This window comes from Hypomesus transpacificus, unplaced genomic scaffold (assembly GCF_021917145.1).
Source record: "Hypomesus transpacificus isolate Combined female unplaced genomic scaffold, fHypTra1 scaffold_107, whole genome shotgun sequence".
NCBI lineage: Eukaryota > Metazoa > Chordata > Actinopteri > Osmeriformes > Osmeridae > Hypomesus > Hypomesus transpacificus.
The window spans coordinates 313,641-454,706 of NW_025813698.1; the positions used below are offsets into that span (position 1 = coordinate 313,641).

Sequence of the window (141,066 nt, forward strand, 5' to 3'; positions counted from 1 at the left end):
GTCTTACCATGCAACTATTGTCACCTTCATATGCGAACACACGCACACTTACACACAGGGATTCCCCCCTTATCTGTGAGTGTGGAACCATACCTACACTGCTGAAACTACGTCACCCCAGGAACAGAGGTGGTTGAAACTGCAGGCCTCCTCCAGTCCCTCTCCCTGATAGAGGAAATCAGGCCTACGGGGCGCACAGAAAACACACTCGTACCCACGTGGGACTGCAAGTGGCAGCTCCTTAAGACAAAGCAGACTAAGAGAAAGAGACATTGTCCTAATTCCGGTCAGGAAACCTCGTCCTTGTCCTTGCTACTACCGTTTCAGTCGGAAACAATACACAGCTAGAGAGATCACCTGCCTGTTAACCTGTTTTACATTTAGTCATTTAGCAGACCCTGAGTGACTTACAGTTAGTACAGCGACATTCCCCCCGAAGCAAGTAGGGTGAAGTGCCTTCCCCAAGGACACAATGTCATTTTGCAAGGCCGGGAATCAAACCAGCGACCTTCTGTTTACTAACCCGATTCTCTAACCGCTCAGTCGCCTGACTCCTGTATTACCTTAAGCAACCTCCAAACCTTTCCCAGTGCAGGTCATAAATCACTTGACATGGTGCGAGTATGCTGTCTCTCGCTGGCATGTTGCTCAACACCAACACTCATCTGTTACCCGGGCCCTGACATGGCTGGGATCCCAGGGTGCATTAGGGATACCAAGCATTTCTGATTTGTCATTACTCTGTGCCTTGACTTGCAGCACTGGAATGTGGACCTTTATTCTGTGGCTTGTTATTAATGTGTTGCTTAAACAGCCCAACTGTGTTTTGTTAAGTTAAGACTCATTTCAATGAACCTACTCCATCACTCCTATTAAAGGCAAATACATTGTCTTTTAAGCCATATTCTAAATTGGCAATAATCTTTTTCACTATTACATTTGTGACAAAATTGTATTCAGTTAGAACATGTCTTCTTGGAATGAGGCCCACATTATATGCATCATCCACCTTCGTAATACTTGGCTACTAATGGAATTACTGTACACTGAAAAGGGATTATAAAATATGTGAGCATTCAAATATTCATAAATGTGTGCATGATTTGACAATTTTAAGAAACCCTTGATATATATCATTATTTACTCAAAATTGTGGACAAAAATGTTGCAATACCTTTTAAGCATAGTTTTGAAACATGTGTGGCACTGCACTGACATGGAGCTGTTATATCAAATCTTTTTTTCCTCCTACAGCTTTCATTTTGTCACTGGACCACCCCCACACTCTCTTGTTGGAAATTCAGCATTTCTTACAGAAATATCAACCCCCTCCCTTTTATGTCCCTAACTTCCGCCACTGTGAAATCTGTCGCTGCTCTGACATCACAGGCAGACGTGGTCCCCCACGATGCTTTGCAGACCCAGTGTGGTGCCAATCTGTGATGCACACGCCCCCTCTGTGTAACCCTTAATCTGCCAGAGCAAGGTTGACATCAGGAGAACTGGATTTGGGCTCAGATTCAGCAATGTATATTGAGCTATAGGCTGAATTTCAACAGTGAGGTTTCTTCCACATGGTCATTTTTGAGAAAAAAGATTTCTACACATTTAGTAGTAAAAATGTATTTGCAGAATGGTGAATATCGTGGAATAAGGTGAGATAAAGATTATGAGTAACTTGCCTTTTGAGCAATAGACAGCACCACTGCAGACTGATTTTAATGTGGACTGACATTATATTATTTCCTGGGGTAAATTAGGATTATTTGAGGGTCCCTTGATTAATTAAAAAAATTAATAATAGTAATTAAAGGCCTATTGATAAATGGTTGCCATACGTTTGGAATATTTGGTTAAAAAGTAAGTCTGGTCCAGAATGATCTGTAAACATAACAGGGGAACTAGCAGGAGCATTGGAAATTGGGTGTTTGTGTGTCAGAAGGCATGACCTGCTAAGGAGATAGTTGATATCTTGTCAACTTCAATTTCATAAATTGCTACTGCACCTTTATGAACCAAAGTACAACACAAGCAATGAGTGTGAAGAGAGGTTCAGTAAGGGTTAGCACAAACAGTGGAGTCTGAATGTTCTTGTACAGTAACAGATAGTTACAGTTACAATAACTTACTGTTCTTTGGCCTTTTGAGGTATCTATACTGCATTGCTTTCTGTAGTTTTTATGGTCCAAGGATAAAATACTCATACTTAATCTCTATTGTTTGTGCATAACATTTCATCAGAAATATCTTTAAAGCAAGACTTTCAAGTCCTGTGACTTTAGCGGAATGCCTTGCATATAGAGACAGGTATAACAAAGAGCAAACATTGTACTAGGCAGGGTAAGTTACTTGCTTTACTTTACATAAGAAAAACTAATAGAACAGGGAAGAAAACAACTTCACCCACCCCCACCCGCTTCTATCCAAGGATTTCTATGACATCAAACCACAATGCACCGCACTGTTTGCAGTTTATACGCCCTCTCCATGGCAATACGGTTAGTACGTCCCTTTATTCAAATAAAAAATGGGAAAACGTCATTTCCATCCAATCTACACGCTCTGAAGTGACATAATGGAATGTAGGAGGATAGAAAAGGTAGGGGCAGCATGCATACGCGCGCATAGAAACTTCGACTGTTGGTCTGAAACGAGACTATCGATTGTTGACGATAAACAATCGCTATATTTTAAGATAGTAAATGAGAAGGGGCGTTCCAAACGTTTGCAACAGCTATTTGAAGAGTGCGGATTGAAACCGAAAAACATTTTGCCTCCAGTTATGACATTTACGCATCGTTTCCTCTTTTGAGAGGTTATGGACACTTCGATACCAACACTGAAGACGGTGTTTTGAACAATTTCCTCCAATTAAATAGGCTACCTTTGAGCAATGATGAAGAAGGATATTAATTTAAACTTGGCAGATGCCACGAACTTGAAGCCTCATCTACGCGACGCCGAGAGCATTCTTAACTCTCCGGACCTTGGACTACTGAAACTAGCTTCCCCTGAGCTCGAGAGACTTATCATCCAGTCCAACGGAATGGTCACGACAACACCGACTTCTCAGTTCTTATATCCTAAGTCGGTAAGCGACGAGCAGGAGTTTGCAGAGGGATTTGTAAAAGCACTCGAAGACTTACATAAACAGAATCAGCTGAACGGAGTGACATGCCCTCAAACTAACAGTCTGGATATGAGCACAAATGTTGCCCCTGTCTCCATCCATCCGGACCTTCCTGTATATACGAACCTCAACAGTTATGGCAGTGGTCCTTTGGGCACCACTGTCAACTACTCCACGGATACGGTTCCATTCCCACCCCCTCCGACGCATCATCTCGGTGGGACTCAGCAACAAGAGCAATCCCGTCTGCAGCCCCTAAAGGATGAGCCGCAAACTGTACCCGACGTCCAAAGCTTCGGCGACAGTCCACCACTGTCACCAATAGATATGGACACACAGGAGCGCATCAAGGCCGAGAGGAAAAAGCTGCGGAATAGAATAGCTGCTTCCAAGTGCAGAAAAAGGAAGCTGGAGAGAATTTCAAGGCTCGAGGACAAAGTTAAGACATTAAAAACTCAAAATACTGACCTGGCTTCCACGGCAAGTGTCTTAAGAGAACAGGTGGCCCAGCTAAAACAGAAGGTTTTAACCCATGTAAACAGCGGGTGCCAGTTGTTGCCACAAGTCCAAGTGTACTAATTGGAACATAAGACAATAGTTGACCAGCATATAAGCTTAATGAACATTTCTTATATTAGCTCTTGATATGCAGTCAAACCTACTGCAAATCACTTTGCCGATGTAAATTATTTTATGTTTACAGACTGTCTAGTGTACATTGACAGTACCCAGACTGGACCCAACCAGTTAAAATTGTAATAATGTATCATAGCCTAATACTGAACATTCATGTATTTGCATGCTGACAAACTCGAATGTTACCTAAAAGGGTGTCATTGGGCGCACATCATAAATGTTTTAAGCTGTTTACAAGTACTTATAAATACTGTATATTTTATATTCAATGCTACACAGTGTCTTATGTCATGTGTTTTTATATAGGTATGTTGATTATAAGCTATGTCACATTTTGTTGCACCACATGTCTTTTCACCATTCGACATTTTGACTTGATCTGTCGTTATTGTCGAATAAACTTATTTGCTCAGTAATATAAAGCACTACTTCTGTCTCATGGTTTGGTCAGTTTAAAGTAAAATATATATTTGGGATTTATATGCTCTATTTACAGTTTTGCCTGGACTGGCTATATTTATGGGCGTGGAAATAATTAAGGTTGCTTTACGGACATTTGTGAGGTCCAGCAAAAAAAAAGAGAAAAACAGATAGGCTAGTTCATCTATAAAGTATATTTAATCTATCAAACATCACAATGGCGATTCTTCTTGAATTATATGAGATTCCAGCCCAGGCAGAATGTATGGAGACAACGTGAATCTGTTTGGTAACAGCATTATGCAATGCGAAGACATTCGTACTGTGCAATGCAGAATGGATCCATCCCGGATGTTTGGAGAACGTCTTTCTTTATTATAACAGTTTAGAGGATTGTGCCACCTGCTGGCCTAATTTCAAATTGTGGAATTCACAGGTAGTCATTTGGTGAAGTGGTTCTCATTTTCTAAAGATGTTCTTTCTCTCACTGATCCTGGTTGCAATATACTTTTGAATAGAGTTGGTGTTCCATGGTCATTAAGTCAATAATCATCAAGTGTTGGTACCTGCTGTATCTTATTACGACTTGACCGACAGCAGGCAGCAGTAATGGGGCAAACTGCTATCTTGTAACAGCACAAACTTTTATTTTTGTCATTTTATTTATTTCCACAACAATGTACAGCAGATTTTGGTAATGTTCACGATTTGACAATTTGACACCATTTTATTCCCATATTGTTCTTACATAAATTACTGCATAATAGCTGCTTTAATCCCACAATAGAAAACCAAAATAAAAATAAACTAAGTCAACATTACTTTGTAGAACAGTATTTGGTGGATACAAAGTAAATAAAAAATAATAAATGAAAAAAAACAACACTTTGGACCTCAATCAATTTCTTCATAACAGCACAACCTTTAAAGAACCTTTGCTGGTCAATGCACGTTAAAATAAATAAGTTATTTAAATACACCAGCTCAATAAATCCCACACTCAAAACGAACACTGTACTTTGTATCTGTACCAAATTCCATCAATATTTGCACCACAAATGCAGCCTGCTAACTAATCCAAGTTTATAAATTTGAGATTAGAAAAGACCTCAGATAAAATGTCAGTAATTTGAGTCCACGAATTGACATCTATAACAGTTCTGTTTCATATAAGATTAGTGATGAAAGCTAAAATAACCACTTCTGTATGGGCTCTTTCTCTCTACTCTTAGAGCTTTGGGGACGTTGTTAAACACTACATAGAAATAGCAGCAATTACAAACCAATCCAACCCATTTATTCCATAACCTGAGGTACAAAAATCTTCAAAAAGTCAATCGATCGTCACCAACATCGTTTTCTGCAAAACTCATACAAGAAAAAAAAAATCCACCCAATGTCCTGTTCCTTTAACATTTAAAACAAGCATACAAATTGATTAGATACAAATTGTGTGTGTTAGTAGCTGTTTCACTGTCAGACACCTCTAAGCTTAAAATGTGTTTTGCTTGTACTGTGTATTGCTTCGTAGTAAAGTGACACCATTCATATCATTCACAAGCAAGTTTAGAACAAATGCAGATAAAATGCGGCTTTGAGTTCAGATCTTTTTTTTTTTTCCTTCTTTTTTTTTTGCAAGCCTGGAGTCAATACAACACAATCCACACATGAAACATATGACATATTTACAGTTTACTTTGTAGAAAGGAAGACAGCATAGGAAAGGTGGAGAACAGTTCACGGTGGGAGCAATCTCTGGGTTCTACTGGGAGACTTAAATATTAAAATAAAAGTCACAAATGTTTCTAATGTATGCAGTGTTCAACTAATTATATTATCTATAGATAATCATTGTTACACTAGTGTGTACTGTAATTACCATATTAAGTTACCAACTTAAGTGAAATCCTTTTGTTCCTGGCCCACCTAAAAAAGCTGTCAACTGTATTATGAGTTGTAAACTAACTGTTAACTAAATGGTTTTTATCTTTCCAGAAGGGTTTCAATTTCATCACACTAAACTGCAAATTGTCTCAAACACACTCTCACAACAGAATCACAAACACATACTTGGATAAGCTTTGTCTTTGCTGCTAGAACAAAACGACCAAACAAAAAAAATGTTACTAAAGGTGCATAATTTATGTGCCTTTTTAATAGTTGTATCTGATTTGGAATAGGTATTATATATAACTTTACAGTATGTGAAAGTTAAAATAATATGATTCTTCTAAAGCACTATGTTTGACAACCTTAAGCTATTTCAAGTGGAGTATTGCCTCTCTATTGAACATGAACTGCATGTATTCATTTTCTCAAAACAGAACAATTAAAATGTATGTAAAGAGTGTTTTGCTCGATGCTTAGGTGCTGCAGTTCGGCTCTTGTCGGGTCAGCCTCCTTCACGCAAAATATTTTTTATTGGAACAGCTGCTTCAATGGACCCACGATGAGGTCACATTGACCACAGGAAACAGTCCAGTGTTAGAGCATGACATAAATGATTGAAAACCTTATCCACAGAAAATCTACGACATTGACCTTTTATATTTGATACTGTGTATCTTTTTATCTTTATATACTTTTAAATCCATTTCAAGAAATGTATACCTGTTATATGTCATATATTGCACATTATTTACATACACATTTAAAACAAAAAAATAATTAAGTGGCTCTCATGTTCTTTTTAAATCTGTCTATATATTGTTCATATTTCTTTTCAGTATTTTTTTTTTTACATAAGTAAAAAAAAAACTAAAAAACTAGTAAAGTAAATAAAGTAGAATATCAGTGTAGAAAACATGGAGAAAAGAAATCAAAGGCAGAATGGACAAAGAATAAAAGACTGGATACAAGATTGAAGCATGGTGTCAGCCAATATATTGACTGAAATAATTTAAATACATTTTCGGTGACATTTCACACTGAAGGAATGCCAGTACAGACACCAAATGAGACATGATAGATCAAAATGTTGTATATTCTAACAGTATCAGTCCTATGTATGACTACACATACTTTGATAGGGCATTCCCAGTCCCTAACAAAGGCGGATACTGTAAAATTGCAGTTAGGCTGACAGAAAGCAAGGTTAACATCTATCATAACGGAATCTGGAAATTGGAGACCCTCATATCCATCTTTTAGGACCACATTGAGGAATAGAGAGAAGGACTGGAGGATACAAGATGACTATGGGACAGAACTCAAGAGTGACCATCACCTACTCACCCATACTGGATGACGTGTTGGTGGAGTTGGGGAGGTGCTGGGGGGTGGAGGGTGCGTGTGGGGACCTGAGGGTCGGGGTTCAGAGGTCAGTCAGGTTTAGCATGCACAGTCCTGTTGGGGAGCAGCAGGCTGCTCGGTCAGCTGGGGTCCCTGTTTGGCTCCTGTCACAGCGGGGTCCCCAGCATCCAGGCTCTCTGACATCTTTTCGCAGATGGTGTCCACCAGGCGCTCGAACGTCTGCTTTACGTTGATGTTGTCCTTGGCACTGGCCTCAAAGAACTCGAAACCTACGGACGACCGAGGGGTTCTCATAAAGTTTAGGATTTGACCTCTTTTGGGGGCACATCACAATTTTCTGCTGTGTGCCACAGTTGCGGAGATGAATGGTGCACTTTCTAGTCGAAACATAACTATTTAATGCAACCCTTGAGATTTGCCGACTCACCCAGGTGTTCAGAGAGCTGCCTGCCTCTCTCTCCGGCTACCACCCTCTCGTCCTCCATGTCACATTTGTTCCCCACCAGCAGGACCTGGGCGTTGTCCCAGGAGTAAGTCTTGATCTGGGTCGACCTGTGGCACACACACACAGATTGACACTCCACATACAGGCACACACGGCCACCTACAGTCCTCTTGAATCAACAAAACAAAAGTAAAATATTGCATTTTGCAACTGAAGAAGGTTAGTGTAGATGTATTCCTGTCTTGGAGCAATAATGTAGCATAAATGTCTGCCCTATCATAATGGTGTGTATTTGGTACTTCCTCTCACAGTTTTATGTGCGACATGTTGAGGTAGACCGTTTCATCATTGGTTTGCCTTTGTTTTTGTAGTTTCCCATTATCACATGCAGTCCTGACCAATGACATACCAGTCCTGCACAGCGTTGAAGGACTCCTCGTTGGTGATGTCATACATGAGGATGAAGCCCATGGCTCCACGGTAGTAAGCAGTGGTGATAGTCCTGTACCTCTCCTGCCCTGCAGTATCCTAGAGACAAGAAACACACACACATTAAGCACCACTTGCCAAATTGACACATAATCCAACACACACCAATCAGGGCAACAGAACCCTCCCCTTTAACACTCCAAAATCAGATACTTTAAACTGCCAACCAAAGACGGCAAATATGTAGCTTTCAGGGCCCCTGTGTCTTTTTTGCAATTATTGTGCCAAAATTTCACCACTCCCCTTATCTCGCTTTCCCTCTCTCTGCTACTCTCTCTCCCCCGTTCTCTCTCTCTCCTTCTCTTGCTCTCTCTCCCTCCTTTCCTCACTGCTCCACTTCTTCGGCAACACAGAATGGTAGCTTGTGCACAGACAGGTTGAGTTACGGCCTTAGTTCTAATGAATGCTCAAGGAATTAAGCCCTGGATCCCTGATACCCAATACTGCATCTTGATCAGCTACTGAGCTACCGATCTACCGAGCAACATCAACCTCAGTTCCATTGACAGGGTTGGGTTAAAACAAAGACAACCAGACACAATGCTGTACAATAACTAAGAATAGAGATTCAGCACATTATTCTGTGGAATTGTGATTGTGTGTCGAACCAAAAACAATGCAATCTGTCTTTAGCCAGGTTTCAGACCCGTACATTTATTTAACATCAAAGTAGCCCTGTACTAACCTATTGTGGCATCACAGAACAGCAGCATGACATTGCATTTATGTAAATGTCTGGGAATATGTATGAATCGTTATGCAGTTTTCAACTGCATAGTACAGTTGGTCATGTTTGAATATAGTCAGTACTCCTGGCATTTCCCATTTGATCCACTACACTTGAGTAGCACCTACAGTTGGCTTGAGTCTATGCTGCACTGTGGGTTGGGGGATGGGTAGCAGAGAGACTCTGTGTATCTGCGAGAGAGTGGGAGAGAGTGTGTGAAAAACAGAAAGCGAGAGCAAGATAGAGAATGTGTGTGTGAGAGAGAGTATGTATGTGTGAATATGTGAGTGTGTATATGTGTTGGTGTGTGTGTGTACACAGGGGGTGGGGGGTTATCCACTCAGTAAAATGTGTAGTAATGGGGGAGGGTGCGCACACAGTCATCTGCTGCTGCCTCCTGATTGGACAGCAGCTTTCTCACCAGGGGGAAGGCCTGGGAAAGGCTGACAACAGAAAAAGCCTTTTCTTGGCGTGAACGCACACTCATACACCCCCCCCCCGCCCCCAATCACACACTCATGGCTCTGCTTACACTAACCCACTTGTCACTACAGCACTGTCTCCCGCACAATACGTTGGTTGTGTTACAGTTATAAACATACACATATTTCATATTACCATCTTCAGGAAAAAAGATTGTATGAGAAACATATATTCATAGAGTGCTCCATACTTCAGATCACTGCTGAGCCATCACCCTAAACTACGTCCAGGTTATGCAATCACAGAGCAACTTCAAATAACCCAACCGACAAGAAGGTTTACGATCTCGTAATTTTTTGAGGTATGAACATTTAGTTTTTTTTACCCATATCTGCAGCTTGATCCTCTTGTCGTTCCTGTAGATGGTCTTCACTTTAAAGTCGATTCCCACTGTGCTGACGAAGGCCGGCGTGAAGGAGTCGTCGGCATAGCGGAACAGGAAGCTGGTCTTACCGACACTGCTGTTGCCAATGATGAGGATCTTGAACATGTAGTCAAAGTTCTGGTCTGAGGACTCCTTCTGACCATAGGTAGCGGTTGCTGAAGCCATCTACATAACCATGTACGAGTAAGAGAGAGAGAGACAGGACAAGACAGACAGAGGTTAGGGCTTGGTAGTTGCCAGCAGCATATGGACAAAATGCAAACTGATGATTTGTATACAGGTCCACTGTTTTTAGCCAATTGTGCCAAAATCCACCAACAATATAATAAAGACAATCAAGGATTTGGAGAAGTTGAACATTGAAATGTGTTGTTGTTTTTGCCATTCATATTAACTCTAGACTAGAGAGACTTAGTCATTAATGCACTGTAGTCATGGGAGAAAGCACCAAAATAATGTAAATCTTATTGCACTTTCTAAGCATTTTGTCTTCCAATATCAAGTTAAAGACCTTTACAGCCATAGCCAACAACACAAACTATGAACCTTGTTTGAGCAAATTAGTACATGAATTGTGTCCTCAACATAAATGAGTCCTCCCTTAAAAGTCATGAAATACTTTTTCCTTGAATATCTGGGTTTGAATCAAAGAATCAGCCCGATCATCCACCCCAGTAATATGAAACCATAAATGTCTGCTCAAGCCAAGGCAAAAGTCAACTCTGGGGGATTTAGAAAAGAGAACATTTATCACCAAAAGCGATTCATCAGTAGTCACCAAGGCCGAACTGTATTAATCGATGAGACACATCAATAAACCAGGGGTAGAAGACGTGGGTATTGCTACAGACACCATTTTATCATTCCCCTTCCATTGCCACCAACTATTCCTGTAACAAGAAAACGTATTAAGCACTGATGCCTCTCAGGGAACAAACTGACTACATTTGTTTAGCATACTATTGTTGTCTGGCTCAATGTAGGGGGTAATATATAGCAATAGCCTTGTAACGGTAGAAAAATCCCATTGTTGATGTTGTTAAGGTACAGATTCTTGTCTGTTCCTCAAAACCTAGAACTGCTTCAAAAAGCTAAAAGCCACGGGTTTTCTGTATATATTGTTACTGCTTATAGAAATGTAAAGTATGGTTAGAGAATAAAAACATAGAATACAATGGAGCACCATTGCGTCACACCCTATAGGTTTCAGTTGTAAGTGATTGTGACAGGGCCAACTGGAAATGTTTCTTCAATATCGACACTCTTCCTAACTTGACATTGTCCTAAGTAGTAGAATCATACAGTGGAACATCAATGACATTGATTGAGGATGTAATACTCAGACAGGCTAAAGCCTGTGGTACTGTAGGACTCACACTGTTGGGCCTCAGCAACAGTGGTTTAGGTCTATCGGGATTCAAAGACCCCAAGGCTTTGTCTATATTTAGAGTGCTATCTTGCCTTGGCTGCCCTGGAACACTGGAGCTCCCAAAGATAAGAACAAACAAGAGAGGAGCACCATAATAGGTGCTCTGACCTATCATCTTACATGAAACACAGAGATGCTCTTGAATTATACAGCAACATCTACAATTGGTTTTTGTGAGCCATGATGATCCACCACAACAGCGTTCCAGGAGTTGTAAAGAGCCTTTCAGGACAGGGTGACATGTTTGTTAGTTGAGGTCATAAATCAAAACTGTCCTTATAACTGTGAAAAAAAGAGAATTGCTTTGAAAAAGCAGAGAAGAGACTTGAAATAATCTTCTGTGATTGATTGCTTTGGGTCCTTGGTTGAAATACAACGTCATATGAAAACTGAATACAACGTCATATGAAAACTGAAGTATCAGTGTGACATATACAAAGAAGTCCCGTTTCTTACTATCAACCTTTCACAACACTATATACTTATTCAGGACTAGCTATGACATCAGCCTTCCCTGCCTATGTATTCAAGCTAGTCTGACACACCTACGACAGAGGTGTGATGTCAGTCAGACTAAAAGCAGTGGGTCAGACACTTTTGATTAGTCTTTTGGAAAGCTCTCTGTTGGCTGTTGACTGATAATCCAGGATTTAGGCCTGGATCATCCGATAAAGCTGAGGAGCCAGACCAAATCCTAATCTAACACCCTGATTTAAGATAGGCCTATGCCATACAGCAGCCTTTCTCAATCCTAGTCCTTGGGACCCCCTGTCCTGCATGTTTTAGATGTTTTCCTTCTCTAACACACCTGATTCACAAGGAATGGGTTGTTATCAGGCTTTAGCTGAGTTTGATAAGGACCAATTCATTTGAATCAGGTATGTCGGACACTTGGGATCCTGACACACAGTATACCAGGACAATTTGGACTAGATTAGAACTTTGTAAAGACATTTCCCTATCACAACTTTCTTTGCTTAACCCTGAACTTTGATGGTTAACATATTTGATACTGAGCTCTTTCTACAAACAAATCACCAAAATGAATATCAATCCTCAGACGACCTACTTTCTAAAGAGATGTAAAGGCTTGCTAGGTTGATATAATTATCAACACATGACAGTTGTCCTATATGTCAAACCGCATGGCCTACAGCAAATGAATCCCCTTTAACGTAAATTAATGTCATAATATATTGTCAGCAAGATAGCTGTACAATCTAACTTCCACTTGGCGGAAAAGTAGATAAAGGGGAAAAATGAAACAACAAAGTATTCATGAAGTTGAACACATGCTCTCACAATACCAAATAATATCCCAAATTCATGGTCTGCAGTATGGCAAGGTGGTAAAAGATTACCTTAAAGGTCTTTCTTCTATAGGAGAAGAGGCAGATGAGATGGAGTTAAGTATAGCACACCCTCTTTGTAAATTAAAAAGCATACGCTAATGGCGGCTTTCCAGTCTCTAAATGCAAGTTGGAAATGAACTGACAGAGGTTGTTTCTGTCTGTTTTGTTTATTGGATAGAAATAGTATTCTGCTGCAGTGTGGCTTGATGGATAGGGTGTACAAGCAGAACTGGCCATAGCAGCTGTCATTAAACATTTAAGATGCTTTGTCACTTTTCTGGTGGTACTTACCCTTGAAGTTGAACATGAGAGTATTGGAAGTAAATACTGTATTGGCAAACAGCATTTACATTTATGCATGTACAGCCTATTTAAAAATCAACTATATTAGGAAATGCAGCAATGCAGTCCTTCTTCTGCGCTGAATATGCACTACACCACCGCAAAAGATATGGTTTAGAATCTAGATCAAGATAGCTCAACACAGTCTGACAGCCATGGTGTTTGAGAAATGTTTGAGTCACAGGACAAACATAACTTACTCTAGTCAGAAGTGTGGACCAAAGGCTGTGCCTAATGATATTAAGGAATGAATGAGTTATGAGGAATGTGTTTACAATGCAGCCTCATACGCCCAGATAGGTGATACCACTAGGTGACGAGGTGAGCTGACTCCAAACGGGGTGTGTGGACTGTTCTGATTGGTATGCCTTAAGACTATTGACCAAGTACCGGGTGCCATATTACACATGAGTCTCCTTCCTCTCCTCTTTCTCACGCACGCACGCGCACGCACGCACGTTCTCTTTTACACTCGCGCAAACATTGCAATGCTGTTTTGATGTAGTCCCTCATTGATTAATAAACATAGGACCTGGATTGTAACGTACTGTGAGGGACATTCTACATGATCAGCAAGCGACCAATACGCATTTAGTGTCTCAGCACATGCACAATGTTGTATATCCATCACGTAGGCCTAATAGTTCGATTATAAATTGCGATTGTAAAACTACAGCTTAATGTTAATTATCTTAATACAATCCGCACATATGTTGGTTACATTGGGCTTTTAGAACGATCCAGATGTCACGGTTTCAGTGTAACCAAACGTCTTGCTGTTTCGACAAGGCATTGGCCTTATGCCTATGATGCTATAAATACCACACCGAAAGCAGTTTCTCGCCCAATCCACAGGGTATGATACATAGACTGATACATTTTGCCCAATAATTGGTCGAATCTTTTATCTCCAAATAAAGCATCTGTGTCAAATGAAGGTTATTGTTATCTCAATGTTGTTTTTCATTCGCGTAGCCTAGGCCTATCTACCAAAATTCTACTATCAAGCAGCAGTATCGCATAACCTATATGACGTGATGAAAATGATAAAATAAGATCTAGGCAACATCTTACCTTTAAACGCTTTCTGTTCAGCTATTATTGCACCAGTATAGAACCGCGTTCAGCACCTGCAGAAAGACTAACGTCACTTGACTGACAGTTGACGACTGAAAATGGGCGGGCTCTATTGTTGGCTTCGTTGATTGATATTTTAACGAACTAATCCGGGGCTACGCTTTAACATTCGTCATGAAATATTGAAGATGGGTTTACCACCGTGGCATTCAATATTTATCATCCCGGCTTGAGCTTTTCTATAATGTATTAGAATGGAGTATCAGGAAATGCTCAATCAAATGGTCGTGCTCTTCAATTTGCAATAGTTTCTTAATTAACGGTGTCTTAATTTTCCTACAGTTCTAAGCTAGGCCTAATAAAAATAGTTTAGCTAGTAATAGCTAACTTGAGGCTTAGGCTATAGCGTAAAATTCTTAGTAGGCCTACTGTAGCGAATACTCAACCCTACGACATTATATAGCTATATTATTAGTCTGGGATGAAATAGCCAACTACAGTAACCAACGAATTTATAAACGTTATTTTCAGTCATAGACTAATTTATAGCAAAAAACTACGCTTTAATGGGTTTAATGTTTTACACGAAAAAATATGCCAAAATATCGTCAAATGCGCGAATGCACCATGCGATAATCTCCCACACAGTAGATGGCAGTACATATTTTTATTGTGGCAATTAATTGTTTTCCTGTCCAGTCTTATGTATTTTTGTCGATTGCACGCATGCTGGTAGCCGGTGGAAACATTGAATTGACAGTAGCCTACAGTAACCTACACCTTGGAGAAAGATATACCGGACAAGTCGTTTTGTTATTTGTAATTGTAGCCTGATGTTCACCAGACACATGCTACGTGACGATTTGTGTCATCGGTAGATGAACCCTGTAATTCGGCTAGCCAAGACTAGGTATTTTATTAGTCAGCTTCTATAGCTGCACTATCATCGGCTGCTGCTATCAAGTGCTAGCTAGCGGCGCTACCTAGCACTAAATTAGTGACTAATACTAATAGCGCTAGTAGTGCTCTAACATCAACGAGACTTTGAACTGTTAGCTAGTCTAACTGACTTGATCCTACTGATTAGCTAACTTAACTACTGTAGCTGGACTTCAGTTTGCTTCATTATCATGAAACAGTATATATCGACGTATTATAATGCTAACATAAGCTAACTAGCTGTCAAAGAGACTTTGACCCAGACCTGTCGAAATTTGTACCTAGCTAGCTACACCATGCAAACTACAAGTCAATAGCTGGATAGCTCTTAACTGTGCTGAAATTACCAAGCCAAGGCTAGTCAGAGTCGTGACTGTTGCGTGCAGGCTGCAGCAAAACAAGGAGAATCATGATTCCTCGGCCGAGTAAAGAGTTTTTTGTTCGGATGTCCTTCTACTGGAAACCACTGTTCCGTGGAAGGTTTCTTATCCTAACGAACACTTTCAGCGGGGGTGGTATGCTGGCCCTTGGAGACATTTTACAGCAAACCAGGGAGAAACAAAGAGACCCTGAGAGAATTCGGGACTGGAGTAGAACAGGTAAAAAAAGCTTCACTTAAAACGTAGGTGTTTTACAGGAAGACAATTGTTAAAAAATAAAATGTTTAATCTTACAGGTCGCATGTTTGCCGTTGGGTGCTCCATGGGACCTGTACTGCACTACTGGTATTCCTGGTTGGACAAGATCTACGTTGGCAAAGCTATACGAACAGTTGGGAAGAAAGTGTTGGTGGACCAACTGATTGCATCTCCAACCCTTGGTGCTTGGTACTTTGTAGGTGAGTCCCTGAAATTCCTTCCTCTATGCCCAACCAGGGTTTTTTTTCCCGGTTAGCTGTTGAAGGCTAACATGAAAGCACTGTGTGCGTATGGAGCCAAAGGTTAATTGCCTCAAGACGCAAGTGAAGTTAAGAGATGGATTTTTTGTGCGTCAATGCCAGAGATTTGAGAAGGTCAAAGGTTGTTCTATGTTGCATGAAATAAAACATAGGTTATGAGCAATGTGTGCCAAACCCTGACACTACTTTTAGACTGGGTGATACACAGAAAATGTTGCTACAATTATGACATGGAAGCATGTGGCAGGTGTAACTTGTAACCATAATGAGTAGTTGAAACTTGTCTGTTCCAGGGATGTCAGTAATAGAAGGACACACAGCAACTAAAGGCTGGGAGGAATTCAAAGACAAATTCTGGGAGTTCATTAAGGTAAACCCACATGCTGAAGAAGAATGTTATGTAGGATACAGAAAGAAGTTCAAGACTGGTATTTTATTAGGATGGCGGTCAGGTCATTTCAAGATTTTTATTGTCATGTATACGGTTTGACAGAGTTAGTCCGTACGATTAAATTATTATAGTGCAATGTCCTCCTTCCACATAATTACAACAAAAACACAAAAAAGAGAGAAAAATATATAAATATACAGTCAGAATAAAATACATTAAAATAAGGTACATAAACAAAATGACAGTTTCCTGAGTGTTAAAGTGCACAATCTGATGGTACCTGATGGTAATCTATGTTTGTTATTTCTCCCTATAGGCTGACTGGTGTGTCTGGCCTGCTGCACAGATGATAAACTTCTATTTTCTCTCACCCAAATTCCGGGTCCTCTATGTGAACACAATCACCTTAGGTTGGGACACCTACCTCTCCTACCTCAAACACAGAGTAAGTTGCAATCGCCAATATTTGACTTTTTCCCTTAGTTCTCCAGATGCAGGTGAGGCCTCCTTGCAGACTACTTCATCCATTTTTAAAATTTTATTTAGAAAATGTTTTTCATTTTACTGCGTTAATGGATAGGGACAGATAGAGACACAGGAAAGGCAGGGAGAGAGAGAGATAACATGAAGGAAATGGCCCAGGCTGGAATTGGAACCCGGGCTCATGTACTAAAGCTTCAATCTATGTGGTATGCATTTTGTACATGCAAGTTGCTTTGGATAAAAGTATCTGCTAAATGGAAACAAAAGTTAAGAATAAAATGGTACTTTTATTAGGCAGTTGATTCTAATGTGTGTTTCTGTATGTTGAAACTCTGTTGGTCCGTTGACAGGATGATGGACAACCAGGAAAGGTCTCAGACATGGGTCTCATGGAGGTGACGCAGGAGGTTGTTGGGTCACCACCTCCCCCCAAACCTCTAGAGGAGAGTGTGTGAAAGTCCTACAACAAAAACTCCAAAGTTCTATTTGGGATTTTCTTTTCCTGGAACAGTTTTCCCTTGCATGGGTATACTTTCAATTGGTTAATATGATATTTATTTTTACATGTACATTTAATCCCAAACTGTTGTCCAACACCTTTTAAAATCAGGGATCAAATGCTTGTCATGCTGCCTCTTAGACTGACCACAACATGGAGAATGATCATACATATCAATGACATTGGTTCTTTATTTAATCATTACTTCTGTCAAACTATAATCAGCTGATTTTTACAGTATGATATTCAATCTTGCCTTACAATGTGGTCCTTACCTGTTACATTCTGTCACTGTGCCAAATATTCACTCCCTTTTTTTATAGGGTCTCTTTTTGAATATGTTTGACTAAAATATTTATAATTTATTTAACATCGGCTTGAAAGTGACACTCTTGAAACATAAGTTTTGGGTGTTTTTAGAATTGATAAGACTTGACTTAATGCATCTGTTTTCTTTATAGGTTACATTTGTAAACTTGAGCAATTAAAGTAACGCACATAATGTATATAACAATGTTGATTAATCAAAATATGTATTATTTTGGACATAAAGAATACCTTTTAGAAAAACATGAATTATGAAATGCTTTTCCATGTACTGCTCTTCTTTTTTTGAAAAAAGTCAGAAACATTTGTGAGAATTCAATTCTTAACATAATCTTCTAAATATGTTTTAATTAAACATGCCTAAAAATCTAATCTGTTTGGTATACACTTAGCAAGTGATAAGATCCAATAATGTATTTTTCTTCCAACCTGAATTTAGTTGAGCAATACTGTGTATAAACATATAGATGATTAAGATGTACACTGATAAAAACAAATTAAATTATGATTAAATGGAAATGTACATGGTGGTACCACAAACAAGCCTCACAGGTTTTCCTTTCTTTTCTATGAGAATGTGTTAACTTCTGTTATTTCTACTGTTAGTTATAGCCAAGTTATAAGCAGGCCTTTTAATGGTTGAACAAATATTCCTGTTCAAACAGTGACTAACCAGATCCATTTGATAGGGACCATTGAAAGGTGCACACCTACTTGGTCATTTAGCAATATCCTGCTCTCAAGGATGTAGTGTGTGTGTGTTGAGGAAATGACCACAAGTTCTTTACCTGTAATTCAACATGGCGGCAACAAGACACCTAACTATACTCATATCCATATTAACATTAGCAGGCGCTGCTGGTAAGTAAACATTTAATATATACAATGTATTATTTTGAGACTGACAGTTTTATACAAAGTTTTGTTAATTCTGCACAAAATATTAGAAGCAAATCTGTAGGCAGTTGGGCTCAAGTCAAAACAGTTGGAAGAATGTTACTATCTGCCTGTCTCAAAGAGAAAGAACTATTTAACATCAAAGCATGTGTTTTGCAACAAATAAAGCAAAAATGAGTGAGATTCCGATATGTTATCAGTAATGACCTAGTTAGACATTATAAATACGAGTTGTGTTATATATTTTAAGTGTCATTAAAGCACTAAAAGAAGCAGACAGTACATTGGATGAAAGTGTTACTAATTAAATACATGTGAATGTAACTCCATTGATGTTTGCTAACAATTTGCATTGTGAGTGAACAGAATGCTAATGATGGGTTTCTTATTTCCAAATAGATAAAGAAATCACTTCACCTCCAACCACCACTTCAAGTCTCACTACAACACCTGACAGTGCAACCCCCCAGAATACTCCCATGAAATCAACCACTTTAGATAACACCAAATCATCTGTTATTACTGCAACGGCCACCACCATTATAAGCACCATGACAAAAGATGTAACCTCAGCAATGCACAATGAATCTACTACAGGGCCGGCCCCTATGACAAATGCATTCAGCACATTACAAGCAGATGACAGTACCAACATCACTACTACACAGACAGTGACAGATTTGAAAACCACTGCGAGTGAGACTTTAAATACGACTACCTACAATTTAACTACTCTAAATTCTGCAAAGACAGATATTACCATTACCACCCAAGGAAAGATAAGCACAACCACAGGTGGGTATGCAAACCAAGGATATGTCATGGATTATTACATCTATTAAAGATCTATACAATTATTTGTATGTTGTAAACTGTATGTTCAATTCCATTTCATAATGCAATTCTTATAAAGTCTATGAAATGTGTTCAGTTATAGATGCTGATGTTTAAACACATGGCCATCAACATTCCCCACTGCTTTTTTTTCACATAGCTCTTCAAGCAAATGGAAAGAATGATTTATCAAGGAATCCAGGCCTTGTGGCGGTCCTCTGCATTTTCTGCATAGTTCTGGGGCTTCTGGTGGTGGTTGCCCTGACAAAGGTTATCAGTTCCAAAAGAAATAAGTTTGAGAGGCTAGAGGATGTGCCAATGGTGAGGTTTTTTATTTATTTACCAAGCAAATGTTAAAGTGTGTTTACAGCTATATTGTTTTTTAATGTTTATTTTCAACTATGTTTATTTATGGTTGTGATTGAGCGGATGTAATCATAAATAGGGAACCAATCTCATAGCTGGACAAGCCTACATGACTGAAACATACATTCTTAAAGCAGTGATTATACACACTACTAACAATTGGTTCTTGAAACAATTTTCACATTCCCTTAATCCATTCATTTAGTCTTGATATACTCAAACGCAGTGTCACTGGAAATTATGCTTTATATAAATTACTTCTCACCAATACCTTCCAACAGAGGATTCTAACACATTTTGTATTTGTTTCCTCTTCAGGGCAAAATGAATGAAGAGTCTCCATTTGCTCAATATTCAAAATAATTCCGGAGGATTCTACTGTACCCTCTTTAAACTGGGGTTTGATTATAAACCATTTTTAATAAGCCACAATTAAGTGTGTAGCCACTAAACACCCACACTGTATTAATTATGCAGGTTGGTTATCAGAACAGAGCTAAAAGTTAAAAGTGCCTTTCTTTCTCCTTAAACATTCCTATACTTGCTAAAACTATTAAAATATGAGATTTTTATCAACAGAAAATCAATACTGAAATGCAACAACCATTTCCACGCTTATGCAAAAAAAATCTCAAAGCCTGAATAAAAGAACCACACCTGGTCCAGTAGGCCAGTAGGCCAGTAAAAAGTGTCCTTGTTTCTTGTCCCCGGTCTAAAACGCAAAGCTGCTACACAAAACGTAGCGTATGCTATCTTCAACTGACAATCAATGGAATTTGAAGACAACCCACAAGCCTACAGAAATGCATTTTAGCAGCACCACGGTGTCTTTCAATACTTTTCACATGAGGAACAAGTTTTAGCCTACAATTGGCCTCCAGCTGCACTCCTCGCCACGCACAGTGAGTCTGTGTTGCATCTCCATTCGACAGAAAGCCGGTGTGTCCCGCTTTGTTGCACGCGTCCATTGTTTACATCTACTGACGTTTCCTGGCATGTGACTCGTGAACGTCATTTACAACTTACAGCGGCAACATACAGTTTGAAGTCTAAAAGTTAAAGCAATAAAATGTTGCTTGATAAATACAACGTCCTCCGTGGTAAAACAGTCATACGTATTGCTTTTTCATAATTGAACCAAGGAACGTTTCCAGCACTGAAAAATCAAGAACTGGACGAACTGAATTAAGGCAAGTAACTTTTTAAATACGCAGCGCAATACTCGTGTAGTTTATCTGATTGCTCAAACGTGGTTTTAAGTCCTGAGTTTGTGAGTGTAGGCTATTGGCCTATCTTCAAAGACAATTGATTTACACACTTTTTTTATTGATATTAAACGTATCAAAGTTAGGCTAACTGTTATCAGTTACGATAATTGTTAGCCCAGTTGTGTTTATGGCAAGCCTATAGGCTTATCCAAACTATACAGTACATAGCTAACAAATAGCGAATTAAAACGTGTTTTAAATGTTTATCTCAGTGTTTCCTGTGGCACAATTCTATGCCGAAGTATTCCATTTGCCAAAAATAGTGTAGGCATGTTGGAGTGTGTACTGACGTTTACTTGTTTCAGTCACTATTAAAATTCAGTGCTTAGAGTAGAGTTCAAGTCGGACCCGTTGGACCAAATTGCAGCTTTGAAGTCCAGCATGACCATTTAAATTAGGAATGCGTTTCCTGAACATATTTATACATTCCCTTAGCCGTCCCCTCCTCCCTTTTTATCTTCACTTCTTCCTTCCCTTTTAACTCTTTCTCAATGTTGCACATACACACAATATTTAAACACAAAATGAATAATCTTTCGGCATTGTATCTAATTTAGAAACCAACTATGGCATTTATTCATGGACTATAGATTCGGTTTCTGGTATGCCATGTGGTGTTCTGAGGTCAATGTGATGGTGGCTCCCAAGGAGTAGATTAGATTTTAGGTGATTTAAACCTTTTGTGATAAATTGGCACACCTGGGTTATAAAGACAATACATGTCTGCAATGCATTCATGGATGGGTAACCAGCAGAGTTTAATTATAGAAATCGATATAATGAATATAGTACTAAATTGGTCTCTTCCAACTCATGCAGTCCTCCATGATTTGATTTCCAAATGAGTCCTCTAGATGGAGTTCTTTTGCTTCACATTTGTATGTACAAATACAAGTTTCAACTTGTCAAATATTTGACAAACATTTTGCTCTTACTTTGGCAGTTCAATGCATTTTGACTTGGTGAATCAGATCAATTACATGGCAGAAAAAAAGTCTGCCCTATAATCAGGGGACTTCCTTTTTATTATTACAATTTGTTTTTGTCTTTTACAACAAGCTGGATGACTCATTTTGAAGGTGCTGCTGTTTTATCAATATAATTCACATATCTTTCTGGCAATCTTTCTGTATTGCTGTAGGCCTATGTGTAGAGATAACCTATTGATATGGGTCAGAAACTGTAACTATGGCAACATATGTTTGTTCACATGAGTATCCCCTTACAAAGTTACCTTTACGGAGATTAGGAAAATTAGTTAGCCAGATTTATTTGTAAATGGGAGAATCAAAGTGTAGTCCAAGGTTGTTGCTGTTGCATGTCCCCATAATTATCCAACAGTTAATTACTTTAAAAGTACTACCAGTCTTGTTCAGGTGTAAACAGCATCAGGCTAGGCTACAGTTCTTAATATGTGATCGTTCTGTCTGGAAGAAGACCTCTTATCATCTTCCAAAGGTTGTACAGGGCTGTGCTGTAGGATTTTACATGCATGTCTTGTAGGCTTTGACGTACTAGTTTACGTCAATACATAGAAAACTTCAAAAGAGGCTCAAGTGTTACATTACTTTATGGCAACTGATTGGGCCATGCAGTATTGTTAAAGAGTTTGGTTAATGTTTAAGAGACCATTACTGCCTACATTTGTCTTTGTTATCGATAGATACTGTCCTTTAAGATATTAGATCTTTTGATGCATTGATTTTATGCTTTAATTCAGCAATTGGCTTTTTGGCAGACAACAATGAGGAGCCATTGCTATGGTAACAAAAGCAAAAAGACAACCCACATTGACAATATGATACGTATTGATTTGTGCATTGAATAAATATAGGCCCATAAAATTGTATCTTGCTGTAAAAGGCATTCCTAGTCCATATTTGACCACATCCCATCTTTTAATATTAACTTGACTCACCACACATTTTTATCAGGAATATTCTGTGATGCTTCTGGAATCATTGTTAACTTAATGTTCAGACCAATACACGTGATTCTTGTTGAGAGGAAGGAGGAAAGTGATGTTGCAGATCTAGGATCATGTAAGAGAAATGTGATAACATGACTTTTTACTCTTCTGTTTGCTTTCTCTGTAGAGCTGCGACGTTTTGAAGGAACCCACATGTTTTTGCATCAATGTCTCGCCAGTTGACAGAGGTAAATACCACCCAGCTCTGCGCTTTATCACTGACCTCCTTTCAGCCACACCCCCACCACCACACCCCAACCCTCAACTCACACACACCAGCACCCCTGGAGGCTTCACCTCCTCAAGTGACACCTTGGTGATCTGATAATCTAGTGAAGGAGTTTTTAGTGTATGTGCATTTGCGTCACTGTCTGAAATAAAAAACCTCATGGGTTAATGCTTGACTAACTCCGTCAAAAGTATTTCTCAAGTGTGTGACAGGGATTGTTGTCGTTACACTTGAATGTATTTTGGTCGTAAAGTCATATCAGCAGTGCCCTGCATTCTCTGCTCCTGACGCACTAGTTGAAGATACACCTCCAGCATCCATTAATGAATTTTATGCGACAGAAAATTGTTCACCTTCTCTCTATATTGTATGTAGGTCGTCTTAAATTCAATTTGATCATGAATAATACATGAATGGGTTTGGGGTCTGTGGGTGTCATTCCCTAACACGATTGCTTTACCTATTTGTGTCATATTGAGGAGTAGATGAGAGAATATTTTTAATGGATTACCATATTCAATAATGGTGGATCCAAATGCATCCTTGATGATCCTACTATTGATGGCAGCTCTTTCTGTCTGTCATGTTTCCTGTGTCCTGTTATAGAATTAATTACTATGATAATAGTATTCAGTCAGTCAGGCCCCCTGATGATATTGCTAGGGGCTGAGGTTGAGCTATGATTGGGCAACACACACTTTTTTCACTACCCAAAACCCACACGTGAGTCATTTTAAGTGATCGTTTTGTAGTAGAGGATTACATCAATATGTATCCTCCTATTTGAAAGCCATTTTCAACCTCGATTTATCTGATGGAAAACTTCAACAAAAGAAATGCAGTCAATATAAATTTCATTATTAAATATTTGATTAGCCCTTGATTGCAGCTGTGTGTTTGTACGTGTGTGCATCTGAGTGTATGTGTAGATGTTAATATTTGTCTGTTTGTGTGTATGTGTCTGCACGTATGTAGATATTTAAACGTGTGTGTCAACATATAAACAGTTCAGGGCAGATGGGAGCACAGTCAGTCCTGTGAGCCACACTGTGGTAAGCCCCTTCCTACAGTCCTGCTTTAAGTCTCACTGCTGTCACAAAGCCACCCTGTACCCTGAGAACCATCACGGTCTGCGTTTCCATTAGAGCCAAACCGTTGCTCTGTACAAACAACAGACTGCACTCTCGGAGCATCTGCCTTCTGTAACCTCGTCTGGTCTTCCAGAACAACTGAGTTGCTTACGGTTACCGTTCAAATTGAAATGAGCAATTAAACGGTGTCGTCGTGGTTAAAAGTGTAATGTGAAATCAAAATCACACTATTAATATTCGTAGTACTTTATACAGAGCTTTGAAATACTATAAATTATTTTAATCATGTTGACATGTTGATTGGGAATAAGTACACTGTTGTTGTTCTTGAGTAGGGTACCCAATCAAAGCTTTAATTATTGAGAGCTGAAATCTCAATTACTTAATTACACACGTCTGATTCCCTATTCTGGAGGCACACTCAAGCCAGGCATCTTGTGTGTAGCCTCATTATTTACCAGATCTTTTCTTGCTCTTCTCCTCCTCCATTTTGTCCCCTTCTTTCATTTAGTCTGTTTGTCTTTCTTCTGTCTCTTTCTTCTCTCTTCCTCTTTCTTTTATTCTGTCTCAAAGTTCATTGGCCAAGCAACAGTGACACTGCAATCTGCCATCGTATTGATGTTCTTCCCCATTCTCCAGATTCATCTATACTGTCCAATACTCTAGATGGTAGACAACTCTCCTGGCAGTGCTGAATAGATGAACCATCGACGAGCAAATAGTTGAGTCTAGTCAGTTGTCATGTATTTAGGCTATGAGGGTTTACAAGCCCAGTCTGAACACACAGTCTGCTTGGTGTTTCTTAAGCAGCCTAATGTGAATCCCATCTGACATGATGGAATGGTGGATGGATGAGTGGCCAATGGACTTGTATGACTAGAACAGGTTTTGCTTCTCACTATCAGACACCTACTCTCTCCTACAGCGACTGTGCTGAGCAGCTGATAATGGAATACTATACTATACATATATTAATAAATAAATATATGGGTGGGTATCAACCATATATTTCAGGTTCTATTCCCAGTACGTCACTTTGGATAAAAGTGTCTGATGATAAATGAATACATTATTATAATTGTGTATATTGTATGGTATTTTTGTATAGTGTAGTATCTATGACTACAGGAGGTTCTTAGAACAAACAGAATTCTAGATTGCAAGAGAATATGTTCTGTAGAACCTAGAATTGACAAGACCGAAATCAATTTGTGATGAATCAGATTATGCGATTGCAGTTCCCAGTTTGTGCTGTAGAAATTGGGGGAAATGTTTTCTCACTCTTATAATTGTGTTTCTGGAGTGTCACATGTATAGGCCCCTAGGTGTTAAAGTTTAGAGTTGCACTTCTCTCACTTTCCAAATGGTCTAACACATTTGGGCCCTTGGAGACCTTGTTATCTGGACACATTATCTGATTTATTGCTTTATGCTGGCTGAAGAGAGACATTGCCTTGCTTTTAAACTGCTATACACTTGTGTCGTAAGTCAATTTGTTCTGGGAGAGATTTGTTCCCTTAGAACTGGGATTTGTCGAAAGCCTTAGATTTCTTGGTAAATGTTATAGTTTTTTTTTGCTGAGGCTGAACTAGAGCAGAGATGTACACAAAAATCCAGGCTTAATATGTAACATCTTCATTTATCAGTCTGCCTCCTCCTCCACAGAGACGACGGGAATCCCTCCCTACGGCCAACCTCAATTATGCAGTGCGTCGTCGCTTCTCGGGGCCCATGCTGCTACCGCCGCTGTCCAGGCGCCACTCAGCCCAGGAGCACCACCGTCGACCCCTGGTGGACCTGGAGGCCATCTACAGAAAGGCCCTGGCCGGTGCCAGCGACAGCCTGGACACCATCAGTGACAACGAGTGAGTGATCAGAGAGAAGGCCCTTCTCCTACTGAACTTGTTCAAGTGATTCGAGCCCTGTCATTGTTTCCCCTAGTTTTAGAGCTTGCGATTATAGGAAAGATAACTTTAAATGACTTATTTTGTGATCTGGTGCTATATATTAAAAAATTAAGTTAACAATAAATAAGAACAACAAAAAAGGGGGGGGGGGGGGGGGGGGCGGGGGTGTCGTTGGGGGGGGGGGGTGCCCCCCCTAATATAATGGAAGGGGAATTACTGCCCGTCCCATTTCCCTTGCTTCTACCCTACGCTCACGTACAGTACACTCGCAACGCCTCGCTAATGATCTCGTTGTATTTGATTCGTCTCGTCATGTCTGCATTTGTGCAGATAGGTATTGTTTTTCCACTTGTACCTCCCCCAGTTTCCCTACATGCTGTGTGCGGTACCTCCATAGCTTTTGAACTAGCTAAATCCTTGCATCCTCCTCTAAACCTAGTCAGAATAAGAAAAGCCTGTCAAGATTGTTTCTCTCCCTCTCCATAAATCCATCTCCCTCTATCACATTCTCTTTTTTTGTCTCTCTTTCTCTCTTTCTCTCATTTCATATCAGATACAGGCCGTAGTACAAAGATAGATCATTGTGTATTGTTTATGTGCACATGATCACGTTTCCTTATCCCTTGGATCAGGATTCAACCCTCCCTTGACACAAAATGAGTCCAGGTCTAAAGCCATGCTGAAAACCATTACTCACTGGTTGGCTGTTGGTTACATCCGGATGAAAAGATCTGCTGTTAATTACTTTTTTCCAGCAGGAGATGATTTAATTTTTTGGGCATGACTCAATCTTGACTCAAAGGTTTTGACCAACACAGATTCTGACTCTGTGTTGCAGAATATTTAGGCAGACCTGCTAATTCGGTTGTCCTTCTCATACAACATTTACATTTAGTCATTTAGCAGACGCTCTCATCCAGAGCGTCCTACAGTAAGTACAGGGACATTCCCCCGAGGCAAGTTGGGTGAAGTGCCTTGCCCAAGGACACAACGTCCTTTTGGCCACCTGACTCCTGTACAAAGGCGAGGATAATGAAAGCAGCCACAGGGATTTAATAATGCAAGTGTGTATTTTTCTGCAGGTGTTATGGGTGTCTTGCTCTTATCAAATGAATGGTAATTGCTGCTCTGCTTAAGCAACAAGAAGAGACAAGTGGCAGAAAGGTCAGGAGAGGAGGAGGAGGAGGAGGGGAAGTTCTTTTGTCTCTTTCTCTCCATTTTTGACTTTTTTCTTTCTTGCTTCTCTGTCTCTGTCTCTCTCTCTTCACCTTGCTCTTTCTCTCTTTCTGCCCATACTCTTCTTCTCTCTCTTTAGCTCTTTCTCTCTTCCTGCCCATACTCTTCTTCTCTCTCTTTAGCTCTTTCTCTCTTTCTGCCCATACTCTTCTTCTCTCTCTTTAGCTCTTTCTCTCTTTCTGCCCATACTCTTCTTCTCTCTCTTTTGCTCTTTCTCTCTTTCTGCCCATACTCTTCTACTCTCTCTTTTGCTCTTTCTCTCTTTCTGCCCATACTCTTCTTCTCTCTCTTTTGCTCTTTCTCTCTCTGCCCATACTCTTCTTCTCTCTCTTTTGCTCTTTCTCTCTTTCTGCCCATACTCTTCTTCTCTCTCTTTTGCTCTTTCTCTCGATCCCTTGTAACCACTAATGTGCCTCACCTTTTCATTCTCCTCTGTCCTTTGCTTCTCCCCACGCTCTCCTTCATTCTCGATTTCTTCCCCTCATCTCTGATAACAGACCATTATGTTTGCCAAGCCAGGAAAAGGGCACAGTGAAATGAATTGTATGGAAGAGATAAATGACATGGAATGTGCTATCATTTTGAAGAATGAAATTAGTGCAATTAACTCATGAAATCTAATGAATAGTTCAATTTGATGCATCTCTTTTAAGGTAAAGGATAGTTATGTAGAATACCATATTGAAAATGGTTAGAATTGGGTCTAGAACAACACAGACTGTTGAAAACTGTAATTGAAAAAAATACCTTTTCAGAGTAATGGAAGGACTTTTACTGTTATGTATTCACGTAGCAAAAAGGATAAATGGGTTCGTGTTCCTGAAGGTCATAATATAAAACCGATGGGATGTGTTTAAATTAATTATTACTCAAATGATTTACTCATTTGAGTAAATCATTTGAGTTACTGTTCGATGACTACGAATGTTGTGTTTGTGGGACAGCCATAACCAACAGCAATGCTTGTTTTGTTTCGTGGAATAAATTATTGCAGAGTTCCCGGGCAGCATTGCTCACCCCTTGATGTAATGCAACTTCACGTCAGTGGTCGTGCTCACTCACTCACTCACTCACTCACTCATACCTCGTGTCTGGAGTGGGTTTATAACGCGCTGAGATGAGCTCACACTAACTATCTTTCTCTCTGTCTCTCTCTCCGACGTCTGGAGCCTAGGAGTTTATCTGAAAGCATATTGTTTTATCTATTGCTGACTGTGAAAACTCATAACCTTGTATTATTTCGTGAGAATTTATTAGAAAAATGCTACAAATGAAAAAATTGCATTATCAAAAAAGCTTCACCGTGGCGAAGTGTTTAGGACGGACTTGTGCAAGGATATCTTATTTTTTTGCTTTTTTTCTAAGCAATTTTCTTTATCTCTAGATGAAGATTGAACATAATTTATTTTTATTTGTATGGTGCTTCTTCACTGATTTGACCTGAGTCGGAGTGAGCGCGCTCTCATTTCAGCACCACGGCGCGAGGACAGCGCAAAATGCCAGCGTGTACATTTTAGGAACGAGGTCACAGGAATTGAGAAGGCTCCCACTTGGTCAAGTCACAAGACGGGATGGAGTGCACAGCTTTGAGTCGAGATGGTGCGGGTTTAGCCAAACCACCGAAACATCTGTGGCGGCAACCAAGAACTCATATCCGAATCAAGCAGCGTTTTCACTCGGACACAGAACGGTACTTATGTCGCAACAGAACTCTGGAGAAGCTGCGTCCTGGCCTCAAAAAGACGCGAATGTCATGGCCAACCTCGTTGAAACGGTAATCCCCATTAACCTTCTTGTTTATGTAAATGTTTAATCACATCCTTTAGTATTCCCTTATACCAAGCCTGAATCCCAAGGCTAATGTTGAAGCAGTAGTCCACTGGAGAAATCTAAAGCGACTAGTCTCGATTAAAAAGTCAACCCATCCCTATAACTTGTTAAATGGAGAATCAACAGGCTGTGATTACTTTGTATTATGTAGAGGGGGGCTCTCTGTGTTGATTTCTGCCATCCTCTACGTCTTTTAGACAATGTGAATGGGGCTAGTGTTCAATGACGGCAATTCAGACGCACAATACCCAGCACAGCACACGGTCTGCCTACTTTGCAGTAGTAAAGTAGTTAATTATGCTTTTGTGATAATATTAGATCTTGATGGAACATCTTGATCCTCCAAATCTGCTCTTATTTGCTCATATTTGCTGTAGTTTTCGAAATAGAATCTGACAATGGGATTTAACTTTTCACCCATTTCTCCTGATATTGATATAATGGAGTACATTACAGGTTCTAATTCTGATGGAGCAGACTAGGAACATTATGTACTTCACATTTAAATCAAAAGCTCAAGGCCTTATAGTCCTGCAATGATGTTCAGCCATGGCTCCTTCAGCCATCATTATTTTCCACCGTTTTTTGCAAAAAAAATTCACAGCATCAGTCATGATTTGATATTTTCCACCTATTCACTGTCAAAGAACACTGTCTGGTGGCTACAAAAGAGCCATCTAATGTATGATCATTTTTGCAACCCTATATGACTATATGTAACCTCATCTGACCCAAGCAGCACCTAACCCTTGTTAGTAATGTCACCTGGCCTGGGCCTCAGTTTAGCATAAAACATAATAATCCTGTGACAGTTGGTGCTGAAAGCCCGCCATGAAAGCCGTCCGTGTTGATTGTTTGGCACGGTAGATAGAAAGGCATTGGACATGCAGTGGAGCTGCTTGAGGTAGGAGTGAAGATGTGAGTCACCCACCACCACCACAGCCTTTTGAACACATACGCCTTTCACTTGCATGTGATGAATACACCATTATCTATTGTCCTGTGACACTTTTCCACTTCGGGTGACACGGTTCGCTTTCTCAAGGTGTACAGGTGAAATTTAAAGGCATGACAACTCTGTTTGCTGAATGCTAAATGCGGAGCCTTAGGGCTGATTGTAGTCATCGGCCCTGACTTTTCTGGTAAAAAGAAAGAGAGCCAGCAAAATAGGGCCTGTGATGCCCCTGCCTAGCCAGAAATACTCTATTCATGTACAGGACATACAATGAAAATACTGTTAAGAACACATCATGAGTCATTGTCACAGTCTGTGCTAAATATTTCCAGGACACATTCTCTCTGCTAGTTTTGTTTCAATAAGAGGAGCTTAGCAGGCGCTTATCCAGTTCACCAGTTGACAACGCACATCTGTGGGAGCCAGGGGAGATAGAGTACAGTCCAAACCAAACAGTGGGAGTCAGATGGCTGAGCGGTGAGGGAATCGGGCTAGTAATCAGAAGGTTTCCGGATCGATTCCCTGGCGTGCCAAATGACATTGTGTCCTTGGGCAAGGCACTTCACCCTATTTGCCTCGGGGGTAATGTCCCTGTACTTACTGTAGATCGCTCTGAATAAGAGCGTCTGCTAAATGACTAAATGTAAATATCCCCGCTTCACTCCCAATGTCTGTCTACCCCTCCGTGGACACGATGGACAGATGTATCAATCACAGTTTTAATTGGGTAAACCTGAACACAGACGGTGGGTTATTTCAGACTCAGACACAGACTTCTAGTGAATCTTCAGCCGCTGCCAACTGTGTGTGTGTGTGAGACGGATAGAGGTGATCAATTGGATGTCTGAGAGGACATCCACACGTCTTCCGTGGTTGCTGGTGCACTTCCAAACGCTGTCCTCTCTTTTGAAACACTTTTAACACTGGCATGGCGAAGGATTAGGTGAGGCTGACGTTGCTATGGAACCCATCTGTTTTCAAGGGATAATGGTCTAGGTCTGTGTATGCTGGGTTATCTGGGAAACTGAAACCTTGTGCCAGGCTTTAAATCTGAGCGTTTATCAAGCCAGCCTATGTTAACATTAAGGAGCTTACAATGTCAGGATTTGTAGTGATCACTTGAAAGCTTGGTAAAAGATGTCAAATGTGTGATATGATTGGGACATTAACAGATGTTTCCATTGTGGGCTGGTGCTTACTGATATGCTCCATGGACATCCCAGCTTGTGTGTTTCTCTGACATTTTCTTTCATGTAAGGTTTATGCATTCTTAGGCAGATGGCTTTCTCAACCATACTGTCAAACACAAAAGCTGACTAATGGGTACCTAAAGGCTAAAAAAATGTTCCCTTGTCTGCAAGGCATGTCCTGCCAGGTACACAGGGACACAGGGTGTTCTAGTGCCATAATGGGAGTCAGCAGGGGCATATGGAAAATACTTCTTCTGGCACGAGTAAATGAGCAGGGCAGCCGTGACATTCTCATTGGGTACATGGGATCACTGGAAGCTGGGGCCTTTGGGGGTAATTTAGATGATTGTCAAATGACGAGGAAGATAAGTACTCTATCAAAGAGCAAAGTTGCAAAGGGATACCTGTTACATTTAGCTCGAACCTTTTGATAATTGTTGAATGTTCTCACCTCACACTGTTCTCACATGACCAGTTTTTCTTTTTCAGTTACTTGGAAGCATGGTTTTGCATTCTTTGTGTGGAGCAATAAACTCACATCGTGTTTGGGCATACATGATATGTTGTGGACATGGAATTGTATTAATCAATTCTGATTGCCTCCTGTTCTGCTTTGTGGCTTGTGATTTAACACCACAGCCACACTGGAAATGTGTTCTGCTTCGTGGTTTATATAGAAAAATGACCTGTAATGACCACAGCCGTCTCATGACAACAAAAAAAGGTCTGTTGAGATATTTGTTTCCCTGGAGTACCTGTCGAGGAAAACGGTATGTTTCACACTGTTCTCTTTGCAGTCTTTTGAATAATGGGAAAATGGTGTGTGGCTTTATGGCAATTTGCAAGCAAAATTGCATCCAGTGTCAAATTAATTCTGGCGTTGGTAGCGAGTGTGAATCATGTCACACATGTTTATATATTCTTGTTTGTTCTTGTTGCTTGTGATTTTACTGTATACTAGAACCTAGGTATGCAAAACTACCTTTAAGAAAAACAGCAGAACTTTCCAAAACTGTGGTCCAAAACACTTTCACATAAACACAGAACAGGAATTTGACAGTTGAAAATTATAAAAATGATACATAAAAAAATGATAACCATCAATATAACTTTGATTAATTTTGTAGTTGTAAGCAATACTTTTTTTCTCTACATTCTAGTGAAAGAGGATTCTTTTGTAAAACTGTTTATTTACTGCTCTGTGTGTCACAGCTTCACACTTGCATCCCAAACCACTTTTATATCCATAAACAACAATATAATGATACTTAATGACTCGCTGAATGCCTCCAATCATCCCAACCATGAATATGAGATGCATGAGAAGTGGGTATGGGGGCTGTTATCAGCCAGCACTATGTCTGCCACACGACCACCCTGCCTGTTAGCTCTAAGGTAAACTATAGATGCCATTAGTCTATGGGGACCATTTGGAATTCTGGATAGCACAATGGTGGATTTTTGATTCTGCAAAAAAGATACAGAAGTGTATTTTTTTTTACAATGGTAGATAGTGCACTACTGTAGACCATACTTACCTTTTTTTATCAAACCCAAACATGTCCTGAATTTTGATTCGCATCATTTTTGTAATCATACATTACTTTAGAAAGACTGGAGGGCAACATATTGTATATTCTTCAAGCGTGATTACGCCAATTCACTTTCAACAGTGAGATCGAGAGAACTCTTGAGATTCAAAGCAATTATTTTGTGAAAGACACACAGACCAATCCTCTCAAGACCCAGACTCAAGACCAAAATGTTTGAACTAAAAAAAAAAAACAGGACACTGAAGGAGACACAAAAAACAAGAGCATCCAGTGTTTACCCAATATAAGCTGGATCAAAATTTAAGATTTCAAAAGAATTGAACAGCTCGGTAGCCTTCAGTGTTATAGAATAATACATAGGTAAGCTATGACCCTTTGAAGGCAAAATTCATTGATATCCTTTTCAGCAAAGACCTTGACATCCAGACCAAGATCAAAACTTTGATATCAAGATATGTAGACTGACTTTTTTGGCTGAAGAATTGAACCTGCAAATCTCAAGGCTCAACACACACAAGCACATGCATATGCCAGTATACACTTTTTAGCCTATCTAAATGCAAACCCCTTTGACATCAGCTTGAGTTGTGTTTAATTCTCCTCTTTAAACAGTGTTGGAAACCAAGGCCGGTGAGAGACCTTGGATGACTAATATGTCGGTTCCATTTATTCATCACTCATTTTGAGCACAGCATGTGATGGTTGATTTTTCAGTCACTTTACAATCACCCGTATCCTCAGTCAAATTTCTCTGGGTCGGATTGAGACACACACATACACACACGCATACATTCTGTATATATTCTGTATATACACACACTCACACTGTTTTTCCCAGCCATAAAACAAGCTAGACAGATGGAAAGGAAGAGCTAGTCGTGTGCATTAAAAACATTTATAATCTCTCCGTCATGCCATTAGCTTGTGTGCCCAAGTCACCATTCCTCACTTACTTTCTTCTTTAATCTTGCATATCACTGCGTTGAAATGTTCCCTGGTGTTGATTACTTTAGCACTTACTGACAGCTAGACTTTACCCAGGTGGGTGCAACACGCTGGGAGTGGGTGAGATATGCTTTGGGTAGTTGGAAATGAGTTCTAGAAAAACATGTTGGTGTTATCATTACACAGTGCTGTAAATAAAATGTTATGCAAATAAATAAAAAGCTACGATAGTTATAAACTTGTAAACCCTTATTCACATCCCTAATGAGGGACAATGGGGTCCAAGCCTATAGCTGGTGAGCTCAAAATTAAAATACAGATTCTTTCATTGTATTGGAGCTTGCATTTGTTATTTATTGATGACAGTACTGCAGTCTTTCAGTCTGGCCCTATGTCTTCATTCAGAAACCAGGCTCACGACTTTGACCTTAAAGGTGAAACCACAGCAAGTAACTTCCTTGGGAGAGAGGGGTGTTAAAGCAGAACACACACAGCTACAACTGTCACAATCAATTTTACATTTACATTTAGTAATTTAGCAGATGCTCTTATCCAGAGCGACTTACAGTAGGTACAGGGACATTCCCTGAGGCAAGTAGGGTGAAGTGCCTTGCCCAAGGACACAACGTAAGTTGGCACAGTGGGGAATCGGCTCGGCATTGATACTGATTACTAGCCCGATTCCTTAACCGCTTAGCCACTTGACTCCCTTTTGGTCCTAAGTTTCAAAATACTAAATGGTTTGTACGTTCGACTGCTTTCCAATCAGAAACCTGAAAACAGCGGCAGACCTCATGCAGCTGGGGGAGACAGCTTGGCAACTGAATGACGAAATCAACCACACTTATAGTGACTCTAATTGTATAAATACGCATTTCTCACTCCCTTTCAATGTCTCTGTTCACCAGCACTGTAATAGAATGAATGTCTGCCCTTCTTGATCTTTTATACTTTAAAAACCCAACTTTTATTTTAATTATTGAATTTTGCCAGGTTAGATCACTTACAAGGTTGCCTCAGTCACTGCAGGGACACCATCTCCTAGTTTAAATAGAAGTAGGAGCAGATGTCATTTCCATGGCTCTAGCATGTGTAAATTAACGCTAACTCCAGTCATCTTTGGGAATTAAACCCCCTCCCTACTATGTTTTCACACCCCATTCCTGACATACTGCTAAGGCGCGGTGGTGCTACTTCTTCCATGAAATTCCATTTCTCATAAAAAAAAATGTTTACATCCGGTTTGGCAGAGCCAGTGTTTGACCTTGATAGCATTCCGTCACAATTATGCACAAAATATGTCCAGCCTAACAAGTAATGCCGAACACTTGGAAACTGTTTAGTTTGTGTGTGTGTTCCTTTGCGTAGGGTTCAGTGCTCGAGTGGCTAATGTTTGGTTGATGGATAATGAACATTTTTGTGTTAATGATAATATTTCAGGACCTATTTAACTGTTCTGAAAAGTTTTTTCTCCTCTTGCTGGTATGCTTGTAAATATTACTGTTTGTTACACCAAATGGATGCATGCTTACTGTCAGATATCTTCAACTCCCATAGCACTGAAGATGATGACCAGGAGATGTATGAATCCAACCTTAAATCGATGCCAAAGTCTCTCTTTGTTACATTTCAATCTTGCAGAGAAACACAAACATTGTTTTTCAACACCATGAAGATGCATGTTTGGTAGACTTCCCCACCCACCCACCCACCCAAAGTGTCTACAAACGATTTTTTTCTCTCAGGGGATGCTCACACAAGAATCCCCTCTGCAGAATGAGAAGTCACTTTAATATCTTCCTGAGCTAAGCCTCAGACAATCACTCTGCATCAGGGGACGGTTAAGTAATCAAGGCTATGGCCTGGAAATATTGATCATCAGTCTTCTTGCCTTTGGCTTTGTTGGTATCAAGTTAATCCCAGCCACGCATTGTGGTTTGTTCATCAAAAACAAAGGTAGAACCATGTCTTCGTGATCCACAGAAAGAAGTTTTCCCTTCACGCACTTTGACGGACACCACCAAGCCTAGCAATCTGTGTTGCGGTAAGGTACACAGAACGCCACCAAGAGAATTCTCATTGATTGTTTGTATATGCCCTAAAATGGAGGCCATTATTCACACAATGCCATTATAGCATACGAGGCAGACTTTATAGTGTTCTTGTTGCAGATCCAGGTGAAGGGAAGGTCACTATCATCTCCGATAGCCACCGTGTTGCCATCCGTTCCCTTGGTGATTTACAGAAAGATGATTTGATTCTGCGTTGGGAAACGCTCTAAAGTTGCTCTCTGTGACCATCAGTGAAAATCCAATCAGTGAGTGACAATTTTAACAACAATGAAGGTTCAAAGAAAAACCCTGTATACTCTAAACAAAAGTCCTTGCGTTCCTTACAGGGTTAACCCTAATCCTTAAACAATATGCATCCTTAGTTCTGCTTGGGTCAGTTCTGGGTACTTGAATGACTTGATAATGAATTACGGATCACAAATGTCCTCTTAGTAAATGATTACATCTTGTAAAGTCTTTATTTAAGATACTATACTAAGGGGTCAGATGGCAGAGTGGTTAGGGAATCGGGCTATTAATCAGAAGGTTGCCGGTTTGATTCCTGGCCATGCAAAAATGACGTTGTGTCCTTGGGCAAGGCACTTAAACCTTATTGTCTCGGGGGAATGTCCCTGTACTTACTGTATGTCGCTCTGGATAAGAGCTTCTGCTAAATGACTAAATGTAAATGTACTATGCGTCTAATTTCCCCGGAGTACTGTTGGCTCCACTGACTCCTGATTATACAACCATTCCTAGGGTAGCTTTTACGAAGTCACTGGTTCTCTCGTACTCATATCCGACAGGAGATGGCAAGCAGACCGTACGTGAAGAAACAACACCTCGGTGCCTTTGAAGGAGGGTCCTGCCCTCGTCCTGTAGGCTTGGCTGTCCTGTAAGGGTGCTTTAGTATTTGGCTGTTCTGCCTGAGGTTCTGCTTCTGTCTAGCTGAACAAACTGCTTTGTCTCATGTCTCCAGATTAGTTTCACCCAGGGTGCAGCATTAATAATTAATTTAGTGTTTTGGTACTTAAACAGTGAAAGCTGTCATATTTTGCACACTGTGTTGAATCATGTATTGGGCTTTTTGTTTTATTTTAACAATTGAAGTACTTGAATCTATTTGAAAGCTACAATAGGTTCAGACACACGCACAATGTTCAGACAAGTATTCATGGTATACAGTAGGGCTACAGTAGGGACTAAATGATGTCAGTCAGACGTATAAATAGTTTAAACTGACAAAGACCTCTTAATAAATAATGACTTTCTTATTTCCTATTTAGAAATTGCTTTTTTCTACCTCAGTTCAATGTCAATGCTGGACGAGCAGTTTCTTATTCCCTTGAAAAATAGACTTATTACAATGGTAACATCATACAGCTTTGAAGAGAAGTGTTTTTTTACACACAAATGTATCATTGCAATAGACCTAGGAGAGAAGGAACATACTGCCTTTCACTGCTAGCTCGCTGCTGGGTACAACTATCATTATAGCAAAGTGTTACTTCCTCTTGAAAAATTGCATCAAAACAGGTTTGTGTGTTTGTGTGCGTGCGTGTGTGTGTGTGTGTAGCTTGTGTGAAAATAGAGTGGAGGTTACTAAATGAGTTGTTCCCTGGATATGATGTATGAGGTGCAACAAAGCAGTCTTGCAGGAATGTACACTCAGGTGATAATAATATAAGAACTGTTTGAATAAGTCCCAACAGATGGTCACTTAATTAAGAATAATAACAGCCAGTTACCTATGTATAGACTTTATTACTCAACACTAAAGAGAGCTTCTTTTCTATTTATCACAGAAAGACAACCACAGAAGTAAACCACCTTGTTAAGCTAACCATGTGATTATAATGTATAGGAGTAAATGTCCAGTCTAGTTGATCTAAATATTAAGGCCTTAGAAGTTGGCTTCTTGTTGAAATCTGGTTTCTGTCCCTATGATTCCTTCATACATACTGTGGTCCTGGACTACCAAGCTCTGTGTGTGTGTGTGTGTGTGTGTGTGTGTGTGTGTGTGTGTGTGTGTGTGTGTGTGTGTGTGTGTGTGTGTGTGTGTGTGTGTGTGTGTGTGTGTGTGTGTGTGTGTGTGTGTGTGTGTGTGTGTGTGTGTGTTTGTGTGTGTGTGTGTGTGTCGGTACATGTGGCGAGGATAAAGCCCTCTGCATGGCTGGGGAGTGCACCATCTGCTGGTTGGATTTGGCCAGTGTTCACTCAGCAGCTGTGTTTTCATAAGTGAGCTCATTCCAGTCAAACTGGTCCCCTGATCCTCATTTCATTGGATTAGATCGCGGGGGGCGGGTGGGGCCGGGGAGGGTAGGGGGGGTGGGGGGTTTGGCGGTTACTCATCGTTGTTATCAAGCTCTGCAGAAGCCAGATAACTACCATTCATTAGAATCAGGTGTGTTGGAGTAGGGAAACATCTCAAACGCACAGGACAGTGGGCCCTGAGGACTCTAACCCTAACCACTGATCTAAAGGCATTTCACAGAGATGGGCTGGGGTGAGACATGTTCATTCAGTGTTGTTTATGTCAGTTTCTGCTCCAGCAGGATGCTAGCCTGACAGAGGGGAATGGATGTCCCAACATAATGATCCCAATTGATTTGTACGAGAATGAGTGGTCGTTCCTCAGCCATCAGTCCAACATCCAAGCTTTGTCAAGTGTTTCAGTCGAATGGCCTTATTTATATGTTTCCGCTGCTTTAGAGATGTACTGTAAGCATCGGAATAGAAGTCAATCAGTGCTGGCACAAATGTCGTAAATGAATGACCTTTTTGTATTGACCTAACGTTAGAGCTGTACTTGTCCAGAGAAAGCAAAAGTTGAGCAACCAGTCCTTTCTGTGATGCAGACAATGCTTTTAAACTTCACCTTCCTGCCTAATTTGTGGGGGGCCCTTCCCGTAGGATTTAGCCAAATAGACCGTGCACAATGAGGGCCCCTATTCGGCCTCCCCAGCAATGTCCTGTTCCATAACACAGCATCACAGGCATGTGCTTGCACAGGGAGAGCAACAACAAAACAAAAAAACGAATTTTAAACGCTGGTTAATGTTTATACACTCATGACCTGAGAAAGGAAATTATTGTAAAAATCACTTCCCCTTCCGAGCCTAACCCCCCTCCCCCCCTCTCCTCTCCCCCTTCTTGAGACCTTCATGGTCTGTTCCAATTTGCCAAGGAGTCTGAGTGGGCTACGTCTCCTGTGGCTTTAGTGAACCCCTCAATAACTCAGGCTGGCCATATTTAGGCAGGAGGGGGTGGACACGGCTCAGTGCAATGTAAACAGAGCTTACCCCAGAGGGGAGGGTGTGTGCTATGCTTGTGTCTGTGTCTGTCAAGAGAACCAGGAGATCTCTCTCTCTTGAGCAAAGTGAACGAGATTCCGACGGGGCAAAAGGGGAAAGTTTTTTTTTTTTTTTTTTAAACGTGTTGTGTTCCTTGACTGATTGACTTTGTCTCCGAGTGTCTCTCCCTGAACGCGACCCGCATCAATCCCACCCTAAAACGTAGCAACTCTTTGAGTCGGCCACTTATTGGGCTCTGTTGGCAGTTTGTTGAACTGGAATCCAGCGGGCGAAAGAGAAGGGCCCTGTATAGAAGAGCATCTGGGTTGCATTGGAGGCGAGCCACACTGGGGGTAGCATGTCAGAATCTGGGGCCTCCATCGCCATGGGTACCAGGACTCAGCCCATCAAACTGAAGTCGCGATCCACTGGAGGCTCACCCTGTGGCTCCCCCAAGATGTCCCCCAGGGACTCTCCTCGTAACTCGCCCCGAAACAACTCGCTGGTTCTCTTCCGCAAGATGCTGGTGAACCGCAGCATCACCCTGCAGAGGCGATTCACTTTGGCTCACACACCCAGGTAACACCGGACCTACGGGGCATGTGCTACAGTGCGTTCTCTCAAAGAGAAATACTCACTTTTTAAAATGTACTCGTGCTGAAATGTTTGATAGAACAAGGGTTGCCAGTGCTTTGACAGAGACCCTGCAGTGTGCAAAGCCTGTCTATTATTGGTGTCATTGCTCCTTTATTGCAATCGCAAGATGACTGCTAGTTACCCTGCATATCTGTGTTTGTATATTACTGTTAGTCTGTTCAGCTGGCAGAATCTTTGACCTGTCGCATTGCTAGATACTATTCTTGCATGTCATGTAGTTCTGTGTCACAAGACACTGTGAACAAAGCCTGCCGGTTAGTTTGGAAGGTAACTCCTGAGTCAAAATCATACGGTTAATGATTCTGTTGACGTCTCTTGTGTCCTAGTCTCAATGGGGTCTTTTGTTCCCGACGAGAGAGAGGGAGAGAGTGTGTCTCGTCTTGTGCCTAAGGTGTTCAGTTCTGTTAAGCAGGCCCGTCACAGGTCAACACTGTGTGCTGTTGTGTTGGTCATGGAGCCTTGTCGGGCTGTGCAAGTTCAACGCACTGCCTTTTGGGATAAACAACTCTCCTGGCTTACCTTCCTCTCCTCAACCTGGTTCGACAAAAGCAAAATCCATGGCGGTGTCCTGAGGGTGTTCTTAACAGGAACACATTTGGGGTTATTTTCACAAGGATTGCATGTGGCCAGCTTGTGTTTGTGGCATGGGCAGTCCGCCAAATGGTTCTGTACAGAGGCCTTGTTGTAGCAGGTTAGGTTGTTTTTTTCCACAATACCTTATGGTCATCAAACCACTGGCGAGATAAGGAATAAGATAAAAGTAAAAAAAAAAACCTGCTTTATTCTATTTTCATACATATTTCCTTACCTGCTATGTAGCTAACAATTTTGTTGACAAGGTGACGTATCATAGAGTACAACATTTCTTGAACTTATTAAAGGTACAGTGTGACAAGCACAACGATTACAAAACGATGCATGGAGGACACAGTTAATGATACAAATGAAAACACTAACCCCAAACAATTTTTTTCCAAAACACTCAGCAGTTGGTCTGTGCTGGTGGGGGGGGTGACGTCAGAGATGGATTTTCCATATACAGGGTCATGACCTTAAGGTCATTATGGAGTTCTGGAGACCGCTTATGCACAAAAAAGGCTTATTTCTTTACCCAAAGTTTAAAATGCAGGCCAGTGTTTTTAACCAATAATAAATGAGTTTTTCTTTTTTTCTATTCTCTTTTTCACGCCAGTATTCTTCTCTATGTGGGATAAATATCCTAATCAATCATGTTACTATTTTTTGGGTATAAGCACACCTTTTTTCCTGATAAAAATGTTTTCTCAAACAACTTAACTTTCTTTTCTCTGTGTTACTGTATGACAGTGACTAATAGCAACATTTATCTTCAGATTGGGAAAGAACACTCTCCAGAATATTCTAGTAAATAAGTCCTGGACTTGGATTGACTTGGTTGTGGTGTATCATTAACTTGTTGACTAGATGAGCAGGCAGGGTTCCTTCTAGTTGAGATACGGAAGGATATTTTTAGATACGGTGTGTGTTTTCCATACCAGCAAGATGTACCCCCGCCCCCCAACAACAGGCCTAAAACTTTTTTTAATCCATCTCAAGGTTAAGAGTAGTTTAGGTTAGAAGTTTGCTGAATCAGATTTGAAAACCTGTCTGTGTATGTAGCTGTGTTTTGAAACATGAGTTTCAATACTCCTGTTGTGGTTGGTTCCCTAAGAATAGAGAACACAGAATGTGGGTTACTGCCTGAAACCGTACCACTATACAGATTTAGTGTCGCTGATGAGGCATCTTTCAGTTTTGTCAACGACTCTTTATTTGGACAGTTAATCCAGCAAAATATGGGGAGCCCTGCCCAGTCAATTCACCTTCATCAACTGTATGGAGTGTTCTTGGTTTACTTGTGTTTTCTTGTGCATAGTTACTTGGCCAAACCTAAATGCCCTGTTCCCCTGTTCTCCCTGTTCATGGGTGTGGGAAGGAGCATATGGAAGAGTTAAACTTAATGAAACTTTCAAGGATGATCGTTTTTGAACGATGCTGTCGTTTTACATAGTGCAATATTTTTTTTTACTACCGACAATAGAAGCTGACTAGCACTTTGTCTGGTTGTGCAATTGAGTTCAACATGACATATTTTTCATGAAGCAAAGCAGATGTATACAAGTCAGCACAGGTCTGCAATCGCTGCCCTGCCTTTAACGTCATAGAAGATAAATCGAGCATGTTGCAGTGCAGGGGAGTGTAAACTGCAGCAGATAAACACAAGAGGGTTCGTCCGAGAGGTATGTGTCAGCAGCGGGGGTTTTAGTCTCTCAGACAGGGCACCGGAGATAAGGAGTGCCCCGGCCCCAGAAGTGCACGTCTGCAGACGTACAGATGAAACCCTCCTGCTCCATCTGCAGTCCTTCTTCAATGAAAAAACACACTGGGTCCTATGAGTCGTATGTTACCCAACTCACACACACCTTAAACCGAGGATTAACTCATCACCCGCACCAAGAGACTTGATGAAAGATTGTACCATTGTGGCAGAGATCACTTCCCATGGTTTGTGGATCTGTGTGTGCGTGTGTGTGTGTGTTTTGGTGGGTACGGTGTGGCTGCGTGTGTGTGTGTGTTTCTCCTAGGCCAGTGTGTGCGTTTGAACACAAGGAGGCGTGGCTCTGGATGTCCTATGCGTGTTTGTCTCGGTCAAGGCCAGAGTCTTGGCCTACAGTAGGCAACATAAAAAAAAAAAAAACTCATGTTGTCATTGGTAGGAGCTCCAACCATGTCGTCCCCCCCCTCCCCCCTTCCTCCACCCTCACTGCCCTTCCCCCAGTTTCCACTCCACAGTCAGATTGACAGATCGAAGAGCACATGTTTGGGTGTGTTTCATGCTCTGATGAGCCTGTGAGATCAGGGTTGAGGACAGTGTGTGACCCTGCACTGGCTAGCATTCGTTTGTACATACTTTTAACTAGGACTTCTTAGGTCCCATTCCACAAAAGGACTGACATTCATTACCCAGTCTCAACAGAATGTGAACTACTAATGTCGAATGTTCCTTTAGGTTTCAGCACCTCAAATCAAAGAACGCCCACAGCAGAAAAGTTGTCTTGCCACTGCTCATCCAAGAGGAGCATAATCACACTTGACATCCTCAATCAACCGTCTCCAGAAGGTAAAATATGTTAAAAAAAAAGATTCTGTATCCTCTGTAGATTCTGTATTATGTATCACATCAGTTAGTATACCAGCTTGTGGTCACAGCCCAAGAACTAAGCACTCCACCTGACAGCGTTCCAGAACCCTCTCTCCTTCCCCTTCTTTTACCCCTTTACCAATGGGTGCCAACAATGCATCCTGTGATTATTTAGCTGTAGGGGGGTGGAGAGGGTGCCTGATTAGGAAGCATGTCGATCCCACGTGGTAGCCTGGCCTGAGTGGAACGAGTGCTGGGAGGCATCGCAGCGAGACACCCAGCTGCATCACAGGGGAGCCAGACAACCCACAAACAAGTCTGGACACACATGACAAACTCGGTGTGTCGAAAGACGTTAACTGGTTAAACCCACTGTGAGATCGCTCTTGTAATTGAGACTCATCTCCAGGCATCTTAGCGGTGTCTGTCGTTGTACTCTTAGACAACCAACCAACCAACCAACCAACCAACCAACCGTCTTTGTTTTGTTTGTTTTTTTTACTTTTAACTTTATTTTTGGCTTGACCCAGATTTGGCAACTCCTGCGACGAAGCCCAAATTGTTCTCATCCTAATTGTAGAGATCCCGAAAAAAAAGGGGGAAAACGACAAGCGCAGAGTTTGGAGGACCTTTCGGACCTCGTCTCAGGGGATTGACAAAGCTCCCACACTACCGAGGGGAGGTCAGCCTTCGCTCATGCCCTCCTCCTCCTCCTCTCTCTCTCTCTCTCTCTCTCTCTGAGGCTTCACTTGCAAAGTTTCTTCGTTATTCAGGAAGAGGAAAAAAAACAAGTGTGTTGTGAAGAAGAAGCCAGTCGTTGAGAAGTTTTGACAGCGAGGAAGAAGAAAGAGGAAGTACTGTTTTCGAGGCTTAAATGAGTTTGCGGCTTTTTAGTTCTGCCACTCTCAGGATGTTCTAAAGTTTGCCTCATCAGAGCCAGGAAACTCTTCTATCAACCGAGCCTGCAGTTGCATCGTCTCTACCTTTCTCTGTTTCTTTTTTCATTTTGTTCTGTAGCAGGTCAGAGCGCCGACTACTTTTCATCTTTGTTGAGACCTGTTTCGATCGGGAATTCCTCCTTTTCATTCCAGCTCTCCTCACCGTCGTTTACTGTACTGGGGCAGCAGCAGGTAGTTGGCTTGGCAGTTTCTGTTCTCATATACCTTGAACACCTGTCTCTTCTTTCACCTGTGTGGGGAAGGGCCAGTGACATAACCCCCTTCCCCCAATTCCCCCCCCCCCCCCCGCCCCCCCAGTCAAGCCTCTCCAAAACACCTGCAGCATGTGGCGTGTCCAGGACATTTCCAAAAGTTCTGAGAAGAGGACCCAGTGGAACGCCAGGTCATCTGCCAGGTCCCGTGTGACTGGATGGATGCTTTGACTCCTCTGCTGCGTCGTCGATAATGACCCAGTAAGGCTCTGGAAAACCATAGGAGTTGAAAACACTGAGTGGCACAATGAACAAGGACTCCCGGTTAGCACGGAAAGGCATGCCGTTAGGACACGGGCATGGACGCAGGCACTCGTGTTTGGGGTACGTGAACTGGATTTTTTTTGTGGTCGGAATACGGGGGGGGTGGGGGGGGGGAGGGGGGCAGTTGACTGTTGGCATCCTCTCTGTTTCTTGCGGTCTCGAAACGAACAATGTTTTGGTAGTCAGAAGCAAATGTTCAAGCATGTCGGTTAGGTCTTTCAGTGCTTGCACCTTTGGTTAAAACCCATAGAGCATAGATCCAGATCAACTTTTTTGGGGAAGGTATAAGGCTTACTTTGATTATTTATATAGTCTTTTATTGATTCTAAATACAATGTCTGAATTGCTGCTGATGACACACGGCTGTGTAGCATAAGAGGAAGCTGGAGAGCTGTGTGACACGAACACTTCTAACTGGGCTTCCTGTTTTTGTGGCAGTGTGGAGTTCAAATGTTTTAAATGTCTTCAGGAAAACATGCAACGTGCGTGTCCACTACATGATATTGCAAATTTGAATGGAAAATGTTTGCAGTCAGTCAAACCAGTATTCCCTGCCATAGCTACGTGTGGAAACCGGGTGTGTGTATATTGTGTTTGGATCTGTATACAATAGATGATTAATTCTGTGTTCCTGAGAATGTGCGTATTCATTTTGCATCTGCATGTTTATATTTGCTCGGTGTGTGGCTACATGTATATGTCTACTTCTGTGTTTATTTAGGCTGGTCTGTGCATAGCAATGGAGAACCTTGAGGCTAGGATCGATAGAACCAAGCCTGTTTGCTGATGTCACAATGGAAGGGAGGGTTAGAGAGGGACAGAGTCACGCTGGTGACACATGCATATCGTGTGTGTGTGTGTGTCTACATGCCTGGATGCCTGGTTACCACTGGGATGATTGCCACCATTTCATATTAACCTCAAGCTCTCTGTGGAAGACTGGTGTCCCCGGTGACTCAACAGAACCAGACATAAACCGCAGACATTTGTAAAGTTCCCTATAGTCCAGCCTAGACAATGTCTAACAATTGCATTAGTGATTTGCTTCATTATCCCCCCCACAGCCACATTCTATATGAATTCCTCTGGGCTGCTATTGACTTTCAATGGCTTGGTTGTGTACCATGTTCTCATTGTACCCGAGTGGACACATCACATTGTTTCTGTATACTTGTGTATGCATACCTTTTTTATTTATACGTTTTGTTTATCAAAGTTGAGGGGGTCTGAGACACTTAAGGGTTCTTCTTTCATTGCCTCTGTTGCATAATGTGAAGAACAGTTACAGAAGCCTGTTTGGTTCTCATAAAGTTGAGGGCCTAAACAACGCACAGACTTTGATTTTTTTAAGCGCGTACTTTTGTTCAAAGGGAAACTTAAGGTCTTATGACCATGAATATAGTCATGGGAGAAAATACAGCACTTTGAAGTAGATGTGGAGCTGTCCTTTTTCTTTTGCGTAAACAAGGTTGTTCCCAGTAGCAAGCAGGTCTGCTCATCAGTGACCTCGTTTGAGCACTTACTGTCTTTAGGTGTGGCCAAGTGGTCTTCAGACCAAGTCCACTCTGGTACCTTCACTCTCACTGATAACAACAGCTGTGGTCACTCTGCTGAGCACTAGGACAGAGAGGGTTCTGCAGTAATCTCTTGCCCAAGGCCTGTACAGTGCTTCCACAACTCCCTATTTATCATAATATGGATGAGAGAGAGAGAGAAAGTGAGACAGGCAGGCATGTTTTTAATAATCTGCGGAACTAGCCCAGCATGTACTTCAGTTCCTGCCTCAACCAACCACGATACGACCAGTCCATACGCAATAATAACATTATTGAAAGCAAAGGCCAAGTTGCCCCCTTATCCCAACCCCACTTCAAAGAGAACAGGAATGATAATAAAGGCAACAATAGCATAGCAACCCTGCCTGAGTCCAAACATGCCCCCCTCCCCCTCCTCCCACACACACATCCCAAATAAATTAAGCACCCGAGCCTTGAATAGTTCCCCCTACCCTGGCAGAGACTACAGGCGGGGAACGGGTGGGGGTTAGGGGAGGGGAGGGGGGGTCACATGCGTCAAAACTCAGCTACATATTCTCAGTCCATCTGCATGACCATGCTCTCCAACCCCTCCAAAATCCTATTGATTGCTCCATTTAAGGCCTTCTGTAACTCGGGGCCACATTTTTGAGAGCATTGATCTGACAGTGGTTGTAATTATGGATTACAGGCTTGTGGTCAGCTAATGTTATGGTCATGGATATTATTGGAGTGTTAGGAATTTTTGTTTTGTTTGTTTCATCAGTCCAATTCTGTAATCAACCGCTATGTTCTATGCGAATCATCGCTGGCCCATGCTTGCCAAGCTAGGAGTTCTGAAGCCGTTTGCCAGGAAAAATGAATGTTGTTAGTTTCAATGGTTTTAATGTTTCAGTTGGCAGACATACAGTACGAACCATGTAAGTAGATCAGTTGAATCCAAGATTTGTTTGGGTGATCATTTATCCATCCATGAATGATTTAAAGTTTACATTTTAAACTGTGTATACAATGAGGGTAGTATGCATCAGCGGTTCTGAGACACAGCAGGGTAAGTCAACAAATATGTAAATAGATTTTTCCTGGTTTGTTACTCGTGAATTGGAGCCTCTTATGGCGAAAGCCTTTTGGTCCCCTCTCCGTGTGAATGAGGATTTATTGATACACTTCTCGTTCTCCAGTTCACCAAGCTCTTGAGAAGCAAGACATGTGTCTGCGCATGTAATATCCCTCGCAGAAACCAGCATTCTTTGCCTGATATTAATCAAATCAAACATTGTTATTGTGAGAGTTCCAGGTTTATTCTCTTGTATGGACTATCTTTTTATAGTTTTCAGTTGAAGTCATCAGCATTCACATTCACATTTACATACTTTCCAACAAATCCAAAATAGTCCACAAGAGGGTGCAAGAGGATGGGTTTTGCTGCACGGTCTTTTCGTACAGTCATTGCATAGTAGGAATCGGTTCAATGCCAAGTCCCAAGTGATCTTTAATGATGAATAACTATCAAGTTTTGCCAATGTTAAATTCAGCTTAGCCACTGTTCTAAAATATGTAGTGACCCGAAAGATAACTGCAAAAGTTACATCTTGACGAAACCGTACAGTCCAAAAGGCCCAAAGGTTTTTTCAGAACTCCAGTTAGATCTGGCAGTTCCAGACCAGACTATTGATTGTAATGTTAACATTTTTTTTGGTGTGGTTTAACCCCCTACCCACATGTACAGACATGCATTGACATTTTGATGAGGGCATTTTAAGGGCACAGTATAGCTTACACATACAATCCATAATGTTAGGACTCCCAGCCATACGAACACCCAAAAATATCAGGGCCAGGGCAGCCTGGCTTCGGCCATGGCAGTGAAGCAGTGAGCAGGTGACACGGCATAGCAGAGCCCTCCACCTCTGGGTATGGTTACCCCCCCCCCCCCGGCAACGGAACGCTGGATGGCATGAGGCGCATTCTTGGCAAGCCACCACCGGCGTCTTTTTCAAGACCCAACACGTTTCTCAGACACGTTGCGCAAGGAGCCGAGGCCATGGATATGTGCGTGTGTCAGTCAGCGAGAGACTAGAAACCCTACATATATGTATACACTTCCCGCTCTCTTCCTCAAAGTGGAGCCTGACCTCGCAGTGTACCTTTGGTACCCCCAAGCACCTGTTACAATGACTTGTCTTCATGACTGGTCATATAGAGTGAGTTTTTAAGGAATATCTCTTATTTTGCTTCAGGAGTACAAGGTCTGGTCTGTGCTTTTGTTGATTTTTTTTAAATGTTATATTATTATTATTATGATGAGGGAACAATCTTGTCTCACATATTCACACGTATTTCCTACGTGACAATGTTTCTAGAAGGTTCTGTCTTGCGTGGTGCACCAGCACCTTCGCTGACAATGCAATTCTATTTTTAATCATTCTAAACGGTGCCATGTGTCGTTGGAGGATGATAGATGTGGTGTCACTCCCCCCCCCCCAGGCTTCTTCTTCTCCTTGCCTCAGTTCAACCGAATGCTCGACCACATCTACAGTGTGGTTAGAGTACCTGTTGCTCCTCACCAGACAAGCTCACTCAGTAGAGTGATGCTGATTGGCTAAATTAATTCTCTGCTTGTCAAGCATGTCTCCCATCAGCCGGGGTTTGACCCCCAGACACCAGCTGGGTTCTCTCCGTTCCTGTTGTGTGTACCCCACCCTCGCTCTCAATATCCCTCCTTGTCTGCAAACTCAAACCTTACAAAAACGGACTGTAGAATGACAGATGCAGACACAGCCTGCTGTACTGTTTGCCAGACAGTCCTTCACTGTAGGATAAGTGAGAAAGCACTTTTTTGGTTGTTGTTCCGTGAGATGCAGTGGATAATTACAGCAAAATTAGATCCATTTTTACTAAGTAACATTGCCTAAATTAAGACACTAATCTGATCTTTTTGTTTATTAACAAGAAAGTGGGTCTCTTTGTCACTTGACATGTCATGGGACTGTTAACCACTGGACAGTGACTGTTGCGTAAGAACTGATACCATAAGGGATGAACAGTGGCACTAAAGGATTCAAGTGTTCACCCTAAGAGCAAACATTTGAAAAGACTCTTTCTCATCCCTCCTTTTTTTTCTTCCCATATACCTGATGACGTGGACCTCGTTCTCCTCAACAGACAAATATTTACCCCTAATTTCATCAGCGCCAGTCCAAGTTCATTAGAACAGCTCAAGCATAGCCCTCACTGACCGTACTGGCTGAGTTTATTCAAAGTTCTTCATTTACATACAGTTTCCTTGGACAGGAATCACGTCTGAGTTTATGCTAGTCGAAATGGCCATGGCAGATTAGGGGGGGGGGGGTGTTTCTTTTACAATTCTAATGTTCTTTTTTGAAGAATATTTATAAACATTGTGAATGCAGGATTGCTGGTACTATGGGTTAACACTGAGACCAATTTATTTTGTCTCGGAGCCCCTTGATTTCACAGCTCTGACCTCACAGTTCGTGTGACTCACACACACACACAGACTCAGGAAGGGAAAGAGTGCACACACACACACAGTTAGGCACACAGCTGTTTTAGAAACTTGGGCTCGACATGTGTTCTGCTGTCAGAGGGAGTCGGGACTGGAAGGTAGAGGACGTGCTTCACAAGTGCACTGCAGGAGAAGACCAGAAAGAGAGAGAGTGGGAGGTTTAACGTCAGTGGGGGGGGATAGTATTGAAGGAGACCTTGATAGCTGGACACAGGACATTGGAAAACACTCCGTCAAGTCCCTCATTTGATCCTTTTTTTTTGATGAGTTTGAATGTTTTCACCGCGGTGTATTGGCTCTGTTCGACAGGAGAAGATGCACATCGACTTCTCCGTTGAGAGACGCGTTTCTCAGGTTGAACGTTAAAAGATGTCTCAGTGGTCCAGAGGATTTATCTCATGCCTTTTCGACGGAAGGAATGTTGACGGAAAACGCTGGAAAGGACTTTCGTCAGGGGTCCACACTTGAACTCCACCAGGGATTCTATCAGTCTTATTGTTGTTTTGGCCTTTTCGCTTCCTCGCTTTCGGACCCGTCCTTTGCTTGAGCGACAATGGAAACCAGGTGCGGCGTGAGAAAGCTGAGGCCTCGCAAACGGAGAGGAACGAGACAGCGCTAGCCCGTCTTGCGAGACGAACGAAAGCAGAGCAAGAGCGTCAGAAAGAGAGAGGGGGGGTGGGGTGGGGTGGGGGGGAGGGGGGGTACAAGGAAGGATAAAGGAAGAAGGGGAGAAATATGAGTTTGCCAACAAACTGTGTAATGCTTGCTCCCCCGGACCGATCCTTTAAAGTCCGTAATGGGAATATATGTGGATCCCCCTGTGCGGTCAACCGACCCATTGACATTGTGCAGAAACGCAGACGGTAACCCATCAAAATTATTACCTCGCACCACACGTGCGGTTGTCAATTTAACATTAACATGTTCACGAAAACGTGTGTTCCTTATATATGTGGTAGGTCTCTTCCGCCATGTGTGTATGCATGTTACCTTTTCTGTTCTCTAATTTACATTTAGTGTTCCTGGAAAATGTTTAGCCTGCGGGCAAATTCAAAACCGCCGGTGGTTAAATGAGGAGCATGGGCCGTGTTGTGGTGATTTGGTAGCTGAGAAAACACAGCTTGGTCGTTTTTTTACAAGGAGTCCTGTGACTTGTGGTCACTGACTGAGAGATTTGGCCTGGAGGTGTGCTTGTCTTAATGTGGAACACATGGTTGACCTGCACAGGTGAAGTCAAAGGTTGTCTGTTCCATGACAGAGTTGCTACCACTATTTGCCTTTTATACGTCAGCATGCACACACACACACACACACACACAGACCCCCACACACCACTGCTACAGAACAGATGGCACTACGTGAAGGGGACCATTATGTTGTGTGGGACGCACCCAGCAGACTATTCCCACTTGTCCCACTGCTCAGTTTTGAGAAGTTAAAGGAAACATGACTAATTCTGTATCTGGCCTTTCAGAAAGCATGACGACAGACCTCTGTCCTGGCGGAACAAATGTATGTTTATAATGTCAGCCCTCAAATGTAAAAAAAAAAAAAACCTTCAAAGGAAACGTCTAATGACTGTGAGTCAGGCGTGTTTATGGGCACGTTGCAGCCTGATGAATTGAGCATATGCGACTAATAACACAGTGAAGTCGAGAAGAAAAGTGCCTTTTTGACCCTCCTCCCCAGTCCAGTTTCCACTCATGTTTAGGAGCAGCCGAGCCGCAACTCTCTGATTTCAACATGAGGGAGCTGAACTCATACAAATATAGGCCTACAAGATTCAGACAGATACACTCATTTAGGCGTACATGTACACGCAAACAACTTTTATGGTCATCTTTCTGTTAACTTTTTGTGTCTTAATGATACAGTTCAAGTCGTCCACGAAATCAGGATACAATCCAATAAACTATGTGTCAGTGTTCCCGCTACTAACAAACCACATTGATGTATGGGTTTATGATTCAGTACAAAGAAGTCCGAGGATGTCCTGGCTCCTTGTCTCTAATGGGATTCTGAGTTGATTTAGATTTGACCAGCTCTTAACGTGTACACAAATTGCAAGTGGTCACAGATTTAAGAGTCAGCTAATGCATGGTGAATTGTGACATTAGTTATCAAACATACAGGTTCAGCCAAGCCTCAGACACAATGCTTGCACATCTTCCGTTCATCTGAAATCCACATTGACTCAGTTAAACCTATTTGAAGCAGGCAGGTTTATTAGTGGTGTAACATACTCCTATCGAGCTGTGACCCCTAAACCATATTACGTAGCGAACTGTGAGTTCAGTGTACCGTTAAATATATACAGGACCGTGTAAAAGTCTTAAGCACAATTATATAGTTTCAAAAAGTAAAGCAAAAATGCTTTAACAAACAAAAAAACAAAAAACAAATATTTTCGCAAAACATTAAATATTCGTATACCATTTTTGGGGTGCCTAAGTCTTTTTCACAGTACTGTGTATTAAAGCAATTCAGTTGTAGGAACCAGAACGTGAACCTGTACAGAAGAGCACTGTTGTGGCATTTAAAAAACTACGAGCTTCCAGATTTCTCTGGTTCCCAGGCTACTGAGCATTTAATTTCACTGCTGAGGTTGAACTGTAATTTAGAAGCCTCTCTCTGTAAACTGAAAGAAAACGATCGGCGGTCCTTGGCTGTCTTCCAGCTGGTTGACCCCTTGAATGTAGAACACTGTTCAAAGGTCGAATGTTTTGTGGTCCCGTTATGAGTTTCTAACCAGGCTGATTTGGAATGCCGTGTGTCCAGTTTGTGTGGCTCACTAGCCTCTGGTCTGGCCTGGTCACAGGCCCATTGTTATGGGTGCTAGGGGAGAATGGACGTGCGACACGGTGCATTTCAGTACTCAAATGATTATTTAATCAGAATTAGGAGGGGTCGGGTGAGGCAGTAGGATGGTAGATGGCAGGGCAGGCGTGCTCAGTAGGTGGGTAGACCGGTGGACAGACAGGTAGACGGAGGATGAGGTGAATCTGGGCCAGGAGAAACAGGAGACAGTTAGCAAGTACGACAAAAAACTAAAGAGGTGCCGCTTCCCACACACACAAACAGATTTACACAGCAACACACACAGCTCACAAACCGACATAGACAGATAGAGACTGCCACTAGGAGGCTGATGTGGACTGATGTGTCACCCATACACCACAGAGGTCAGGCTTAATTTAGTAATTGCTTCAATTCCTAATTGATTCAAGAGGTCACAATTGAATCTAACCTCAATTGAATTAACTCTTCTCCAAGTGGATGAATGAAACCGCATAAGACCACACAGACTCCCAGAACCTTGTTATAATAGGAAAATGCTCATTTAAATGCTAATGAAAATCCAAATATAAATGCAATCTGTCTCACTCTTTTCCCCCCCAAACAGTATCTGATCAATGCATTGATGGTTATGTGAACTCACATGCTGTGACCTGTCCTGTAATGTTAAAGGAGGGACTTCTCCACTCAGGGAGGATGTGAAGATGCTCTGAAGTGAAGTGAACCACTGTTTTCGGAAACGTATGCGAAGCATAATGATTGTAACTGGACTTGTCGAATGATGCACAGACCGAAGGGATAGGATCTAACAGCTGGGGTCTTTTATAAAGAATAGGCAGGGACAGGCAACGTGACAGCCCAAAAAAAGGCACTATAGATCAACCAAAAGACGAAGTTAGGAGCAGGAAAAATCTCAATAACTAATTGAACACTATATATAAACAACAATCGGACAAGCGCTCTCGCTGACTGTAAAAGATCAAGACTTTGCGAAGCACGTTACATAGACGGGTATAAATACACGCAACCCTAAAGCAGACACAGGTGAAAGTAATCACATAAAAATTCCGGGGAAACCGAGTCCTGCCGCTTGTTCGGCTGCTGATCCGGTTTGTGGCACTCGGGTTTGACATCTACCTGTTACTAGGTTATGGTGAGTATCTCTGCGTCCCAAATTGCATACTTTTTGTTTTTACTTTATGTACTGATACCCTTACAATGAAGTATGTGCCAATGTAGACAGCATGGGAACAATCGAGACATACCGCTTCCTCATGACATTGGGCCTTGAACGTTGAGCCATACATGCGTCACAGTTTGTTGCGCAAAAAGAGATGCACGATGAAAAGCAACCAGTAAAGCATTATTGGCTTGCTGCAAAATGCAACCAGATGCAGTAGAACATCCTGGTATGTTTGGAAGACCGTATCTGACCGTGTATTGGGACAAATATTTTTCTGGCATACCAAGTATGGTTGTATGGGTATTGAGACCCTACATTTCCTTCATAGATGGCCTTTCAGAAAGAGTTGGATGGACTGAAATTGAATTGCAACCACTGGCCAACAGTGAGCAGACAGATGAGCTTGGAAGCTGTATTCCCTACGGCCAGGAAACCACCAATGATGTCACTGACATCATGTCAGCACAGACCACGATCTGTCACCTACGCATCTATGGTCGATGACTCGGGGGGGCCCCCTGGCACAGATAGGAATAGCAATGTGCAACTGGGAGAAAGTATGTGTGTGTTATAAAGTGTTTGTGTGTGTGTGTGTGTGACAGTAAGCAATAGAGGGGAGTTTGAACCCGGGTCTACAGTTACAGTATGTACCCATGTTTGCTTAGGAGTTTTCAAGATCCAAGCATCTGTCTCCCAGAAAGGACACTACTGTCTCAAGCTTACGGGCTGCAAGGAAACAATACAAAATAATTGTGCTTAGAGGATGGATACAAGAAGTGGCCCACGTTAGCAGTGGCCAACGTCTTTGATTGGCTGGCGAACACCGGACACAGCCGGGGCCCATGTGATCACTCTCCCTGCAGGCTCGCCAGCTCCTTAATTTTAGGAGGAAGTGGCAGAGCCTGCCTCGCTGCAGGACTCAGTACCAGTTTATTGAGCAGCACCTATTACAGCCAAATGAAACCTATTAGAGGAGAGCTGCTTCCCTTCCTCCCCAGTGCTTGTTGTTTTACCGAAAGAGAGAGGGGGAGGGGAAGGGGGGGGGGACAAGAGAGAGATGAAGTAAAAGGAAGGGGAGAGGGAGGAAAAAGAGGGGGAGTGGGAAAGAGAGAGAGAAAAGAGACAGAAAGAGAGTGTGCTTGCAAGTGTGTGTGTCTGTGCCTACCTGTTGTGCCTGGCTAGCGTTTGCTGTTTGCCTGATGGAAGATGGAAGGTTCTCAATATGCGGTCGATGACAGGACCAAATAGAGACCTGCACCACTGGGACCCTAATCATGCCCAGCTGGCTGGCTGTAAGGTGTGTGTGTGCGTGCGTGTGTGCTTGCCCATGTGTGTAAAAACGATTGTGTGAGTTAGTGTAGGATGCTGGTTTGTTTCAAGAGGTCTATTACTGTAACCCTTCATAAATTCTTCAGATGGGTTAACAATACTCATCACGTGCTTCGCCACTGTGTGATTCGATTCTGTCTGTGACTTATATAATAAGTTCTTGTATCCTTCATGATTGATAATCAGCTAAGACAGGTAGAACCTGAGAATAACCTCTCAGCTGGATTAGTTTAACCGTAAGAGCTATTAAATAGAATCAAAATTGAATCTCGCATGGACATTAGGTTGAGTGTTGCCATTCCTAGGAATAGAACATGAGCTTTATGACTTCATAGAACACTCTATTATGTGTGTGGAATCTATTTATGTGTGTCTGAAGTTTAATACCTTGCTACAGTACCGGGCTGCTGTGGGCTAGATGACAACTCTTCCATATGGGATTGACATCCATGTCACGACATGCACGCCACCTTCAAAAAGGAGCTCCTGTGTGCACACCAAGCAGATTTACACACACGCACTCACGCTGTCACATACCAGACCCGGCAACTGAGAGGAGTCACCAGCAGCTTGACTTCAACTTTCTCACTCACACACACACACACATTCACACACACTTTGATGTAGGTCCAGAGATCCCAGCCCCCCTACCTTGCTCCCCTAATCTCTCCTCCACCCCAAGATCAGTTTGTACTCTTTATCCTCTTCTTCTCCCTCTGCCGCCTCTCTTCCTGTTAGTTCAGCACCCTGGCCACTCACTATTCAGCCAACACAACTTGTTCTTACAACGGGATAAATTGCCTACACCATTTTCATACTGTAGACCTGGTCAGCCAAGCCATGTGTGACTGATAATGAATTCAACTATCTTCGTTTAGACCGCTAGCTTAGTGGTAGCTTAGCTTAGCGACTAGCTTAGTTTAGACCGCTAGCTTAGTGGTAGCTTATCTTAGACACTAGCTTAGCTTAAACCACTACATAGACTTAGCGTTGTGTGACACAGTCATACAATACGTCCAAGCAAGTCGAAATTGTAGCTTATTCTAAGCCACAAAGCCCCAAAAAATATTCCCAGAGCTGCATTCTGAAGGGAACATTGCCTTCCTGGCACTCAGCTGTGAGGCCGTCGTGTCCTTCTAATAACTTTGACAAACACGACCGATTTGGTGCCCCTCGTCGCGTTATCTGTCTTTGCCAGTCTTTGCCATCGGCACTCTGACATCACTCTCCCTGCCAGGGTTGATGGGTGAAGGGTCCAAGAATGTGCTTTTCATCCCCCCCCCCCCGCCCCCCCTGCGTGGATAGCCTTCTAGAACTATTGACATGATTCTTATGGCTTTTCCTGAAGAAAGTTTTTGTGAGGCAGTTTTGCCTGTGTGTGTGTCTGTCTTTGTCCGTGTGGGTGCTGTCTGTTGCCATGCAGATGATACTGGTGGTGTTTGTGGGGGTGGGGGGGTTCACGTAAAAAATAATGGTCTGTTTGTTCCCTTCTACATGTGGGAAATGAGCATTGTGTATACGTCCTGTAAACTTCTGCCTCTCTCACATCGTTGACCACAAGTCAAGTTCTCGTGTGTTGGAGAGTCGGTCCTCCGCCAATAAGTCAAAGGTCAGGGAGTAAAATAATAAACATGCTCGCTTTGTTGACTCCTCGGCCCTCGTGCAAGGACTTCTCCTCACGCTAAATTTAGACAAACATATGCTCAAATGGTTAGATCAGACACGCACAATGTAGTATTTTTGGGCAACCTCCAAATTGATGTAATGGAAACAACTTATTATCCAGTTTCTTCTGGTTGTTACAACATTTATGAGGTGTATTGAAGACCTATAAAAGCCTATGGATATCCTGGGGTTAAATACAAATTCACACCTCATTTCCTCATAGGGATGATTATTCTGGCCTCTATCTAGATGGGTGGTGGGAGTCGTGTGCACAAAATACCTTTTTAAGGAACCTTCAAAATGTTTCTTACATTCGAACCATAGCCATGGTATGTTTCTGAGCTAGCTAGCTAGTTATGTTTCAATGCTGGATACTAACTCACTGAAACAAAATTCCATGCAAATGAATCATACAGTAAACAACATACCTTGTGTATACAGGATGACGTTCAAGCAAGAAAGAAAAATCTTGTTTGGAGACGTCACACACACACACACAGACAATGTTTACTTTCAAAGCCGTCTTTTTGTCTATCTTTTTTTGGGTGGCACAACTTGTTTTTCTGGTGCTTGTAGATCACACACAATGGAGTGGAGGGGTTGAGTAAACATCCCCCTACCCAGACCAGGTGCCCCTGGTCCCCTTCACCCGTGGTTACGCAATACCAGGAACTCACAAAGAGACCAACAGACAAACACACCCCACACCAACGCCCTTAAACGTCCACACACACACACACACACAAACCTTCATGTTTTTCCAAACCCACGTTCTCTCCTCTGCTCCCTTCTTTCCTGGAGCGTCCAGGCCCCCAAAAACCACGCAAACACACTTTCTCCTTTGATTGTCGTCAGTCGGCCAGGCCCCCCTAGAGCTGGTTCTCACGCCACAAGGAAAGAAGACGGAAGGGGGTTGGAGGGAAGGGGTGATGGTGGGGGGTGGGGGGTGGGGGGTGGGGGGGGTAGGTGGAGGGTTGACTTTTGACTCCAGATTCCGTGTCATCCTCTGGAAGCTTCTGGTTGGCGATAACATCTGGGGTCTCGGAATGAAACTCAAAAGTCCCTCAGATCTTTCTTTCGTTCCCATGAGTGCTGCTGGTCTGTCCAGCTGGTGTCAATCACAGGAGACAGGCACGACCTGATTACGCAAGGCCTGGCTCTGGGCCATAAAGACGGAAAGGAGAGCAGCTTGGTCCATGCTGTGGATCTTCAGTCTTTTCATCGGCTGATAAATGACTGTAATTGAGGAATATCTGGTCGGTGTATTTGTCCACGGTGACAAAGACCAGGAGGCTTCTTAAGGCTGTCTTCTGAATCCCATGGGAGTTTTATGTTGTTCATTTGTTTATATGGAATTTTCCCATGTCATTGTAGGTTGACCACTCACAGCAAATTTCATTTCTTTCACAGTTTGAACGAGATAGCCCCTTTAATAGTAAACACGCTGCTCAAGCAAGTAGTGCCCTTTTGTCACTGCATAACCATGACCAGGAGTCAGATGGCTGAGCGGTGAGGGAGTCGGGCTAGAAATCAGAAGGTTGCCGGATTGATTCCCCGCCGTGCCAAATGACGTTTCTCATGACGGCTCTTCACCCTACTTGCTTCGGGGGGAATGTCCCTGTACTTATTGTAAGTCGCTCTGGATAAGAGCGTCTGCTAAATGACTAAATATAAATGTAAAGCCCTATCTCACTCTCACATAGACCACTCACAGACACAGACACACACACAGAACACAGCCGTGTCAGAGTTTAAGAACAAGACTAGAAGCTCGGAGCGACAGCCAAGGTCATCATGACCAGATTTTAATTTAGCCATGTGTGTGGTTTATTAGGTTTGGTGGAGATGTCTCAAAATGGAAATGCGTCAGAGACCCGGAGGACATTAACAATGCCAGGATCCTGTGAGAACTTCTCAAGGTTACCGCTCCACAACCCTGTGTTTCCACCAAAAACTTGTGACATTCCGTTAAACTGACTTTGAAACGGTGACTTCTCATGGCAGAAATAAACACTGTCATTTGTTTTTACATTTTGTCATTTAGCAGACGCTCTTATCCAGAGCTCAGCCACCTGACTCCCTTTGTATAGCCTTTGTATTGCCTTTGTTTTACCTTTGTATTGTTGTCAATGATACTTTTGGCCATTGAGTGTTTAAGGACACTTGGCCATCACACCTATATGAGTTTGTTGGACATCCCATTCCAAAACCACGGGCAGTGATATGGAGTTGACGGCGGCCCATCTTCTGGGAAGGCTGTCCAAACGATTTGGGAGTGTGTCTATGGGATTTTTAGTCCTTTCAGCCAAGAGAGGGTTAGTGTGGTCAGGCACTGATGTTGGATGGGGAGACCTGGCTCTCAATCATCTGTGTTCTATGCGGTTGAGATCAGGGCTCTGTGCAGGCCTGTCTGGTCCTCCAAGCCAGGAAAGTCTCAAGGTTAACAGCAGCACAAAGCCTCCAGGCACCCTCTCAGCTCATCCTCTGCCCAGCAGGACTGCTCCTCTCTGGGACAGAGGGAGGCCGTGCTCGGGGGGGGGGGGGGGGGGGGGGGGGGAACCATGTTTTTACCTACCCTTCTTTGTGCATAGTGGCAGTCATGCTGGAACAAGAAAGGGTCTCCCTAAAGCATTTACACAAAGTTGAAAGCACCAAATGTTCTCCATTTTACAGTATGCACGTTAGGTAGCATTATCCTGATGTGAGGTGAGTGATGCAACAGGTTTGGTTTGTACGTGTTATGTTCAGCACTTTGCAACCCTGCTCTGTGACTTGACGTGGTCTACCACTCTCAGTGCTCCCAGACTCTTCCACAATTACAGCACTGACAATCGACCCGGGCAGATCTAGTATGGCAGAAACCTCAATTTATTTGATGGGGTTTGTAGTTACCCATGATGCCCGGTAGGGGGTGCAAACATACAAAAATAACTCAATTAAATTTCCATTGTGGAATGTGAAATGAATACCAAAGTTCATTAATACCCTGACTCCGCACTCAGTAAGAAAAGGTCCGATATTTCTTGCTGTTTCTGAAGTAAAAACCTTGTTTTTTTTTTGTTAGTTTTTTTCATCCTTCTTCACTGTATTGTTTAGTGAAGGGGAAAATAAGCAGAAAGAAGGCTAAAAGGAAACGACAGTGAACTTTAACCCCTCGGTACTCTGTTTTTGGTGACATATTATGTAATTTTTCATGGTGAACAAATGAAAATAGGGTTGGAGATTAATCTTACCCTTCAAAGAAAGCTTATGACTTCTTATATCAGTTTCATTTTTTTCCCTCAGATGGGAAAAGAATGACCTGTGTTACCAAAAGCCAGTTTGCATTGATATTAATGAATGGGACGAAATTCCAGGCTGGCCGTGAGGGTGTTGGAGCTCTGCTCCACCTTGAATCTATATATAGACTGGCAGCATCCACCCCTCCTGAAGAGAGCTATTTATAGCTGCTGACACCACAAGCGCTGCTATCGATGCAGTCCTTGTCGTCAGAGCTGGCAAAAAATGCTGAGGGGGGAGATACCATTGAATATGAAAGGGAGGGAGAAAAAGAGGGCAGTCCCTGTGTGTGTGTGAAGAAACCACGCAAACACACTTTCTCCTTTGATTGTCGTCAGTCGGCCAGGCCCCCCTAGAGCTGGTTCTCACGCCACAAGGAAAGAAGACGGAAGGGGGTTGGAGGGAAGGGGTGATGGTGGGGGGTGGGGGGTGGGGGGTGGGGGGGGTAGGTGGAGGGTTGACTTTTGACTCCAGATTCCGTGTCATCCTCTGGAAGCTTCTGGTTGGCGATAACATCTGGGGTCTCGGAATGAAACTCAAAAGTCCCTCAGATCTTTCTTTCGTTCCCATGAGTGCTGCTGGTCTGTCCAGCTGGTGTCAATCACAGGAGACAGGCACGACCTGATTACGCAAGGCCTGGCTCTGGGCCATAAAGACGGAAAGGAGAGCAGCTTGGTCCATGCTGTGGATCTTCAGTCTTTTCATCGGCTGATAAATGACTGTAATTGAGGAATATCTGGTCGGTGTATTTGTCCACGGTGACAAAGACCAGGAGGCTTCTTAAGGCTGTCTTCTGAATCCCATGGGAGTTTTATGTTGTTCATTTGTTTATATGGAATTTTCCCATGTCATTGTAGGTTGACCACTCACAGCAAATTTCATTTCTTTCACAGTTTGAACGAGATAGCCCCTTTAATAGTAAACACGCTGCTCAAGCAAGTAGTGCCCTTTTGTCACTGCATAACCATGACCAGGAGTCAGATGGCTGAGCGGTGAGGGAGTCGGGCTAGAAATCAGAAGGTTGCCGGATTGATTCCCCGCCGTGCCAAATGACGTTTCTCATGACGGCTCTTCACCCTACTTGCTTCGGGGGGAATGTCCCTGTACTTATTGTAAGTCGCTCTGGATAAGAGCGTCTGCTAAATGACTAAATATAAATGTAAAGCCCTATCTCACTCTCACATAGACCACTCACAGACACAGACACACACACAGAACACAGCCGTGTCAGAGTTTAAGAACAAGACTAGAAGCTCGGAGCGACAGCCAAGGTCATCATGACCAGATTTTAATTTAGCCATGTGTGTGGTTTATTAGGTTTGGTGGAGATGTCTCAAAATGGAAATGCGTCAGAGACCCGGAGGACATTAACAATGCCAGGATCCTGTGAGAACTTCTCAAGGTTACCGCTCCACAACCCTGTGTTTCCACCAAAAACTTGTGACATTCCGTTAAACTGACTTTGAAACGGTGACTTCTCATGGCAGAAATAAACACTGTCATTTGTTTTTACATTTTGTCATTTAGCAGACGCTCTTATCCAGAGCTCAGCCACCTGACTCCCTTTGTATAGCCTTTGTATTGCCTTTGTTTTACCTTTGTATTGTTGTCAATGATACTTTTGGCCATTGAGTGTTTAAGGACACTTGGCCATCACACCTATATGAGTTTGTTGGACATCCCATTCCAAAACCACGGGCAGTGATATGGAGTTGACGGCGGCCCATCTTCTGGGAAGGCTGTCCAAACGATTTGGGAGTGTGTCTATGGGATTTTTAGTCCTTTCAGCCAAGAGAGGGTTAGTGTGGTCAGGCACTGATGTTGGATGGGGAGACCTGGCTCTCAATCATCTGTGTTCTATGCGGTTGAGATCAGGGCTCTGTGCAGGCCTGTCTGGTCCTCCAAGCCAGGAAAGTCTCAAGGTTAACAGCAGCACAAAGCCTCCAGGCACCCTCTCAGCTCATCCTCTGCCCAGCAGGACTGCTCCTCTCTGGGACAGAGGGAGGCCGTGCTCGGGGGGGGGGGGGGGGGGGGGGAACCATGTTTTTACCTACCCTTCTTTGTGCATAGTGGCAGTCATGCTGGAACAAGAAAGGGTCTCCCTAAAGCATTTACACAAAGTTGAAAGCACCAAATGTTCTCCATTTTACAGTATGCACGTTAGGTAGCATTATCCTGATGTGAGGTGAGTGATGCAACAGGTTTGGTTTGTACGTGTTATGTTCAGCACTTTGCAACCCTGCTCTGTGACTTGACGTGGTCTACCACTCTCAGTGCTCCCAGACTCTTCCACAATTACAGCACTGACAATCGACCCGGGCAGATCTAGTATGGCAGAAACCTCAATTTATTTGATGGGGTTTGTAGTTACCCATGATGCCCGGTAGGGGGTGCAAACATACAAAAATAACTCAATTAAATTTCCATTGTGGAATGTGAAATGAATACCAAAGTTCATTAATACCCTGACTCCGCACTCAGTAAGAAAAGGTCCGATATTTCTTGCTGTTTCTGAAGTAAAAACCTTGTTTTTTTTTTGTTAGTTTTTTTCATCCTTCTTCACTGTATTGTTTAGTGAAGGGGAAAATAAGCAGAAAGAAGGCTAAAAGGAAACGACAGTGAACTTTAACCCCTCGGTACTCTGTTTTTGGTGACATATTATGTAATTTTTCATGGTGAACAAATGAAAATAGGGTTGGAGATTAATCTTACCCTTCAAAGAAAGCTTATGACTTCTTATATCAGTTTCATTTTTTTCCCTCAGATGGGAAAAGAATGACCTGTGTTACCAAAAGCCAGTTTGCATTGATATTAATGAATGGGACGAAATTCCAGGCTGGCCGTGAGGGTGTTGGAGCTCTGCTCCACCTTGAATCTATATATAGACTGGCAGCATCCACCCCTCCTGAAGAGAGCTATTTATAGCTGCTGACACCACAAGCGCTGCTATCGATGCAGTCCTTGTCGTCAGAGCTGGCAAAAAATGCTGAGGGGGGAGATACCATTGAATATGAAAGGGAGGGAGAAAAAGAGGGCAGTCCCTGTGTGTGTGTGTGTGTGTGTGTGTGTGCGTGTGTGTGTGTGTGTGCGCTGCTATCGATGCAGTCCTTGTCGTCAGAGCTGGCAAAAAATGCTGAGGGGGGAGATACCATTGAATATGAAAGGGAGGGAGAGAAAGAGGGTAGTCCCTGTATGTGTGTGTGTGTGCGTGCGTGCGTGTGTGTATATATTATATATCTGAATATATGCAAAAGCAGATCTTCAGACTGTACATACGTTTATTTTCTACCAAACTAAGTTGATGTTTGAGATTGTGTGTAGGTCTTAAACAGTTGGATGAATTCAGCGGTCCAACATATCATCTTGGAGTTGTAGACTATTGCATAACTTGATTCACCATTGCCCAGTGGGGGTATGCAGGATAACAAGGGGTACATTTGCTGCAAGTCCTTATTACATAATGACTGGATATTACTAGAACTCACATCCTGTCCTTTATTCTCTCTTTCCTTTTTCTTCTGCATGGTTCCTTCTCCCCCTCTTCCTCTCTCACTCTCTCCCTTACCCTCTCTTCTTCCTTTCCTCTCCCTCACTGTCTGCCTCTTTTTCTCTCTCTCCCTTTTATCCTCTCTCTCCTCCTCTTTCTCCCTCTTTTTGTCTCTCCCTTTCATCCTCTCTCCCTTCCCCCCCACCCCCTCTCTCTCTCTCTCTCTCTCTCTCTCTCTCTCTCTCTCTCTCTCTCTCTCTATGTCTGTCTCTCTCTCTCTCTCTATGTCTGTCTGTCTCTCTGTCTGTCTGTCTCTCTCTCTATCTCTGTCTCTCTCTCTCTCTCTCTCTCTCTGTCTCTCTGTCTCATTCTGAACATCCTGGCCGTGCTACTCAAACAGTACTGATTGTTCCATTCTCTTGCTTTCTCTCAAAGAAGAGGGCAACAGCAGTTCAGTCGAGACTTACATTCCACATATTGATTTTAGCATTTATTTTAGTAAGCGTAAAGATGGAAAGAGGTTTGACTTTGGAGTCCATGTACATTATGAACTTTGACTCCTTACCCTCCTGTCTCCTGCCTTGTAAAACCGCTTACCCCTTCCCTCTCCCTCTTCTCTCCCCCAGTTTCGATGTGGAGAATGGGCTGTCGGTGGGGCGCAGCCCCCTCGACCCCCAGGCCAGCCCTGGCTCGGGCATGGTCATGCAGGCCAACTACCCCCACAGCCAGCGGCGGGAGTCTTTCCTGTACCGCTCCGACTCGGACTTCGACCTCTCTCCCAAGAACATGTCACGGAACTCCTCCACTGCCAGTGAGCTGTAAGTATCCCAGTACTACCCCTCCCTCGCTGGGAACTCGAGCCAACACTGGCATCCTTCTATCAAGTCGCTTCACGTTGTTAACAGTATCGTATGAAACAAGGGATGTCCCAATGTAATCCTCGATTCTGCCCCGACTCCGTGGCCATTCCTGAGATCTAACAGACACTTTATTCTTTGTGTTTGTTCACGGAAACAAAACGACGTACGCCGTAGTTTTTTTTTCTCTGTGGTCCTAGCTAGTCAGTCATCTGCAGCCTCTGCCTCTGTGTTTTCAAAGGGAAGAGGGGTTGAAGCACTGGGAAATCAGTTGGCTACCTCGGTGAGAGATCACAAGGATGTTTTCCTTTTGTTTGTCCTCCCCTTCGCATTTAAAACGTTTCAGAATCCTTCCCTCCCTCGCTCACCAGCCCATTACCACCTTCCCAACACCTCCAAGCTACACACATACAATCCCTGTCACTTCCTCAATATTCCCGCTCAAAAAGCACTGTATTGCATCCCAGTTGACCCTGTTACAGTGTGTATGCATGTGTCACTTAAGGTTTGCTGTCTTTGCCAAAAGGCCAGCAGACAGTGTTATGTGCATGATCTCACACAGTCTTCCCACAGATGTGCATGTGATTTTAGTTTTGATGTTATGTCCAACATGTTATCTGACGACATAACTGTAACAGATATATACAGTATGTGTTTTTTTACATGGTGTTTTAAATATCTTATATTCTAAAACTGGTTTGTTTTGCTGTAGTAGGGTTCTTAGACATTGTAAACCTTTGCTTGTGGTTTTGCCTTTAATCATTTTATACAATTATTTTTCAGCCACGGGGAAGACATGATAGTGACACCATTTGCACAGGTTAGTCACTTAACTGTTCGTTATGAAACATTGTGCCCGTTCTAAGTAAAGTTTTTTTTAAATTGAGTTGTCTTACACCTGTCAGTATTAGAGAGGTGTTCTGTGACAACTTTACAATGTCCTCTCCATATTTTTCTCCTCCTGGATGTACTTGCATTACCAAATGCTACCCTGCTGAAATGTGTGACGCCACCTCCATGTATATTTGGGTGGCGTTAAAGAGATGGAGGGGCAATTCCTTTTTAACACACACACTCACACACGCACACAGTCTCTATACAGCGCAGCTTGTTCTCCACTTCACCATGTCAGTGACGCAACCTGTGTGCGAAAGATCTCTTAACCCGAGCCTCTGGCTTTCGCAGGAACAGGCCTGCTCTGCGCACCAGAGTCTGAGTTACAGGGAGTGTGTGTCACAACTCGACTGGGGTTGCAAAACAATCCGGAACCCTACACCCGAGCGCTCCAGACAGATGTCGAATATTTTTGAGTTTTTGTAAGGGGAGAACTTTAAAGTGCTTAGTCCATCCTTCATATTTATTTTTTCTTCATCCGAGTGACATGTGACATTTGACATTTGTGTTGCATCAAATGGCTACATAAAGATATAGAAAAAGTGTCTGAGACAAAAGTCTTGATTGATGTTTGAAATGGAGTGAAAGAGCAGCCTGGACAGAAATGAGTGTGCAAAATCATCCTGTCAAAGAATGACATTTTTACAACATTACATTTGAGTCATTTAGCAGACGCTTTTATCCAAAGTGTCATACAAAAGTACGGCTAAATAATCAAGGACCCCAAGTGCACTGCTCTAACAGCATTTCACTGGTTAGAGCCAAGGAACGGTCTGTATTTGACCAGGCAGCACAGCACCATCATTCTGTGTAATCTTCACTCCTACTACAGGTACTTGCCAGTTTACGAACCGTGAGAAGCAACTTCGCCGTACTGACTCATCTACAGGATCGCGTGGGCAACAAGTAAGAACTTTACGTAGCTTTATGTTGAGTCAAAACACCAAGTTTTCTGTCTTTGATCCCACACTGCCCCGATTTCCCAAACAAAGACCACCAAGCCCACTTCAGACATGATGAATGGACGGATAGATTGAACCAAGATGGCCGACGTGATAAACAAGTAAGGGAATGATCTGGATCTGTTTTTGTTTTGTCCAACAGAAGACCACCAAGTAGCAACCCGCCACCAATGTGCAAACCATGCCTAGCAGGTCAGTCACCAGTCACATCTCCACTGATCATGCTTGGTATGACAGTATGGCCCGTTATTTGTTTTTTTTTCTACATGAAGTGCTAACTCTACTTGAGTTAGGATACTGTACTGTAGTACTTGTTTGACCCTTGACCCTTTGTGCCCCGCCTGCAGAGGAGCCTTATCAGAAGCTGGCAGTGGAGACCTTGGAAGAGCTGGACTGGTGCCTGGACCAGCTGGAGACCATCCAGACGCGTCACTCCGTCAGCGAGATGGCCTCCAATAAGGTGAGCTACTTCCGTGCCAGACACACGTATCCACTCATCCACATTCTGGAGACGCTCACGCATCATAGGGTGTGTTGCAAATTCTGCTTCTGAATCTCCTCAGCAGGGCCAGTGCGAGTACTTTGGCCGCCCTAGGCAAGATGAATGGGCCACATACTCATGAACGATTCGATTCGAATCCGGGGTCTTTCTACGGAGTCTTTGGATCATTTTACGCGTGACCTGCATGCATAGGCTCTGTACTGGTAGCTAGAGGAAACAAACGATTCGTTCATTTCCCGGCTCGGTCTTTCTACGAGTCTTTGGATCCTTTTTTCACGTGACCCGCATTGTATTTTTTAGTAGAGGAAACCATTTCCTCATTCCCTTTCGCGTGGCCGCTGTTTTAATAGGACGTGAATGATACTCGCTCAAGTCATCATACTGACTGGTTTTGTTATTTTCACTTTACATTTACACTTACAGTTTAGTGCAGTGTAATTGTTTGCCGTGATAATTAAATGCTAGTGATAATTAAATGCTAGTGTGATAATAAATGACCAAATCATACAAACTGTTATGATACATTATTTTAATGCAGGAATGTCTTTTTAAAATAGTATCTGCTGGTGCACATGTCATGCACTAACCCCCCCCCCCCCCCCCCCCCCCCCCCCCCCCCCCCCCCCCCGCCGAAATGAACGAATGACTCGAAAAAAGATTATTTCACGAGAGATCGTACTGAACGAGATTCAAAGAACCGAATCAGTAAAATGATCCGAACTTCCCATCACTAATGTTCAGCCATCGTAGCTAGCAACAAAATTAGAAATGTAGCGAAGTGGGGGCGTGAACCAATTAAATCCTTCTTCTTTTAGTTTAAAGGCGGTTGGCAGGCCATTGAATTTAATTTAATACCAGTGATTTGATTTAACTGACCTGACTTATCTCTCGAGACATAAGTTACATTATATTACATAGTCTCGATAGTGGAATCGATAAGCTCTTATTGATCTTCCTGATTTAAGATCTTCTTGACCTTATTGATCTTTTGAGAAATTTGGAACGGGGAACTTACAGAACCGGGTATAGATCCCCAGCCCTACTCTCATCCAGGGCCTTGCCAAGGCATAAGCGAACTAAGCAGCTGCTTAGGGCCCCCGTGGCCACCAGAGGGCCCCCAAGAGCACATTAAATTACAGTTTATATTTACATTTAGTCATTTAGCCGACGCTTTTATCCAGAGCGACTTACATTAAGTACAGGGACATTCCCTCCGAGGCAAGTAGGGTGAAGTGCCTTGCCCAAGGACACAACATCATTTGGCACGGCCAGGAATCGATCTGGCAACCTTCAGATGACTAGCTCAGTTCCCTAACCGCTCAGCCATTTGACTCCCTTTCAATGAGTTTAATGTAATTTATTTTTAAGCGACTCAGAGGAGCTCCCAAATCAATTCTGCTTAGGGCCCCATAAAGGCCGACCCTGCTCACATCACACACACACACACACACTCTCACATCACACACACACACACTCTCACATCACACACACACACACTCTCACATCACACACACACACTCTCACATCATACAAACACACATACATGTCATGCGAAGGGGTGAATTTGAGTATCGGGATCTGCTGCCACATGCTCACACACACACTGAAGCCAACCCCTCTCCACATGCACGCTGACAGGATTGGCTGTAGTTGAGACGACAGCACTGGCTACGTCACACGAGAGCCATGTGCATTCTACATATGGTGCTTTGTCTGTTGTCTCTGCAGGGCAGGAGAGGTAAAAAACGCTTACTGCTGTCTCTCGGGACCGTCTGCAGTATTCCCTTCTTTCACCAAACACGTTAATTGAATTTGTTGATCTGCTCAATTAATCCATCTCCATTGAAGGAGGCTTTCCTCTTCAATTCACTTTCCCGATCTACCTCTCTCAGCTCTTGCTCCCATAACACATCCCCCCCCAACCCCCACCTTACTCTCCTGCCCGACCAATCAGAGTGCTCTCCTCCACCCAGCCTCTGTCGTAAGGAGAAGCTCATTGGATGGAGTGCATCCCGCATGCAGGTGGTTAAGGGAGAGATATGGATGGAGAGGGAGGCTTTCCTTGTTCTCTCTCTCTCTCCTCTCTCTACATATATCTACAGTGTATCTCTTTCTCTCTCTCTCTGTCTCCCTCCTCTTTCTGTGTTTACGTTGAGAATGTTAGGGTAGTACTGTAGGTACAGTAGAGCTGGGCTGGGATAAAAACAGAGAGGCTGCAGATAGCCATGTGCTCCAGTGTGCTCTGGGCATTAAGGACACCTAGTCTTCAGCTTACTGTACAGGGCTTTGGTAACAGCACTGCAAACTCTGTGAGGTAGAGCCAGTTTGTCAGGGGACTCAGTTGACTGGATGTTTTCTAAATAGTTTTTTGGCTGCTCCTAGGGACGTTTTTGACACAGCACGTGTTAATGGTGCTGGAATGTGTCTTGTCATGTTGTGTGGATTGTCTTTCTTTGTTGTTGTGTTTTGGAGGATCCTACAAGTGAGTTCTTGCATGGTTTGTATCTAGATGGTGGCCTAAACAGCCACCGTAGTTGTAGTTTACCACCCCCAGCCCCCTCCCTCATGAAAGACGGACTAACAAACATTATTTTGTGTGCAGGCGTGTTTATGTTGATGTGCTTGAGTACTGTATGGTTTCATGTGGGATTTTTAACTTTAAGCGTAACATGCTGGACAGTATGGACAACTGTGTGTGTGTGTGTATGCATCTGACATGCCTGTGTGCGTTACGTTATGTTTTGTGTGTGTGCGTGCGCGTGTGAGTGAGTCAGTGTGTGTTTGTTTTTGTTTATGGCTTTCATTTCATTGGTTTCTCCTCTGACCCTATCCCCACATCTATCTCACATCTCCATTCATACGTTTTTTTTCTATTTTGTCGGTTTTGTCAACTCTACTGACTTAAGTGTTACTCCATTCAAAAAACTAATCAGAATTAATCAGTTGTGTGTTAGGATTGATGTAAGAATGATCATTTTGACACTTTGTATGTGAAATTCACGTAGTGAATAGTATATGCATAGCACATTTCTGAAGTATGTGGTTATTTTTTAACTGTAACAATCAACAAGTCAACCTTTTAATCTTAACCATGTTATGTTATGTGGTCAGCCAAATTAATATTGATTTCATGCTTTTCCAAAATCTTGTGTGCATGTGGAGTGTACAACTGAACAACCTTGCTTTTAGACAGGTAGTTAGTATTTTACATCCACATTGCCTTGATGTACTCTCTTGCTGTGTTTGTGTTTGGTCCCCCAGTTTAAGAGGATGCTGAACAGAGAGCTCACACAGCTGTCTGAGACCAGCCGTTCAGGAAACCAGGTGTCAGAGTTTATTGCCAGCACATTCTTAGGTGAGCGAGTCTGTTTACGGTACACATTTAAGCAAAAATGGACAGCAAGTATCATTTCCAAGTCTGATCCTGATTCTGACTCCTTCATATGTGAACGTGGTGGCATATAGTTCTACAGAAAACCCCTTTATCGACTTAAATTCATGCAAAAAAAGATGACAGGGATATAGTATTCATGTATGTGGTGTCATCTGTGCACGCTAGTCAGTCATATTTCTAATGGGGCTTGTCACTTGCTTTCTGGTAAGCAGCAAAGAAGCTCCATTGGCATTCCCGGACACATTGTCTGGCGTTGCCACGGCGACGGTAATATTATTAGACCGTCATTGCGTCAATAGCCAGTCTTTAACTAATATTGTCGCAGAATGGACCTCTACCAGAATGTTCTCCTACAGAGAGAGGATGGGTATTTTTGGTTGTTTTGTGATGATTACGTCGGTTTCAACATCAGCCTTGATTGGAAATGAGTACTATGGCTTTGGGTGAAAGGAAGAGGAAATATTGGGAGAAAGGTGAGATTGGGAGCTGAATCTCTCATGGTGTGGCACAAGCCTGTGTCCTTGTAGGCTAAATGTCTATGCTAATCTGACTAAAAGCTCATTCAAGATGATATGGTTTGACCAATCAGAATGATGTCTTTGAGTGCATATATTATTGTGACAGTCAGAAGTAATTATTAGAAAATTCTATATCGAAACGGCACTTTTTTTTACGAGAGAATAATACTGAAGGACATGATTTAAATAACTCTGAATTCGATTGAAGGTTAAAAACATGGACATGGTTAAATTGTGAAATACACTGTTGAGTATAATTCAGGTTTATGTGTGTGTGTGTGTGTTACAGAAAAGCAGCATGATGTGGAGATTCAGTCGCCGCCCCCCAAGGAGAAGGAGAAGAAGAAAAGACCCATGTCTCAGATCAGCGGGGTTAAGAAGCCCACGCCGACCCCCAGCCTGGCCCCCACCTGCATCCCACGCTTCGGGGTCAACACACACCAGGAAGACCTGCTGGCCAAGGTGAACACATGTACATTACACATACACACACGGCTCTACAAGGACTCTCTGTAATTTGTATTTGAGGCCCATTTCATTGCTCCAATCACAGCAATATTTCATTTTTCTCATTTGTTTTGTGTCCCCAGGAATTTGAGGACATCAACAGATGGGGGCTGGATATTTTCAAAATAGCTGAATACTCTGGGAATCGTCCTCTGACAGTGGTCATGTACTCAATTTTTCAGGTACAGTACTCATCTTAGAAAATATATCCCTTCATTTAGGTCTACATTCTGACCTAAACTTATAACTTAAGTGTATCTTTTGTACTAAGATTGTCTGGAGAGTAAAGGACGTACTATAAATAAAATAGATTATTGATATTGTTAATAACTGTAAATGGGCCCGGTCCAGTTACAGGTTTGGATGTCAGTTTACAGAAAATCAGAACTTTGCGAATGTCAGTTTTCATTTTTATCTATCCTTTTCGTTCTACTCAAGGTACAGGCGGCTGTTAACCCTTTCACCTTCTGTTCTTTCCACCATTTCCAGGAGAGAGACTTGTTTAAGTCCTTTAAAATTCCCACAGACACTTTCATCACGTTAATGATGACCCTGGAGGACCACTACCACGCTGACGTGGCCTACCACAACAACATCCATGCTGCGGACGTGGTTCAGTCCACCCACATCCTCCTCTCCACCCCTGCTCTGGAGGTACGGCATGGAACGTGATGATGGAATTGCACTTTAGGCTAGGGTATAAATGATTTGATCAAACTCGATCAGCATCTCAACAGCTGTCTTTTCTTCCGGTTGCAGGCAGTCTTCACTGATCTGGAGATCATGGCTGCTCTGTTTGCCAGTGCCATTCACGATGTGGATCATCCTGGAGTGTCCAACCAGTTCCTCATCAACACAAGTATGGCCTCCTTCCTCATCTTAGCCTTCTTCTGACACGGATTTCAAAAGTGAAGCATCTAAACAGTGATGCCTGTGTCTCGGTCCACAGACTCCGAGCTTGCCCTGATGTACAACGACACCTCCGTTCTGGAGAACCACCATTTGGCAGTGGGTTTCAAGCTGCTGCAGGAGGACAATTGTGACATCTTCCAGAACATCAGCAAGAAGCAGAGACAATCCCTCAGGAAGATGGTCATCGATATGGTCAGTCTTGAGGAGTAATGAGAGCGAGTTTGACTTTCAAAACTGCAGCTATTAAAATTGAACCTAAGAAACGACGTAAATGTATACCTTTTTAATACGTATGCAATTCAATTTATTCAGATGTAATTATTCAGATGTCACAGTGACGTGTTGTTGTGGTGTGTAGGTGTTGGCTACAGACATGTCCAAACACATGCACTTCCTCGCTGACTTGAAGACCATGGTGGAGACCAAGAAGGTGACCAGTCTCGGGGTGCTGTTGCTTGACAACTACTCCGACCGCATTCAGGTGAGGACCAGGAAGTAGCTCCTGTAACTTTCTGACCTTTGACCTCCAGCATGGCGTTTACAAATAACTTGTAACCTGTATGACAACCTTGTTTTATTAGTTGTAACATGTTTAACACTGAGTTCTGTTGAAATACACTTTGTTGAAAACAAATACTTACACTAGGAATGGCTTTTGTTGCAATACACTCTTTCTGTTTGACCAAAGGCTTTGCAAATAGTCAACTCTCTAAGGTTTGGATAATCATAAAGATTTGAACAAATCCAGGTGTTGCAGAACATGGTGCACTGTGCCGACCTGAGCAACCCCACCAAGCCCCTGCAGGTGTACCGCCAGTGGACGGACCGCATCATGGTGGAGTTCTTCACCCAGGGAGACTGTGAGAGGGACAAGGGGATGGAGATCAGCCCCATGTGTGACAAGCACAACGCCTCCATTGAGAAGAACCAGGTAACAATCTGTCCCCCCTCTCTCTCTCTCTCTCTCTCTCTCTCTCTCTCTCTCTCTCTCTCTCTCTCTCTCTCTCTCTCTCTCTTCTCCTCTCTCTCTCTTCTCGCTCTCCTCTCTCTTCCCCTCTCTCTCATTCTGAACATCCTGCAGACCTGGCTGTGCCACTCAAACAGTACTGACTGTTCCGTTCTCTTGCTTTCTCTCAAAGAAGAGGGCAACAGCAGTTCAGTCAAGACATGCATTCCACGTAGTGAGCATTTATTTTAATAAGCATGAAGATGGAAAGAGGTTTGACTTTGGAACCATTATTTGTACATTATGAACTGTAACTCCTTACTCTGTTATCTCCTGCCTTGTAAAAAGAGGACGCCAATATCCTGTTTACCATCACACAACCACACACTCACACTCTCTCACACACACAAACTTGAAAAAATGTGATAGTTACTTAATGAAAGCTTTTTCTGTCCTTCGCACACAAAAACATATTGTTCAAATATTTGCTGGACGAAAGGAATCGTGTTCTTGTAATGCGCGATGGATGCTGACATGTCAGGCACGGGGGTAAACCACCCCTTTCCCCAGCCATGTCTAACGCCTCTCCAAACCCTGCTGTGTTCAATCTCCTTCTTCCCACCCTCCCCAGGTGGGCTTCATTGACTACATCGTGCACCCTCTGTGGGAGACCTGGGCTGACCTGGTGCACCCAGACGCACAGGATATCCTGGACACCCTGGAGGATAACCGAGAGTGGTACCAGAGCATGATCCCACACAGCCCCTCCCCGTCCCCCTCCCCCACCACCCCGGAGGACAGGGACCAGGAGGGGGGATCCGGGGGCGCGCTGGGGGCCAGCGGATCCTCCACAGGGGGCGACAAGTTTCAGTTTGAGCTCACCTTGGAGGAGGAGGACGAGGAGGAGGAGGACAGAGATTCAGACCTAGAGAGTCCGTCTGAGAGCGAGAGAGAGGACTCCAGGACCCCCCCGTCTCTGCCTCTGGACCTCGGAGGCGGTGGCGGCCACCCCCGCCCTCCCTCCCCCCACCCCGGTCGAAACCTCAGCCTGGCCACCATGTCGGTCAGGAGCCCCCGTCACCACAGGACGTTAATGCTGCCGGGGTTGGAGAGGGACGACGGGGACGAGAGAGACAGAGAACTCAACCAGGACGGGGGCGGCGTGGCGTGCCTGCGTCTGGGCACATAACACACACCACAGCCCCGCCCTGCACCACGCCTGCCTTTAACAAGCTGCCTCTCATGGAGGTCTGTGCCAATAGGAGGAGAGGGCAGGACAGTCCTTTTTAATAAGCCTGTAGTAACCACAGTCCCTTTACACTGGAGACACCCCTCTGGAAGAAAACAAGGGAGATTTTCCTCTTTTTTTTTTTATCTGGCAGAACAAGAAGAATCGTTTTAGCCTCTTTTATGAGTGCCAACTAGGTCTTTGTATTAAGGCCTGCTTTGGGCAGTTTGAGTCTGTGTTGTGTCTTAGACACAGGCTGCTGTATCTGACTGACTAGACCAACAGAACCAGGTCTACTGAAAAAAGCATTGAATTTTAACAACATTTTGAGAACAACATTTTGAGATGTGAGATTTTCAGACATGAACAGTGGAGGATGATGATCGTATGACAGGGTCCTGGGACATTTTGCACCATAACATTTAGATGTACTTTTTAAATGAAGCATAAAATGATTATGCTTAGTATGTTAGCCCTTGTGAATGATGTGAATGATAGGTTTTACCAAATACAGTATGTACCTGAATAGCAAGAGAATTGTGATTTTAAACCTCAGGGTATGAATAGAAAAAACGTTATTTTGTAGCAAAAACTTATTGGGTACCCCTCACTTAAACTGCCTGTTTTATGTTTTGTAAATCTGCTTTGAACTCCCCTGAGACAAAGGGAGACTGAAACATTGCGATTTAATGGTTTCTGGCGCCCTCTGTTGAACTTCATGCAACACTGAATTTTCAATTTTCAATAATCTATCAACAACAGTAAGTTTGTAGGACTTTTTATGGCTATAAGAAAATTGGAAATGTTTTCAATTTCACAACCTTTTATGTAACTTGTTCCAGTGTGGTCTATGTTCTGGGGTACCCAATTCAAATTGTTTTGAATTTAGAAAACACCACTTACACTCATCTCTTTATTTTTCTTTTTTTTGTCTGTGTGATCATATATAATGTTAATGTCCCACGTTTTAATTTGAGTTGCAATGGTTATTTTTTATGTTGGAGATGTCAATACTTGTGTATCTGTGTGCTTTGAAACTTTGTTATCAGGGTGCCTCCATATTAGCACTTTACAATCTCATAGGCAATCCCTTGCTTTAGTCTGAAAAAGGCTTTAGCCATACCATGATCATTGTGAGCATCAGTCAGCTTAAAGCTAGTATTTAATTAGATGGTACGTTGCAAATACAATGAACAGATTTGATCAAATCAGTTACTTTACACGCGATTCAGTCTGTATTGATATTCTTGAATGTTCCTTTAATAGATTTGTTTGTGGAGGAAAAAAAAACTTCTTTTAACAAAAAAATAAACATCAAGGTCAAACTTTCACATAAAAAAGTGCTTTTGCACAAATCTGATTTGGATTTAATGTAGTCAACGTAATGATTAGCTCAATGAGCAGAACACTGACATATCCAGTTTCTAGCATTGTGCTGATTACGTTGCTCTATTGGACAAATGTATAAAAAGAAAGAAAATACAATCTATTACTTCGAGTGGGTATGTGACAGAGAGAAGCAGCTTAATGATAACAGACAATCTCAAATGTACCTAAAATACCATAGTACCTCTTGTTGAAATCGGAGAACGAAAGCAATGTCATTTTACTTTTAGAGTAAATCACTACAACAGTCAGAAGCATCCAATTTACAGTTTGGAAATTGCCTTGGGAACACTAAAAAGAATGTTAACTCTTTAGTAGTGATGTCTAACATGCTAGCATTTAACTCTGACTACAAAGCAGAGATGGAGTCAAGACCAGAAACCAAGTTCTAGGTCCCCGATCCAAAACTTGGAACCCCAGCCTAATAAATCCAAGATGGGTCGAAATCACGAAACAGAAAAACTGTTCTGACACAACAACAAAAAAGAGACCATATATTGTTTCTTATACATTAGAAAAGGAGGAAGACATTGACAATGTATTGTTTTCTTAGCTGTGAAACGCTTCATGGCGAAACAACTTCAGAACAGGAAATTAAGTACAGCAAAACCAACACAGATTTCAACACAGACCACATGGTCTCATGAACATGAGACTAATACTCCATCTCTCTTTTACAAAGCTTTAAGTGTTATAGGAGATAGGACAGAATGGAATGCCATCATGGGTTAAATATAATACTAGTCAGTGCCATTCAGTGTTAAAGACAACGTTAGGAAACAGCTTGCTTGTTCCTGCCTTACCTATAATATTGCTTTAATAGAGACACATGAAAGATATGCCATAATGTTCTGTTTATTCTCTGTTTATCTCCTCAATGTTGTGCCAAGTTAAATAGTTATGTGTATGTCAAGTACTGTAAAATGCCTTATATGTTTAAGAGCCTGAAGAAAAAAAATCAAGAATACCTTCCAAAAACAACTATTTAACACTCCAATGTTTGTCCATTATATTTCCTAGATTTTATCTTTTAAGCCAAAAGTCTTTGGAATCCAGGTTGTTGTCAAAATACCAATAAATTAAAAAAAGTTAAACCTCTTGTATACATATGGTTCTCTCTTACCTTGTCTTAGTCTAATATACAAAAAAAACTGAAACATCTTTAAATATGAAAAAGTTAGCAGTAATATGTTTAAAATGTCATATATTTTTTTTTGAGGTACCTTAAATGTAGTAAGTGTTAAAAAAAAGTATCACATTTAACTAGCAAGCAAATGTCGGTTGGTAAATCTAGGCCAAGACTATATTGCTTTCAGCAGTAGCTTCGGTCAAGTTTCTTCAGCGCTCCAGTGCAGGCGGGCGGTTTTCCTCCCTTTTGAAACAAGAGAAAATTTGTATGTACTTATCACTGTTTAAAAATTGAAGCGTCATTAATCCCCTCATCTACTCACCTTGTATAGGTTGCAAACCAGATTGAAAAGTGATGACATCGCCTTGTCCTGAAACTCAACAGTGTATTCCTGCAGGTTGACAAAATAACCAAATATTATTATTGTTGCCTGGTAGCTATGCAGACCATCCCTGACTCCCTCAAAATGCTATTAAATTGATGTAAGACTTCAAATGCTGACTGTAGCGGTTTGCCACTAATGATGCGTCTACATGTACAGTGAGCTATACAGAATACACAAACACTAATCGTCTGTTTTACCCCATTGAATGTGACCCAAGGCACGTGTGTGTGGGCAGGGTTGAGAGCTCTGGTCGTCAAGGCGTTCTCATACATCAGCTTGTGGCCCAGCTCTCCCTTCACACAGGATGTGACGTCGTTCCACGCCATTGAGGGGGCGTGCAGTTGCAGACACTGGTTCAGACGTCAACAAAAAGGTACTGATTACAACACCTTACACTTGATGACAATGCTTTTGAACGCTACTAACAAACTAGACACATGCCGTGTCCCTGGTTGTTCAAGGCCTGCTCTGAGTGCCACATTTAGTTTCACAGAGATAGAACCCAGGCTGCCAACCAATCTCTTAATTCAAAAAATGAAATATTTTCAATAATTACGCGTTAAGACGGATAATAAACGGAGCATATTATCTTGCGGTACTCACAGGCTGGGCGGCTCTGAGAACATCTGCAGAAGACTCCATGCAGTAAATGACAGGAAAGGCAGAGTGACCAGCTAAATGTAGAATACAGGACTAGATGGAGAAAATGTAAGGATCAATCCTTTCTTTTGTATTGTCTACTTTTTACGGAAGTAGATATATGTAGCCTGCTGGACCTGGGTCGGTTATATTGTAGGTTATGAAAGGACTTGTGTACTGTATATGAGGTCACATTTTGCAACGTCAAATATATGGGAAAAGCACCTGAATCATGTTGCTGTCACACTCTGGTTCTCCATGTTGACAGGTGAAAGGGGCACTTCCTGTTGGAATCCCCTATGGGCAAAAGCAAAACTGTGATCATGAGAACAAGATGGCTTCCTCTTCCAACTAAAAGGTACAATATTTATCAATTGTAAATACTAAAGCTAATGCTAAACAGCTGTCTGCATCTAATACATGTTATACATTGACATCAAATCCAGTGAAATACATTATTGCTCTCCCTTAACTCGTGGCCCACCTCTGCGTTGACATAGGGGACAAGCTTGACCTCCATGATGTCTTGGAGCATAGTCCAGGTAGGATAGAGCTGATGGCTGATGAAGGTTCTGCATCCTGGGCACAAGCTCTCATAGTACAGGGTCACCTCAACTGGAGGAACGGCCGGGTTGGGCTTGGTGGCATTCAGCTCAAGACACTGCTTCTGAACCTTAAAGGAATCAATGTGAGGGGTTTGAAAGTCATGATGGAGGGGAGGTTGAGAGGCTTGTCCTTGATTGTCCGTAGGCAACCCAAGCTGAATATGGTTTATTTTGTTACTAGAGTAGTGTTGGTTTTGGGGGTAAACTGAATCAATAGTTGTAGATTTGCTGCCAAACCGTCTGACCTGTTTCCCTCCCCCACCAACTGGAAAGAAATTCTCATCACATGCCTGCCGGAAATATAAGACCTCGGGTGTCTTAATTTCAAAAGCATGATCCTTATTCTAAAGTAGACAACAGTGTCTTTGAAGAAGAACTGAACTGAAGCTTGTAGCTGCCTTGTAAATCCCACAGTGCTGGAAGTCAAATCCACATTATGAAATGAATTATTTTAGGATAGGATGAAAAAGTGAGTTAGAACTCGTCTTTTGTTAAACAATGACACCTTGTGCTCTACTCCACAACATAAATTAACCTTCATGCGCATCTTAAACATTTTAAGTTTAGCCTTGGATATAGTTCCCATGAATGTATGAATCTCTTTACATGTATTTATTTATTTACTTCAAGAGCTGTTGATTGTACTTAATAAAGGTCCCGGGGTATACATTCTTATCACTGCATTTTAATTTGAATAACAGAATAACACTTACCTTGCATTCTATTGCAATTTCCAAAGACCGGCACCATTGCGACGGAGGATAACTACAAGACGGCTTAGGCTTTGACTTTCCATTACATTTGTGTACAATTGTACAGATTGCAACTGTGGCAAAAATCGTAGCAAATTTCATCTTTGCTTTTTTGACGCTAGCAAATGATTGTGACAGAACCTGAACCCAGCCAGAGTTGTAATAACGGACTTGGCAGATATGCTCCTCCTCCCTTTGACTGTTCCTTGAGCGCTTTTAATACAGCAATTATCGAATTAGTTCAACCAGGAAATGCTTGCTACTAAGCGCACTTCACAATTCACCCAGACATTGTACCCGCTTAAGTTCAATAATTACATTAATCGGTATTCTTAATACTTGAGATAATCGTCCGCAGGGACAAGACAAAATCAGACAAACTGTTATGACATTTATTCTTGTGCAAAATGAAATCAACATTTACATCTCTTCTCCAGCAGAGATCAGTCAAAGAACTTCATACCAACATATGTGGACTGTTGTACTAGCCAGCCAGGGGCATGTCAAAACCTAGCAGAAAAATAGTTTCTCAAAGACTTTTAAGGGAATCTTGACTTATTTGCAGTTCAAACAAGTTTCTGCAAAATGTTTACTTTTACTGTATAATGTAGATGGCTGTATTTGCTAGTTGTGTATTTTTGTTTGCACAAACAAGAAAGCTAACTAAACACAGTAGTCCTACAAACAAGTAAAAAGAAAAAATCTTAATGAAACAATACAAGTTTCATTTCACATAACTTTTACTGAAGTAATCAAACAGTTGTTTTTTGATTTGGTTATTTAGAGACCAAATCTAAACGCAAGGGAAAAAATGTATTCAAGGTATTTGAGTTATAAACAGACAACAAAATATGAACATAGAAGTTAAAACAGCCTTTTATAAAAGCAAATTTCATACAGGATCTCTGCCATCTCTTATTATCATCATCATCATTTGTTGTGTTACTGTGGCAGGTCTGATCATAGATGTGTTTCATGCCAAATCTAGCACCGCACTGTCATACAGTCACTAGCTTATTTCTGTGAATACAGGAACCTATAAAATGTCACTATTAACCACTCACACACACTCTAAAACAGAAAAAAAAATCCACAGCATAATCATACAGATTATCAGATTTTTTTTAAATCTCAGATATAGGTCCAAGCCACAGAAAGACCATAAAATATTTGAAAACGTCACAATTTTCATCTACTCTGCTTTCTGGTCTAAGACTGTCTAAACTTTGGTCACTGTCTTACACTGCATGTACAGTAGATGTGCCTTTCTTTTTTACAGTACTTTCATATACACTGTATCAAGGCGTATAGTCAGACTATTCAAATCTGAAGTCTAGTCAAATCTGGAGTAGCCTCAACACAGTAACTAGTATTATAGTGTCAATCGAAGTAGACACTTTTGCTACCTAACAGGATGCATAATATTCCCACATTTTAAGTTTTGAATTTGAGCAAAATTTCATCAAACCATGCGTGTTAGGAAAATACATCACTGCCAAAACGCTTTATACTGACATCTGCATCAATGTAACAAAATCTCAATTTCCTGCACCAAAAAGCTTCACATGAAAATAGCATATAGTATCTTCCAATGAAGGGAGATACATTCTGTGCATGTGCTATTGGTTTGACGAGAAAATGTTATTTTTATATTGAAACATGTTCTCCTCAGTATTCGACAATGCATTTCTAGCTACTCGAAAACACCGAAGAAATATTGATTTCAGCACGAATTTCTTCACTGCCTTGAAAAAAGCTCTGTATAGGATCATCATCTTCATAAACTGCTCCATGTTCATGACTACACAGTTTGTCAAGTGTTGATTTCAAGTATACTTATAGTATCATGCACCCATTAACCAACACACACACACATAACCCAGAGACAAAATGGTGTAATAAACTACACTGTGTGTATAGCAGGCTTATCCAATAACATTCCTGCCTTGGGCTACACCATCTTACCTCACGATCCACACAGCTACAAAATGTAGAAGAATACATTTGTTATGGGGAACGTGATCTATCAATCATTCAAACACACACTAAGGCAATCTAAGGGACAACAGGACCCCCTCCATCCAAATTGTGCACACAGTGCTGCGGGTCTGTGCTACTGTACCACTCCTATAAAGTTCTCCCGCAGCCCTGTGTTATAGAGGAGAGGACTCGAGGTGCTGAACGAACCAGCTTTCTGAATCTGAATCTGAATTCTGATTCTGATTCAGAAAGCTGGCTCGTTGATCTCTGGTGCATTAGGGAGGGGGAAAAGACAATTGAAGTGACTGGATAGGATTAAAAGGCACTTGTGTTAACCTACAAAGAAAATGGCCATGCCCAGAACATTCAAAGTTTACCAACTTAAATAAAATGATCAAGATCCCTGATCTTATAGTTGTGGCTCATATAAGGGGTGTTATTTAGTTATTTATGTCTACATCAGTTACTATACTTGGGTTCCAACACTGTACAGTTATGGCAACATGAGGGAAAACTGAACCACGTACAGTCAAAAGGGTACCAACCCGCTCATCCAGTCAACCCAAGGTTGAAATCACACACTAGCAGGTTGTATCTTGAGATCCTCCTATGACCCAGCAAAAGTGTTGCAGTTCCGGTTCCAGCAAGTGTGGTTGCCTCGCAGTCGCCTGTCGCCATGGCTTCACGCCAATTCAGATTCATCTGGGTTGCTGGCTGAGGACTGGCCAGGCCAGGTTCACGTTCAGCTGGTCGTTGTGCTGGACCAGGGAGGTGTGTCTGTAGTGCAGGACCAGGTCTCTCAGCGAGGAGTACAAGTTGTAGGGCTCAGCGAAGCCATAGCCTTTTGAGGTCTTGAAAATCACACAGTGCTTGATGTCCCCGTCCACTCTGCATGGGAGTTAAACAGAGAAACTCAAGTCAAAAGCTATTCAACATCAAGTTAGGCCTTTACCTTGTTAATTACCGATAATTAACGGTTAAATTACCGTTAATTATTAAAAGTAACAATTGATCAATCAATAACAAAATCCCGCTAATTTACGGTTCAGGCAATACACAAATCTACATCTCTCAAATCGATTCATCAACAAAAAAAGGAATGACACAAATCAAAATGGTTCCCGTGGCGACACTCACACCACAGAGCAGGCGAACGATCCCTTCTGCGTCTGGCTGCCTCGGATGAGGAAGGTGCCGTCACACCGGCCCCTAAGCAGATCCTCCGCCTGGCCGCGCTTTATGTCGCCCACGTACCAGGTGCACTCGTCCTGGTGGGCAACCTCCTCTTCATCGGCCAGGGAATACGGGCTAGAGGGGGGGAGGGGAGGGGGGGGGTTAGTGTGAGGAGGAGACAAGACACGGTAAAGAAGACAGATCAGTGTGAGTGGAAGAGGAGATCTGTGGGTCTGAGGAAACCACAGTCTCAGGGAGTCCTCAGACAAATTGTTGGCTCTGATTTGTATTTAACGAACGTTAGATTCAAGTAAGGTTCGAGCTCAGTTGACGGTACTCACTCTTCCACTTCACTTCTGATCCCCAGCCACTCGTTAATCTGCTTCTGCCTGGTGCCCTTCTGGGTGAGCCATCTAAAAACACAGACAGCAGGAGATTAGTTTGGAAAACCATCGAGTCCGTGGTGTTTGGTGTGTTTTGCGTGCTTGCTTACACCAGGTACTGGTCTCGGATCTTCCTGAGCTGCATGAGGTCAGGTTTGAGGCTGTTCATCTTCTTGTCGATCTCCCTGTTGTCCGAAGCCTGTCTCTTCAGATCCTGCTCGAGCCTTCTCTTACTGTCGTGGATCTCATCCACACGTGACTTCAACTTTTCTGCGTTACTTTGGATTCTACAGGGTTGAAAAACAACACCGGATGTTTCAAATCGTCCTTTTGCTTGTCTGCATTTGGTTGTGTGACAAAATCAAAAAGATTCATTGGCATACCTCTCAACCTCTTTGTCGTTGCCTTCTCTATGGAACTTGTCGATGTACACCTGGCTATAATGCTCCTGGGTCTGGCATTGCTCTTCAAAGATCTTGATGGTCTCGTTGAAGGCCTCGATAGCTGTCCGCTTCATCTGCAGCTCCTGGAGAGCATGAGGTTACAAAACGGTCAACACAATTTCAACAACAAAAGGATACATCGTGTCTGAAAAAGTGAACTGAATTAAAGTTCCTTTTTTTAGTATTATTCTTGTTTCTATACTATTGAATATTGTACTTCCTTCTTGAAAATATGTGTACTTCTTTCTGTGGTTCTGTGGTCGAGGTTAGTGATTGTGAAAGACTAAATGCACACAGAAACAAACTCCTGTTAAGCAACTTTGCTGCATCTTCGCCAACACACTGCTTATAGTATTACAGGCAAACTACACATAGCTCATTCAAAACAATCAGCCTGCCTCAAACCTCAGCTTTGTCCCGAGGCTAAATCACTAGATAATACCCTAGTTATCTCTGCACTGCAAACCTCTACCTACAAAACCTTTGTCTGCTAATCGCCAGACCAGACAAGGGCAGGGATGGTACTGTGTTGTGTTACGTGCTGTATCTTGATGGGGATCGACTTGGGAGGTCCATGCCTGGCCCTGTTGCTACCTGGGAAGTATGAGTGTATTCCTTGTAGAGGGCATCGTATTCTCTACTCTTCTCCTGGTACTGGTCATGGTAGATCTTCAACTGTTCACCTACTGCGTCGACGCTGTCCTCTTTCACAACCTGGTCCTGGCACGGAGAAAAGGAACGACACGCCTCAAGCAAACTGAAGTCCTTCTAGATTCTAGTGTTCAGGAAGTATTTCAACCATTCCAAGTTGTGGAAAAAAAAACCTTTTCACAAATACACACCAATGACTTTTTCCCTGTTATCATGAGGTGTCATGACAACAACACCAATAATTGAAGGATTTCGTCAGCCTACCTGCTGGTATTTGGATATGGGGTAGAGGAGCCGTGTGTCTAGTTTGGGGTTGTACTGGGCCAGGGACTCGTGGTGGTAGTGTTGGATTAGCTCCACCACTGAGCTGAAGTCCAGGGGCTCAGAGAAGCCGTACTGGCCCCCTCGGTGGAAGATCTTGATCAGCTTATTGTTACCTCCTTTCCTAGAAGAAGCCGTGGATATTGAGCAAGGTGAGATGACTAAACTACTGCAAAGACCTCAAACGCTAAATAACGCCTTGGATAATACGTTTCTGGCAATATTTACAAAATTATTTCATGCCAATAACGCTTTTTCTTTTTTTTTTATGACAGCCATGCGGAAAATGCTACCAATGCCTCTCAACACATTACTTGTCTTCAATAACATGCTCTGTAATTTGAGAGTAGATCAACAATAAAACTAATGACTGACATTTATGAGTACCCCATGCTTCTGAGACAAGTCTGACCTGACTGCTTGGTCCGCACATCACTCGAGACGTATGACGCAAGAGCATTAGTCAAGAGACAGAACGTCCTCGTTTGAAAAATACAGCATTTTAAACTCTAGAAAACCCAACCGTCTCTTCTGGGTGTTCCTATCACAGCTTGTTAAGATGGCGGCTCTCATTTCTCTTACCTCAGAGTGAGAGTGTATTCTCTTTGCACCTTGCTGGAAGCATCTCGGACCAGGAACGTGCCGTCGGGAGAGTCACGCATCTTTTCATTCACTTCCTCTCTGGAAAAAGCAAACGTACCATTGTTTTTTCCTCTTCAAAATAAAACATCTGAATTCCATTTGTCGAACATGCAACCATACTTTCGTAGAAACATGAAGATGTTTTCAATCATTAGGTAAATATTGTATAATATGTGGTCACAGGAAAAATGTAAGGGCTTTCTACCTGGAGATGTCCCCCCAGTACCATTCTGCGTCACCTAACAACCCCACTTCCTCATTAGCTAGCTTCCCCCCGTCGTCATTGGCGGTCGAAAGTGCAACAGCTCTGCTCTTTGAGGGTTTGGGCGGAAGCGCTATCAATAAAAGTGCAACAACAAAAAAAACAATCAACCCAGAGGTTCATACACTTTAGATATCGTAAAAAAAAAAAAAAACGATTTGTGTATCGTTATGGTAGAAAAAGTGCTGCAATGTAAATGCAGTCCATGACATATCTACAGCATGTCTGGAGGTAGAGGTTAAGACGAGGGGATGGTACTGTAGTGCATCATAAAACATGCTGCAGCGGGCCCCTACCTGGAGGCTTCTGTTCTTCCGGCTCCCAGCTCCTTACTAACAGCAGTCTCTCCAAAACCTGAGCAAATATCTGACCATCCTTCTCTGACCTAGCAGGCCAACAATACAGATTCATGATTTGGGAAACTTTACTGTCAAATAATAGTTAATTTGTATTTCTAATGTGATCTTTTTACAGCAAGAAAACATTTCCACTAAGAGAAACTCAACCACAAAAAAAGCCAATCACATTAATGTTTTATAATGCAGTCTCTACAGTTTAGCCAGGAAAATAATTGAAAACCAACATTCGGCTGAACCTGGAGCTCTATAACCTTGAACGAAATGGTGAGCTCTTAAAAGGAGGATGGTGGACTGACCCTGAGGGAGGCTGGTGGGGCAGGAGCAGGGGGCCGAAGAGGAGCCCCAGAGCATGGCGGTCCAGGCCGCTGTGAGCCGAGCTCTGGGCCACCCTCTCCAGGTGTCTCAGGAGGTACTGCAGCGTGACACTGTTCTGGGGAGGAACTGCAGGCGGCCCCAGGGCCTTCACCAAGCGCTTGTCCGTCTCCTCTACAGACAGCTCTGTGGAACCACAATTGTGAGAATAGAGTCATAACACATATATTTTATTTTTTCATACAAAAAAGCTTGCTCCGTATGTCCTGAGCAGGCCAAACGTAATACGAGGGCGCAGAATTCCGATGAAAAACTGCAGATTTTCAAATGGAATGCATTGGTCTGAGGCAAAATGTAAATACACTTCTCAACACATTGTCTCTATTCGTTCTTAATGTTTAACATGTAAACAGAGCCCATTGCCACCAGTGTAGGTAGGTTTGTGATAGCAATCAAAGGAAGTCTGAAAACCCTGAAACTGATACAGAAATGTTCACGTTAGACTAGCTACTGTAGCCAATATTAAATATTAAAACTTTAGCCAAAAATGCAGAGATTCGAAGAATTGACACGGAAACACTTATCAACCAAAATTTCAGCAATAGACAGGACCAGGGAGCCTTCAGGTGATCTTTAAGAGGATGGATCAATACGTTTTTGACACAATCTGTCAACATTCAATCGACCATATTCAGCGTCTTCGATCGCTCCGACATAGGAACAGGAAGGTTAGCAGAATTCCTCATGTTTGTCAGTCTGAATAACCGCAGAAAATGTGAAAAAAATCCTGAGTCCTGAGTGACTTTGCATGCATTCACTAAATGGTACCTTTTTCCTCCAGGATGATGGTCTTCAGGATGTCACACACAGACTCCGGTAGGAGAGGGGAGGGCAGGTTCTGCAGGAAGCCCACCAGGGCCTGGAAGAGTGCCTGGCCTTCAAACTGGCCCATCTCAGGCTCCCACAGCTCTGCAAAAGCAACGGTGCAACACACCAAGGTTGTTTGTAAACTCCAGCTTGTGCACTCTGCAGTGTGTGTGTCTCACACTCACTGTGTGCTTATTTCTCTGGGCTAGATATTCAGGGTGTGTTATGTGGCATTGCTCGCGCTTCTCAGACATGCCGTCTGGCAGACACTGTTCAGACTAGTTCTGTGACAGGTGACACTGTCTGAGTTCCTGAAATACTGCCCGTGCTCCCTGAACGCTGCAGCTCAGCCAGGGCTGGGAGCTGCTCACAGCCCTGTCACACCTCAGCAAACAACAGCTGTTTGGAGAGGCTTGCCAGGCCAAAGCTAGTTCCCTGAACAAACTTGTAGAGAGGTTGTGTGTGTGTGTGTGTGTGTGTGTGTGGGGGGGGGGGGGGGGGGGGGGGGGGCATCCAAGGGTAGAGAGGAGATAATCTGTCTGGGGCATGTTTACGTATGTGCACACGCATGTGCGTGTATACATGCGGGCCTATCGAGAGAGACGGTGTCTGTGGTGCGTGTGCTTGCGTGCGAGAATAGCGAGGAGAGACTGTTTCTGTCTGGGGCCTGTGTGTGTGTCAATGTAAAGGCTTGCCCTAAACTCTGTCTGGGGGACCACATGATACAAGATGCTTTAAATGACGGTGGAGAGCCATCGAATGGTGTCCCCCTCAGCCAGATGGCCATTCGAGATGATGATACTGTACCGATAAAGCTATTGAACGACCGTCTTCAATAACAAAGTACTCCCTTTATCCACCAGGCAAGACTAGCAGTACATTACATTTATACTCATGAAGCAGGCCATGCCCAGAATAGGCCAGATGAAAGCACTTTATTGCTTTTTCCATTGGTGCAAAACTCCTAAAGGCTGTTCTCAGGACAGAGAGTCAAAGAGGAACTAGACAATGAGGAGCACAGTCCATTCAGCCCACATAAGAGAGACTGTCTTTAGGGGGGTGAGCCCAGCTGAGTTGAGTCTCTAGGGGTGGCCTATTTTCCCCCCGTACACAAACAAAGGCTGTGTTACCGCTCTCATGTCGAAACAGAGCACAAATGGAGCATGCAGAGGATCCTAGCAGAGGGGGAATCACAAGGGCAGCATGGGGACCCTGTGAGTTATGTGCTGGATCTTCACTCCACTGATAGGATAGGCTATAGCTGAGAAATCTTTTTGATGGTTGCAGAATTCAGTGAGAAAACTTGTATGGTAAATAAGACTTAAAAATGGCCATGTTTAGTGCCCTTGTTTATCCTGTGCATTTTGTAACAAATAAATAATGATGAGACAGATAAATGCTCTCACAGTCACTGAAGTCAAGTCATTATGCATGGTTGTGGTGAGTCTAATGTATGCCTCAACCCTGACTACCAGACGGTTACGAGCTTGCTTTGCATGGATTGGCTATAAATCCTAATGCATGTCTGCACAAACATACATCCATCATACATTTTCAGCATCAAAGACAAAGCATTCCTTGCACTAGAAATGGTGAGCATAAAAGGACTTACCAGTGTTCAGGTCAGGCCTGTGACTGCCTGCAGCCAAGGAGCCAGACATGCTGCATAGTGTCGCACTCTCCAAACCTGAGGTGCATACACAAAACACACACACACTAAAAACTCCTCAAATTGTCATTTTCTCTCTTGGCATGCCTGGGCTAGTGGGTTGGTAACATATAGAAACATCCAGAACACAGAAATGGGGGCTGAAAATACAGTTGGGAGACACCACCGCCGACGGCAGCCATGCAGAGTGTTTGAACGCAGACCTGGTCTTCCACATGCTACCAGGGGGCCCAACAGCTCCTCTTAGGAGTGTTAAGACTGAAGGGCCAAGTCTAGACAGCCAGGAGAGGAGGTTGACTGACTGGTATTCAGCAGAACTGTGGAGGGAGGGAGGGAGGGAGGGAGGGAGGGAGGGAGGGAGGGAGGGAGGGAGGGAGGGAGGGAGGGAGGGAGGGAGGGAGGGAGGGAGGGAGGGACGGCTCCACCTAAATCTGAGTACTTGTCAATGGCTCTAAACTTGATGGAATAGACCAATGCAAATAAGCAGGAATGCTTTCATGCATGTCTGTACTGCACTTTACCACCACAAAAACGCTTACCTTTCCTGTCAATGGCCTCTACCAACCTTCCCATAGCAGGGGGTGTATTTTCTGTCGGGCACCTGAGGTTTTGTTCACAACCTGAAGTTCCTGGAATGCATAATGAGAAATTGTTTCAAAAATTGTCTTTGCAATCTTATCAGATAAGCTAAAAGATAAAACCCAGTTGAACATTTGACACTTTGCATGGTATGAGTAATTACTGTTGCAGTAGCACGCAGATGGATGCATCTTTGCAGCACGCAAGTCCCTTAACTTGTCTCACTCAAACCAAAACGGAACGGCTTACAAACACTGAAACTTTCCACTCGATTCTCCTCTGCCGTTTCTCTTTCCCCCCCCCTCCTCCTCCACTCCTCTCAACAGCAGGCCCCATTTTGCCACAGCCCTTAGCGTGAGGAAGGTTTAGCTAGCGCCTCGGAGCAGCACAATGAAGGGTTTAAGAAAAAACCCTGAACAGGCAAAACGTTGCGGTGGCGCGGTGCCAACGCTCCCCTTTTCAGGCGGAGCTGCGGAGGCTGGAGCTTGGCACCGGGATCCTCCCTGGCAGAGCCGCGCTAAACCGCGTCCGATTATTAATTTTGGAGTTCACACGAAGTGCTCAGTCAGCACATTCCTTCTCCGCGTCGCACATTGAAACATGGAAACTCTGCTCCTGCCTTCTCCACTTCCCTCACTCTTTCTGTCTCCCTCCACCGCACAGTTTACCATTCTCCCCTCAACCTTTTCTTCCCTTTATTTTTCACCCCCTTGAAACAACCTGGGTCTATCTGTCGTATCAACAGTGCAGGAAAGCAAGTCACGGTAGGTTTATTTCACAAATGCAACACATTGTGCAACACGTGATAAAATGAGCCAAAGCTCGTCTAGCTTTGTCTAAACACACATGCTCACCAAGTTTTCTGAAGGGTTTTAATCCAGAGAAAATGTTTTGTTCTAAGTACTCGGCTAATAAACGCCCTCTAAATCAATGACCCATTTGAGAAAGTTAATCCTAAAACGTTTGAGCTAAAATAAACTTTGTGCTTTTTTTGGGGGGAAAACATTGTTTAGAAAGTCTTGGTAAAAACAGGATGGAGAGTACAGTTCTTGGAGGAAGTGAATTTGAGGTGAGCAGCTTGGCAAAACATGGGCAGCTGTGGCCACCATCCCATTTCCATCCCTCCAAACGGACCTGTGGTCTGAGTAGGAACTGAACTGACCTCCTCTAGAGGGAATGAATGGAAGGCAAATATTGGAGCAGCGTCACGTGACCCCAGAAGAATGTACGACTTCAGCAGAACGCAAGCTACCTGCCTTCACCAGTCCCCCAGGCCTGGCGTGCCTCCAGAGCTTGGATAGCTTTACAACCACCAAGACGGGAGGGAGGACAGTTGAGAATCAAATAAAGAGATGTAAACTGACTGAAAGAGGGAGGATGGAGTGTGAATGCAGGGAGCAGGACCAGGAAAGACAAGAACCCAAACAAGATTTCTTCACAGGGCCACAACGCTCACAATGTCCATATTCCATAATGGATGGGACACCCTGGTAAACAGTCCAAAATCCCTTCATCAACACGCTCTCCAAAAGTGCTATACAAATAAAAATGTGATTTACCTTGCTGTGCTGGGACAGGCTGGGGCCTGGGTGTCACAGGGAGGGGTCTCTGTTGCCGAGGCTGACTGGGTGACGGGGACATGGTCACAGGTCCCACATATTGAACGTAGGTGCCTGGGAAGTCTCCCATCTGTTGGGTGCGCTTGTTGACCCCCACCATCCAGCCCAGACGCTCCGGGTGCTCATGGTCCCCATCCTTCAGACCCAGGGAGGCCAAGGACGCTTCAGCGACAGTCAGTATGTCCCCGGGTTGGAGGTCAATGTCCTCCTCCCGATCTTTGTTGTAAGGATAAAGCGATCGGAATTGGAAGCCCTCAGCTGCCATGTTGTGCAGACTGGAGATGTTGACCGATGACTCACTGACAAGAGTTGATGAACGACGCGGAGTATCAAGAGTGCTTTTGTGAAGATGGTGGAACACACTTGGGCAATATCAGCTAGGAGGCATGGTTGGCCTGAATGGCAAAAGTTTTTTTTGAAGTCAGAGCTGGCCTGTGTTTGAGAAGCAAAGCACTTTCCTCAATTTAGATCCCCGATTTAGCCAGACTATTGAGCAGAGAGACAACATTGGAAACATTCTCTTCAAAAGAACTGTTCAGAATTCTGATTCCAGCCCTGGCTTGGTTGTTTGCAGTTTCCTTTCAGTGACTGTCACCACCTTGTCGCCACACAAAATCCTTAAAGTAAACTTGTGGCAAGATCTACAAAAGACAGAAACAAAACAGGGATGGTTTTATTCCCCACTCATCAGATCTCATAAAATATAAAAGAGTTCTAGGCGATTTGTCATTGACTACTACTTTAACTAAAATCATTCAAAATCCAACACTTGTCGTAAATCTGTCTACCTTATTGCAATTGAATATAACACAGGGGAATGCACCTCTAATAAATTCAATTTTTGCGTGGTAGGAAACAATACTGGGTAGCCATGCCATGTTAAAGAAACCTAACCTACGTTAACGCTGATCTGACGCCAAAGCTTTGATTCCAGCCTTGGAGAATGATGGATCCTTATCTAATGTGAATCTAATTTCACAGCTGAGGCATGTGATAACCAGGAATCATTTTGGCGAAGAGCAATGTATTGCACAGATCAGTCCAATTGTGAACCTTTCACAATGTGAGGCATTCATGAACCCACTAATCCATGTCCAGTCTTATCGAAGACAACGGTCCATTTAGGATATACTGGATAAGAGATGTGAAGAATAGAGAGAATGTAGGCCAGGAGTATGTACAGCCCATTGAAAATAGTATTTTATGATAAAATCCAAGCATTTAAAATCACCAGCTATTCTAATGACACTGTATAGCTCTGCACCTTCACAACCCCACAAATAACCACTTAGGTCCTCCTGTGTTCGTAGTTTAGAAGCATCTTTTAGATTCTCACAGGCACCAAAATATGGGACACCTCATTTTACCTTCAGTTCGCCTCCATCATTCCACCACGCAGCACAAAACAGAACATACAGGCGTACACACTGTTCCTTTTAGTTACAAAACAAGTGGCACGAGTATCCCTCCCTATGACTATCACTATGATGAAATGATGAAACGTCAATATGGTACGCCAACACTGGGGCAACACTCACCCATCTCTGACCAAACAGGAAACTGTCCTGGCACTGCACAGCAAGCCTGCAATTCAACCGCCTCCACAAACAGCAAAAAGGTGCCAGGATGTGACACGTGGTACTGATATACCCAACCACAGGCCTTAAAGCTCACGCCATCCTTTAGCCCACACCCCTTCAACCCTCCATTTAAAAAGGTCCTCTCCTCATGGTCATCCTCATCTTAAAAACACAACCTTCTGGATGATTCCACCGTGCGCGTAGTTTCCAACTGAAAAGCATGTGTCCCTCCTTCAAAGCAAGTTTTAACAAATGTATCTTAAACATACTGAATATCTAAAAACAAATACATGAAGACTTGCAAAAATGTATTTGAATCCAAAATACAGATCCTGTCATGAAAGAATGGCTTGTCATCAATTCTCCACACTTTACACAAACCTTACTGAGGGGAAAGTCCCAGACGAGGAAAAATCCCCTGTCATAAATAAATAAATTAAGGAGGTCACTGTTGCTATAGAGAAAGATGGGGTTTAGTGGTCTCCTGGAATCCTATTGGCCAATCTGGTCCCATGTGCACAGGAATCACCAGCGTTGCTTTAACAAATCAAGGAAATGTTCTAATATTAGAAAATGTATCTAGGCAGCGTGGGCATCTGACCCCGAACTCCTAATCATTACATTCCACTTCACAAAATAATAAATGGCTTACATGGGGAAAAGAAAAATGCAAAAAGAATGCGTTCCATTTGTACAGCACTTTCAATATTCCATTATGCGGTACATTTTGTTACTTTGTCATATAGATATACATTTTTTTCTCCAAATAAAATGTACAGCCTACAGTAGGTTTGGAGGAGGTGAAATCATCGTCGTTCACCGCTGTATGAATAATAATGTATGTGTCCGTTCTAACTTATTGGACAAGTGAACACAGGTGCTTTGCCACGTGGAATGCACGTCTGCATACACAGGCTTGCCAGGATGGGCAAAAGTTCAGCATCCTGATTCATAACACTTATAGGTACAATCAATACAATTTTAGGTTTAAGAACTTAGTTAAAAATATAGAAAACTCATTTCTGACATTTTCGATGCAAATACTAAAGGCTATCTGTAAGTCGATATATCCACGGTTACTGCATGACAGTTTGTGCAGCAGGCACATAAAACTTTTAAAATGCTCAAGTTTTAACAATACGCCTTATATTCGTTTGCACAAGGTTTGCAGTCCAATGCACAGTGCCGTGCCCCAAACTGAGTCCTCTATTTGAAACTCCCCAAGCCTTCATGACTACCACAGAGCTAGCGATCAAGTTCAATTGCGCTTGGGGGTGTTGAGCAAGCAATAAAATGTGTTTAAAATCTTTAGCTGCACCACAAGTATATAAGAACTATTTCAGTTAAGTTTACAAAACTCACCTGAGGAATGTAGGTATTTGTAATCAAGTCTTTTTTACACAAACTTGGCGTAGTTTCCTGTTGGTCTGTAGTTCGCTGCCTTCCTCCACCTCTCTAAAACAGGGTTTATCGCCAAACTAAACCAGTCGACTCGTTATGGGAGGGGTCTTTCAGAAACAGGGAAAAAAAACTGGTCGACGCACTGCTGTACGGGCTGACGCTAAAATTGAAGTTAGTGTTGTGGGATGAGAAAAGTCACCACATTAACAAAGTAGGTAATGAAAATATATATTTTTTGCTCAAATTTGGTCTTGCAATGCCAAATGCTTTTTCCGTTCAGTGTCAAATTAAATTTGAACAGTTGGGATTGGCACTTGAACTCAACGTTGCCAAACTAATTAACATTGGGCTAAGCCTAATAAAGAAACAGCACAGTCCAAATAGATTTAGTATGCCATATGCAAATAATTTATTATAAAACAGTTAAACAGCCAGTAAAAAACAAAAAAACAAGTACCCAACAAATTAGCAATTATGACAACATCTGTAGCTATAGAGAATGAGGGCCTCTATTTCACACCTTAAGGGATGTCCACTATATTAGTCACTTGCTGAACCCTACAAGAACATCCGTTTAAATTCTTACAAATATATAACCTGAAACACAGAAACGGTACAAAATTGTAGAAAAAAATGGAAGTGACGGATTGTTAATTAGCAAATCGAATTCTGTTTTTTTTGTGCTCAGACAACATGTCTTCCCACGTTACATATTTAATTATGTGTCGACGTCATAACCTTAACTTTGAATAGGGAATTGCGCGTCAGAAATGATAACTATTCAAATAAGTGATGAACCACAACAGTACAGAATCCATAATCACAAAATGGACATCTTAGCTCTATTATTTATTTTCTTCTTTTAATTAAACAAAAAGATACATTTGTTCTTGAATGTGTAGTTTATCTTGTACTCTCTTGTGATAATGAATAATAGTATTAATTTCTTAACTTCTAATTTGCCAGCTTCATTCAATGACTTAATTCGATTGCTTAGTCTATTCTGTCCAACCTTAGTACAGTACCTAACTTAGTCGTCACAGGACGTACTGTGGTAACTTGAACACATTCCAGTGAAAGAGTAAAAAGCATTGGACTAAACCATCCAAGAAAGGATTTCATTACAAAAAGCGTTGGTTGAAATCATAAAATATACTCTACAAGTAGACAGAGGACGTTTCTAAATTCATGAATATGAATCAGGTTTTACTTTGTGCAAAATCCTACCAGACTAATTAGAAAACACAGTATGGGCAATAATCCCCTAATACCATGCAATCAAGTCTGTGTGTCTGTTTCATGCAGCATGCATTCAACATAAAGTTAAACACAGGTACGTATCCACGTAAAGCCTTCCCTGACAACAGGCAGGAAGTTTTACAATTCTAAAAAGTACTTCTACAGCAATTATTCTAAATGATTCAGTGTTGGGGTTCTGATCGATTGCTATGGTTTGAAAGTAGAAATGACAGGATTACAAAAAGGTTTACATAGCATATATGTCCCTTGTAAACAATTGTTGTAGGCTGCAAGCAAGCAAAATTTCATTTCATTGCCAACAGTCATTGGCAGTCCCACTGTGAACAGTCCATCATTAGTTAAGTCCCTTTCCCCCCGGTGTTCCACTGAGAAACAATAACACTGAAGGTATCATTTGTATGGAAGGTTTAACAACAGCGTGTACCATGTTTGCCGGGATAACAACCTCTAGGACTATCGCTGTAGTGTGCAAATTGGGATGACAGTTGTGGCAGTAAGAAACGACATGCATGGGATTCTGAGCTCTAAGCTCTAATAGGGCCTTTCTCTACCCCTGTGCATCCCCACATCAAGTATTATAGCATCGCACACGGCACTGACGTTAACACAGTCTCAGGATCAGCATGTACATGAAAACCTGTATAGGACAAGGACACAAAACTGGTATTTGTTCATATCCCTGGGTTCCAACTGAAGGTACGAGAGTTTGTCAGCCCTCGTTTTAATTTGCCTTCCTCTTGACTTTTTTCATAAAAAATATGACTTAGAAAATACAGAAGTTAGTGCACTATTAAATGTAAACATCAATACAGTAAATTGGGAATTGTGTTTTTTTTTATATATATACTTTAACGAGTATATTTGATGCCAAACATGTTTAAACTGTAGCACGGGTGGTAAAATCTCCAGATATAGATAGGTGTGAGATGAAACTTTAGCCTCCTGTGTAAAATACATGTATTATGCAGTTTAAAAAATGGATTAAGATACCAGCTTTTACATCATTTTTGCATTGCCGTGCTACCAATGTTAAACAAACTTTACTGAACAATGAGTCATGGGGAGCAGATCGGGTCACGATGACACATCTCACTGGAGGACTGTGATAACTCATAAAAGAAGGAACACCATATGATCGATTGTGATTTGCATACAAATGCTCAGAGCTGTAAACAAGAGCTGTAAACCATAAAAACTAAAACAATTCCTTCATTAAGAGAACTACACGTTCCTGCTACTGTCAAGTCCAAACAGTGAACAATAAAAATGATTCACTTTTGATCTGATTAGTCCTGCATTCCAGGCAAGAGGCTATGGCTTACCTAACAATAACGTGTGGCATGGAAGCTAGTACCATATATAAAAGATAATGTCAACTATGCTAATTGTTATCACTTGACCAGAGAAGTTTGAAACAGGCTTGTTACCCTACAGCCTTGACTGGTTGAAGGCATTACTAACGCCTAGGCACACCAAGCATGGTTCCAGCTTTCACCCGCTGAATAACTCTTTACCTTCAACATTCCTCTACAGTTTGCCCATTCATGAGTCTGTAAAAAATGTATCCGGCAAGACTAAACTCTCCCAAAAATGACTTCCTAATGAGAGTTTTTTGGTCCAAAGTCTCCTTCCTACTATTAGCAAACCTGTTTAAAAATAGACATTTATAGAAAAATCAAGTCAAAAGACATTTTCATGGATACAAGACATGAGTTACCCTTGGCTAGCCACTAACAGTTGAATACTTCCTTTTGGGCCCATTAATAAATCATCATAGCTTATAATAAAAAGCAATAAATAAGAACAGGAACTTGGTCAGTCTAATTCCTGGTGTCACATATTTACAAAACAACACTGTGGTTCAAGTAAAATGTACAAAAGAACAAAACATCAATGTAGGAATCGGTTCACAGGGAAAGACTCCTGGGGCAAATGACTTCCTACTCCGACAGAAAGGGGAATACCGAGGAGCTCCCTTTAAAGATATGGCTGTACGTCAATAAGTCACAGACAGTGACAGTCACTTTTTTAGCTTCCCTTTCTGTGAGCTTTCTAAAACGAGTTCCGCCTTTTCTGAAGTGGCCCTGTCTTTGGCCTCGGTTGTTTTACAGGGGACGTTTGAGGCGGGAGCCGCCGTTTTTTGTCGCTGCTGCGGGGTGACGTCAGCAGAGTCCGGCCTCTCGCCGGGGTCATCCTCGCCGTCGGAGCACGGCTCCCACTCGTCCTGCTCCTCGCTCTCCGTGGAGCCCTGCACGGCGATCTGAGGCACCAGGGTGAACCTCCTCACCTCTGGCACCTCCACCTCCTCGCTGGACTGGGGCTGGGTCACCACCCAGGCCGCCCTGTGCTGGTTCAGGGGCCTGGCGCCGGGGGCGGTCACGGTGACCGTGGGGCCGGTCTTCTCCTCCGGCTCGTCGAAGCTCACCTCCTGCACGGCCTCCTGCTTCTTGAAGGAGTCACGGCGCTCCGACAGGTTGAGCTTCCTCATCACCACCAGCTGCTCCGACCGCTCCGACCCCAGGTCCCTCAGCCGCTGGCTGCCCAGGTACCCCCCTACCAGCCTCCCGTGCTCCCCCAGGTGGGAGCCTCCGCAGGCCCCCTCCAACTCCAGATCTCCCAGGAGCTCGGATTCTCCATGGAAGGGCACCTCCAGCGTGTGCCTGCGGGAGGTGTAGCATTTCTTGTCGGCGTGGTAACCGCCGGACAGCTTCTCGGCCGACTGTACCCTCTTGAGGAGCGGCGAGCGGGGGGGCTCGGCGCTCCGGGGGCGCACCATGTGGCGGACGATGGTGGGGGGAGACAGGGTCTTGCCGTGGTACGTGTGGAGGGTTTTGGCGATGCCGGGCAGAGGGGAGGGCGAGCGCTGCGGAGACAGGGGCTGGGGGGAGGAGTTACAGGCCAGAGGGGATGGGGGGATGCTGCTGGTGGACTTGCGGCGGCCCACTTTGGTGTAGCGCTGCGTGCTGAGCTTGGAGCCCAGGCCGTGCAGGGAGCTGGGCCGGATGTGGGCAGCTGGGGAGCTGGGGGAGCTGGAGCAGGGAGACGTGCTCTGGGGGGAGTTGGTGTGTCTGTCAGGGGGGTCTGGGGAAGGAAGAATTAAAGATCATTGTTGTCATGCTGCGGCTAACAACATACAATCCACTGCAAGTGGCAATACCAGATCATGAGAGGTGTACAAAATACACACACATCACAGAATCAATCCAACTGCCCAAAACGTACAATAATCATATTCATCTCAAATGTCGGGCTCAGTTTTCCCCACTCAAGTTTTTGAGGATAGTTCTACGTTTTATCTCCCCAAGCCTCTCCACTCTTGTAATCTCAAACCGTGTGAGGTCCAGACAATATTCAACTGGAGCAGGTGGTGCTCACCTGCAGCCTGGTGGTCCGGGGCTGGGCTCCGGCAGGGGGTGGAGGGCCCGGGGGACAGGCTGTGTGTGGGGGAGCCAGGCAGGCTCTCGCTGGACGACACCGACTGGTGCAGCCCAGAGGAGAAACTGCGGCTGCTGTGCATCACTGTGCTCTGCTTGGACAGCTTCTTCAGGATGCTCCTCCGCCTGGTGGAAATGAACGTTTTTATATTTACATTTAGTCATTTAGCAGACGCTGTTATCCAGAGCGACTTACAGTAAGTACAGGGAAATTCCCAAGTCGGGTGAAGTGCCTTGCCCAAGGACACAACGTCATTTGGCACGGCCGGAAATCGAACCAACAACCTTCTGATTAATAGCCCGACTCCCTAACCGCTCAGCCATCTGACCCCACCCCCATATTATGACATGCATCATATTATAATTTGTTGTCTTGTCAAGGATGTCAGTGTTTTATATTTAATACTATTTTAAATGTATTACAATGCATGTCCTACATGATTGGACCTATATTGGGTTTGGTTTTCAGTTCCCTCTAACTAACACTAGAGGGAGACTGTGTCATGGTTATAAGTAGACGTAAGAAGCAGTTTGGGCGTATTTTTTACCACAACCAACCCACCGGGTTCTGCAGGAGAAGCCACTTTTGTGGAACCAAACAGCAAAAGGAACAGAAACCATTATGACACGATATGACATGATAGAGGATTTAGAATTTTCCTCACTTGTCTTGATTTTCTCTTCTCTTGCTCTTCTTGGTGCGACGCGCCATCTTGCCCTTATGGCTGACCTTACGAGCGGGTCCCACTTTGATGGACGTGTTCTCCATCGCCGTGGTCTGAAGGGACACCTTGTTGCCACTCTGTTTTTGTAGAATACGTGAATTAACATCCAATTTAAGTTACAGAATGAGTTGTATAGATGGACATCAACTTGGGTTCACAGACAACAGGCACGACGAGAAGATGGTTCTAAACCGTTCATGTTTTCATGAGTCATAAGTTCTAGATTTTGCATCTAGAGTCTTGAAAACAACTGTTTTAGAACCTATTAAATGTTCCAAGTTAGCCGTCGTACTGTCCTGCTGAATAAAACCCTTGTGACTGTTGTATGTGAACCCAGCTGAAGCCGTGAGAAAGTGATGGACCGTACCTTGAGAAGCAGCTCGATCATGTCTGTGTGGACCAGCCCCTGCACGGACTCTCCGTTCACATGAGTGATGAGGTCACCAGCCCGGAGACCGGCCTCGTGGGCGGGGCTTCCATCCTCAACACTCTGAAACGCCAACAAAAACACAGTTACTTTTACAGACACGGAAAGGAATAAAAAAAAAAAAACAGCCTCCTCGACCTTATTTTGTGAATCTAGAATCCAAACAGGACACTGGCAGCCAAACAAATCCTTATTCATCATTAAAATAATTGTTTAAATCAATTCGTATACACCCCTTCTAACTAATACATCAAAATATGTCTTTACTAACCAGGACCATGTGGTGGACTGAATACACGTCGCTGTCCCCCATGTAGACACGGATGGCCTGCAGGGTGAAGCCGTACTTCTTCCCCGAGCTGTGGATGATGATGGGGGGACGCAGGCTGCTGAGGCCCAGGGAGAGGTCCCGACTGGGGGAAGAGTCCCGGGACGAGGGGTTGGACGAGAGCGAACGCGGAGACACGGGGCTCGGCTGGAGCCCGCCAGGCATGTCATCTTGAAGAAGAACGCAAAAAGGATTGTCGATTTCAATGAAATTACAGTGGCTGGACAGCGTCACAGGACTAAGTAAATATCCACATGGGTGTCTCCTCCGTCATGTGATTTGCATGCAGGCTCATTGCTTGGGTTAGGGTAAGGCCCTAGCCCTGCCCCCACTCACACAAACCCTTCTGGTGAGCTTGGCCGTGCTGACTCTAACCTGCGGTGATGATGAGCGACAGGGCCGACACGGAGGCAGACTTGGGGACTTTCCCCCCACAGGGAAGCCTCTGTCTGTCTGGGGTCTCCAGCTGGTTCCCGAAGCGCCGCGGGGCGTGGTCGTTGGGGGACGAGTGCTTGGCGCCGGTGCTGTTGCTGCGGATCCTGATCCTCTGGAGGTTCGACACCACGACCTCAGCTGCAGACGCACACCAGAAAGGTTGTGTCAGATCGATCAAAACCTTTCTTGTGATTGCAATATGTCATATGTTCATTTTAGACCACAATATTGCTGTGTCTGTACATGTATTGTTATTGTTGGGCCACAAGTATTCTTGTTCTTATTCTAAAAGTATTCCCGTTGGGAATCGTGTCCTCTCCATAGTGTTTGCGTGTCTACCTCCTCTCCTCCCACGCTGGAGAACAGCTCTGAGCTGGGCTCACCTTCATCGTCGGTGGAGAAGGCGAAACGTGGCATGGTCTCCAGGCTGTGGGTACTGCTCATGGCCACTAGGGGGCTGGCACCCCTCTCTGACTGGGAGGAGCTGGAAGAGGCACGGGGGCGAAGGCTGCAGGAGGAGGAGGAGGAGGAGCGGCGCTTAGGAAGAATCTTCTGCTATCAACAGTCAGGCAATGCCTCTGGCTAATAGTGTCATTGAATCAGCAGCAACGTTATAGCGCACTCACTGCTAAGAACAAATTACTTTTATTGACAGTTTATTGTGCCATTGAAATCAGCAGAAGGGTTTTTAAAAAGAACACATTTCATTCAATGACCGGTATTTACAGTCGGAAACCAACCCAAAATAGGAAAACACGAATTAGCAACTTGAAGCAGCACTCGAAAACAGGTCGATTGGAGCTCACCTCCCCCTCTGTCCGGGGTGCCAGCGTTCCCCGGTGCTGGCCTGCCTGTAGCTCTCTCCCAGGCTGGGGGAGGGGGTGAGTCTGCCCTCCCAGCGCTCCTCCTTCTCCTCACTGTGGCTGCGGTCAGACGAGAAGCTCAGGTTGGAGGGAGTTGCCAGATGTTCCGTGCTGCTGTACACCTGGAGGAAAACATCCTGACATCAGGGAGTGTGACGAAGTCTCGGGCACCCAAGATTCTTTACGTGGAGATTTGTTGTTGTATTTGTATCTGTGTTTATACATCGATATACTGTAAAAATGTGATGTTGAGACATGTTGTTAAGTCTTTTCATTTCATTAGTTCGTAAAGCATGTTTTCTTTGCCTTTTTATTTTATTTTATACTTTTGCACAGTACTGTATGTGACAGTCTGGCTAACAAACTTTCTTTTTATCAATATACATTGCACCCTCAGAAATACGAAACCAGCCTCAGTGCCACTGTGACGACAGATTAGTGTCTGATCTTAACCTTGCTGAAGCGGTGCGACCACGAGGAGAACTGACGGATCTCCAGGGAAGATTCTTCGTCATTGGTCTCGTCATCTTCGTCCGAGGCCAGATGGTGGTAGCGCTCCGAGCGAGCTGGAAACACAACGCACAACGGTGGGTTCAAGCAGATCGGTGGGTGGGTTTAAGCAGTCTAGGGATCCAAATAGGACACTGGCAGCCAAACAAATCCTTGATCCATCGTTATTTATATTGGATTTAGATGAGCAGGTGAAGCTAATCAGCCTCACACAGCAAGGAGGAGTCAGGTGGCTGAGCGGTTAGGGAATCGGGCTTGTAATCAGAAGGTTTCCGGTTCGATTCCTGGCTGTGCAAAATGACGTTGTGTCCTTGGGCAAGGCACCTCACCTCACGTCTGCTAAATGACTAAATGTAAATATTGGATTTAGATGAACAGGTGAAGCTTATCAGCCTCACACAGCATGGAGAAGCACCGTCACCTACTGTCAAAGTAGCTGGTGTCGTCTTCAGCTTCCAGCTGGGGGATGAACTCTGCTTTCTGCCGCAGGAGGCCGTTCCAGTCCACGCCCAGGAAGAAGGAATGCTGCCTGACCTCCGTCGCTCCCCCTTTCAAACACATTCACGTTCCAACGTCACATACTGGAAATGCTAAATGTTCTATTCCAATGCACCTGTACTTGTTACAAATGGAAAAATTCAAATCCAAGTACATTTGTATAGCCCTTTTCTTTTTTTTCTTTTTTTTTTACAAGCGAAGCCACAGAGGGCTTCACATATGCCCATAGAACGGCACCCTTAACCCCCGAAAAACTTTGCATTCAGAATGCTGCATGCTAAGTTTGCCAACCTGAGACAAACCCAGCTAACCGACAGGGTTTTTCCCCAGTGATGTAGATACAGTGCGGGACTCCCCCCCCCCCCCCCATCCCCACCCACGCCTGGCTGATCTGTACCTGTCCCCAGACGCTCCAGAGGGCTCTGCCTCAGCAGACGAGTGATCAGGTCCTGGGCGTCTGCAGGGAGAGCGTCATCCCCGTCCGGCCAGATGATGTCATCTACGAGTGGAGGAGGAGGAGGAAGAGGAGGAGAAGAAGAGGAGGAGGAGGAGAGAGGAGGAAGAGAAGGAGAGATGAGAGGAGGAAGAGAGGAAAAGGAAGAGAAAAGGAGGAAGAGAAGGAGAAGAGAAGAGGAGAACCCCATCCAAAAATAAGTCGACTGCCATAATCAGGCCGCATAATTAGGCCCGCGGTATTGGACCAACTCAACGAGGCCCGGGCGTGTCTCAATACTCACCGCTCACGACCTGGCTAAACAGCTCCTCAGGAGTGTCTCCGAAGAAGGGCACACACCCGATCAGGAACTCGTACAGGATGATGCCCATGGCCCACCAGTCCACCGGCTTCCCGTAGCCCTGCCGCAGGATCACCTCTGGGGCGATGTACTCGGGCGTGCCGCACACCTACAGCAGCACAACCGATACATGTGGTCGTCCAGGCACTTTCTGCTGTATTTTCTACATGCATTTGTATGTTGTTTAGGGTAAAAGCGTCTCCTAAAATGTGTTTCTACCGCCCAGTCTTTTGCCAAGCAACCTGACGTGTTGACACGTCTGCGAGCCTGGTACGGTATTCAAACCCTGCTGTCTTACTTCCTCGTGTTATAGAGCAGAGTATCTCTTAATGACGCCTTGAGAATGGAATGAGGCTCAAAGGAAAGGCCTTACCTGCTTGTCTATGAACTCTCTGGTGTCTTTCTCCATGTGACCCTCGTACAGGTTGGTGGTCATGTTCATGAGGCCGATCCTGGACAGGCCGAAGTCCGTCAGCTTGATGTGACCCATGGATGTGATCAGCAAGCTGCAGGGGAAACAGAGGGGAATCGTAAGCCTAAACGGTAGAAAAGTAACCAAAAAAGAAATGTGAGATTACGGATTTTGGGGGGGGGGGTCTGAACTCACTTGTCGGGTTTGAGGTCCCTGTGGACGATGCCGTAGTTGTGGAGGTACTCCAGGGCGAGGACCGTCTCAGCAAAGTACATCCGGGTCATGTCCACTGGCAGGGGGCCCATGTTCTTCAGCAAGTTAGCACAGTCACCACCTAGACGGAACAGTCAGTTAGGACACCGCAAAAAAGCCTAATCAGAATTAAGAGCAAAGGTTTTAGTTATGAGCTTGCTAAAGCTTAAAACAAATAAATGTGGCTGCCAGTACAGTAAGACAATGTCACTTAAGATTTCTTATAATAACATGTCATTCACTTAAATGAAGTCAATAGATGAGATCATGAGTTTTGTTTATTGTTCTCGGTTAAAGTAGAAACTTCTCTAAAAATAGATTGGAACACACTGGTGTTTCATAATTCAAGTTCTCTTGTTGACAACAACTGGTTGAGGTGCTTTGTGTTATCCAATCACATTTCTTCATCACTTCCTGGTGTGTGTGTTGCTACGTCGTTTCCCCATTACCTTCCACGTACTCCATGACCATGCAGAGGTGTCGGCGGGTCTCGAAGGAGCAGAACATGGACACCACGAAGGGGTTCTCGGCGAAGGTGAGGATGTCTCTCTCCACGAACACCTGCTGGATCTGGTTCCTCAGCACCAGGTTCTGCCGGTTGATCTTCTTCATGGCAAACCGCTGGCGGGTGTCCGTGTGACGGACCAGGTACACAGCTCTGCAGAACCCCAGGAGCCACGTCAAACACAACCTGGCCTCAACCGTAAACCAATCAGCTCAAGGATAGCTTAATTATTATTAAGAGACAGTTGGCTGACTAGAGTGTGTGGTCTCTCACTGGTATGACAGTGAAAAGCGGGCCATATACCAAGATTCTTCTTCATTTACTGTCATCATTTGAATCTGACTTTAAATCAGAGAAGACATGCTAACACCTAAATGCATTAAAAACATGCTTCATGAACCTGTGCATGAATTGTTCTCAGGACAAGAAAACTTGTAGACACATACCCGTAGGCCCCATTACTGATGAGCTTGATGGTCTCAAAATCACTCTCCAGCGGTTTCCTTCTGGTCGGGGTGAGTGCCTGGGGACATTTATTCTGCGGAACACGATAAAACCCGTCGTTAGGAGTTGTATACCGTCTGTCTGATTCAGTGACACTGGTCAAGCTCCAGCACAGAGCGTCCTGTCTGTCACACAGCCTGACCGAGCAAGATGGCCACCGTCTCACCTCCACAAGTGCATCGAAGTCCACCGACGTGGACGATCCCGCTTCATACTGCTCCAGCTGCACCATGTCTAAACACAGGAGGTGCCGCTCGACGTCAAACGATGACGTTGATAGATTTGTATGTGCGTTTTGAATGATTTTATTTTATTTGTTGTTCGTCAGCCGTTAGCGCCTGTACCTTCTAGGGGGTTCCGTGTCAGGCCCAGCTGGTTGATGATGTAACGGGGGATGTCCGTCTTGATACCCTGGCCCACCTTGGCATGACCCTCCGCAGCCTCCAGCAGGTGGTAGAACTCCTCGGGGTCAAATTCCTGCCAACGGACAGAGGTTCATTAGACGGAATTGGCAAGAACTAATCATCCAATCATCTCAGAGATCCTTTGGAGAGTCTCCAATCCTCTACCAAAAACAAACAAACAAAATAATTGAAAAGGAAATCCCTCTGGATTTGCATCCATCTCGTTTTGAAATCAGAAAGGCCTCCCCTTTGTTTGTCTCACCAGGCATTCGAGCAGTCGTGCGGGTTGAGATATGATGATGAGAATCTTCTTCACCAGCTGATTGATCACGGTCACCTCGGAGCTCTCGGAGCGCTCGTATGCCTGGAACACACAGACAGCTGACCGTGAGCTCGTTCACACAGCCCTGCACAGAGACACCTAGCTGGGCGTGAGCTCGTTCACACAGCCCCGCACAGAAACACCTAGCTGGGCGTGAGCTCGTTCACGCAGCCCCGCACAGAGACACCTAGCTGGGCGTGAGCTCGTTCACACAGCCCCGCCCAGAGACACCTAGCTGCAAACAACTTCACACATAAAAATTATGCAAGTCATTTAGTTTACCACAGCTGTTTGTTTTTATAACACACGCCAAGGTTATTTGAGTATATGATGACAGACCTACACAAGTTATGAATACTAAATATAAAAATCAATTTCTCTCTTTAATCAGGGCATTTCTTCGTTGTCTCTCTTGGAAATATGTGCTGATGTTGGCCAATCACAGCCTCACACAACACAAACGGACTTCTTAATTAGGGGAACAAACCTCAAATAAAGTCTGCCTTCTAGACAAACTGTCTGCTTCACTTAAGAGCAGAGTTTGTAACAAGAGATCATGAGGGGATAGCGGATTTGCATGCCTCTTTGAAATGTATTTACACAGACAACTGGAATTAGACGAAACGATACAGTGAACGTTAAAAGTAAAAATACAAGGAACATAAAAATGTAGAAAACATGCGAAGCGGGCTTGTTCCACATCTTGGAGGTCTAATTGGGAGGAAATAAAACAGAAGCAATTCCTGGACAGTCAAACTAATCTGGATTGGGGGAGGGGTCAACTCTGACTCATCCAAGAGAGAAAGGAATATGCCCACAACAAAGGAAGACTAGTGGGATCTGAGGGGAAAGGAGGAACAATGCGCTCCAAAGAGATGGATCTGAACATGGACAGATTTATCCTACATACCGATCCCCACAATGATGCGTCATCTGGGAAGTTTACATCAAACAGTATAAAGACTTCTCAAGAGGCATGTTCAGAGGGGCTCCTGATTCAAGCAGTGAATCATCTCTGGCCTTTACTCGTCACTGCTGAGGGCGATATCACTGCACTGGTGGCACTGTGCAACACACTGAGTCACATAAAAGAGGGTTTGAGGACATTCTTGGCAACCCTATATTGAGTTGGTATAGCCAACTAAAAAAGATTGAACCTTCTTCTCTGAGGTCCAACTCAGTAACAGATCAAAAATGAAGTTCTAGACCGTTTTGAACACAAACGTGGGGCAGTAAAGATCTTGTGTAAAATTAAGACGTAATACATCCTTTGAATCTGGTTCCCTCGATTAAAATGTTTTGACAACATCCCAGACCACTCAGGGATTCAGTACAAGAAGGCAGACTGAATCTGTGGTGTTATACTATTATTCCCCTTGATGGGAAAGGCATTTATCAATTCAGCTGTGGGTAAACCGAGTCTGCTATCTGAGAGTACACACACAGTGACTCGCTGTCTCTGGCGCACCACACAGGACTGAAGTGGAGGAGGTTGCCATAGAAACTAACATTCTATCATAACATAGATAAGACCTGTGACCAAAAAAAAAAAAAAAAAACGACTGCAGACATGCGCTCTGTGACTCAGCTCACCACCGCTGGAGTTCCAGTCCCAAATGTGCGTGTGCCTTTGGGGGGGGGGGGGGGGGGTTCAGACAGGTATCGGGCTGTGTCATGTTCATTCGTTCCACTCGGCTTGGTCCAATCAATTCCTCTTTATTTAACCTTATCACAATTTGATTGTTGACCTGCAGAGCACGACGGCATGGGAGTTCATTAAAACACTAGAATGATTATACACCGGACTGATGTACGGGCCGTGAGTTAATGGTATGCCGACATGCGGTTTAATTATGTTTCTGCTTCGGCAGAGGGAAAACGACTCTGCCAATCAAGGAGAAGATAAGGTGACAGTTAAGGTCAGAGTTCATCGTCCATCTGAGCTCGAAGCTCTGCTTACACTGCTTACACTGCAGTGGAAGACACCCAGAGGGTGTCCCCCCCCATTCCCTCCCCCTGCCTCCACAAGCAGCTTTTTAAATGCCATCCCCCTCCATTACCAAAGTAGCGCTGTATGCCTGCTGTTCTTGCAAAGAGACACAGTACCAAAAGCTGTCAGTAATGCACCAAGTCAGTGGGTGTTTATCATCACTTTCTGTCTGTTTAAGCAATGAAGGGGTCTCCATGTAAAAATATATTGTTAGTAGTTGTTATGGTAATTATACACGTTAAATCACACAACCCCTTATTATAGTGGAACCTAAACCAGATCTGCAGCTCCCAGTCGCTCCATCTTCCTCTAAGGCCAGTCGACCCCCCCTCCCAACAGGTGCGTTCGACATGGACTGCGGCTGCATGAAACGACCGGCGAGAGTAGCCGCTTGCAGTCGGGGAGGAGTTGAAAACGGCTCTGTGAAGTCGGACATTCCAGCTTCTCGTGGTTTGCTGCGTTAATGTCAGTCATGGCCGATCAAGCGCTGTTTGCTTACTTTACTTTATAATTTAACTTAGTATTTCTGTTAGTGAAGAGGCTGACTAAAACCCTTTCTTCAACACATTTTTTATTCAATTAAACTTTTTTGAACGTTGGCGAAACTAAAGGTGTCCGAATATTACAAAACACGCGTCAAAGTTGTCGTGTGTGATTCTGGCCAATCATGAAATAGCTGTGTCGTCACTTGAACCCGTGCAGTTGCTCTTGAGAAAATGCGCTCGGCTACACAGCCGGCAGTTCTCGAATCGATCTCACGGGACTTTGATGGCGACGTCACAGTGACGTGTCCTCGGCGCCGTCTCAAGTCGGACAAAAAGTCTACCCAGAATTCACTGTTTCAAGTCAGCCGCCTGCAGCGCCGCATGAAGTCGGGTCATGTCGAACGCACCTAACATCTCACATCAAATGACTCAAGCGTTTGCTTTTCTTTCCTATGAGGAGTGGTCACATGACCCAATGTCCCACCTCGGCAGTCACATGACCCCGTGTCACATGACCCCGTGTCACATGACCCCGTGTCCTTACCTCGTGATGCAGTTTCTCCAGCTTCTCCTGCAGCTCGGCGAAGTAGCGCGAGGTGATGAGGGCCTTCTCAGACTTGTCCAGGCAGTCTCGGACCAGCTCGGCCAGCTGGTGCTGGATGAAGCCCAGCACCCCGTCCCCCAGAGGGAGGGAGCTGTCCGGGGAGCAGAGGGTGACGACGTCCAGCAGGCGCTCCTCCATCTGCGCTGTGGCCTGGAGGGAACACAGTATACACACGCATGCTATAGGCCTGGTTTCCGCGGGAGAGGGGTTTTACTGGGGAATCATCGTTTGTGATGATTGATCTTCATAACGTGGGTTTGTTTGCTTCGACCCAATGCTTTCTCATTTATTTATTTTTAAGTAGTCCCCCAAAAAATTTGTAATGTATGGGTTCATGCGTTTTGTGCTGTCACGTACCTTAGGAAAGCGCTCCTTGTAAACATGGTTCATCATGACTATCTCGTTATCGAAAGAGCCATTTGTTCGTCCGGGACTAAGGAAAAAGACAAAAGAAAAAAACTTATCTTACATTCAATTCAATGCAAAGACTTTATGTCCAGACTTAGGGGATCAAAACATGTCAAATGTTCTCCTTGTGTACTAATATAAAATATACATATCAGTTCAAAAGGAACCATATGACAGAGATCACATGGTTCTCAAATGTGTTTGCAAGATGCGTTTTTCCAAATGCTCACATTTCTAAAAGCATTACTCTAATCCACTGAGAATTTCGAAAAACGCATTTCAATCTGAACTTTTTTCATTTAAAAAGGCTCTGCAAACAATAGGCAATAAAAACTCGCGAGTGAGATTTTGACAACATCAATATTGCCTCACCCAGGAGAAAGTCTATTCAGTCCTCCCCCCGATCCCCACACACTTGTTGTCCAAGAAAGACAAGACCTACATCAGGTATTCAACCAAAAAGCTCCAACTCATTCTTCACAGACCTTGCTGTACTGTATTCGTCTCCACAAAAGAGGCCCTCTGTAGCAGCAGAGGGCAGGCTGCCCACCGCGCGCGCTGCGGCACCCAGAACCCCCGCCCCCGCCCGAGGCTCCTGCCCAGCAGCGCCCTGCAGCGCTAGCTAGCACTCCCACGCACGACGTGCCACAAGAACAGAGCTCAGGCCTGAGCACCCTGGCAGGCTTTGCGCTGCACAACCACAATCTTTTAAACGTCCTTAAGCCACCACGCTACACCCTGCTTGCTTCCTGACTGACAACAACTCTCAGGGTTTACTAAGTCGTCAGCTGTATCTGACTTATCAGACTACATTCTGGAACTTGTTGACTGTTGATGAGATACTGGAGTGGCACCTTAAAATGTGTGCACTCTTATAAAAATTGTCATTCATTTACAAATGTTGTCTCTGAATTTGAACACAGGTCAACACGTTTTATTGACAGTAATATATTTGACAGTGTAACCTCTTTGAACAGGATCAGGCATGTCAAACGCGAAAAACAACTTCAGTTCATAGACAAGGCCAAATGTGCGTAGGCAGATACTTCCAAATTCAAAGAAAGCACTAAGTCCACTGAATCTAAGTATCAGGCATGGGCTTGCAAATGAGCACATTATCTCTCTTCAACGGTTACAACATTAACACTGACTCACGCCCTCAACCGCACATCAAATGCACATTTGCAACTTAACAGGAACACAATACTGCACGGCAAGCATCGCCAAACGCCGCCCGCAACAAAGACGCCCAGCTCTGTACGTGCATGCGCGTGACGGCGGCCGAGCGACTCCCCGCGTGCAGTGGGAGAGCGAGGGCCTACCCGAGGCTGCGGGAGCAGGGAGGGCCTACCTGAGGCCGCGGGAAGGGGAGGGCCTACCTGAGGCTGCGGGAGGGGGAGGGCCTACCTGAGGCCGCGGGAGCAGGGAGGGCCTACCTGAGGCCGCGGGAGGGGGAGGGCCTACCTGAGGCTGCGGGAGGGGGAGGGCCTACCTGAGGCTGCGGGAGGGGGAGGGCCTACCTGAGGCTGCGGGAGGGGGAGGGCCTACCTGAGGCTGCGGGAAGGGGAGGGCCTACCTGAGGCTGCGGGAGGGGGAGGGCCTACCTGAGGCTGCGGGAGGGGGAGGGCCTACCTGAGGCTGCGGGAGGGGGAGGGCCTACCTGAGGCTGCGGGAGGGGGAGGGCCTACCTGAGGCTGCGGGAGGGGGAGGGCCTACCTGAGGCTGCGGGAGGGGGAGGGCCTACCTGAGGCTGCGGGAGGGGGAGGGCCTACCTGAGGCTGCGGGAGGGGGAGGGCCTACCTGAGGCTGCGGGAGGGGGAGGGCCTACCTGAGGCTGCGGGAGCGGGGACGCATGAGCGGCGAGGGTCGTCCATCCTCGTCAGTCACGCTCTCCGAGCTGCGAAAGTGTCTGAACAGGAAGTGGAGCTCGTCCTGCGTGGGCTGGTAGGGAAGCTGGTGCAGACGCTCCTGGGAGGAGGACGACGACTGCAAACAACAACAACAACAACATCATCAACATCATCAACATCAACATCATCAACATCACCACCTGAAGCATAAAAGATTAAAAGCACCTTGTCAAATCCAATCTTATTTGACTGGCAGAACAAGAACGTTAGGTATTCAAATTATGCTTTTTTATCACCATAAATGTAGGTAGTGTGCGTGTGTGTGTGTATCTTAATTAGAACGTGATAAGACTTTGGCGTCCGTTGAAATACGAAGAACATTTTGTTTGTGACATGAAAAGGCTAGGACTTGCTGTTTCAGCAATCTGTTGAATTTTTGCGTGCCATGTGTCCTGAATAGCAACTCTATCGTCCAGGACGGCATCTGCGAGGGCCCTTTTTCTGCCCGCATATAAAAACAGAGTTGAAAAGGCCTATTGTCTTCTTATGACCTAGCTGCCTGTGCCTGGGTTCAGCTCATAAACTATCTCACAATAGAGGAACACATGGCGGCTTCTCACCACAGGCTGTTGGCCTATTACAAGACCATGAACCATCTTGCCTAATGACAGCATCTACAGTTTTAACCTCCACATTTTACTTCCCTGTTTGTCACCACATGATCTTTTAAGTGTGTGAATTATTTGTTAGTGTGTGAATTATTTGTTTGTTTGGAGTGCCCTTGAAGGTGAAGGACGCAGTTGGATGTAGGCCTATTGTAGTGATCTAGGAGTTTGGGTTGGTGGTGGACTGGGTGGACCTCTAGATGCGGTCAAATGCCAGACAAAGAAATAAAGAATATTCGCTGCAACAGCAAAGGCTAAGAAAGCGATTCAAAGCCGACGAGACATTCGGTAACATTTTCTCCAGTCATCGAAACATGCTCTTTGAAGCATTAAATCGAATTACAAGCACAAACAGGGTAGCCACGTGAGGTCAAAATATCATCCCTTTGTTAACTACATGCATGCATTATGAGCTCCAAACTTTTCCTATTTCAGGCAGTAGCATGGTGACTCACTTTGGCACATCAAGGGAAACAATTGTGTTTCTCCCATTGGGTATCTTTTGTGTTTTATTGTTCTGTCAAATGTTGTTCATCTCTTGCTTGTCGTTCTTTATCTGTCAAGCTTTTGGTGAGGAGGACTTTAACGGTTCCACTGCATCGCGTTGATCAATGCAGTGAGAGTGGGTTGGAGGAGGGGGGGGGGGACTCACAGAGACAGTTGAGCTGGGAGGGTTAGTTCCATAGCCGGATGACGGGAGAGAGGCAAGCGACCATCTTCGGCCTTCCGCTCTGGGAGAAAGAAAACGCACATGTGATTTACATAACCTCGAACCTTCCCATTTCCAAACTCCTTACATAACACATCACCAAAGTCCTTGCCCCCCCCCCCCCCCCCCCCCCAGCGGGAAGCACTGAAGTAACCAGTGTCCTTAAATATCCTTAATGTAAAAGGTATTCACAATGTTCAGTTAATGTAGCCCGTGTCATTGAAAGTCTATAAAATAAAAGTTACGTAAACAGTACAGTTTTTCCCCACATGTGGCTCCCAAACCACGGAGATGCCGTGGCTGAACGCATCAGATGAATAAATACAAATAACCGAAAGATGAGAGCCAGTTCAAGAGAGGTGACCTGTCAGTGCGAGCCATGTGGCTGGTGTCACGACAGCGTGGGGAGAAAGAAACAAGAGGGAGAAGAGGAGAGGTAAGTGTTTGAACCAGGTCGAGTCTTCATGGAGTTTGAGCCTAACCACGGACATGGCGGTGGCAACGAGCCAATGACATGTGACATTTGGTCGACGGATTGAGACACTCCTGCCTTCGCCGTCTGCCTGGATTTGTGCAGCATTGAGCCCTGATTGCGCGACACAAACTTGAAGCTGCCTTCCATTTCAGCCTGCACGCTGAGCTCTGCCTATTAACCATTTTATATTTTCAACTATTAGAGTGGCTGCAATTGGATCACTTTCCTGACAACATTTTCCAGAAAAACAAAAACGAAATCTTTGCGCACCGATAAAACCTGTAGCCTATTTTTTTTGTTCCCAAGTATTGCATAACTAATCATTTGATGTAGCCTTCTATCAGAGGCTTATCTTCATGTGTCTCATAAGGGGATGAACCCAACATTGAGGACATCTGACAGCTACTGTCACAGGGAATCAGAGTGCTTTCATGCTGCTCTAAGAATGCCCAGGCAGTGGAGAAGCATTATTAGATAATCTCACACTGGCCAAATGTGAGAAAAGAAAAAGAAAGGGATAGGGGGGGGAATCCAAATAATCACGAATCGCTCCAGCTGAATGGATTGAGGTGCTCTTGATATAACAACCTCTAAATAAATTGCAACCTTTTTCTTTTCTTTTTTTTTTAAACAAGGGCGGAAAAAACCCAACTTCTCAGCATGTGCACACATTTTGCTAGGTGTGAGGTGAAAAGTGCTGGGGAGCATGTGGCTGTTTGACAACATGGAACCTTGAGTAGGCTGGGGGGGGGGATCCCTTCATCTCACACCATGCCTTACGCTAGCAGAGAGCTGAAGTAGGTAACTGGTACTAGGTCTATCAAACGCCTCAGCCACACGCTCACATTTACTCATAGTTCGGTTGTGGCTGAGAAAAGAAGCCGATTCGACTTCCTGAGCGAGCTCCCCCCCCCCCCCCCCCCCCCCCCCCCCCCCCCCGCACAAGCAACAGAGGAAGCCCCATACGTGATTCACAGACTCCGCCATCGAAAGACGACGAGCAGAGCTTTTGTTCCATCTGTCTCCATCGTCGTTATCGAAACGGTCGAGCAAGAACATGCGTCTTTTTGGCTGCTCCCTAATATACACTCGAATATGGCGTCATTACTGAAACCAGGCAAACGTTTAGGTGGGAGGTAGCAGGGATGACGGTCTCACAAACTCTGATGCTTGTGATGATGTCGATCGGTGGGGCCTCTCAACGACAGCTAGCAGAGGTTGAATTTGTCCAAAAGGTTTGTTTCGACCACGTCATACAATACGTGTTTGTGAGACGCCAGGAAGTAAGTATAGAAGGGATTTCCCACAGGGACAGTTAAAGGCTGATATTACATGACTCATCGTCGTCTGTAGATGGTATATCTCAGATATTCTTAACCCTTCTAAAATGAATGCCTTGTGGTTTTAGGGAGAATACAAAACTACAACCTGCCCTCACCTCACAAGTAACTCTGGAAAAAGGTGTATTTATTCATAGATAAATACATTCCTTAATGAGATTTTATGTTTTTGACACATTCAAATACATGATGTGCTATGGGTGGTTTGACACCATTTTCCAACTAGAATTAAGAACAATCAAAACAAACAAGCACTGTCTGCCTTCATTATACTCCCAGCATACCTGCGAGCAAATGGAAAGTTGAGGGCGGTACTAGTAGACACATTCCGAGGGCTGTCCAGGGGACTGCTTGCAGCTGAAAGAAACCAAAGATGATTACTGTGATTACAACAAATTGAAACCCATAATAATAAGTAATGAAGGGAGGCAATTATATAAACTTGCTGCTGATATATTTTTTTTAAGGTTACTCCAATGTGCTTGTAGCCAAATTTAATAATCTAAATTTGACAACAAAAAAAGAGACCAAATAAACTCACTTTGGAGTGAATTTCTTTGTAGATCTATTTCAAGGGGTCACAGTAGGCCTCCTAAGCAACAACACCGGCAATTACCGATGTCTTTATTAGGTATGCCTTTGGTACAACCTGCACTGCTTTAACAGAACACTGGGAGCTACAGTTTGGTGCTGCCTGCAACGCGTCTTACCAGTATGGACGGACAGAGGAGACAGAGGCCTGGACAGAGAGGGAGAAGGTGTCCCAACACCGAGGCTCTTCCTGTTACTGCTGCGGCAGCTATGGGAACAAAAAACGGAAGTGAGTCACCTGCGCCAGCAAACACTGACACCATTAGGATAGGTGGTTGAAACATTGCCCAGGCACAAGCGTTCCGTCGACATTTGAATCACAGATACTGCCTTGCAAGTAAGCGGCAGTGCTACAAACATAAGAAATATTGCAGCAATGATCGCGAATCAATTCTAAAAAGAAAGCAGTAATGCAAAGTCAGTGGTTAGAAAGCATCCCCATCTGTCCTTCTGTGTGGGGGGGGGGGGGGGGGGGCACACAAAGCTGATATAACACAACCGCTGCCCTGATTCAGTGCATCATAATTCCTGGTGATATCAGAGATGCAGAGCCATGTTACAGGAGTGTGTTGTTGACATGCTAAGCTGGTAAACCAAAGACAATTGAGACTGATGTATCTAGGTCACAGATGAGACTAGAAATTATTGACTGTTCCAGAGCAAGACAGATTATTACAAAAAACTAAAACAAAACACCTTATCTCTGGCTCCTGAAAAACATATCCTGATGAAGGCAAGACAGACTGGAGGACATTGACAGCTGTGTAAAAATGTACATGGCTGTCAATGTCATCTGAGGAGATGCCACTGCCCATTAATCCATGGTCATCTTTTCCTAACCCTGTTTTACAGGCATCAGTGTCAGCCTGGTGTGTCTCACTGCCATGGTGTCTTACTGTCTGTCGGGAAAATGTGTATTAGCTCATTAAAACAACAATAGATGAATGAACCAATGGCAATAGACCAGACAGACACTTTCAGCAAACACGAAATTTAGCTCTTATTTATTATGTTTCAGAAATGAGCTGATTAATGTAGTGTAAACTCTTGATTTCGCATTCAACACTTAACTTATTACAAACATGAATCCAATCCCGCGTCGTGGCCAAGGCCTAGCCCTTGACGTTACAAGCTTGTAGTTACTACCATCCAATTTGTTCGTAGCCTACCAACATGTCGTCAATCATTCAATGGCAAATGAATACCTTACACTGCCTTCAGAAACGATTAATAGTTAAAAGGCATGTTGTTATCTGATTCCATTGCATTGTATTTGGATTTAAATACCAGAGCAACTGGCTACGTTTATGTCACTCAAACAAAAAATATTAAGGAGTATCACACACTGGCTGCTAGTGCTACCACGCAGAAGCCAAGGAGCTTCAGTTCGGAAGTAAGGCATCGCAAGCTAACTTCACAACAACATAGAAAACAGAACTACCTACAGTAGTTAGTTTGCTACCATAGTAGAGATGCTAACTGTACATCATATAACGCTAGTCTAAGCATTTCCGAAAGTTCCCCCAAATTATATTACTTACAGTGCTTTCGTATACTCAGAAAGAAATCATGTCCAAATACAGACGTCTCCGGGCTATTTCCATATAACAACGTCAGTGATTCTCCTATCAGATTCAGAGACCTGCCGCCCTTACTAGCACTAAATTATAGCCAGCCTTAGTTTATACGGTCTTAAACAGAGACTACCCTTACTATATGTACAGCTAAGTACAAAAATGTGATGTCTTACCTTTTAGACCGTTTAAGCATCGCCCCGGTAACAAAATGAGACTTGTAGCTTGGCAATGCGGTCCAGTGGCTTGGATCCGACATACTGTAGTGCTATTTGTTTAGAATGCTAACATATATTCCGTTCTAAGAGAAAAGCGAGAACATTATTGTTCTTAAAATGAAATTTCCATCTAGCTAGAATCCATGAATATAACTGAAGTCCCTTGTAGACCCTCCATCGCCGTGGCAGTCTTTGTGTTCCTTCCCAGACTCCGACCCCACGTTAGCTAGCTTCACAACTTGTGTGAGTGAGTAGCTGGCCAGCTAGCAGCAGGCTAGTTTCACTCAACCTCATTCAAACAGGCTCCCAGTTGAAGCAGGCTCTCGTCATTTCTGTAGCTAAAAGTTGTCCGCTCAAAGTAATCAGCTATCCAACTACTCCTACAGCTCCCTGGCTACATCTTTTAAGTGAGAGAGATCTTGGCGACCAGACAATTCATACGCACTGCCGAAGCGCGCTTTGATTGACTAGCTTCCATAGAAACACTCCCTCAGCTCGCTCTCATTGGGGTGTTGTTGTGACGAAGGATAACCTTCCCCAACCGACGTCGTTGGGACCTACCACAGAATGGGAACGGCGCAACCTTCCCAGCTCTCTTGAATTTGGTTTATTCCAATGAAATGTGACAATGTAACAAATCAATTAACGAAGGCTAGCCATGCAGTGGTAATCAGAAGACTTCTAGAATTGCAAGTGCTCTGGAAAAGGTTATGACCAAGACTGAGGAAAATGTCGGTTGAACGGTTCATTATTCAGACTAAATTGTGCCACCAACAATATGAACGGCTTGCTTTGCTGAAAAGTGTTGCAATTATACTCAAATGCAAGTTAACAAAACAAAAACTTAAACTGAGCTTTGTAGAATCAGAAACAACATTTCAAAACCATAATTCAATTAGCAGTAGACCATAGGCTATGCACAACACAAAATTTGCCCTATGTTACCTCTAACTCATACCCCATCTCACCCTTTGTTGGCCAGTATGCCATCAGGGCAACTAGGATTGTCTTCTCATGGCAACAACAAGAGACTTCTTATGTCCCTCTATACATCCACCTACTCTGATTTCCCTTGGTACTGCCAGGCATGTTTATACACAAGCGTAGGACCCCCTTCTTAGTCTCAACGCTCATGCATATCCTTCAGGGTCTATAAAGTGAATCCGTTAGATTTCTCCATTAAAACACACTTGTAGAAACAGTCCTTGACACATTGTGATATAGATGAGTGAAATGTGTCTTATGATGTCCACAAGTGTAGGAAGCACTTGATAGCAAGGCTCAGGTCTTACGTGATCATGCCAGCCACTCACAAATTAATTAACACTTCTCCTCTGAGAGGAACTCTGCAGCACAAATAATTTACTCTGTAGACTTTTTTTTATCGTTGTTGTTATTGAAAAAGAATGCCATCCATCTAAGAGGGGCTTATTTAAGTGGTGCTGGTCATACTCACACCTACACAAGGTCATACACAACACAAAATGAACCTTGATAAGAAAACAGCTCATTGCAATTGGGTGGATTTTTTCCAGGTGAATTTCTTTCCGTAGGGCTCACAAGGTGAGCAGCAACTGTGTTTAGCTGTGCTTAAACTGCTATTTACTATCATACTGCAGAGGCTTTGACATCATGTTCTGCCACTAGTAAGTTCCACTATTACAGGGAAACATAGTATAGGGCCTATATGTGACCATAGAAAAAGGATTAAAATGAGAACTAAGAATGTAATAATATCCACAGTACTCTGCACCACAGGAGTGGTATCTCTTGATCCAGAAAACAAATTAATATCTCTATCAATAACTATTTAGACTTAGACATAAGACATAAATGTCTTCATCTGTAATACAGAAAAATAAAATGCTATATGCTGCTTCCGTTTTCAGGATTATTTCCAATACTTCCACCGCTTTGATGTTGCCAAGCAACCCACATAGGCTGGGAAAGACAGCATGTGTGATTTGTGATTTGGACCAAAAGTCATAAACCCTCAAAACGACAAATAATGTCCTTAATAGCCCTATTTCCATTAAGTGCTTGGCATTTGGCAACATGTAAATCTCAATATTAAATTTAACAACATAGGACATAGCAATTTTTAAGTTGATGACCATCCTATTCTTTTCGGTGTTTCAATCAATCTTTAAGTCAAATTTCCTAGTACCTAGTCCTTTTCAACTCATACCGGATTCGGATGTGAGAGCTGTTTCCTTACCTCCAGGGATGTAGGGTTTGTAAGGGACTGCAGGGGCTGCAGGGGCTGCATGGGCTCAGAAGAGTTGGGCTCTGGAATGTGGGTGACAAACTGTAAGGCAAGATACGGGTCACATGGGTCAGTGGGCTGCCTCAGCATTTTCGTGTTGCCTATAAACTTCTGACCAACCCCCTCGATGTACCACTTTCATCGGCTGGCATTAATGGTTTTGTGCTAGACACCCTGTAACTGTTTGCTTGTGGCAAGACAGCAGCTGTTTTGGTGAACTGTTTTGGGGGAAGTAATGGATTTCATTTACATGGTAGTTGGGGAGTCAAGTGGCTGAGCGGTTAGGGAGTCGGGCTAGTAATCTGTAAGTCGATTCCCAGCCGTGCCAAATGACGTTGTGTCCTTGGGCAAGGCACTTCACGCTACTTGCCTCGGGGGAATGTCCCTGTACCTACTGTAAGTCGCTCTGGATAAGAGCATCTGCTAAATGACTAAATGTAAATATAATCAGTAGCAAATTATGTCAATGTTGTTAAAGGGTATACAGGTTCATATAACCTTTCTAAGAACTGGTTATGAATGACTTGGTTAGGTTTCAAGCTTATTAGACTTATCTTGCATTCTTGATGTGTTTGTTTTGAGTACAAACCCAACCTACAGCTATCTACGGTTTATTTTAAATTTATGGTAAATAATCTTTAATTCTGTCAAGTATTTTAGTCCATGAAAACTTAAGAAGCCTATGGTGGAAAAAAACATGAACATAGCTGAAGATAAACACATTTTTCCTTTACGATTTGTCTATTCAGCTATATTGTAATATATCAGCTGAATTGTATAAATTGCTGATCCAGCTTGAAAATTCACTATTGATTTCAATGCAGAGTTCTGTGTCTTGCTTCATTGCAGCACAATGTTAATAGTTAGTTGTTCAGATGCTGGCGCAGAACACAGCATCGGTTACCGTAGCAAAGACATGAGCGTGTTGTCATAGTAATCCAGAGAGGTTGAAAAACAACTCCTTGTGTGAAGACACTGCACCATGCTGTCTCATAATGAGGGTTAGAAAGACCTATCACAATTCACTAAATCCTCATTAGACCACCGCATCTTCTCAATAACCCCTACAAATGCATATTATCACATATATTGTAATGTTTGGGTTAGGGTTAGCTGCCATGACTGTGAATAACCCAAACCCTTAGATTTCACACCAACGTCCTAACCTCCATCGCTGCTTGCTTGTACTGAAGTGGATTATTTGTGGGCTCCAATATTATGCATTCTGCACCAAAAACAATGGGTCATTGCACTCCAGCAAATGATCCATGGGAAAACACAGATAGCTCTGAAACGCTCCTACGCTTTATGGATCAACGTCTAGTGGGCAAGCAAGAACCAGGCTCCTGGCTATACTGTGGGAAAGGAGAGTGGGCGGGATGAGACAGGAATCACAACGCTTGTTGGAAACGGCCACACAACAATGAGTGACGAGTTGCATGACTCAAGAGAGCATGTAACTTAAACTGGAAATGCTATTAAATTACTATAAAATGCTTTTAATCACAAGTCCAGACTATAGGTATTTTTCTAAGGTCACACACAAACTGCATAGCATGGTGCTCTTCATTCCATCAACCAATAAGAAAATAAATGTTCGCAACTGGTTTTCAACGCCACAAGCAGCTTTTACAAATATATTTGCAAAAATCCACATAATGCACGAATAAATAACCCAAACCTTGCCTACAATGCACAATGAATATTTCAAGTCCAATAGTGTGACTCAGTGGAAGTGCTTTTAACAGTAAACAAAACCCCATAAATCAAGATGTAGGCCTACTATAAACTAAACTAAATGTTTACTCCATGAAAACTTGAGAAGGGTTAGTGAAAAAACATGCACACGTAGCTTTGTCATTTCCAACTTTGTGCGTCATTGATATTTGTCTGCGATTTTGAACTATCGACACACCTGTAGCTTTTCAGACTTTCTAAAATGCCTTTCTCTTCTTGGTAAACGTCACCATGACATTTTGTATATATCGATTATAGTTGGCTACATTATTATTTAAGATGCCAGAATGCTATGCGAATACACTTCGCCTGGTTGTTTACGAAGCTGCATCTCAACATCAAAACCAGCCATCTCATGAAGTGTATTTCCTTTCCAAACCTACGTAGCCTACAATGAGCAAACACGAATAAGCAATACAAGCATATCCATTAAACAAACGTAAACTTACTCCAGAGTAAGGGATGGGATTTTCAATTTGTCTCTCCTTGACTTCATCGTTTCACGACTCCTGCCTAAGGGATCCCAGTTAACTTCAGTTGTCACGGCGCGGCACGAGTAATAATATCAGGGTCGATTCTGCTGTCATTCATTGTACGCTTGGAACTAAAATTAACTGTCAACAAGCTATCGTTTGACTCTAACTTTAGCATTTCCCTGCTAACTAACAACACCGCATGTCGGGAAAGCATTCCGTTCGGTTAGGGATTTGTAAACCCGAGCGCTTGTCGGGATTCAGGTATCTTCATCTCAAGAAGCATAGGCGAACAACTAGCGCAGAACCAGCGCTGAGTGACTGAGGCGTTGGAATGGTCACCACTCCCATGTGATTACCGGGGGTGAGGAAATAGAGGGTGTCGATTATGTCTATCATACTGCACGGGTTAATTCTTAATTACTGGCAGCAAAAATATAAAATAACAAAGATGAATGCTTGAACATAAAGCAAGTTTTAAAAAGCAATAAGGCTACTTTGGTTTCAAAGTATTTGTCTGAAATTAATTTCAGACAGATGAGATGCTCACTTGACAGACAGACAGATACAATAGATATAAATGGATAGATAGATGGTGTGTGAGTGTGTGCCAGGATGATAATTTGACCTCGAGGCCTTGATAGGTCCAAAAAAACATTTACTGCAAGGACTCAGCAGACTTGATCATGTGTAGCCTAAATAGTTAATATTAAAGAACTACCCCCCATGATTTAGCCTACCTACTCAGCTCTCTGACTCTGAGCATGGTTGCATTAGGATTTCAAATTATATTGCCAGTTTTTTTACGCATACATATTCAACACATAAATACAAAAAAAAGGGGTTTCCCTGGTCATGCTTTGGTGGAGTTTTGTGTAACTAGGTGTAACTGAACAGCAGAGAAGAACAGGCTCCTCAGTTACCATGGAGACGAGGACTTACCTTCGCCTCTCTCTTGTCTGGTGCAGTCTTTTGTGCATCTGTGTCATCTCGGATGCACATTTGGTCACGCAAAATGTAGGCTACTCCACATCAAACTGTCAGTTATGTTATGATAAGTGTTCATCCTTTGCTATGCATCCTAAGAATAAGCATTTTTAAGTTCAAAAACGCCATACTCTGTTAGGCAACCTTGAACCAGTGTAATAAGCAAACCCACATTTTCCAGTGTCTCATTATAGCCATGATGCGCTTCTTTGACGCCAGACTGACGCCACCTGTTGGAAAACTGAACATTCTACACAGTTGGAATTCGTCTACAGAAAGTAGTTCAGTCAGAACGTTTGAATAGACAAAGATAACCTGTGCAGAGCAATGTAAATAGGAAAAAGAAAAATACTCAGGATCTTAGTCATTTCAGAGAAATGGGAAATGGAATCACAATTTGAGGATGTAGGGCAGGAGGAGGTTGTAATCCTTTAGCCCAAGTTCTCTTTCTCTAAAACCAATGCTTAATGTTGACATTTAGACATCATTTAACATATCTTAAAATGTCACAGTTTTTCTGTTTTGAAGTACACTTTCAAATCACAAAAATCCTAATTTACAAATGTACATACATTGTACGTATGTATGTACAATGTATGTTCTTTTTATATCAAAATCAAATTGGTTAATATAATAATCCTACTCTCAAATCTTCTTTGCTGGTTACGTTTTCAGTATTTTAAGGTGTTTACAGCAGAACGAGAGGCAACAAGGTCAAAAGTTCCGTTGGCCATTGATTTTCTCAAAAGATGCAATTCGAACAACAACAACATTTCTCTGAGCTCAGCATTGTGCAGTCCCCTCCCCAGTTGTGGTCTGAGGTTGTGAGTCAGTTTGCAATGCTCCTGTTACCTGACAGAGAACGTGAAACGCGTTGACATTTCTTACCCGGCTGTCAACTTTACAAGAAAGGCAAGTGAAACTCACTTTACCCAGTACTCATGGAGTTGATGATGTCAATGTGTAAAGGCAGAGTCTGATTGTCGTGAGCCTGTCTACTTGGTGTCTTCCTGTCTTCGACGGCACTCATGACCACCTATCTGGATACTTTTTACTTACATTTATTCTTTCACCATGGGCCTGTTGAAAGGGTGTACGAGTAGAGGAGTTGTGACACTGATTATAGTGCTTGTTATGATCAACAAAAGCACAGGTATTGTATGAATACATTTCTTATCTGTCACATCTCTGTAGCTGTCTGTGGTTTTCTAGGTATTCTGCAGAGCTTATCTGTCTTAGACATATACACACAGTAGTGTTAGAGAGATGACACTTCTTGAGAAGTGTTACATGAAAAGGAAGCTTTTGGTTATCTTATCAGGGCAGTATGGTTTTCACAAGTAGAAGCTCTGTGTGTTGTAGTGTTACTGCACCGTGTTTGTGTGTGTGTGCGTGTGTGTGTGTGTGTGTGTGTGAAAGCATATTTTCATGTAATGTAGAACCATTCATTTGTATTTCACCATGTTTTAAGATTGACACTGTTTAATATTACACAAATTCCACTAACATTTGAACTAGATCCTTTGAAGTAATAGCAAAGTGTACAGAAATACATATCGATGGATTAATTATCGATTCTCAAAAAACTGATTTCCACTTTAAAGGAGCAACTTGCGAACTGTCCTCTGGTCCTCAGTGCTTCAAAAGAAACTCAGAGGAGAGTAATGAAAGTTATAGATGTGAATGGAGTTCCTCTGAATCTATGAAGAATGCAACCTATAAGCTTACCATACAGTGAGTTAAAGCAAACTACAATTGAGTGATTCTAAAACATTCCACTACAGTATGCAGTGTACTCTAAATCAATACATCTGAAATGTTAAAATGAAAACGAAATTGTAACTTTTCAGAACGTTTGACGGAGTAGGGGATCCATTTGAGGATATCAAACATAACTATAAAGAAGTCGCTAGTGAATTTGTAATCACGCAACGGGAAGTGGGAATATGGGTAGAGGCTCATTTGGAAGGCCAGAGCTGTGAATCACCCAAAACCATGGCTGTACTTAATGAGACAGGTACGTTTACAACTTAAGTAACCGGTTGATATTCGTCATCCACACAATTTCATAGCCATTTGAAAGTCTTTTTTTTCAGCATAGCAGAAGAAGAAAGGTATGTTGGACTTACGAGCAGTGGCACACATACACACCTGCAGGAAGTGAAACACCTGGGAGAACACACGCGTGTGACGAAGGAGCTTCAGTTCAAAACACTGAAGGATATGACCTCACTGCTGTTTTCTTCTCTCTCTCTCTCTCTCTCTCTCTCTCTCTCTCTCTCTCTCTCTCTCTCGCTCTCTCTCTCTCTCTCTCTCTCTCTCTCTCTCTCTCTCTCTCTCTCTCTCTCTCTCTCTCCCTCTCTCCCTCTCTCCCTCTCCCTCTCTCTCTCTCTCTTTCTAGTAAAATATCTACCTCCCAAGAACGTGAGAATTGAATGGTCCTCAAACTCTGTCACACTCAAATGGGACGGAGAAAAGAGCAAAACGGTTATAATAGATGTCCAGTTCAGAAGAATGGACGATCCTTTGGCAGCATGGGAAAATGTAAGACATTGTTTCTTACAATTTCGGGGTAGGGACAATACTAACCTTGTAATTGTTACTCTATTTGTAACTTTGTCTTTTATTCTACTTTCGTGTATTTTTCAATGCTGTTGGTCCAGAAAACGATACAGACTAATTCTTCAAACGATATGAAAGGTGTGTTCCTTCTTGTTACCCTAAAAGTTGCTGTCGGGGCTGCATGAAGGTCCTTTATTCCAATTAAAATGTGCTTCTAATACAGTACTGCTACATAGCTGTGGTAAGGCACAGGTATTCAGCATACAAAAACTATAACTTGTTCTACATGACGGCAGTATAATTTGTGTTTACAGTCAAGGTCACCCTGGAGAATCTTCAGCATCAGTCAGCATACCAGGTGCGAATCAGACAGAAGCCCAAGCATGTTAAAACTCCATTGTGGAGCGACTGGACCCCTCCTCTGGATGTCCCTTCTGGTGAGTTAGCTAGTTTGTTATGTTCTCGAATCAATTATTAATTCCGATACAATACAATGGGCAATCTCAACCATTGAGATGTGCACTTTTCAAATTGTGTCTGTGTTGTGCTTGCTACCATTGTTTTACCGATATACAGAGGTTTTGATCCTTCTTTGATTAAATTTCATTTCTGTCATTCTGTTCTCTTAAACACCCTGCCAATAAATGTCCAAAATGATCAAGGTTGGGAGTTAGTTTTACTTAAGTTATTTCCAGTACAATCTACTGATACATGATCTACTAACAAAATGTATCAAGTAAATGCCTTTGCTGGATATAGTTTAACTTGAATTAGGACGTATTGTTTTATCTATTGATCTTTAATCTTTAATATTAGTAGTCTAGTAATTAATGAATTTATTAGTGATGAGTAATTAAGTTAATGTGTCTCTCTTGGATGCAGAAATAAAACATCCACCTGAAGTCAACTGGACAGAGCAGGACAACAATGGTTCAAGATTACTAAAGCTAACATGGGATGTAAGTTCATATGGTGCTATTACATAGTCGAAAAGAGATCCAGAGACAGATGGACATTGTTTTTCAAGAGACCAGTGTTTACACCACTTCAATTGGGTTCCAGTCTGATCTCTACTACATTGTTCACCAGGCAAAACAGTACCATCCTTCTGCTGGAAGAGTGACTTATAATTTGTCTATCCATGATGAGCCTTGCCGGAAGAAGAAGAATCACATTCATCACATTAATGCCTCTGAGTTTACAACTACTGTGACCTACTCTGCTGTCGACGTTTCCATTTTTGCTTTCAATATCGTGGGGAGAACACCTTCAACAGCTCTCCTAGTCCCAGCCATACATAAGAAAAGTAAGTGTGTATGTGTGATGTGTCTAATCCGGATGAGTGGTGCTTTCAATAAACATCCAATAAACTGTGTGTGTTATTCTCATACACCCGAAGTCTAACTGTAACTTTATTCCCACTAGCATGTTTTAATAACACACCTACCAAAGGGCATGGGAAGGCTTGTCTGGAGTGGTACAAGCTAACAGACAGAGAAACAGGACCAGAACGTGTCAACATCCCAACTCAAACACTCAATACCACAAAAGGTATTATAACAGTCTTTGGCATAAATCCATGAATGTCCATAAACCTGCTTTACTGTATGTGGACTACTGAAATGAGCATTGAAGGTCCAGGAAGAGTAAGACTAAGAAAACTATATGAAGTCCAGGAAGACTAAGACTAAGAAAACTATGACAATAATAATGTTTAATGTAACTGGCTCCTCTCACATGGCTCCCCCCAGTTGAAATGGTCTAGAACAGCCCCTGCTACCATTAACATTATTGATCCGCTCTCTTTGGGAGTCCACTTGGTAGCTCCCGTTAGATGGATAGTGAACAGACAGAAAAAAAGGACACAAACCAAAAGGGAAAGGGAGGCCAAAATGCAAACTATAAACTCCTAAACGTTAACTCCCCCCCCCCCCCCCCCCCCCCCCCCCCCCCCTCTCTCTCTCTCTCTCTCTCTCTTTCTTTTCCTTTTTCCTCCTCTCTTACACATTGTGACTCAGCCGTATGAAAAACTGTTGTTGTTTGCTGCTTTGATTCCAACAGACAGGTGTGAAAGCATTAACCTCGTTTTTTTTCCTGGGATGGAAGATTATGTTCGCTACTATTACTTGAGACACAGCTGTCACAAGAAGAAACGACAAACCACTGCATGGTGTACCATTTATAAGCAAGAGGGTGGTAAGCAATTACATGGAGCACTAACGCTAGATAAAGAAGAAAAAAAACAGTTTATTTTACCATGATGTTCACTTCATAAACGGATATAATATTGTGAAAGAATATTATAGAGAAATGATAATATTATTACCATAACCTCATTATAAGTTCATGAGGATTTATGATATCCCTTGTAACATTTCTTTTTCAGCCCCAACTAAGGCACCACTGGAATTCAATGCTGTTGATGTAACATACAATTCTGCTGTGCTAAATTGGAAACCTATTCCTGTACCAGACCTGCAAGGCTTCTTAAAACACTATGAAATCTGTATCACAGCCAACATCAATCAAAAAGGTAGGACCAATAAATACATTTATAATTTGTCTGTTTGGCACCTGCAAAGCAATGGTGCGTTTGACATAAACCTTAAGATGACATAGCACATACAGTTACTATGACATATACAGGTATTAATATGCTTCTCTTTTTTATTAGATTGCAAAATTGTGTCAGAATCACACACTGAGTACACTCTTGAGAAACTGACACCTGAGTCCCTTTATAACATCAGTGTTGCTGGAGTGACAGTCATTGGTTCAGGACCCAAAGCCAATGTTAGTTTCAAGACTGTGTCTGATCCTTTTACTGGTAAAATTCTTATTCACTTACACTAGAATGTAAGCATAACATATAGAATTCTTCTGTTGTGGAATCTTTCACAATGCACATAAAACAAAGAATAACAATGTTTTTTTCTCAAATAAGTCTGGATGATAGTTTTTTGCATGATTCCTGTCCTCATCGCCACAATAATGGTCTCATTTCTTGCCAACAGGTGAGATCTCTTTTCTTAATGTACTACAATATAAACAAATTGTTAAAACTGTGTTTTGTCAAAAATGTTTATGCAATTAAAGGCATTTCAAAGTTCTAAAATCATAACTTTATTCTTAGACTTAAAATAAAGTTTTGGTCATCAGTACCTGCTCCAGTACTGAGGCAAGATGGCTGTGAAAAAAAAAGACAGGTATGGAATTCATTTAGTGTTTTCTGAACTTATTCCTACGTTGGAACTATATATTTTTCTAATGTTGTAATGTCCATGGTTCATGATGTTCTTAATGTGTTATACAGTTATAGAAACAATGCACTTGCTGAGCATGCAAAGATAAAGAAAAACTTCCCCCACAAGCAGTCACCACAAGCAGTCACCACAAACAAACTTTCCCTGCATTTAACAGTGCTTCGCTGAATTTGTGTGTTCGACCTTTGCATCAAAGAAAAAATTAATCGTTTACCAATCATGACGTCTCTTGATGATCTTCCAAGATTCATCAAATGACACATGTCGATGTTTAGGGTGCACACAACAGTTGACAATAACTGGGGGCTGGGGGGGGATATGTTTGTATCGATGCACCTTAATGGAAATGTCCCCTTCAATTTTTACGTCTCAACAGAACTTGTTGGAGGTGACAGAGAAGGTGGATGAACTCAGCCTTCAAAAGTGGAATCCACATGACCCCCAGATCCCCAACCAGGAGAAGCTCACTATACTGGATGTGTGTGAGATAGATGAGGGTGAAGATGATGGAGAACAGGGCAGTCTGGGGGAACTGGGAACCCCAGATGCCTGTGTACCTTTAAGTCCAGATTATAAAAGCCAAGTTCTAAGCGATTTGGGAGACCTTGAAACAACCGATACCAACGAAGAAGAAAATGACTGTGAGGCTGTCATTCTGATGTACAGAGATGGTTTGGTTTTTGACATGAAAGCAAACTCCACCGAAGATTTGGGGACAGAATTGTCGACATAGTGTGCCCACAGAAGGACTTCACTGTGGTCACATGCTCATTCCTCCAGAGTGTTCACTTTGGTTTGAGGTATTACATTACAGAATTTACACAAACGTCATGCATGTAACTTTTAACCTAATTCTAGGATATAGAAAAATTGTACTTCACAACTTCACAGTAAAGTATGCATATAAATGCTTCACCTATCTGTGGGAATCTGTAACATGTAATATGTAGTCAACTGCAGAAAAGGTTTTTGTGCTTGAGTGTTCATACAGAACACCAATAGACAGTGTCAAGTCAGAAATAAGAGGAGTGAAACTGATGAGTGAAACTGAGGTGTGTGCACAGCAGGAGACAGGAAATGGCAACAAAGACCTAAAAAGTCATACAAGCTTGTTTCTTTTTTTTACACAGTATTGCTTACTCATACAGATAGAACATTTTATGTATTTCATGTTGTCCTACTTTGAAGAAATAGGCTGCTTAAGTAATATGCAAATGTAACAACAGGGTTTTGGGCTTTCATGGCCTTTTTCTTTCAAACTTTTTAAATGTTGATTATTTGAATTAAGGTTACTTTCAATTTGAATAAACACATTTTTTATAGAAAGTCCCCACATAAGGTGACACCTCAGCTCACAGCAAGGAGATCATGTGTTGGGTTTCCTCTGCAAAATAATTCCAACAGACAAACATAAAGAACAGATCGGTCTCCTGGCCAGGACCTGGGTGAGCACTTGAACGTGGGCCTCGGACATCGTTAATATGGCTGCCCTCTGAGGAAAGATAACAGTTCGGGAAAAAAGCAAGGGAAATACTTTTTTCAGTGTACACAGAGTGTTCAGTTTCTTCTTTTGTTTATCTGCACACAAAACAAGATATGATCACACTTCCGCACCACAGATTGGGAGCTTGATAATACCACATTGTGAGGTAAAATTCAGATCAATATTTACATGTATTCATTTAGCAGACTTACAGTAAGTACAGGGACATTTCCCTTGAGACAAGTAGGGTGAAGTGCCTTGCCCAAGGACACAACGTAATTTTGCACAGCCAAGAATCGAACCGGCAACCTTCTGATTCCGAGCCCGATTCCCTAACCGCTCAGCCCCAATATTGTCAAATCCTTTAGATTACAATGATTCCCATTCACCATGCAGTCAGACTACAAAGCTAAAGAATAGGACTTAGTAAATGTTATGACCTAAATGACAGCAAAATAATCTTTCTGGCAAAAAGTGAAACACGAGGATTAAGGGCCGCTGCTGTGGATTAAATAATTGTTACATAACAATTGCATCATAATGGCCACACTTGGATACAAACGCGGATACAAACATTGACAGTTTGTGTCAATCTGGTAGTCTAAAGTCACCTCCCATGTGATCAGTGTGCACCATCAATTCCAGATGAGCAGACACGATTGGGTTGAACTTGGAACACCAAAAACCATCTGGATAAAACAACTGGTGAGGCAAAAGGCCCCTGCAAATGTTATCTAAACAAGTTATACTGTCAACCGAAGTTTAACCGGACTAGTCACCTGATTTGTGTTTTACACAAGGGAGATGATTTGTCTGGCATCCAGATTTTTGTTGTGTGCGTGTTTTCAAAAGGGCCTACAAAAATGCAGTTTCATTGCCACTCGCTCTCGGACCAGGTGGGAAACTAAGGATGAGCAGAGGTGAGAGATGCTGGAAAGCTACCGCTATCATCTTAACATTGGGTCATTATGGGCCATCAAAATGGTCCTTTGACATACTAATCACGTGTTCAGCTTCAAGGTAATCCATGCATGTGTATTGGTATAATGTTATATTGCCAAACACTCACATGTGGGTCTCAGTGTTTTGTGTCATTCGTGGTGTATTTACACAGCATGTCCTTCCAAATGTGTTTTATTGCCATCTGTATGATAGTGTCGCTACTACGATCTACCACTGTTTTACAACTCAAGAGTCCAGCCTAGTGGTGAAAAGCATGTAGCGAGTCAAACGTGTTTACGTACAGGGTCACCCTTTCACACGACGGCGTCACATCTGGTGCGTGCAGAAGTCATTTTGGGAATGCGGTATCAGGAAAAAGCAGCGGTATTCACTTATAGCTTTGTAATCGACAGGCTTAATGCGTTTATATAGTCATGAATGGGGCAATTATGCCTTCGACCTTAAGGTGATACACTTAAAAATGCCCTATGTGTATCGCACTGTGTTAGAAGATGGCGGAGTCGGATGGTGGGGATGTCGCCTCGAATCGTCCGCAGAACAGGTGAGGATATCTCGGGTGATGCGAATCGAATAGACAAGCAAGTTCTTGGTTAACAAGTCAATGTTATAGGCTTCACGTGTATTTATTTTTTGAGTTAATCACAGCCTGCGGACATAGTTTACTTGCAGTGAGTGTGATCATTAATTTTCAGTAGCATTAGAATTCGCCTTCGGATACAGTTCAAAACGATTTCAAGGATATGACATGTAATGCCACATTGTATAGGCCCACTATAAGTATACATCTTCCAATACTAGTTCACAAATGGTCGTTTCTGTTATCGTCACAGTTACCTGTTCATCGTTAGGTAGGTTTACATTTCTCGCTGGCTATAGTTGCCCGAGTGGCCTGGACTGTCGGAGGTGAGACCCTGGGAACTTAGGCAGATGCAACGCAACACTTTGTACAGCCTTGGACATTGTCCCCATTGCCTGCGACCAATGGCTGCGTGTTAAGTCTACGTAATACATTTGCTAACCAGTAATTATTAAATTTACAAAAGTCAATAAACTTCACATCAAACAGCCTAAACTTTAACAAACAAGATGAGTCTTGCTTATAATAATAATAATTATAACATATATTTTCTTTTCTTCAGATGTTTGACTTAAACAAAACTGCAGTCACCTTAGATCTATTAACAAGGTCAGGTGTTCACTTAGAAAAATGGAAACAGAGTGCAGTGGTAAAGAATTAGGCTCATATCTCTTCGTCCCCATGGATTACCCTAAGATAGTTGTGTGCTGAATACAAAGGGCATTTCTTTCCACGAGACAGATGAATAATTCAAGAGAAAAGAGAGTTGAGAGGAAAGCTGTGATGCAGCTGACGGGAAAGGACTGGATAAAGAGCACACTATTTTCAGAGATGACTCTTAAGCTATCTCATATTGGTAAAATAAAACCTGTTTGTACTCTGAAAGTGATAGCTGTTTCCTCTTACAGTATGGCTAACAAGAATGGCACACTGCGTTGCACATTCTCAGCCCCGAGCCATAGTGCTACTTTGCTGCAGGGTTTGTCCGTCTTGCGGGACCAAGGGCAGCTTCTGGACGTAGTGTTGGCTATCAACGAGGAGCGTTTCCAAGTCCACAAGGCAGTGCTGGCATCCTGCAGTGACTACTTCAGGTGGGTTGGCCAAAGGACACTCCCGTAATGCTCAAAATAGTTTTGTTTTGGTTCAATATTCCAAGCTAGCATTTTTCTGAATGTTAAGATGCACTGATATAACAGACTGGGACTTAAAATGACAGTTGAAACATTTAAGTGGTAAAGTAGCAAGTGCTTGATTAGTGTAGGAATGTTGATTTCACAAGGTTAAAGGAGTTTGACAGTGTTACAGTATATGCAAGTATGCTGTTGCAGTGTACAAAAGACTAATTCCATGAAGGTATAACAGAAGTGTGATTATTATGTGTGCAAAGATGTGCGTGAAAGTTAGCTTATGTGTTGAATCTTTTATATTGCTCTGAACTTTTACTATATATATTTATATAGGTTACACGTTTAACTGTTTCCTGAACCGTTTTCTTCAATATGTTTTTCAGAGCTATGTTCACAGGAGGTATGAGGGAGTCAAACCAGGACACCATTGAGCTGAAAGGCTTGTCAGCTCGAGGGCTGAAACACATAATTGATTTTGCTTACAGTGCAGAGGTCATTTTAGATCTGGACTGCATTCAGGATGTTCTAGGGGCAGCGGTTTTCCTCCAGATGGTCCCAGTAGTGGAGCTCTGTGAGGAGTTTCTCAAGTCAGCCATGAGTGTGGAAACCTGCTTGAACATTGGCCAAATGGCCACTACCTTCAACCTCTCCTCTCTCAAGGAGTCTGTGGACACCTTCACATTCCGGCACTTTCTACAGATCGCAGAGGAGGACGACTTCCTCCACATCCCAATGGAGCGCCTGGTTTTCTTCCTGCAGAGCAACAAGCTGAAGAACTGTGGCGAGATCGACCTTTTCCACGCCGCCATCCGTTGGCTGCAGCACGACGACGCCCGTCGAGCCAAAGCCAATCAGGTGCTCTGCCATGTGCGCTTCCCCCTCATGCGCTCCTCAGAGCTGGTGGACAGCGTCCAGACAGTAGACATCATGGTGGAGGATGTGCTATGCAGACAGTATCTCCTGGAGGCCTTCAACTATCAGATCCTCCCCTTCCGTCAGCATGAGATGCAGTCTGCACGAACCCTGATCCGCTCCGACGTCATGTCGCTGATCACCTTCGGAGGCACGCCCTACACGGACAACGACCGCACTGTGAGCAGCAAGGTGTACTACCTACCAGAAATCTCCTCCCGACAGTTCAAAGAGTTGGCAGAAATGGAGACGGGATGCAGCCATGCTTGCGTCTCGGTGCTTGACAACTTTGTCTACGTGGTCGGCGGTCAGCACTTGCAGTACCGTAGCGGGGAAGGTGCGGTGGACATCTGCTTCCGCTATGACCCGCACCTCAGCCAATGGCTGCGCATCCAGCCCATGCAAGAGGGACGGATCCAGTTCCAGCTCAATATGCTGCAGGGACGACTCTACGCCACTGGGGGGCGCAATCGATCCGGCAGCCTGTCTTCCGTCGAATGCTACTGCCCCAAGAAGAACGAGTGGACTTACGTAGAGCCACTGAAACGCAGAATTTGGGGCCATGCTGGAACTTCCTGTGGAGAGAGGCTCTACATCTCAGGGGGCTATGGTGTGTCGGTGGATGATAAGAAAACATTGCATTGTTACGACCCCGCGACCGACCAGTGGGACTTCAGAACCCCCATGAACGAGCCGAGAGTGCTCCACGCCATGATAAGCGCCAAAGACCGCGTTTATGCCTTGGGGGGTCGCATGGATCACGTTGACCGCTGCTTCGATGTACTGGCAGTTGAGTATTACATTCCAGAGAATGATCAGTGGACTACAGTTAGCCCCATGCGCGCAGGGCAATCAGAAGCAGGCTGCTGCTTACTGGATAAAAAAATCTACATTGTGGGAGGGTACAACTGGCACCTGAACAATGTGACAAGCATTGTGCAGGTTTACAACACAGAGACCGATGAGTGGGAGAGGGATCTGCATTTCCCAGAGTCCTTTGCGGGGACTGCGTGTACACCAATAATACTACGACAAACCACCACCCAACGTTAATCCTCAAGCACTTGGACCATGACTGGATATTGTGCATTCCTAGTGCTTACTGATCCGTTGTTCAATAGAAATGTGGAACTCTACATATACTATTGTAATCTCTGTGGTAATCCTGATTTGATGTGTGTGTGTTTGAAAGAATGACTGCAAATAGGAAGTATGTTATTTTGCTATATACACATTCTGTTTTCATTTCCTTTAGTTTGTGGTCCATGTACAATGTTATCATGAGCTGTTTTTAAGACCAGGACTTATATAAATATGAATGTAGCCTTTAAACTGAGGTTGAGGTATAGTCAATCCTTAAAGATTGAAGTGAGAAGGAGAGAGTGAAATATCAAAGGTTTTTGAGTTTCAGTGAGCCATTAAGTACAAAGTTGTTTTCCATGGTGAAAAATAATTTATGACCACAATGATTGTATAGGACCTGGAGCATCTGGTTGCATGCTTGTTTTTTTTCTCCGTGTTTTGAAATGTTGTATTTTATGCTTTTACTCCATGAATGTCTCAATACTAACCTGTCTGTCAACTTATATATGCGTAACTCAGTGGAGGCCAACAACTGTTAATTTAAAATTTAAAATGCACTTTTGCTAGACAGTTTAAAAAGAGAAGGGGGATTGTGGAACAGAAACATCCAAATCAGCATTTTTGCAACATAACACAAGTTTTCCATTGATATAATTGTAATAAATACGTTCATGGATTTACATACACAGAAATACAACATTTGATTTGTCATTGAGCTTTCTGTTCTTTTTACTTCACATTGAAACGTAATAGAATATTCAACCTTGGTGGCCATTGAAAATACAATTTATCTCCCATGGCAGCTAAATCCCTCCACTAATCATCCTTCAACCCGAGCAATTATTGTCCCTTACTTAAACACAAATTTTGCTTAGTCAAAGACCGTGGAAACCATTTGGGTGACGGTTTGGGTTGTTCTTGTCTTTCTTGTACATGTAGCTCAACTGGAAATGTGTTTGGATCGCAAGTTTTAGAAAGTATGTTTTTTGTATCATAAATTTGGAGGCTGAAAAGGTAAGACATGTAAGAGGAGTGTGGGAGAGAAGGGAAATCAACTCTTATTTAAGTTCCTTTTCCCCCACTAGAACGATAAGTGAATGTTTTCACAAATGTATCTCTCAGTACAGTGAGACATTAAAATATACTTGAGGTTACTATTTTACAGTACAAATCCAAGCTAAGAATACAGGTTTTGATTTTAAGTACACGACAATTAACTGACTACCTACATGTGCACCTGTTGAACAAATGTCACCTGTTTGCCTTAGTGTAAGTGTTTTTGTGAAATGTTGTCTTTCCAAATCAGAAGCACAATGTCAATTGATAATGTGGGGCATTATCAATTGAATCCACTGTCATCAAATGGGGAATGTAGACTTTTGTGTACCTGTATGTCTAACTTGAATTAAAGGTGTAATGTGAATCGAAAATAATGTGTAGACTGCCGTCTCAGTTGTAATATATATGGGACTGATGTACAGCTTGTATATTATAAGGGGAAATACAAAAATGTACAATTACTGCGGTAGCTCGTCCAGAGGATGAAGTGCATTGCGATTGATGCTTGATTTATGTAAACTATCCCTGCACACCATGTTTGTTAATGACTATGTCCTTTCCTTGGGTAAAATTATCAAGGTGCGTAATGACGGCAAACGAAAGCACCTCCAGCGTAGTGCGTAGAGTTCTATTGAGGAGGAGAGTGAAAGATGGCGTCCTCAAACAATCCCCGCAAATTTAGCGAGAAAATCGCTCTGCATAATCAAAAACAAGCAGAAGAAACTGCAGCTTTTGAAGAGGTGATGAAAGACCTAAACATTACCAGAGCTGCGCGGGTAAGTTTATCATACATGTAGATTTTGTATATGCTGGTTCGCGTAGCCTGGCTATCTGAGCTCCAGCTTCACGCGCTAGCTGCAGCAGCTGCAGCATGTTTAACGAGTTGTTTTTAGCCAGCTGTCAGAAAACCAAAATGTAGCTAACTAACTAATTGAATTAACCCAATTGGAATTGTTGACTACCGTTATACACTACTATTATGACCCAAAATGCCAGCTAGCCAGTCCTTAACAATATTGTCAAGCCAATTTGAGGATGTGCTCCGCCGTATTGTCTTTTGTTTTGTTGACATTTCTGGGCTAGACTATCTAGCACCAGTAGGAGGCTAGATCTCAGCATGAGACTTGAATGATATTAATTTACATCATATGCCTGGATTGACATGGTGGATAGTGTTATATATCTGCCTAACAGCTGAAGCAAATCTGCGGGACGTTAGCTGTCAAACACAGAAGCCAAAGACATGTAGCTAACCAGCGATGTACTGTAGCGAATAATAAAATCCGTGTCTAGACTGGTCTGTGCATTTGTGGGCATTATTGCGGAGCATAATATTAATCGGAAAATGTACTGTTGTCTATGTTGGTAGGTCATCTAGCTAACAATGAAAACGATGAAGCTGCGATGTTTCACAAGGCTACTAGCAGCTCATTCACAATTGTATTTATCAGACTTCTAGTAGTAAATGAGTCATGCAGAAAATGGAGCAACTTTCCCCTAGATTAACAGATGGGCGCATAGCTAAACTAGTGAGGTTGTTGTACCAATAACAAGGTACCTAGCTGGTAATGTTCACCTTTCAATTTTATATTTTTGCCAAATTACCATGTATATCCATTCATCCATTTAATCACGAATTTGTTGAATGCATCATTCATGCAAATGCAATCCATTATTTAAACATAAGGAATATTATGTGGCCTATATCATATAGAGATTCTCACATGACTAAATGGTTTTAGGCCGCACTTCAAAAAAGTATTTAATGTTGAACCCATAACTCAAAATCGCAATACAGATTCATTACTTTAGTCAGCTCAACAGTACTCATTCATATTAGCGATTTATAGATACAAGATAATTACCTGGATTCTACAGATGCCCACATTTTCTCTTAATTTTTCAGCTGTTACTTACTATAAACATTAAATACACCAATGTGTCAGTTATTTACTCTAATTTTTCATGTATCAGTTTAATTGTTTATTCATTCTTTCATGCAATTTTACTTTGCACAGTTGCAGTTACAGAAGACCCAGTATTTGCAACTAGGGCAGAATCGTGGACAGTACTATGGAGGCTCACTGCCCAATGTCAATCAGATTGGAAATAGCAACAATGACATGCCTTTTCAGGTGAGCCCACAGCCTCTCTATCAGTTGGTACATTGTGGTTCTGATATTCACCATTGACAACTAGACATTCTGTAGCAATGCTTCAGTTACTAGCAAAACGTATACCAACACACTGTAACTAAAGGAAGACCATTTAAAAACTCAATTTCAAAAATCCCAAATACAAGTATGTCATTGCTTATCATGGCTTTCCATTTTTGAAATACATTTGCCAGCATCAATACGTAGGCCCATAGCTTGACCCATTCGACATAAGAAGATGTGCACCATTTATATCAATGCTTTTTGATTTTACTTGTATTTTGATACAAAATTGAAAATAAACCAGTTTTCACACATTATTGGTTTGGTGTGTCCTCTCCAGAATTCTGTGTTGGACACCAGTCGAACAACTAGGCATCACGGTCTAGTGGACCGTGTTTACCGTGACCGGAACCGCATCGCTTCACCCCACCGCCGGCCAATCTCTGTTGACAAACATGGCCGCCAGATATCCTTCTTCTGCTTCATTTGAGAATATTTGTCAAGCGTTTAAACATGGGGAAAAAAAAAAAAATTCTTGCACAACGATTGACTATTGGTTGTTGGATGTACTGTATTCAAATTGATAGAAAATGTAGCCCACATGTTTGCTTTTGGTATTCTTTTATACAAATATGGTAGTAGTTTGCATTTTTACTACCCTCCTTAACAGAGCTTCACATCGACAGCTGCCCCTATGGCTCTGTGTATCTCTCCCCTCCACCTGACACCAGCTGGAGGAGGTGAGTCCTCCCTGAAACATTAGAGAGGGGATCAATGTGCTGCTGAAGCAATCACCTATTTGACCACTGTCACTTTTTTGAAGGCAAACTATGTCTCAAATTCATTTGATCCGTTGCATTTTCTGTCTAGTAGTAGTAATTCTAGTTGTAATTTATATCTACCTGATACAGTACATAGGTAGCAGATACATACTTATTGTTGCACAGTTTTTCTGTTCTGTTCTATTAGACATCAAACACTATTATATGGATGAAAATAAATCTGTTAAACAAAACAGTAACTATAAACATTCTCCAACAATCCTCTATTTGTTCAGTTTGCTACATTGTGGTGAGCTGATGTGAAAATCAGCAAATTCACATTGACTGAGCACTTTCATTTTAGGTGTGTTCAATTTGCTATCACTTCACCTGCAAATTCCATTATAGATACTTACTGTTCTGAGCACAACTGATGTACTTGGCCTACACACACACACACACACACACACACACAAAAAACTACAAATAAATAAATAAATGTTGACTTGGATTGGATCTAACACCCTCAGGACAAATTCAGACTCGGCCTTACACCAGAGTGCGATGAACCCTAAGCCACAAGAAACCTATGTGGGGGGATCCCAAGAGCTCCAGCCCAAGCGAGGTAATGGAGGATTTAGTTACTTAGAGCCTAAACCACCCTGCATTTATTAATGCTCAGTTCTATGAAACCGAAGTAGTTTTGTTATAATTCAACAGCATGCTCTTGCAATATTTACGGTGCACAGTGTTATAGGTTGTCAGTTTGATGCTGAACCCTTTTCGGATTGATTTAGTTACGATTAAACTTGTCTGTGTAGGGATTTAACCTCAGTGGTTGTTCTCAGTGGAAATGACACAGGAAGATAGATCAATACTGATGCAATGACACTGTTTTGGTTTTAGTCCAGACGGAACTTAGCTCATAGTGTTTAAATGACCATTACAAGAAAAACGTTCAATCAATCAATATTATTTGACCATTGTTTCATGCTTTCTGATTTATAATTTTTTTCCCCCTTCTTTCTTCATCATCTAGTGTTGCTGTTAACAGTACCTGGGACTGAGGAGTGTGGACCAGATACAGACGAGGATGCACAGAAGCAAATGTGGGATAATAAAAAGGTATTAATAAGTCAACTGAAAGTTTGTGTGCAGATTTTGTTGTTGTACTGGACGAGGAAATACTGAGGCGTTTATTTTGCTGCAGAATGACTCATCGAGACCCAAGTCCTGCGATGTCCCAGGGATCAAGTGAGTGCGAATCATATCTGCACGTCTGTTTTATTTGTTTATCATGGTGTATTATTCCCGCTTTGACGTATTGATACTGAAAGGTTGCAAAATGATGGTTTACGAATAAAAAAAATGTTTCTCCAAGAAAGACCCTTACTACACACTCTTGCTCTGCCCCCCCCCTCCCTTCCTCTCACCCTAGCATCTTCCCATCACCCGATCAGGAAGTGAACACATCTTTGCTCCCCGCCACACACAATACCGGCGGCTCGCTGCCTGACCTCACCAATATTCAGTTCCCCCCACCGCTGCCCACCCCGTTAGACCCCGACGACACGGTGGCCTTCCCTGCCCTCAGCACCTCCAACAGCACGGGAAACCTGACCACCAACCTCACCCACCTAGGCATCAGTGCCGCCAGCCACGGTCAGTACTGTTTTGGCTACCACTGCATAACTCCTGGTATATAATGAACTTGACAAAGAACAGTCACGGAAGGCTGGCAGAAACATTCTTTTTTGGCAGCCTTTCCTGCCTAAAGTGCATCCACTGACGGATGACTGATGGGACTACCAATACAAATGAGTATGTTCATGCTGTACTTAATCACAAGTGACTCCTTTGCTTACAACCCTATTCTGTAGGGTTGGTATTGGACTCGGTATTACACAAAAGTCTTCACTACACTACAATCGGTCTGAAAAGCGAGCTCAGTCGAGTATACGTCTCCAACTCTGTATGCGGGTGGCAGTTTAGTTAGCACGTGCCCCTGTGTCTAACAACATGTCTGTGTACTGTTCCCACAGTGGGGACGGCCTCCTCTCAGTCGGCCATGACAGTGTCAGCCCAGCGTCGGTTGCCCACCGTGGTGCCCCTCACCCTCAGCGTAGACCTCCAGCCTCAGCCTTCTCCCCAGCAGCTCTCACCCACCCTGTCGCCTCCCATCAACATCACGCAGGTCAGACGATGATGATGAACGTCCCCCTCGCACACCCGCCACTGGCACAAACCCCCCCCTGGATAAATTATTGTGCAAGGCCACTCTGAAAAAAATATATGTAATTAAAATAAATTGACTTTTGAAAGGGCTTGTTCAGAAGCCTCGAAAGCGAGTCCTTCTGAAAACTTTTAAAGTGGTGTTTTGGGAAAGGGTATATTCTCTATGGTGTATTAAACTCATGCCTGCCAGATGTCGTTTGGCCTTATTTGCTGGGATGAGTCAGCAAGAGATTGCTGGGTTGGACTGTTTTAGAACTTCTATTGCTGTAGGAGGGTCTTGAAATACAGTGCCCTCCAAAAGTATTGGAACAGTGAGGCCAATTCCTTTATTTTTGCTGTAGACTGAAAACATTTGGGCTTGACATCAAACGATGAATGTGAAACCAGAGATCAACGTTTCAGCTTTTATTTCCAGGTATTTACATCAGGATCTGATGCACAAATTAGAAAATATCACCTTTTTGTTCGAACCCACCCATTTGTCACGTGAGCAAAAGTATTGGAACATGTGACTGACAGGTGTGTTTTGTTGCCCAGGTGTGTCCTATTACATACATTATTCAATCAATAAATACCACTGAATGTCTACACTCAGGTTCAGATTGGGTAAGATAGGTTTTGTCTATGCAGACTGTATTCAGAGGTGAAAACAACATGAAAACCAGAGCGCTGTCTTTGGGTGAAAAACAAGCAATTGTGAGTCTTAGAGAAGATGGAAAATCAATCAGAGCCATTGCAGAAACATTGGCCATAGCCAGTACAACCATTTGGAATGTCCTGAAGAAGAAGAAAACTACTGGTGTACTAAGTAACAGACGTCGAACAGGTAGACCAAGGAAAACATCAGCAGTTGATGACAGAAACATTGTAAGAGCTGTAAAGAAAGACCCTAAAACAACTGTTAGTGAGATCAGCAACAACCTCCAGATGGCAGGAGTGAAGGTATCACTATCTACTGTTCGCAGAAGACTTCATGAACAAAAGTACAAGGGCTACACCAGAAGATGCAAACCACTCATTAGCAAGAAGAATAGGAAGGCCAGGCTGGAATTTGCCAAAAACTACAGAGATGAACCTCAAAAATTCTGGGACAAAGTTTTATGGACTGATGAGACAAAGATTAACTTTTACCAAAGTGATGGAAAGGCTAAAGTTTGGAGAAAGAAAGGAACTGCTCATGATCCCAAACACACAAGCTCATCTGTGAAACACGGTGGAGGTAATGTCATGGCTTGGGCTTGCATGGCTTCTTCTGGGACGGGCTCATTAATCTTCATTGAGGATGTAACACATGATGGCAGCAGCAAAATGAACTCGGAAGTCTACAGAAACATTTTGTCTGCCAATTTAAGGAAAGATGCAACCAAACTGATTGGCAGAGCCTTCATCATGCAGCAAGATAACGACCCAAAACACACTGCCAAAACAACAAAGGAGTTCATCAGGGGCAAGAAATGGAAGGTATTAGACTGGCCAAGTCAATCTCCAGACTTAAACCCTATAGAGCATGCATTTTACCTGCTTAAGAGGAGACTGAAGGGAGGAACCCCACAAAACAAACAACAACT

At 43.1% G+C, this 141,066-nt stretch overlaps 11 protein-coding genes across 23 annotated transcripts in view; 7 read left to right on the top strand and 4 right to left on the bottom strand.

Moving 5' to 3' along the window:
- The first annotated feature begins 2,453 nt into the window (after positions 1-2,453).
- jund (JunD proto-oncogene, AP-1 transcription factor subunit) lies at positions 2,454-4,261 on the top strand. The gene has a single exon (XM_047050276.1). It carries the CDS (start codon positions 2,894-2,896, stop codon positions 3,707-3,709), a length of 816 nt encoding a protein of 271 aa, XP_046906232.1. The 5' UTR covers positions 2,454-2,893; the 3' UTR covers positions 3,710-4,261.
- Positions 4,094-14,251, bottom strand: rab3ab (RAB3A, member RAS oncogene family, b). The gene is made up of 5 exons (XM_047050278.1): positions 14,165-14,251; positions 9,908-10,132; positions 8,293-8,411; positions 7,866-7,990; positions 4,094-7,707 (listed from the first exon to the last, which is right to left on the bottom strand). Exons 2-5 carry the CDS (start codon positions 10,130-10,132, stop codon positions 7,517-7,519), a joined length of 660 nt encoding a protein of 219 aa, XP_046906234.1. The 5' UTR covers positions 14,165-14,251; the 3' UTR covers positions 4,094-7,516.
- Positions 14,252-14,866: 615 nt separating this feature from the next.
- mpv17l2 (MPV17 mitochondrial inner membrane protein like 2) lies at positions 14,867-18,238 on the top strand. The gene is made up of 5 exons (XM_047050277.1): positions 14,867-15,705; positions 15,783-15,944; positions 16,298-16,374; positions 16,712-16,840; positions 17,229-18,238. Exons 1-5 carry the CDS (start codon positions 15,516-15,518, stop codon positions 17,331-17,333), a joined length of 663 nt encoding a protein of 220 aa, XP_046906233.1. The 5' UTR covers positions 14,867-15,515; the 3' UTR covers positions 17,334-18,238.
- A 205-nt stretch (positions 18,239-18,443) lies between these two features.
- Positions 18,444-20,496, top strand: LOC124487922 (spore coat protein SP65-like). The gene is made up of 4 exons (XM_047050328.1): positions 18,444-18,565; positions 19,001-19,396; positions 19,596-19,756; positions 20,120-20,496. The coding sequence occupies exons 1-4, from the start codon at positions 18,505-18,507 to the stop codon at positions 20,162-20,164; spliced, it is 663 nt and encodes a 220-aa protein (XP_046906284.1). The 5' UTR covers positions 18,444-18,504; the 3' UTR covers positions 20,165-20,496.
- Positions 20,497-20,791: 295 nt separating this feature from the next.
- Positions 20,792-74,291, top strand: LOC124487917 (cAMP-specific 3',5'-cyclic phosphodiesterase 4D-like). Of its 7 annotated transcripts, XM_047050315.1 has the most exons (18): positions 20,792-20,991; positions 23,166-23,226; positions 26,024-26,223; positions 64,039-64,230; positions 64,511-64,552; positions 65,053-65,089; positions 65,996-66,069; positions 66,268-66,317; positions 66,473-66,585; positions 69,889-69,982; positions 70,829-71,001; positions 71,130-71,228; positions 71,536-71,700; positions 71,806-71,905; positions 71,996-72,150; positions 72,317-72,439; positions 72,707-72,889; positions 73,536-74,291. In XM_047050315.1, the coding sequence occupies exons 2-18, from the start codon at positions 23,206-23,208 to the stop codon at positions 74,091-74,093; spliced, it is 2,379 nt and encodes a 792-aa protein (XP_046906271.1). In that variant the 5' UTR covers positions 20,792-20,991; positions 23,166-23,205; the 3' UTR covers positions 74,094-74,291. The 7 variants fall into 7 exon arrangements, with proteins under 7 accessions (XP_046906271.1, XP_046906273.1, XP_046906272.1 ...); XM_047050317.1 differs by lacking the exon at positions 64,511-64,552 and having other exon boundaries at positions 20,794-20,991; XM_047050322.1 differs by lacking the exons at positions 20,792-20,991; positions 23,166-23,226; positions 26,024-26,223 and adding exons at positions 39,825-39,897; positions 43,004-43,114.
- Positions 74,292-75,048: 757 nt separating this feature from the next.
- si:dkey-197i20.6 (gamma-interferon-inducible lysosomal thiol reductase) lies at positions 75,049-79,310 on the bottom strand. Its single transcript, XM_047050327.1, has 7 exons — positions 78,990-79,310; positions 78,156-78,344; positions 77,897-77,968; positions 77,636-77,725; positions 77,230-77,382; positions 76,970-77,038; positions 75,049-76,890 (listed from the first exon to the last, which is right to left on the bottom strand). Exons 1-7 carry the CDS (start codon positions 79,128-79,130, stop codon positions 76,831-76,833), a joined length of 774 nt encoding a protein of 257 aa, XP_046906283.1. The 5' UTR covers positions 79,131-79,310; the 3' UTR covers positions 75,049-76,830.
- A 94-nt stretch (positions 79,311-79,404) lies between these two features.
- pik3r2 (phosphoinositide-3-kinase, regulatory subunit 2 (beta)) lies at positions 79,405-93,354 on the bottom strand. Of its 4 annotated transcripts, XM_047050325.1 has the most exons (18): positions 93,231-93,354; positions 92,250-92,405; positions 91,827-92,099; positions 90,229-90,929; positions 88,630-88,719; positions 88,034-88,108; positions 86,383-86,523; positions 85,539-85,740; positions 85,180-85,268; positions 84,827-84,956; positions 84,562-84,660; positions 83,923-84,103; positions 83,602-83,727; positions 82,948-83,090; positions 82,675-82,851; positions 82,523-82,594; positions 82,146-82,316; positions 79,405-81,896 (listed from the first exon to the last, which is right to left on the bottom strand). In XM_047050325.1, exons 4-18 carry the CDS (start codon positions 90,551-90,553, stop codon positions 81,707-81,709), a joined length of 2,211 nt encoding a protein of 736 aa, XP_046906281.1. In that variant the 5' UTR covers positions 90,554-90,929; positions 91,827-92,099; positions 92,250-92,405; positions 93,231-93,354; the 3' UTR covers positions 79,405-81,706. The 4 variants fall into 4 exon arrangements, with proteins under 4 accessions (XP_046906281.1, XP_046906280.1, XP_046906279.1 ...); XM_047050324.1 differs by having other exon boundaries at positions 91,827-92,405; XM_047050323.1 differs by lacking the exons at positions 91,827-92,099; positions 92,250-92,405.
- A 303-nt stretch (positions 93,355-93,657) lies between these two features.
- LOC124487880 (microtubule-associated serine/threonine-protein kinase 3-like) lies at positions 93,658-121,647 on the bottom strand. Of its 2 annotated transcripts, XM_047050252.1 has the most exons (27): positions 120,304-121,647; positions 118,070-118,159; positions 114,179-114,267; positions 113,753-113,825; positions 111,597-111,675; positions 110,258-110,415; positions 108,379-108,454; positions 107,962-108,171; positions 104,883-104,984; positions 104,561-104,693; positions 104,383-104,450; positions 104,159-104,250; positions 103,657-103,865; positions 103,151-103,289; positions 102,917-103,049; positions 102,487-102,652; positions 102,147-102,248; positions 101,677-101,799; positions 101,195-101,307; positions 100,685-100,863; positions 100,262-100,386; positions 99,819-100,016; positions 99,387-99,613; positions 99,056-99,178; positions 98,629-98,765; positions 97,905-98,089; positions 93,658-97,610 (listed from the first exon to the last, which is right to left on the bottom strand). In XM_047050252.1, the coding sequence occupies exons 1-27, from the start codon at positions 120,348-120,350 to the stop codon at positions 96,550-96,552; spliced, it is 4,437 nt and encodes a 1,478-aa protein (XP_046906208.1). In that variant the 5' UTR covers positions 120,351-121,647; the 3' UTR covers positions 93,658-96,549. The 2 variants fall into 2 exon arrangements, with proteins under 2 accessions (XP_046906208.1, XP_046906209.1); XM_047050253.1 differs by lacking the exons at positions 118,070-118,159; positions 120,304-121,647 and adding an exon at positions 115,810-117,103.
- A 390-nt stretch (positions 121,648-122,037) lies between these two features.
- il12rb1 (interleukin 12 receptor subunit beta 1) lies at positions 122,038-128,489 on the top strand. 2 transcript variants are annotated; one of them, XM_047050254.1, is made up of 15 exons: positions 122,038-122,467; positions 122,919-123,048; positions 123,165-123,331; positions 123,716-123,858; positions 123,978-124,014; positions 124,191-124,313; positions 124,759-124,835; positions 124,966-125,182; positions 125,302-125,427; positions 125,938-126,072; positions 126,263-126,409; positions 126,551-126,703; positions 126,821-126,890; positions 127,010-127,082; positions 127,516-128,489. In XM_047050254.1, exons 1-15 carry the CDS (start codon positions 122,389-122,391, stop codon positions 127,870-127,872), a joined length of 2,034 nt encoding a protein of 677 aa, XP_046906210.1. In that variant the 5' UTR covers positions 122,038-122,388; the 3' UTR covers positions 127,873-128,489. The 2 variants fall into 2 exon arrangements, with proteins under 2 accessions (XP_046906210.1, XP_046906211.1); XM_047050255.1 differs by having other exon boundaries at positions 122,039-122,467; positions 122,951-123,048.
- A 1,390-nt stretch (positions 128,490-129,879) lies between these two features.
- Positions 129,880-134,692, top strand: klhl26 (kelch-like family member 26). Its single transcript, XM_047050256.1, has 3 exons — positions 129,880-130,126; positions 131,071-131,253; positions 131,673-134,692. The coding sequence occupies exons 1-3, from the start codon at positions 130,077-130,079 to the stop codon at positions 133,252-133,254; spliced, it is 1,815 nt and encodes a 604-aa protein (XP_046906212.1). The 5' UTR covers positions 129,880-130,076; the 3' UTR covers positions 133,255-134,692.
- A 279-nt stretch (positions 134,693-134,971) lies between these two features.
- LOC124487908 (CREB-regulated transcription coactivator 1-like) overlaps positions 134,972-141,066 on the top strand; it is a 13,819-nt gene continuing 7,724 nt past the window's right edge. For both annotated transcript variants that reach the window (XM_047050298.1, XM_047050299.1), the window contains exons 1-9: positions 134,972-135,119; positions 136,362-136,478; positions 136,843-136,968; positions 137,181-137,242; positions 137,794-137,888; positions 138,303-138,388; positions 138,474-138,517; positions 138,702-138,925; positions 139,306-139,457. In XM_047050298.1, coding sequence (XP_046906254.1) covers positions 134,994-135,119; positions 136,362-136,478; positions 136,843-136,968; positions 137,181-137,242; positions 137,794-137,888; positions 138,303-138,388; positions 138,474-138,517; positions 138,702-138,925; positions 139,306-139,457 — 1,032 coding nt within the window. In that variant the 5' untranslated portion in view covers positions 134,972-134,993. The remainder of the gene's footprint in view (positions 135,120-136,361; positions 136,479-136,842; positions 136,969-137,180; positions 137,243-137,793; positions 137,889-138,302; positions 138,389-138,473; positions 138,518-138,701; positions 138,926-139,305; positions 139,458-141,066) is intronic.

Coding starts and splice junctions, on each gene's coding strand:
- jund (XM_047050276.1), top strand. CDS start 2,894: ATGATGAAGAAGGATATTAATTTAAACTTGGCAGATGCCACGAACTTG.
- rab3ab (XM_047050278.1), bottom strand. CDS start 10,132: ATGGCTTCAGCAACCGCTACCTATGGTCAGAAGGAGTCCTCAGACCAG. Junction 8,412..9,907: donor GGATCAAGCTGCAGATATGG/GTAAAAAAAACT, acceptor TCTTGTCTCTAG/GATACTGCAGGGCAGGAGAG. Junction 7,708..7,865: donor GCAGCTCTCTGAACACCTGG/GTGAGTCGGCAA, acceptor GGTCGTCCGTAG/GTTTCGAGTTCTTTGAGGCC.
- mpv17l2 (XM_047050277.1), top strand. CDS start 15,516: ATGATTCCTCGGCCGAGTAAAGAGTTTTTTGTTCGGATGTCCTTCTAC. Junction 15,706..15,782: donor TCGGGACTGGAGTAGAACAG/GTAAAAAAAGCT, acceptor TTAATCTTACAG/GTCGCATGTTTGCCGTTGGG. Junction 15,945..16,297: donor TGGTGCTTGGTACTTTGTAG/GTGAGTCCCTGA, acceptor TGTCTGTTCCAG/GGATGTCAGTAATAGAAGGA.
- LOC124487922 (XM_047050328.1), top strand. CDS start 18,505: ATGGCGGCAACAAGACACCTAACTATACTCATATCCATATTAACATTA. Junction 18,566..19,000: donor AACATTAGCAGGCGCTGCTG/GTAAGTAAACAT, acceptor ATTTCCAAATAG/ATAAAGAAATCACTTCACCT. Junction 19,397..19,595: donor AAAGATAAGCACAACCACAG/GTGGGTATGCAA, acceptor TTTTTCACATAG/CTCTTCAAGCAAATGGAAAG.
- LOC124487917 (XM_047050315.1), top strand. CDS start 23,206: ATGTCTCGCCAGTTGACAGAG. Junction 66,070..66,267: donor CAGGATCGCGTGGGCAACAA/GTAAGAACTTTA, acceptor TTTGTCCAACAG/AAGACCACCAAGTAGCAACC. Junction 71,002..71,129: donor AGGAAGACCTGCTGGCCAAG/GTGAACACATGT, acceptor TTGTGTCCCCAG/GAATTTGAGGACATCAACAG.
- si:dkey-197i20.6 (XM_047050327.1), bottom strand. CDS start 79,130: ATGAAATTTGCTACGATTTTTGCCACAGTTGCAATCTGTACAATTGTA. Junction 78,345..78,989: donor AAATTGCAATAGAATGCAAG/GTAAGTGTTATT, acceptor GATTCCTTTAAG/GTTCAGAAGCAGTGTCTTGA. Junction 77,726..77,896: donor GTGACAGCAACATGATTCAG/GTGCTTTTCCCA, acceptor TTCTCCATCTAG/TCCTGTATTCTACATTTAGC.
- pik3r2 (XM_047050323.1), bottom strand. CDS start 90,553: ATGGCAGCTGAGGGCTTCCAATTCCGATCGCTTTATCCTTACAACAAA. Junction 83,728..83,922: donor CCATATCCAAATACCAGCAG/GTAGGCTGACGA, acceptor TCTCCGTGCCAG/GACCAGGTTGTGAAAGAGGA. Junction 82,852..82,947: donor AACGACAAAGAGGTTGAGAG/GTATGCCAATGA, acceptor TCAACCCTGTAG/AATCCAAAGTAACGCAGAAA.
- LOC124487880 (XM_047050252.1), bottom strand. CDS start 120,350: ATGAAGTCAAGGAGAGACAAATTGAAAATCCCATCCCTTACTCTGGA. Junction 114,268..118,069: donor CAAACCCTACATCCCTGGAG/GTAAGGAAACAG, acceptor TTGTTCCCATAG/CTGCCGCAGCAGTAACAGGA. Junction 100,864..101,194: donor GGTCGCACCGCTTCAGCAAG/GTTAAGATCAGA, acceptor GTTTTCCTCCAG/GTGTACAGCAGCACGGAACA.
- il12rb1 (XM_047050254.1), top strand. CDS start 122,389: ATGGGCCTGTTGAAAGGGTGTACGAGTAGAGGAGTTGTGACACTGATT. Junction 123,859..123,977: donor CTTTGGCAGCATGGGAAAAT/GTAAGACATTGT, acceptor CTGTTGGTCCAG/AAAACGATACAGACTAATTC. Junction 124,015..124,190: donor TTCTTCAAACGATATGAAAG/GTGTGTTCCTTC, acceptor TTGTGTTTACAG/TCAAGGTCACCCTGGAGAAT.
- klhl26 (XM_047050256.1), top strand. CDS start 130,077: ATGGCGGAGTCGGATGGTGGGGATGTCGCCTCGAATCGTCCGCAGAAC. Junction 130,127..131,070: donor TCGAATCGTCCGCAGAACAG/GTGAGGATATCT, acceptor TTCCTCTTACAG/TATGGCTAACAAGAATGGCA. Junction 131,254..131,672: donor TCCTGCAGTGACTACTTCAG/GTGGGTTGGCCA, acceptor TATGTTTTTCAG/AGCTATGTTCACAGGAGGTA.